At 51.5% G+C, this 136,911-nt stretch overlaps 1 protein-coding gene and 3 long non-coding RNA genes across 8 annotated transcripts; all 4 read right to left on the reverse strand.

Moving 5' to 3' along the window:
* Window positions 1-16,930: 16,930 nt before the first annotated feature.
* Window positions 16,931-41,775, reverse strand: SLC5A9 (solute carrier family 5 member 9). Of its 3 annotated transcripts, XM_038558107.1 has the most exons (15): window positions 41,628-41,775; window positions 37,179-37,403; window positions 35,378-35,449; window positions 33,317-33,421; window positions 32,846-33,010; window positions 31,542-31,647; window positions 30,916-30,996; window positions 30,395-30,600; window positions 30,090-30,225; window positions 29,486-29,593; window positions 27,564-27,714; window positions 25,842-26,010; window positions 24,482-24,697; window positions 21,738-21,897; window positions 16,931-18,581 (listed from the first exon to the last, which is right to left on the reverse strand). In XM_038558107.1, the coding sequence occupies exons 2-15, from the start codon at window positions 37,332-37,334 to the stop codon at window positions 18,373-18,375; spliced, it is 2,040 nt and encodes a 679-aa protein (XP_038414035.1). In that variant the 5' UTR covers window positions 37,335-37,403; window positions 41,628-41,775; the 3' UTR covers window positions 16,931-18,372. The 3 variants fall into 3 exon arrangements, with proteins under 3 accessions (XP_038414035.1, XP_038414036.1, XP_038414037.1); XM_038558108.1 differs by lacking the exon at window positions 41,628-41,775 and having other exon boundaries at window positions 37,179-37,622; XM_038558109.1 differs by lacking the exons at window positions 35,378-35,449; window positions 37,179-37,403; window positions 41,628-41,775 and having other exon boundaries at window positions 33,277-33,417.
* A 27,294-nt stretch (window positions 41,776-69,069) lies between these two features.
* On the reverse strand, window positions 69,070-74,808 carry LOC111098974. Of its 3 annotated transcripts, none has more exons than XR_005370246.1 (4): window positions 74,180-74,808; window positions 73,460-73,790; window positions 72,502-72,768; window positions 69,070-69,233 (listed from the first exon to the last, which is right to left on the reverse strand). It is a non-coding gene; the product is annotated as an uncharacterized LOC111098974 (long non-coding RNA). The 3 variants fall into 3 exon arrangements; XR_005370245.1 differs by having other exon boundaries at window positions 72,639-72,768; window positions 74,180-74,803; XR_005370244.1 differs by having other exon boundaries at window positions 72,691-72,768; window positions 74,180-74,801.
* A 1,034-nt stretch (window positions 74,809-75,842) lies between these two features.
* On the reverse strand, window positions 75,843-81,070 carry LOC111098975. Its single transcript, XR_005370247.1, has 4 exons — window positions 80,413-81,070; window positions 79,268-79,349; window positions 78,865-79,059; window positions 75,843-77,469 (listed from the first exon to the last, which is right to left on the reverse strand). It is a non-coding gene; the product is annotated as an uncharacterized LOC111098975 (long non-coding RNA).
* Window positions 81,071-108,191: 27,121 nt separating this feature from the next.
* On the reverse strand, window positions 108,192-114,662 carry LOC119869354. The gene is made up of 3 exons (XR_005369909.1): window positions 114,607-114,662; window positions 109,776-109,918; window positions 108,192-108,728 (listed from the first exon to the last, which is right to left on the reverse strand). It is a non-coding gene; the product is annotated as an uncharacterized LOC119869354 (long non-coding RNA).
* Window positions 114,663-136,911: the final 22,249 nt, after the last annotated feature.

The following is a 136,911-nucleotide window of genomic DNA, read 5'->3' on the forward strand; positions in this document are numbered from 1 at the left end:
ACTTCCAGGAGATTGACAGCATCATTGCATAGTAGAAAAGGCACTTCCTCCACAATTTTTCTGAACCTTGTTTTGTCACACCTGTGAAATAGTAAGCATTGCCCTCCATTCTTGAGAGACTTGTTAGAATTAAATAGGAAAAATAAATGTGTGCATTCTTTGATATATATGAAGCGCTATCATAGTTGCTTTTTGGAAATGATCTGGTAAAAGGAATTTGCAATTTCAAAAATATTCCATCTAGCACAATAGCAATAATATTGGTTTTAAAGTTAAACAGACCTCAGATTTCTTTCTCTAAATTTGTCACCTCTGTGTTACTTAAACTCTCTGAACTTGTATTCTCACTTGTAAAATAGAATATATTTTCAAAATGATCATTTATTAAAAAAAAAAACATTTTTAAGTACTCTCCTTGCCCAAAATGGGGCTAAATTCACAACCCCAAGATCAAGAGTTACATGCTGTGCTGACAGAGTCAGCCAGGTGCCCCTGGTTATGGTAATTTAAAGAGTCCTTGCATGTAGAGCACCTCATACAGTGCATGGTGTTCAATAAAGAATATAACAACTAAAATTCCAAGCCAATATAAAGGTAGTATTTTGAAAAATCTTGATCTGATTAGAGAGCAAAAAGTGGAATATGAGCTATATGAATAAATGTAAAAAATATTCAAAATTATCTTAAGATATGAAACCAAATTACTTGGATTTTTGGTATAACTTTTAATTTACTAAGTTATTTAATTTGTGCAGGTTGTATAGTATATGGAAAGAGCTATATATACCTGAGTTTGAGTTCTGTACTGTGGTGCTATCTGGAGGTATCAAGCCTTATTTTTATTATTAATAAAAGGGGAATGATACCTAGAATGATACCTATCTGGGATGGTTATTATGAAGAATACATTAGGGAAATGATGCAAATATATTAGGTAAACGATGCAAAGTGACTAGCATTGTACTTGACAAGCAGTAGATGCTTAAAAATTAGTTAGTACTCTTTCCCTGTCATTAGTTTTATTGTTTTGTGCAGAAATCCACCCAGGCATAGACAGCTGCCTTAACATCATTATTTCTATTTTTAAAAATCCTATTAACCTTGTATACAGTGTGCATTTTATGTAGCTTTTACAAGTGAAACTAAACACATGCCTTCAGCGTCTGACAACATTACCATTTCATCTCTCTATGTGGCTTCCCGTACCTGTGAAGGTATTATTTTTGAAGTAAAACTATATTTAGTTTGGATATATGTCCTATAAAACCAGTTTTGATCCTAGGAAGTTTATTTTGTCCTTCATTTGCTTTAGAATTAACACAGATGTGTTTTATAAATTTTTACATATTTTTTAACTTGGGGGATGTTACAGGCAGAACTTAGAGTAGATTACCCTAATTCAACAGAAGTAGCCCTAGATCGTCTCAGCCAGATAAACATCTCTGTAGCTCTTAAGAATTTGTGATGAATGTGACTGAACAGTTACCTTTTTGAGAAGACACACTGTTTGTTACCAAACAGTGTATGCACACACACACACGTACACATGCATACATATGCACATGTATATATTTTACTTAGAAAGACCAATGTTAGGTTTACCAGGTAATTCTTTAGAAGTCTGAAATTAAAAATTTTTTAATTATAAAAGTTTCCTTTAGAGATCTCAACCTAAGATATAAACAAAGTTAAATTTTAAATATACTTCAATATTTTTGGAAAATGCTCGCTAATGAATATTTTAGCTCTTACTGCATATCAACTGCCCATGAAAATAGTCTAGCGATTAGATACAGTCTCTGAAATCATACTGCTAGATTGAAATTCCACCTAATACTGTGTTACCTTAGGAAAAATAACTGTTTTCTGCACATTTTAGTTTTCTCATCTGTAAAATGAAGATACTATTATGCATCCCATGGGGTTATTAGGAAGATTAAATTAGTTAACAAATATAAACGGCTTAAAACATACCTAGCATACGTGGTAAGGGCTCTGTAAATGGTAATTACTGTGATGATGATGATGATGTAGCTAACTATCAAACTCAAGTGAAACAAGTTTTCTGAAACACTTAGTAGAGCTCCCTCTCCCTGTTTTTAATAATATGTTGCTGTTAAATAAAAGGTTCTATTGGAAAGAAATCTGCCACTGGACAAAGCCATGTTAAAAATATTTCACATTTTCCTAAAGGATAGAAAAAATATACTATCCTGTTTCTTCTTTGTGGCCCAGCAGTTGTTCACATATGATATAGTCCTACAACTGTGCTGCATAAAGAATGTGTTTTGGCATAGAAGCTGCAAAATTTGGAGAGGTTCTTGTCGATAATCTTAAACAAAAACAGTCAAACTCATTTCAGTTCCACTGGAAACCCAAGGGGAGAATTGTTTTCGCCAAATGAGAAAAAAAGATGCCAGCTTTTGAATTAGGAAGTATTTTCAAGTGTTTGTGTTGGGAAAATGGAAAAAAAAGAATATTTGACTTCAGTGAATTTTTATCTACCAAACATTCAAAGCCTTGGAAAATTATTTTCACTAAACTTTTATGGTAAATAATAGCTTGTATTTTATGTAGCCTGTTATTTTCACACATTTTTATGTAAGTTATTTTATTGTATCTCCCCATAACAGGTTTATAAATTAGGTGAGGCTGGGATGATGATGCCCATTTTTGACAAATAAGAAGATTCAGGTTTGGTTTAAGCATCTCTTAAGAGTCCTACAGTGGGAATATAAGGGGCTAAACTAGGATTTAAGCCCAAATATTAGTATTTTCTCATAAATATCCTGTAGAATTTTCCCCACTATATATTGTTTGATTTCCCTTAGGCGTTAGATTTAATATTAGACTTTTCAGAAATAATGTTTGATTCATTTATATATTTGGAGGAGGCTTGTTGTCTGTTTACATATTAGTGAATATCTGCAAAATTTGCTTTTCCTGCTCCCTAATCTGCTCCTACCTCTTGGCCAGTTCACCTGCTTATTAACACAGAAAGGGAAATTAAATTAGCCAACTTGTAACCTCTTAGCAGCTCTATTAAAAAAAAAGTTCTGTGGGAATTAAACAATCTAGTTTAAACAATCTAGTTACCATGAATAATTAGAAATTGTCATAGTTTGGAAATAACTTTTCCTTATATATAGGATTCAGAAGTAGAATATCCAAGACAACGCTAATATCGCGGTAGTGGAATATGCATGACAATACAGCATCCAGGTTGAAAGCTGGAAGAACTTTCGATTATGTTCCAGTTCAGTGGTTCCAAACGCTGACTGATTAGAATCACATAGGAAGCATGTTAAAAATACTTTCCTTATCTCAACCATTGGAGATCCTGATGCAGTAAATGTGACTGTATTTTTAAGAGTCTCTTGAGGTGACTGTGATGCTTGCCCAGGTTGGAGGTTCGAACACACGTTGGAGGTTGGAATGCACCTCTTCACAGCTTCCTCTGCAGTAAAGAGCATGTAGGGCTTATTTTGCTGATTTAAACTTCTCCTTTATTTTTTTTTCTGAAGATTTTATTTTTAAATAATGTCTGTACCCAATGTGGCCCCAAACTTACAAACCCGGGATCAAGAGTCACATGCTTTTCTGACTGAGCTAGCCAGGTGCCCCCTCCTTTTAAAATCTTGTCATCTTGCTAACCTCTTTATACTCTGAATAGTTTTATATTTTAGGCACGAAATGTTTTGAGTTCCAAGAAGGATAAAGGCTGGCCCTTAATTCTCATATGAATTATATACCTTTTGGGTTATCCATGGCGAACTTAAATACCAGGGTGTTTTTCTCCCTTCATCTGAAGAGTTACCAAGATCATTCTTTTATCTATGTACTCGTTAGCAAGCATTGGGTACCTACTGTGAACTAGTTATGGTGAGTGGCATTGGACAAATATAAATAAGACACATCCTGACCTCTCACAAACATGTTATAAATATAGTATGTTCTAAAATGTTAAGTGTAGTGGAAATCTACACTATAAATGGATGAGGGAGATGTTTGGGTGCTATAGGGGCATGAAAGAGGAAGCAATTCCTTCATGAGTAAAGAAAGTCATCACAAAGGAATACCCTTTTATCTCAGTCTTAATAAGTGATTTTATCTGAAGAGGAGAGGCAGGGCATCAGAACTTGCGGGGACATGAAAAAAAGCACAGCCTATCCCGGGACCTGTGGGAAGTTTAGTATAGTTAGCATATAAGGGTACACGGTAAAATTGGGGCCCAAGATGAGGATGAAATGTATATGGAAATAACATTGAGGCCCTTCTTAGTATGCTTTACTATAGATAGTGAATTGTGTCCTCATACCAAAAAAGATCTTTAGGTGCTCAAACAATGCCATTTCCTTCCCCTAGTATCATTACGCAGATACAGTTGACATCCCAAAGGTCATGAGTCAGACAAGAGTAAGGGTTTTGTAGTCTGTTTTGCACTTTTCAGCGTATTTATCACACTTGCAGGGTAAACACTATAGATAACAAAAAAAAATAATTCTCAAACGTTCCCACTTAATTTTCAGTCTACTTTAGCAGATGGCATAAATGCTTGAAAAGATCACAATAAGAGATACCACAGAGGAATCTATAACTGCTGAAGAACCCATGAATAGTAGCAGTTCAAAAGATGGAGGAACGGGTGCCATTGATCTGAAAAGGCTTCATGAATACAAAGGAGGGACATGAGTTCAGGCTGAAGGATGGGTTGGATTGGAAGAGGTAGGAAAGGAGAAAAGTTTTAAGTGGAAAAATACTGAGCACCCGAAAGGTGTGGAAATGAGGGTTAACTATTGTTAGGGGACAGCAAGTTGGTCCCTTGCCTGGAGCTAGAGTTTTGGGCAAGTTCTCCTTGAGAACAGCAGCCAGTACTGGCAATAAATGTGTCTTCTAAGTGAAACGAAGCCTTCAGAAAATCTAGTAAGAAAGGCTGTTGCTAAATTTACTTTTGATCCATCTTAAAGATCCCGTATAAAATTCTTTAGTTGAACTTTAAAAAAATAAATATTTTGTAATAGAAGAGCACTTTTCTGGCATCAAGATAACTTTCAAACACTAAAGTCATTGCCAGAGATTTTTTCAGCCTAAACTCATACTGTTTAAATGCATTAGAAAGAGATTTAGATAGCCTTTGATGTTTGATTTAGGCTTTTTTTTTTCTCAAGGGAAAAAATGGAACAGTCCATTGACCCTGTGTGCACAGAAAGCATAATTGTCACGTCCTCAGTCTGTGCGATGCCTGTGTGTCATTCATTGTCTATAGCCAGTGAACTTTTGGGATGATTCCTTCTTGCCTCAGTCAAGAATGAAACTATACAGATAAGGGCTGCCATTGCTTAGGCATCAGAGATTAATCTAAAAACATTTTCTGGTAACCTAGAATCATTGTTATTTCATATCCACTAAGTACATATTTCAGCTTTAACTGGACTTCTCAAATATTATTTTCTGATTTTAAAAAGCAATACTATATAAAAATTAGATTTATAGAAGGACTTGCTCACATAAAAGTAAAAATTCGAGATAACTTGTATTTTTGTATGTTTTATTTTCATATCCCATGCATTTCTACGAAGTCGTTAGTTTTTTAAATTTTGTCATCTTACTACTTCAGTGTTAATGCCTGCACTTTAGTTTTTCTAAAATGATGCATAATTGTATTTTCAATAGTTATCTAATGTTGCTTTGATAACTATGAAGTGACCTAACCGTTCCTTTATGGTTGGACATGTAGGTTGTTTCCCAGTTCCATGTGTCTGTTATACATTTAAACTGAGGAGAAGCGTGTTTGCACTGAAGGCAGGTTATAGGATCTACTTACGCAATGTGCAAGCAGAAAATAGACGACAGAAGGGTGTTCTTCCTTCCTTGTTTGTTTGTACCAGAACACTCTATTATTTACGTACATTTTAGCCTCTGTGCCATTTTCAGAAGCTTTATTTGTCTCACTTACTTTTTGGTTTGGGTAAGGCTTAAATAGAAAATCCATCTGCGAAGCATATTGTATATTCACATTGAAGGCTAAAAATCCATTTTTAATTAAAACTTTGTTCAGCACTCATGGTTCACTTTGTCCTGTTTTTATTATGAAACACTTCAGTCTTCTTCCTAAAACACATATGTCTTGTACGTTTCAAGATGTTCCTTGTTGCTCACGCAGAACCGGTTTCTTTACGCTGTCAGCGCACTGCCATATGCTCAGGCTGTTCATTTTGCTTCCTTTCTGGCATTTGTGTGGGCAACATCTTGTATGCAATGCAAGTTAGTTTTATTCCCTTCGCTTTTATAAAACTTGTCAGAAGGTAAAATAGCAAACTGGAAACACTGAATGATGCTCTGGCTTGTTGGGTTATACATGATTATAAAGGATGTAGCCTTTCTAAAGTTCCTAATGTTTACAAGATATGACGAGAAAACGTGTCCAGTGAGACCTGAAGTCTTGCCAGGTGTGAATAATGACAACTGAGATACAAGTGGTGCTACTTGCCAAAGACACACGCCATATAAATTGCAATTCTTTATATTGATTATTAAACCAAGTGTGAAGACTGGAGGGGAAAGGAAGCATAAAGATCAGATTATCCCTTTTATTTTCAGCCACATACCATCATGCTCTCATCTGAAAGTCTCTTCGTAGGATTGTTCACACCATGGTAAATGATAGTTTTTAGGGGAAGGGAGCAGAGGGAGAGAGATAATCTTAAGCAGACTCCACTCCCAGCAAAGAGCCCGACACGGGGCTCAGTCTCATGACCCTGAGATCATGACCTGAGTCAAAATCATGAGCCAGAGACTTAACGGACGAAGCCACCTAGGACCCCTCCCGTAAACGATTTCTGAGATAAGGTATGTTGTACTTAAGTCTATTGAGATGAACAAACTTAAAAAGTAGTGATATATACGTTGAATCTGAATTAGAAAAGGCAGTGATATCTGATCGTATTAGGAAGTTTGCCTTTAAAGAAACGTCTGTCAGGATGGGCTTTACATTCTCCATTATATAAAGTCTCCAAATAGTAAAACCCCCACTACTTGAACCCTAGTGAGTTCTGAATATTTGAATTTCTCAAATAGTTGTTATTTTTCCATTAAAATATTTGTTCTTTTAACTATTGACTGGAACATCTAAATTTATCACATACTTCCTAACCTGCTTGAACTAGAAGATACTGAATATATTTTAGTGCCCTCTTGCTGATTCTGGCTCACCAGTACGGGCACCAGGTATTCCATCAGCCCGTACAGATGCAGATGTGCCAGACTTCAGGTGTCAGCTGTTGAGGTGGGGAGGGGAGACTTCGTACCTGCAGTGACTGCCTCCACGTGATTATGGCTCTTTGTTTTATTTTTAGCATTGATGCTACTTTGGTGTCTGTCCTGACCTTGCTGACAATTGGCACATCTCATTATTCCAGAATCTCTCTTTCCTCTTCAAATTTTCTGTTTATGACATAGAGTAAGCTTGGGGACCAGGTCACCAATGTGAAATGATCATCTAAAACAACGAAAATGTCCCATCAGCGACCTCGTTAAGTGTTGGCGTTGCATCATCAGCTTTGACTAGTACAAGTTTTCGTTTGCTTCTAGCTCCATCTAGGCGGACGAACTTGCTGGTCCGAAGAGTTGAGCTGTCAGTGTAAATGTTAGTCTCTCCAGATTTGGTTAAACATTGAAGGATAAAATAACTTTGGCCTAATGTTCTAATTTCATATAAATTTTGACATGAGAGAAGCCCAAGTGCATTTAGACTACCTGAGTCCTTTATATGATAATTTGGTATATCCTACACCTCCACCCCCATATTGATTAGAATGCATATCTTTTTTTAAAAGATGTTATTTGATGGCGCGCACAAGTAGGCAGAGTGGCAGGCACAGGGAGAGGGAGAAGCAGGCTCCCGCTGAGCAGAGAGCCCACCGTGGGGCTCAACCCCAGGACCTTGAGATCACGACCCAAGGCAACAGCAGACGCTTAACGACTGAGCCACCAAGGCGCCCCTAGAATGCATATCTTCATCATGTTGCACAACCTATAATGTAAGACTTATTATCCCAGTACAGACATCAGGGCACATTTTATTTAAGATCATGGTGGTGCTTCTCTGAAATAGAAACCTTTCTTCAATCACAGCACAAATGAAAGCTAAAATACAGGGTTTTGTATGTTCTGTGCAGCCATTTTGAAATGGGCTAATACATTTTTCATCCTATAAGTAACATTTGAACTTAACATTCTGGATTATGTCCCATAGATATATATTCGGTAAGCGCCTTGCTCTCCCTGAAAGAAGGCAAATAGAAATACGCATCCGGCACACAACGTTGGTAGGACACGGGAGCATCCCTTGAACTCTACTGAGCACGTCTGTGCAGGGCCCAGTCCTAGGTGCCGAGGAAAGGGGACGCAGAGATGAATGGGGCACCAGCCCTGCTTTTGAGGAACTTTGAGTCCTGAGAAGAACGAGACAACGAGGTGGGTTACACTCCAACATGGAAAATATGATAATAAATATAAACAAATCCAGTTGTGAACTCTAGAGGCTGAAGGATGAGGGGGAAAAAGAGGTGGGGGCTGGTAGAAAGTAAAGGGGCTGGAGAACATGCTTCTTCCCTGTCTCCAGGAGCAAGAAAAATCCCTGTCCCCCAGCCACTGTTAGGAATACTAGAGGTGGGGGCCTGGGTGGCTCAGTCGGTCTGCCTTCGGCTCAGGTCACAGTCCCGGGGTCCTGGGATTGAGCCCCGCGTGGGGCTCCTTGCTCAGCAGGGAGCCTGCTTCTCCCTCTGCCCCTGCTCGTGCGCCCTCTCTGTCAAATAAAGTCTTAAAAAAAAAAAATACTAGATGTGCATTTATTAAACATTTTGCTGTTACTCTTCTACTTTGGGAAAAACAAAGTATCTAGGTACAGAGCCCTGCGAAGACAAAGGGAGAATCTGGTTAATTCTGCTGAGAGAAGGCAGGGTCCAGGGGAAGTTTAGACATTGGGGCTGGGCCTTGGAGGATGCTTGGGTTTTGAGAGACGTGCAGCAGCGGAGGGCGGGCAGAGAGAACCGCCAGGCCAAGGACGGCGTCAGCTAATAGGGGCCACCCTAGGACACCCGCCGGCCGGCTGGTGTCTTCCAGCACAGGGACAGGGACAGGGTAGCGGGGTGAGAGCCCCGCCTTCGTCAAGGCCGCAGGCTCCCGTCCCATGGGGATCACGCCCCAGTGGTGCCAGCTGGTGGCAAGGGGCCCAATCATCCTTTGCCTCCATTTTCTCATCGGAAGAAGAGATGGTGCCACGTGTCCCCAGGGTTGCATGTTGCACAACTGTGGGAGGGAGGCGTCCTTCACACCGCGGGGCACGGAGATCACGTGTGTATCACGTGGGCCCAGAGGAGTCAACAGGTGATGCGTATAAACGCTTAGCCCCGGGGTTGGCACACAGTGCTCAGCAAACATCTGCTGCTGTTAAGCGGGCTGCTACGATTTTAGGGAATGAATCTCTCTGAAGTCCTTTAAAAAAAAAAAGTCCTTTTTATTTGTAAAGGTTTATGCATCCCTATCCTTGTTAAGCAATCGGTGTGTTCTGAGATTGGAGTACAATGCGCTTTGCCTAATATTCTGGGCTTCAACCGAAAGCAAAACAAAACAAGAACTTAAATCCCTCAAAGACGCCTTGAATGATCAATCTTTCGTCCTCAGTCTTGGTTCATTTGATTCGTGCCAACGTATAGAAGTCTCAACTATATTTATTTTTATTAATAAAACCTGTACTCCGTGACCGTCCAGTGTTCCTTTTGGGAACTTTTTCTAGTGCAATTTTGTAACCCTGAGGTTTAAAGATGTTTGTTTTATCTTTTCCTTTTATATCCAGAAGCAAGGCTGTTTAGAATGGATTAGTTGATTAGAACATCTGACTCGGAAAATGGGACAGCCATGAATTTGCCTGAAGACTCAGAAACATGGCTAGGGGACAGCGATTATTACCAGACTTCAAATGTCAGCAAACACTTCAGGGTTGCAGGAGGGAGAAAAGAAAACCCACAGGGTCTAATGGCTTCTGCTGTGGGGGGGTTGGGGGAAGCTGGGACGGAATTACTTGCTGAGCACCCAAGAGTCTTTTTGTTACTTGTCCAGCTGGATTGACTGGCGCCTGCTAACACTCGGTCTTCTACAACAGAAAGCAGTTATTAGCTACTCACCCGCCCACATGGAGAAGGCGGAGGTCAGGGTCCGTCTTCAGAGATGAAGTCAGCAGAGTTCGTGATTAGAGCAAGGACCACGACTAGGTAAAGTCAAGGAGCTTGGTCGGGGGGCCCCTGGGGGGCTCAGTCGGCTAAGCATCCAACTCTTGGTTTCAGCTCAGGGTCGTGAGCTCAAACCCTGCATCCGGCTCTGTGCTCAGCGGGAGGTCAGCGTGAAGATTCTCTCCCTCCACCCTTGCCCCCACCTGCTGCTCATGCTCTCTCTCCAAAATCTTTTTTATTTTTTAATATTAATGTTTTTTAAAGATTTTATTTATTAGAGACACAGAGACACAGGCAGAGGGAGAAGCAGGCTCCATGCAGGGAGCCCGACGTGGGACTCGATCCCAGATCTCCAGGATCAGGCCCTGGGCTGAAGGTGGCGCTAAACCACTGAGCCACCTGGGCTGGCCTCCCAAATCTTTTTTTAAAAGGAGGTTGTTCATCACAGTTTGGAATCAGACTCTGAGGCTGGTGTTCAGAGGGAAGATGCTTATGAGGGAATGCCCTGGACCCACGGCAGCAGGAGGAGGGACCCAGGATCGGGCACAGGGAGAGGCTGGGCTGTGATGCGGGCCTGGCTGCAGCCCCCAAGGGGCTGTCGAGCTGAAGTGACCCATCAGAGTTGTCTCACACCCCGTGAAATGACTGTGCCTGTATCCTTACTAGTCACTGGATGTGGGCTGTCCCCGGAAGGGTGGGACCTGGGACAAGGGGGCTCTGCAGGTAGGAGAGTCCCTTGTGAGGCTGACAGTTGAAGGCCGCCCCCTCCCCCCCCCACCCCACCCCCTGCCCCGCAGAACCACAGCAGCGGGACCTGTCCTTGTCCTCGCCTCTCCCCACCCCCAGGTCCTGTTAGAAGGCTTCTGGAGCCTCGCTGTACAGAGAGAAGCTCCACCCTTCCCCTTTCCCAGGTGACCCCAACAAAATGAAGTCTCCAGTGACTCTCAATCCAAAAATCACTCAAGCACTGGGCGGCACCCTCCCCTAACGCCCAGCACAAATCTAGGTCCAGTATAGCGCTGAGGGGTCGGTCTACTTTGCCAAGCAGGGATGATGTTTTACAGCCCTGACCTCACCAGGCTGCAGACCCGCAGGTGCAAACAACACTCAGGCAGTTCCAGCGGGATGTCTCGCACCTCACAGCAGCGTGCCCCAATCTGAACTCACAATTTTACTGCATTTGCTTTACCATATAACCACCCACCCGCCAACCCTTACTTTGTCTAAATACATATTGATTTTAACCACTCCTCACTGCACAATTCAATGGCATTAAATACATTTGCGGCGCTGTGTACCCGTCCCCACCATCTATACCCAAAACATTTTCATCGTCCTCGACCCAAACTCCATATCCATTAAATAGTATTTTCTTCCCCCTCCTCCCCACCCACTGGGAACCTCTGTTCTATTTTGTGTCTCCATGAACTTGCCTGTTGTAGGGCATCCCATGTAAGCAAAGTCCTACAACATTCGTCCTTGTGTGTCTGGCTTATTTCGCTGAGCATAATGTTTTCAAGGCAGCGTGTATCAAAATGTCATACCTGGGGATCCCTGGGTGGCGCAGCGGTTTGGCGCCTGCCTTTGGCCCAGGGCGTGATCCTGGAGACCTGGGATCGAATCCCACGTCGGGCTCCCGGTGCATGGAGCCTGCTTCTCCCTCTGCCTGTGTCTCTGCCTCTCTCTCTCTCTGTAACTATCATAAATAAATAAAAAAAATTAAAAAAAAATGTCATACCTTTTTACGTTAGGTGGTATCCCCGTGTGTGTATATACATGTGTTTATCCACGCACCTGCTGGGAGCTCTTCCTTATGTCTTTCCAGTGATAGCACAACAGTCCCATAAACTACCATCCCCTAGCCGCCTCTGACACTTTTTTTTAAATTTCTTTTTATTGGAGTTCAATTTGCCAACATATAGCATAACACCCAGTGCTCATCCCATCAAGTGCCCCCTTTCACTTCCTCTCTGTTGCCGTAACAACCTTCCTAAGCAGTAGGATGCTCCTTGGATCTATTTGTCGCCCTTCCTCAGCCTCCCTGACCCTGTCCCACTCGGCTCCAGCGTGTTGCTCAATCTAGAGCGCCGTTCGTGACCTTGGCATTGCCTCTCCCAATCTCTCCAGGCTGCTCTGCTCTTTGCTCCTTCACACCTGGCGCTTCGGCCACACCGAGCACCTCACCCTGGCCCAGGTGCGCCAGGCCGTGCTGCCCACTTGTCTTGCTTTGTGCTGTTTCTTCTGCCTGGAACATGATACATGGCATTTTTTTTCTGCAAAGAAATCTCTACTTGCTACTCAAAAGCCAAATTAAATGTCATGTGTGGGAACATGCCTCCCACCTGCACCAGGTAATCTGTTGCTCCTTCTCTGTTTGCCCGAAGCATTTTGTTCCTTCCTCTCCCTTCACTCCTATTGAACATACTGCAATAACTCACTGGCCTGCCTTTTTTTATTATTATTATTATTATATTGACCTCTGCTTGGACCGTCAATTCTTTGAACATCTATTCCCTGGGCCTGGAAGCTTAGTACCACAAAGGGTGCTGCGTATAGAGTGATGTGGCTGGGTGACGCTGTCCGGGCTTGAGGACCACCCCCGCTACTGAGCGACGGGGGCCTGGGCACGTCGCGCCCCCTCTGCGCTTGTTTCTTCGTTTGGAAATAATCCAACATCCTAGAGTGGACCTGAGAACTACAGGAAGTGATGGATGTGGAATCGTCCTTATAAAACAATTGTGGAGAGCTCTAAAATGGCCAGTCTCATTAGTCTTCATGTACTTCTCCTTCCAGATTAATTTCTCCTTCTTCGGGGAGTTTCCAGTTTGGGGAATTAGTCTTTGAAGAATAGACCACCAATAGCAGGGGTATAGTTTTGGAGTAGATGATCCATTGGAGTTATTTTCACATTGCTGGGTTTGTTTGTGTGAGTGGGTGGGAATGCAGCATGCAGAGTTTAGGCGGTGAAAGAAAGGACTTTCTAATTGTGTAGTGCTGGGGTGGCTGCGGGCTCCGAGGTAGGGAGGCAGTCCCCCGTCACTGCAGGCATTCAGGCAGACGCTCGTGGGACTTACCTGCCCCGCGAGGAGGCCGATCAGAGAATCAGAGGAAGTATGACCTGGCTGGGAGGCAATGGAGGGCTGAGCTACTGACCCCTGAGGCTCCTCCCCTTTCTGGAGGGGCTTGATTCTAAAATTTATGTACAAACCGTTCCAAGAGATAGATCAGGCTTTTGTATTTTACTTAGGGGATAAGGCAAATTGGGGCCCCTGGGGGGCTCAGTGGTTTAGCATCTGCCTTCGGCCCAGGGTGTGATCCTGGAGACCCGGGATCGAGTCCCCCGTTGGGCTCCCTGCATGGAGCCTGCTTCTCCCTCTGCCTGTGTCTCTGCCTCTCTCTCTTTCTCTCTGTGTCTCTCATGAATAAATAAAATATTAAAAAACAAAAATCTGTTCCAAGAGATGGATCAGGCTTTTTGCCTTCTATTCAGGGGATAAGGCAAAAATGGCAGGGGTTTCCTTTCCTCTTGAAGTGAAAGTTGTAGATTTTATGTAAGACCACAGGAACAAATATGACATTTCTACTTTGTGAGCCTGAGCTAAAGCTGAGATTTGATTCTGAAATATGAAAGCAAACTGTTACTAGCTCAATTTAAGTCTCTAGGATTTATATTTATATATAACCTTTAAAGTTCTCCCAACTTTCCACCCTGGAGAAAAAGGAGAAATTACAGTAATCTTACTTAGGGCTGGAAGTCTAGAGAGACACGAGTTCTAGGTTAATGGAAAAGTGACCCTGTTTTGCCTGAGCTTCCAGCAGTTTCCACCACCTTTTAACTGATGTGAACTCTCACACCCAGGGACACAGTTACGAGTCTCACGTATTAAATTGAGTGCTTTTGTGGTCCAAGCTCAATTTACAGATCACTTTTAAAGATGTTTCTTCATGGTATTTTTAAGAGTACCGTTTGTTTTTAAACATCACCCTTTTATAGCCCAAAGCAGCTTCTTAATGCCGTTATTGCTCATGGCAAACCCATTTCATTTCTCTAAAAACTACTTCTCGGTGATTTTCTCTGTGTTCTGTCTCCACCCTAGTGCACCTGCACAGCCCGCTCCCTGCCCCAAACCCACACAAAGCTGGGACTGAGTCAGAGGCACACAGTGTTGGCATTGGGAGACTCCTAGATTTCATCTCAACTAGCTCATGTCTTTGCAACCCCCACCCCCGCCATCCTCTTATTAAGAATGAAGAAACTGAGGTATGGTGTGGGCAGGGGTTGCTCACAAAGCAAGTAGCAGCAACATCAAGCTCGGTCGCAAGGACTTTCGAGTCTCAAATGGCTTAGTTTGGTTTCCCGGAAACAGCACTTAGAAGCAGGTGCAAGTCGCTTGTCAGGTGATCCCGGGATCCCCGCAGGAACGTGAGGAAATGAGAATTTGAAAATAGGTGAGGTCGTGATCGCGGGCAGGCCGATGCTGTGGGCAGCCGGGGCTCAGCCCCCGAGGACCTCTGAGGTGCTTCCCAGGAGGCCTCCTTGTTTCTCCAACTCTAGTCTGTCGTTGGTCGGGCACTGTTCCCAGGCCCTCAGCACCCCCAACCCCCATGCGGGGGGCGAAGCATTTTGCTGCAGCCAGAGGAAGCTCTCAGCACGGAGCTCTAGGACCTTCCGCAGGGAGTCCCGGGCGCAGCACTGGTGAGCGGCAGGGGCAGCCGCAGCCCCTGCGTCAGGGCCAGACGCACACCTCTCTCCTGCCCCGGCCAGTAAGCCTCAGAGCTCCCTGCCTGAGAGGCGAGAGGCTGAAACGAAACGTGATTTATAAAGGAGATTAAATGTGGTGGGTCAGGGCCGCCCGGGGGGCTCAGCGGTTGAGCACCTGGCTTCAGCCTAGGGCCTGATCCAGGGGACCCGGGATCGAGTCCCGAGTTGGGCTCCCTGCGTGGGGCCTGCTTCTCTTGTGTGTGTCTCTGCCTCTCTCTCTCTCTCTCTCTCTCTCTCTCTTTCTCTCTCTGTCTCTCATGAATAAATAAATTAAATCTTTTTAAAAAATGTGTTGAGTCAGTATCTGCAAATGAGCAAAGAGTATCCCGATTTGCCGGGGGCCCCGCATGCACCTTTGCACCTCCCCGCCCTGCTCATGCTGCCCCTCTACCTTGTATGACTTGTCCCAGAAAACCTCCTCATCATCCAAGGTCCAGCTCCAACATGAACTTTTTTGTTCTGCCCTTTCCCGTTTCCTTAAGGGAAATTCATCACTCTCCCCTTTGCTCTGGCGGCGTGTTGTGCCGTGGCTCTGAAGTGTCGGGTCCGCCGTGCGCCCATCTCAGCCCTACCCTTAGCAGCAGTACTGGCGAGTGCTCGTTGAGTTTAATGACGACTTTGTGTGCAGGCACTGGTTAGGGTACTCTGTGTAACCGCCTCCCTGAATCCCTCACCAACTCCTGGCAGTTGCTGCAATTAACAGCGCCAACTTGCACAAAGGAGTCAGAGAGGATCGTGTGGTTAGCAAGGGGCAGAGCCAGGAGGCTCCAGAAGGTCAGGCTTCGGACTCCCCGCTCCTAACCACTGTACGAACAGCCTCTCCCTGGCTGCTGTAGAGGGGGCGTCCCAAGGACTGACTCTGGGACGTATTTCTAGCAGTTTCTATAGCACCTCCTGCTAGGCTAATAAGCAACATCGTAGAGAGTCTCACACCAACGGGCAACCCAAGACTGACCTCGTGCAAAGACGTGAACTGGAGGAGGAGGAGGAGGCCTTGAACCCGGAGATGGGTGATGGCCAGGAGGAGGCTCGGTGCAGCGATCCGGGCAAGAGATAATGACGGTCCAGGTTTAGCAGGGCCACCCCGGCTCTCCGGCCTGCCGCTCCCCGCACAGGGCATCAGGACCGTGGGGCGGGCCCCAAGTGCAGCCTGGGCGCTGGCCACCACCTGCGAGGCCTGGTCAGGGCCACAGGCACCAGGCAGGGAGGCGCTCTCCACGCTCGGACAAGGAACAGACGGCCTGATGGTGGCCTTGCCGCTGCAGACCTTTGAAACTACGATTAGTTTCCCGATGGTTCGTGCCACGGCTTTCCCCCACCCCTGTGTTCTGAGAATCGGTTTCCTCTGCTAAGGATGCTCTTTGTCTCATTCACTAATGCATTCTTTCACTTGCTCACACACCTTGTTTTGAGCACCCACCCGGTGCCAGGTACCTTTGCACGTGATGGTGCCTCGGTGGGGGAAGCTTGCAACCTAGGAGACAAGGTGAACATTAAGGAAATCTTTGTACAGACATGTCGCTCTGACGGCTCTCCGAAGGTCGAGTCGGGGGACCATGAGACTCTACACTGGGTGCTGGGGACTCGGCTGCTCTGGAAGGCAGGTGGCCGTGGTAAGGTCATGGGAGGGAAATACGGCTCCCCTTAGGATGTGCATCATTTCTTTGCTGAGGCGAGGAGTAAGTTGGAAGTAGCCAGGCAAGGAGGCTGGAGGAGGAGAGCGGCCACCTCCGCCAGCATGCTCCTGCGTCTCTGGGGAGGGCGCGAGCCGCACAGCGCAGGCAGCAGGAGGTTGGAGCCTGAGCGGCCTGGGGGGAGCTCTCATGGAGGCTGTTCCAGGCTTCTGAAAGTGAGGATGTTCAACCTTTAACTTTATTTAACTTTATTTTTTAAAGATTTTATTTATTCATGAGAGACACACAGAGAGGGGAGGGGGGTGGACAGAGACACAGGCGGAGGGAGAAGCAGGCTCCATGCAGGGAGCCCGATGTGGGACTCGATCCCGGGTCTCCAGGATCCTGCCCTGGGCCGAAGGCAGCGCTAAACCGCTGAGTCACCCGGGCTCCCCTCAACATTTAACTTTAAATTGTGCTTCTGTGGTTTAAGAATATTTCCCTCCCCAAACTTTCAGTACCTTTGGTTGCACACAAATGCTTCAAGGGAATGGTCTGGGGGGAAGACGAGGGGGAAAAGTTGAATTCCCAGGGAAGGTGAGTGGGGAAAAGTGAGGAAAGCGTGGCCAGGTGAGATGACACCTGGCGAGATGAGGTCACAGGTCAGAGGACACAGAAATGTGGAGGCAGCAGCAGCAGGTGTTCACAGAATCAGCTGTGTTAAGCCTCAAAGGCCTAGAATTTTATTTGTAGTCAGTTATGGCAATGGGATGGGACCGTGGTCTCTCTGGACATGTGAGGCATGGTGTGAGCGCCCCGGCCGAAGGAGCTGGCTCCCACGTCACAGCCCAGCCTGCCGCCGTGCAAAGGTGCCAGGACCTTAGAGAATTACTAAGGCACCATTTACTGAGCATTGGTACTCTCTGGGTACAGTCACTTGGGATGTGGCCCTTGTGCTTGGTCCTTGCCCCGTGGAGGCCCCAGGGAGCAGTGCTGCCACGGAGGCAGGGCCAGAGGGGCGGGAGCAGGAGTGGGATCCTGACCCAGTTGTGGCATCAGGCAGCTGGGGTCACATGCCTTCCGGGGAGGGCGATGCCCGGCAGGCAGGGGGAGAGGACGGGGGGCTCCCAGGCTAGCCGAGCCAGCCCCCCCAGTGCCTACGGTCTCCAGCAAGTCAGGGCTCTCCTGGACTTGAAACTCCTCGAGGCCACAGAGACTCTGCACATGTTTGGAAGTGACGGTGGCAAAAGGCAGAATGAGTGGTGCCACGAGAGCCCCTGCCGCAGAGGTCCCTGCCCCAAACACCACCTGTCACCGCACCACATTCCCCTCTGGGCCCTCGCTCCCTGGGGTGTGTCAGAGGAAGGAAAGGCCCCTCCTGGGTTGGCGCCCACTACAAAGTGATGGCTAGGGGTTGGGAACGGGGCGGGGGGCGGGTACAGGGGAGCAAAGTGCACTTGGACATTGCAGTGTCCTTGCAACCCCTCTTCTTATAGCCTCCACTTTTTTAACCCTCAAACCACAGGTATCCTAAAAGTTTTGGAACAGAAGCACCAAGAGGGTAGAGTGTTTCTGAGGTAGGGGTGTAGGGCAGCGTCACGGGAGAAAGAGCTGGAGTCGGAAGCCCCCGTGTGAGTCCTGCCGTGTGGGCCCGAGCAGCCCACGGCCCTCTCCGGGCTCCCTTTCTCCCCGGGCCGTGTGCACACCAGGCCGGGGCTCCCGCGGGCTCGGCCCGTCCGCTGTTGCCACTGCCGCCAGGTCTGCAGAGTCACGCAAAGTAGCCCCACAGGAAGACGTTGATGGCCAGCAGCAGGATGGCCTGGACGTCGCAGACGCTTCTCCAGAGCGGCTCCTCGGCGATGCTGGTCAGTGCCTGGCTGCGCGCAGCCGCGTCCTCGGGGCTCAGTGCTGGCTCGGGGTGTCCGGGGAGCCCGCAGAGCCAGGCCCCCAGCAGCCTGCCACACCGCCTGCACGGGCCTGAGGACCATAGCGGGAGGGCAGGGGGAGCGGGGTAGGGGGGGTAGGTGGGGAGGAGGCGGGGGGGGGGGTGAAAGGCGGGGAGCTGGTGAGACTCGAGGGGGCTGCACAGAAAGGGGGGCGGCACTGGCCTTGCTGGGAGCCCACAGGCTGGGCCCGGCCGGAGCCCTGGCCACAGCACTCCTCCAGCAGAGCCTCCCGGCGACGCAGGCCAGGGGCACGGGGTGAGGGTGATGGGGCTCCTGCCAACTCCGAGCACGAGGACCGAGTGGGGCGGCCCCCGGGCTGGGACCCAGGGGCCCCTCCAGGGCCGCTCCCCCACCCCTGGCCTCCCCAAGGCCCAGTGCACAGTCACCCCCTCGGCCTCTCCGAGCCGCAGCATCATTCTCTCTCAAATAGGTTGGCCGGGTGCTCGGCTTTCTCCAGCTTGTCTTGAGCATCGAACGAGAATGCACATTCGCTAGCATTTTAAAAAGTGACCCAGGCTGGGCAGCAGGGAGAGGCCTGGTGACTATCATGTTCTGACCGTGCACGAGGCCAGTGCAGACCCGGCTTCCTGCACCAGGACGGGGTTGCTCGGAGGTTAAAGGGTAGCTCAGTTCACCAAAAATTAAGTTTAAAAGAAGTAATAAAGTCAATATTTTAAAAAATTGTTTTGCACTAGCAGATAGCCCATCAAAATAACATTCATTGAAATTGGAAATGCCCTATTATCTTAATGACTCTGGAACTCGGTACCTGGTAAGTTCAGTGCGACTACAGAGTGCGGCCTCTGGTCCCGTCAACATACCATGTGGCCTTGCCCCCTCCCTGTACCAGGAGGGAAGAGGCTCAGGGAAGTGGAGGGACGCCTTCGAGGGCACAGAGCAGCAAAAGCATTTCCAGGCGTGAGGTTTTTCTATTGCATTGGGCTTTAGCGGTTTAGCATTATTCCAAGCCCACCCAAGAGCTCTCCTGATGCTCAGGGCCGCCCTCGGAGGCCGGTGATGCACCGATGGTCCTCAGGCCCGTGCATCGCACGCCGGTTCCGAGGCCCCAAGAAGTCACTAGGTGGTGACTGGTGAGCAGAGACTCGGTCCCTCTAAGTCTGTCTACAACCCCATGTGTACACTTCCTTCAGACCTACTCGCTGGCAGTACAATGTTTCTCTTCTTTCTCTTTTTAGGGCACAAACCCACACTGCTGTTTTGCTGTTTAACCTCAGATGACACACCGATGCGCCTTCATCTGCCCCTGGGCCTTTTGGGAGGGGGATTCCAGAGGCTGCCTTCCAGAAGGAGTGAAAAGTGCCTCCTTTGTCTTTTTGGGAAGAAAGTGCTCCCCCACCCCACCCCGGGAGGCAGGCATTTCTCTGCTTCCCCGGGGACAGACTCTGCCCTGTGGCAGGGGGATGGGGGGAGCCAGGGAAAGCTGCAACGACAGGGTGAGTCCACCTAGTGCTGGGGTTCAGCCGGGAGAGGCAAGTTGTGCCCTCCCTCCTCCCTAGCTTCTTACCTTCCCCTTTCTTCTCTTGGCATCTACCTCCGCGCCATACATTTCTTAGGGACCTAGACCTGGTTCCAGCCACGATGGGGGGGGGGGGGAACCCTTTGGGAGACCCCATAAGGTGCACAGACCATGAAGCTTGAGAGACAAGGGGTTACATTGTGCAACACGCTGCAACTAGTGGGGTAACTGATTAGACGGAGGGGGTGACTGTGAGCCTTGGTGGTGCTTCCTGAAGTAAGCCTACGTGGGTGTTGACCTTCGGAAGTGTGTAAAGGCTTACGTTCTCCATTACGCAGGCTTTGCACGGTGCACCACTGGCTTTTACTTGCTGCATCTCAGGCGAGAAGACCTGAGAGTTAGATCTGGGCGGGAGGCTGAGCTTAGGACGTCACTGACTCTAGGCACCTGGCTGTTTCTCTAGGCCGGGCCTTAGCAAAGGGGAGGCAGTCAAGAGAGGTGGGCAATTTCTCAGGCCTCGGGGGAAGCACAGGGCCCCCCAAACCTGGCAAAGACGAGGGACCTGAGCAGCAGTGCCTCCAGCCGTTCAGGCCCGACAACTGGCACTTTGATCATCTTACCTAAGCTCTCACCTTACGTGAGTTATGAGAAGTGTGGGCACCAGGGGCTTGTTGAGGCCCTGATGGAGCCAAATGCAGTGGGAGAGGGCGGCTGACGAAGGCGCACCCTCTCCACCCAGGGGCTGGCTTCCCTCTGACTGAGGCAGGAAGTTAATTTAGGACTTAAATTTCATTAAATTATTCTTTCTCGAAGGCAAGAGACATTGATTTGGGGCTTTAACCGGCAAAATGATGTTAACTTTGTTTGACTGTAATTTTTCCTTGGGAATCCTATAATTTAGGAAATCTCTATAGTGTCCTCATACCAGACGATTGTGACGTTATTATGTGATCACACTACAGGAAGGTCAGTTGTGTCTGAAACAGCGACATTATGTCCTTAGCCAGTTTTCAACTTTAGGGACCCCGCGGCCTTGGAGTGAACCTGACTAAGCTAATGTTCTAACCCGCTTAGGAACCTCTAGGAGGCAAAATGTATGTGGCCCATCAGCAGCTCCAGGCTGGCACCCACAGGAATGGTCGTTGGCCTTAGGAACCTGGCGCAGATGGGCAGGACTGTGTGGACGCCCGGCGGCCAGCCCTGCTTCTGTGTGGCTCCAGGCAGAGTGGCTAAGCCCCGTGGGAGTAAATGAATAATAGAGGGGGGGCCCGCTTCTTGGACGTGCCCCATGTGTCCTTCCATCTGGAGGGAACACCCTTTGACTTTCTGGCCTCAGACTCATTCAGTCAGAGGAGAGGAAGGGACTGGCCTGTTGGTAGGTTTGGGAAGCCCGGGGGGGCAGGGGGAGAAGGGGGGTGCGGCACGCTGGGCTCTGTCCTCCCTCCTGCTCCTTGTTAGTGCAGGGCGCACGGGGAGGCGACCCAGGGGCACGTCTGTGTGGTGTTGGGCTTCGGTGTAAGGAAACGCAGCCCCCAGGACCTAAAGGAAGTCTTCCTACCTATCTTTGGGCTCCTGACCGCCTTCCCTGTTTGTCTGTTTTGACAACTAGTTTAACAGCCATGCGGGAAGGAGGAACGGTGATGTTTTCTCCGGCACACCTCAGAGGCCCCCCGTGACCCCCAGGCCGTGCCGCAGCTTGCCCCAGCCTACCTGCCTGCCGCTCCTGGGCCTGGCTGCAGCACTCTGCCGCTTCCCCCCCTGCAGGACGCACCCCCGATGGCATCTCAGGGGTCCCTGGTGCTCCCTCGGGGACCTCCTTCTCCAGCTCAGGGTGGGGATGGTGTCGGGTCCACCATGTCAGGCGAGCCAGCTGGAGGGAAAGGAAATGCTGTTTGACTCAGTTTCCTTTGTGGGCAAGTCTTGCTGTGGGAAAAGCCGAGCTACTAGTGAGCAGTGGGGAACAGGGGCCCAGCCCAGGGCCCAGCCTGGAGGCCTGGCTCGCGGCCCCAGCGCCCTTTCTTCTGGAGATCTGTGCCTGCCCTGAGCACCTGCTCCGGGCCGCACCCACAGGCTGGGGGGAAGGGGCCGGCCAGGGAGGCAGGCGGCTTCCGAGGCCCGGCTGTGGAGTCCAGGGTCTTAAAGGGAATCTTGCAGACCGTGGAGAGTCACTGCAGACGTCAAAGGGAAGAGACTCTAAGTTGTAGGATTTAGATAGATCCCTCGGAATGAATCAAAGGGATGCAGGCTGGAGGCTGGTGGAAGAGCAGAGAAGAGATACAGAGCACCCAGGGTAGGAGAAAGGGGTGGTCTTCGGGGCCAGAAGCAGCGAGCATGGCTCTCAAGGCCCTGCCTTGGCCCCCAGGTGGGTGGTGAGCGAGCCTGAAGAGCCTGGTGATGAAGCAAAGCTGCACCCCCTGTGTGGCCCTGGTGCTTTCCCCCCTCTGCTTCTCTCCGAGCAGAAAGCACAGAAAGTTCTCTGGCTCATACCAGCTGCAACCAACCACAACTATGTGAGCTCTGAGCTCTTTTCCCAGCCCAGTGGGAAAGACCTGGGTCACACATTGGCCCAGGTATCCCCAGCCCTGTCCCAAAATCCCTACACATACGTGTAGTGTATGTGTAGTGCAGAGCAGTGTGCAGAGTGAGGGGTCATCTCCCAGGACCCTCCCCACTGACGTCCAGCCATGTCCCCGTGTGGTTTTGTGAGAGCCCAGCTGCTTCTCTGCTTACAAATACCTCCAGTGAATGTGACTTCACACTCCCACCACGTGTCGTTAGAGTATACGGGTGGTGCCTCTGTTACAGGAAGCAGGCGGAGTTTGATCTGAATCTTGGGCTAGAGAAAGAGAATGGAGTTTCCTCATCATGTAGAGGATTGTTGAACTCACAGGTACGGATAAGACAGCTCAGGGACGGTGTGGGGTGAGAAGGGCCCTAGGCCACAGGTGGGCCCTAAGGAACACTGATGTTGAAGACCATGAAGAAGGCAGAGGAGTGATCGGAGGATAGAAAAACAAAACTGGAGAGGCTTATGTCACGGGCGTGAACGGAAGAGAGGTCTCCAGGCTGCGGGAAGTGGTCAGTGGTGGCCGGTTCTTCTCAGAGCTCAGGGAGGATGAAGATGGGGATGCGGTCATTAATTGTTTGCAACAAGAAGGTTATTGGGGTCTTAGAGCAATTTCGGTGGGAAGGCGGGACACCAGCCAGGCTGGATGAGAAGTAGACAAGAGGAGGGAAGTGGAGGCTGGCAGGGGAGGCCATCCTGCAAAGTCTGCTGCGGAGGAGCCGAGGGGAGGCTCCGTCACTGGGGAAGGACAGGGTCCGGGGAAGAGATTGTCAGGTGGGAGACACGTCAGTGCAGGAGTGAGACAGCAGATAATGGAGAAGGAGGTGAACATTCAAGCAGTGGGGAGAGAGCCCTTCTGGAGTGAGCCTCTGTGGGCTTCCGCCGAGGGCATGAAGTCATTTCGCAGACTCGAAAGCGCCATTTGGGTAATGGATGGGATTACAACTTCCACCCAATGTTTCAGGGCCTGACTTGTGGCACAGGCTCTCTTATGGGCTAAATAACATCTCCCCCCCCCCCCCCAATTCAGCGTGTCCAAAGGTGACTGTGTGTGGAGATAAGGCCTTTAAAGTGGTGATTAGGGTTGAATGAGGACCTTAGAAAGGCCCTAATGCAGTATGACTGGTGTCCTCCTAAGAAGAGGAGACTGGGACACAGACACACACAGGGGAGGACAGGGTGATGACAGAGGGGGAGGCAGCGGTCGGCAAGCCAACGAGGGGGCCTCCGAGGAAACAGCTCTGCCCACACCTCATCCCAGCCTTCCCGCCTCTGGAGCTCTGAGGACCAGTGCTCCAGCTGGGAAGCGCCGGGTTGTGGCCCAGGCCCGCAGCGCCCAAGCCGCCCAGTACTCCTGCTGGGAAGGTGAAAGGTGGGACTGGTAAATCTGCCAGCATAGGGGGAGCACTTGCTCTGCGCGGGAGCACTTCCTCTGGTGGGCTCCTTTCCCCAGCTCTTGACTGGCCAGCGAATCTCCACCGGTCCTTCGGGGCCAGCTCACTGTGCCCTCGCCAGGGAACCCCCCACAGCCGCCGGGGTGACCGCCCCTCCCGTGCTCGGCCCCACGTCGGAGGGTGGGCCTCCTGCACCCCATCGTGCTAGAGTGACTGTTGGGCTGGTGTCGGCACCCGACACGCTGGCAGGGACCGTTGGTCTCTGCGACCCTGGCATAGTGTCTGGCACACAGCAGGTGCTCACTGAGGAATTTGCCAATTGAATGAATCACTTTTCCCGTGGGAATTAATAATCCAGTGAGCTCCCCCCCACCCTAGGACGTGTGTGTGGCCACAAGGGAGACGACCCAATGGCATGAAACTGGACGGTAGCACCCCGGGCCCTGGAGGTAGGGGAGCGCCGGGAGGGGCCCCAGTACAGGCTCTCCACCTGCCTTTTCCTCAGGGATGGGGGCGGTACACAGGCTGACGGCCACGATGACCACGGCCGTGAGCCCGCAGAGCAGGAGCGCGAAGTAGAGGTAGTGGAGGTCCTTCAGCACGGCCGGCCTCCGGTCCACCTCCCCGCAGGCTGGCACCGGGTACGAGAACTCCAGGATCATGCGCAGCAGCCCCACTACCAGGCCGGACATGAGGCCCCAGAAGGCTCCCTGTGGAGAGAGAGCAGACGGGGGCCAGGGCGGGGTCAGGCGGGAGGCCTTGGCCAGCTAAAGGCCACAGGTTTGTTATGGTGTTTGCGGGGGGGCCCCCCCCCAGGGAGCTCCCCACTAGTGCTGAGGCTTCGTCTGAACTCAAAGGCCCGGAGTAGTGGAAACAATGACTCAGCCTCTCCAGCTTAGAGTTGTTTCGTGTGCAATGATAAGAGAAATTATTAATTAATACTAAGTATAAATGCGTAGCATTCAACTGGAATGAAATATGCTTTTGTAATAAGTAGGGGAAACCGGGATCCCCCAACCTGATTTTCTGTTATAATAAATAAAAAAATCAGAATGAAGCTCTTCCTCTCTTATTTTTTTAAAAAGAAAAGCTCTGGCTCCTCCCCTGTCCCATTTCTAACGCCAGTTGACCCTAACCTTTACCTGGCCCCTGTATGTGAGAGTCAGGTGGATTGTATTTTTAAAAATGAGATGCTGATCCTGATTTCAAGAATTCTAGAATGAGCAGAAGCACCCAGAATTGCACCCAGCCCTTCTGTGCACCACGGGTAGCAGCAGGGAAATGAGGCCGTGGAGGCTCGGATGTCTCTCCCGAGCACCCCGTAGGGTAGGTGCTCCCGACGTGCGCGCACACCGCAGCCATTATTAGTATTTCTTGTTGAATTATCTTCCCTCCCACCTGGCTCGGTGATGGGAGACCTACATGCACCTTGTCAGCCATCGCATCTAGAAGCCTCCATAATAGGGTCGATGAAATGCTGGTTGAGTGAATGAATAAATCAAGACCTGATGCTGCGGGGACGCGTAGGTGGGTCAATGGTTGAGCCTCTGCCCTCGGCCTGGGGCGTGATCCTGGAGACCCGGGATCGAGTCCCACATTGGGCTCCCTGCATGGAGCCTGCTTCTCCCTCTGCCTGTGTCTCTGCCTCTCTCTGTGTTTCTCAAGAATAAATAAATAAAATCTTAAAAAAAAAAAAAGAAAAAGAAAAAGACCCTATGCTGTGGATGGGGAGACGGAAGCTCCTTTGGGAGGCAGGGGGCCTGTCCAATACGCCTGAGGGCGACCCCAGGCTACGGACACACTGGACCTCCTGGCCCTCTGTGCCCAGGGAGAGAGGTGCCCTGCTGCACTCACCGGCTCTGTGACCCTCTTGCAGAAAATGGCCAGCAGGAAGAGGGCGGTGATCGGCGGGGCCAGGTAGCTGGTGACGGACTGGATGTAGTCAAAGAGCTGCCCGCTGTTGGAGCTTTGGATGATGGGGATCCAGAGGATGCTGACAACAACCAGGAACACCACAAACACTCTGCGGGGAGGGCACAGGGCACTGTGAGGAGCGCTCAGGCTGGCCTGGGCATGGGATGGGGGAAGGTGAAGCATAGGAACCGGAAGGGAGAAGGGTGGGGGATACGTGGCCACGGAATCAGAGAATGCTAGGAGCCTGGAAATGCAAAGATTCCAGAAACTTAGACTTTTTCTGGGATCAGAATCCCAGAAACCCAGGAATTTTGAAATGGGGTCTTGGAGGTCATGTAGCCCACCCGCTCTTCCGGGAGGAACACAACCTTTCACAACCCCCCCACCTCAGTAGATGCCTCTGGTCTCGGCCTGGGACCCCTCTCCCGGCATCCACGCCCTGTGCAGGACAGCGCCCCCAGGACGGCTTCGGCGTGGGCCCTCTTCCCTGCTTCGGGCGGCCCCGGCTCTAACCTCCTGCTCCTCACCCTGGCATTTGGCTCAGAGAAGGGACTCCGCCGCCGTCACCTCCTGACTCCCCCTCAGCGGATGCTGGCGCAGGCCCAAGACCCCTACCGCCCTCTCCTCGATTTCCCGAACGTGCTGAAAACCTCGGACACGTGGGGCGCGGTGATGCGCGCGGCCAGGAGATGGCGCGCGAGCCCCACTGATGAACAGAGGGAAGGGACCCGCCCGGTCCTCTCCTGTCCCCCTCCCCACAGCCCCACAGCCGCCACCCAGGCGGTGGGTGCTCATCCCTCCCCTCCCAGTCCGTGGATGCTCAGGCCTCGCGGCCGGAGTCCCCCAGGAGCCCCCCATGCACGGGCCGGGGAGCGCGAAGCAGGGACACGCAAGAGGGCAGGTGACCGCGACTCCAGCCCATCTACCGGAGGGAGAAGAAACCCGTTAGTCCAGAAACCCGAGTCACAGAGTCACCGAGTCACCGAGTCACCGAGTCACGGAGCCTGACGTGATGAAGCAGAGCTTGGAAAGCGCCCCCTTGGCCCCACCTCAACTACAAGCCTAGGGAGAAAAGGACAAGCCACCAGCCATAGTTTGCGAAGCACAAATCGAAGCCACCAGACAAAGCTCAAATTCCCCGGCTGGCTGCTCAAGGCCCTGCGGCCCTGGGGGTGGCCGTCCCGCGAGCTCCCCCGCTGAGGCGGCCCCGGCAGCCCAGGACAGTCACCCCGCGACCCCGGCAGGGGTGCGATGCAAGGGGACGCCCGGGTGAGTCAGGCGGGGTCGCCCACAGGCCTCTGCCACTGGGCCCAGGCCCGAGCTGATCCTAAAGCTCCGGGTGAGCTGCCTGCTAACTTTCCCCAGCTCGGTTCACTTCCCTGGGGTGCGCGCTTCCTCGGCTTCCCTCACTTACTCTGTTGACCACCTTCTAAGAGAAAGTTCAACAGACGGGAAGAGATTTTGTTTTTCCTCCTTATTCTAGAAGGGGAGGAATGTCTAGAGCTGGGGAGGGACTTACCCAAGGTCACGTAGGCAGTGGGCGCTGGAACCAGGCGCTCGGCCTTCCAGTCCAGGGCCCAGGCCCCACCGCATCTCCCAGGGCAGCCCAGGGCAGGGAGGGGAGCTTAGAGGGGTTCCCCCCAGAAGGAGGGGCTGGCGCACCTGCCCACCACCATCAGCTCCTGCTCTGTAGCCTTCCTTCGGAGGCGCTGCCACACGTCGATGGCAAACAAGGTGCTGCTGCTGTTGAAGATGGAGGTGAGTGAGCTCATGAGGGCGGCCAGGATCACGGCGATCATCAGGCCCCGCAGACCTGGGGAGAGGCGAGGTCTCCTTGGGCAGCCCCCTCCGGGGGCCACGGAGGCTGCAGGGTCCAGCAGAGCCCAGGGTTTGGGGGTGGGGGTGGCGTCGCCTCAGGTTCCCATCCGCGTGCGTGAGGACTGCAGGCGGCCTCGAGGCCGGCTTCTGGATAGGCCGAGCCACCCGCACCAGGCCTGCCCAGGCTCCCCCTCCTCGTCTGCACCCCTAGGAGCTGGGGCCTGGTGGTCCTGCAGCTTGGACATCCCAGTCTGCATTTCAGAGCTGCAGACGCTTGGGTACTGGGCCCCTGGCCCGGAGGGGGTGGGGGAGGGTGACTGTTAGTACTTGGGCGTTTTCAGTTTCTGTGTTTCTTTATCGACACTGGGGTGCCGGGTTAAGGCCCTGGCCTGGGAGGCAGAGGCCCCGCATTTGTTTCTGCCCGTAGCTAGCTGTGTGGTCCCTGAAGTAGCTCCTTCCTGTCTGGACCTGTTCTCTCCCTGGGGGCTCCAGGAGGTGGAGCCTATGATGGTCTCTATCCTCTATCCTCTATCCAAGCTTCTAGAAACCACCACTCACGTTCCCCTGAGGAGATGACTCCCCATCAGCCCTACGTCAGCCCTCTTTCCTCCCAGTCCGAACATTTAACCACCTCCTGAGGCCTCCCTAAAGCCCCAGGTGTTCCAAGCAAACCGAGGCCAGCACCTTCCTCGGGGGCCTTCTGTGTCTTCCTTCGGTTAACAACCTCCCGTCTCCACACCAGACAGTCCTCCTAGACCCCCTCCTCTGCTCCCCTCCCCTCCCGCCTCCCTCAGTCAGCTCCTCCGTGGACGGCCTGTCACCCCCGGGCCTCCCACCACCTCTGCTGTGTCTTTGGTTCATTTCTTGTTCTACCGGAGGGAGGGGACAGCCCAACTCAAGGATTCCCTCATCAACCTGACTTTCTTCCCGTGTCCCCACTCTCGGTATCCTTGTAAACCCAGGACCTGGGGGCCCTCTCTGGATCCCTCTGTCTTTCTCATCCCTCAAATGTAATCTGTCACCAGATCCTGCCACCTCTGTCTCATAAATGTCTTTTAACCCTTTTCTGTCCACCTCTGAAACCACTGCCCCGGGCCACGCCGCCATCACCCCGCACCTGGGGCACCGCAGACCCCTTGTTCACGGTCCCTCTGCCTCCCTCCATGCAGACTGAGCCTCCCGACGCTCAGGCCTTGGCCTCCTCTCCATTCCCCACCGTCCATCCCTCCCGCCTGTGAGCCCACGGGGCGGCGTCAGGTCACACCTGGCGCTCTCTGTGAGGCGGGGCCTTGGCACACACAGTCCTTCCTCCCCGATGGCGTTTCCCACAAACACCCAGCCTTGTCTGCTCAAGAGATTCCTCAGGACCAGCTCCATGTCCTCCCCTCTGGGAAACCTTCTCCGACATTCCCCCAGGCGGGTCAGGTGCCTCCCCGGGCTCCCCCGGCCCCACGGGGTCCCCACACCGGGTACGCAGTACTGTACCCTCTGTGAGCCCGGGTATCCTGGAGATGGCATAAAGCCCTTTTATCCTTGCTTCTCCAGGATAAGAGCCAGAGCAGGTGCTGGTGGAAAGTGTGTGTGCATGTGCGTGTGTGTGTGTGTGTGTGTGTGTGTGTGTATGTGTTGGGGAAGGAGTGTGGGGCTGAAGGCTTCTATTCCCTCTCCCCGTCCGTGTCCACCCTTGATGCAATCCCTCCTGGGCAGCGGGGCCTGGGGAGGTTGGGAGGGGGGCGTGGAGGGGGCGTGGGGCAGACAGGACTCACCAACGGGCATAAGGGCGATGACCAGCTTGGGGTAGGCGATGTTGGAACAGCCCACTCGGGCCCCGCAGATTCTCTGGCAGACGTCAGGGTCTACACAGCCCACCTCGTCTATAGAGGAAGTGATGGCCGTTAGAGCCCAGTCTTCTTGTGCCTTCTTGGGTTGGTGCAGTATTTGCTTTCCAACAGGGAAAAACCATGGGTAAGTGTTTACTGGTGACCCTGGCAGGAGCTGCATCTCTTGTAGGGGCCGGAGGGGCAAGGGCGGGGTAGGTGTCTGGGTACTATGAGTTAGCTGCTTCCAGTAAGCCTCCTGACCATATACTACCCTGCAGAGCTTGATAGACCTCCCTGTGTTTTAGGCCTTATATCTTGATAAAAGGAGAGAGGATATGCTTGGGAGGCCTCAAGAATGCCTTCGTTGGTCATTCCTCATAAAGGGAAAGTAGGATTTTAAAATGACATCTGGATAAAAATCTCTTTTTCTGAAATATCTACTGTATGTTTGTCCCACAACACTGAACACACTAGGTATCCTTACTAGAAATAGCATGTGGCCCCCCCATGACCCCAACCCACATCTAGTGCAGCACTGCCCAGCTCTTACCTGGGTACAAGGCCCGGCTGATCATGCCGGGCATGACGATGAAGAACATGGGCAGGATCTTCAGGTAGCCCCCCAGCACAGAGCCTCCCTTGGCATGGGACAGATTCTTGGCAGAGAGAGACCTCTGCACGATGACCTGGAAAGGGAGCAGTGGAGACTCACCACTTGGATTGGACAGGGCTCAGCTCCACCACAGGTGAGCCCTGAGCTGGTCCCGGAATAAGTCCCAAGCCCTGTGCATCTAGATGCACGGTTTTCAGGCAGGGAGCTTGTGATGGCTGGGCCAGGCCTGGCTGGGGCATCACCTGGTCCGTGCACCAGCACCAGGTGGCCAGCACCGTGAGCCCGAAGATGAGGCCTGGCCAAGGAATGTCCCCGTTCACAGGGTCCCGGAGCATGTGGAAGGCGTCCGCCCGGGGCAGATGGCAGGTGGTATTGGGGACCGTGGCATTAGGGATGGCCTGTCTGTACCGCTGCTCCAGGCCTGGGTACCAGCCTACCTCCTGAAAGCCTGTGGAGAGACCACAGTGAGGGATCTGTGAGCCTGTCACACGCCCCCACCCCAGCTTCCAGTCCCACGTGGCGCCTGGGGGCTTGGAACTGGTATGGGACTGGGAGGGGGAAGGGATGTGTGGCGCAGACCCTCAGTTGGTGTAGCCCCATCTCTGCTCTTCGGGAACCCCATCCTGGAGGTGGGGGGCAGAAGGATGGGGAATCTGGCTCTGTGCTCTGGAAAGTTCCAGCCAAACCACAGAGGTGAAAGCCCAAGACAGATCAGAGAGCAATTTCTACTTGGTGGTGGGATGCGCTCGGGCCTCTACCTTACCCAGAAACATGAGGACCAGGGCGCCGCCCACCATGATCACCGTCTGCAGGGCATCTGTGTAGATCACGGCAGTGAGGCCCCCTGTAGACCGGAGGACAAGGCCGGTCAGGTGACACCAAGGGGGAGCTCTCTGGGCGTCTGTCCTATGCTTGGCCACACCGGGGAGCCCTCCCAGCAGGTGGATCCGCCGCCTGCCTCCAACCCCCCAGCCCTCAGCTGGTCCCAGCCACGGGCACTCGGGCCTTTCTCTCCCCAACGGCCCCTGAGCGTGGCTGCTGTGCCTCAGTTCTTGTTTTCAATATCCCAAGGCTGTTCCTCTGCCCTGCTGGTAGCGCCACCAGGATACTCCCTCCTTCCCCACCCAACACCATTCAAATCCCCCATCCTTGCAGGCTGACTTAGCCCTGAGCTGGGTTCCCAGGTGCCCAGGCCTGAGAGAGGGGCTCTGGTGGACGACAAGGCAGGCTGGTGGCTTTGTCTGGAGCAGCCCCTAGTGATGCCAGTGCTGATGACAGTCCCCTCACCACACCCCTGCTCACTGCTGCATCGCCAGGCAGCCCTCCCCACCTCCCCCTGGCTCTCAGTCTCTGCTCCCGGTGCCTGCACCCTGATGCCCTCAGCCCTACCGGCGATGGTATAGACAGCCGTCACCACCAGCAGCACCACCGTGGAGAGATAAAGATTCCAGCCCAAGGCCATCTGGACGAAGAGAGCTCCAGAGAAGATGTCAGTCTGCAGAGAGCCGAGACCCAGGAGTCCAGGTCACCTGAGGCCCTCGCTATGCCACCAGGACACGGTCGCCTCCTGCTCAGTGATACCAGGTGCTATCGGCCCTCATCACACGATGCGGGTGAGCCTAAAGCACCGTGCTGAGGGGGACGGGCTTGACCTCGCAGACGCCAAGGAGCCAGAGGGATGTTCAGGCCAAGAAGCATCACATAAATCTTTGAAATTGGGAGCAGTGTAATCTGGTGCCGTGAAGGCAGGGGTGAAGGAATGAAGTGAAGACAGAGGAGGTGAAGTGGGGAGCAGGGGTCAGAGAAGAGAGGGCTCACTGACTGCCCCCAGCAGAGCCGAGGCCCACCCAGTGGCCAGGTGGGCCCACGCTGACCTGGCGGGCTGGAGCCCAGGGCGGAGGACCCCAGCCCCGAAGGCTCCGCGTGTGTGGGTTTACTGGGGACTCGGAGAGCGTCCTTTGCCTAAGCTGACCTGGGCTCATTTTCAAGCATCGTGGACAAGCGGCTGTACGATTTTGTCCATCTCTTGCCCTGGCAGCTCAGACTCAGTCCCTTTCAGTGTGTGTTTGCTGATCCCACTGCACGGCTGCTTCATAAACCCATCCCAGGGCTACAACGGGGCAGCGTGCAAGGACACCCGGACTGGATCACAGGACCCAAACTTTAGTTCCAGGCCCACGGCTGCATTCGGTGTGGACATGGGCAAACCACTGACCAGAGTGTAGGCCAGTGGGGGAAGAATAAAGACCCTTCTAACTGCAACATCCTAGGCGATCGGTGCATGGTGCTGAATGGACAACCAACTGATGGAGAGGGAGCGGGATGAACGGGCTCCGGATTATGGGTTGTCATTTACCCAACAGACATTTCTCACTCATCTGTGATTACTGCTGGGAGGGGGCTTGCACTGAAGATATGTGGACTCATCCCTCCTTCCTCCCTCCCTCCCTCCCTCTCTTCCTTCCACCTATTATCTATCTATGTATCTATCTATCATCATCTATTCCTCCCTCCCTCTCTCCCTTCCTTCCTTCCTTCCTTCCTTCCTTCCTTCCTTCCTTCCTTCCTTCCTTCCTTCCTTCCTTCCTTCCATCTATCCAACCATCCATCCATCCCTACAGCCAGCGATAAGCCATGACCTAAACTCAGCATCTTCAGGGAGACGGGATGGCCACACTGCAGTGGGTACTCACGGAAATCTTGGTGAAGATGTAGAGAATCAGAGACAGGACAGACATGTACACCTGGATCCTCTGGCCCCCGAATCGCTTCTTCAGGTACTGTGGCATTGTGACCACGCCGGCAGCGATGTACACGGGGACGAAGATCCAGCCCAGGGCCAGAAGCAGCCAGGTTGCCTTAGAGAGTGGGGAGAAGAAGGTACCCATGTCCTAGATGCAGATGGAGGGGCAGCCCCTACCCACATGGTGATGTCGGGGAGCACTCCGCTGGGAAGCAAGGACCCAGGACCTGGTCTGAGTGCTGTGTGACCTCTGAGTCCCTCTGCCTCCTCTGAGCCTCATCTGTAAAATGGTTTCTCTGTTTACCATGCAGCCTCCCCAGTCAGCTCTGAGCTTCCTCTCCACACTAAAGCCTGGGAGGGGGTAGGCGGGGGGGTTCAGACCTCCATCGTCCCTGAGAAGCCTCCAGGCCTGCTTCCTTACGTTCCATTCAAAGCCCCCCACAGCAAGACCTCCAGCCGCTCCTGTCCCGGCCAGACCGATGAACAAGCCGCTGCCCACGTTGCTGGACATCAGAGACGCTCCAATCTGCAAGGCACAAGTGGGGTCAGCTTTAATCAAGACCAATCTGGAGCCAGGACCACAGGCTGCATGGCCCATGGACAGAGCAGGACCTGGGCTCAGGAAATCTGAGATCAGAGGAAGGAGAGGACGTGAGGGAGCAAAGAGGAGGAGGGATAGAACTGACATTTATTGGGTACCTACTGTATACGGGCACTGCGCGAGGCATTTAATATGCACGAATACACTTAATCTTCATAAATATTTCAAGGGATGGGTATTAATCTTTTCAATTTACAGAGGAAGGAAATAACGTTGGGAAAAATGAAGCCGCTGGCCTCAGGCCACCTGGTGAGTGAGTGGCCAAGTGGGAAAGAAGGAAAGCCGTGGGGAGCAGGGTGCGTGTAGGGAGGACCAGGCTCTGCACTGGGGCCATCCATCTAGGGGCCCCCAGAGACGAGGGTGCTGAGGGGAGGGGGTCCCCCATGAGAGGGACTGGGGGAGGCCCTCGGCCACCCCTGTGCCTGCAGGCTCCAGGCAAGGCTGGGCAGAGGGGGGAGCCGAGGGGCTGAGCACTGGCAGGGCCAGCCTCAGAGTTGAGGTCATGTTTCTGCAGGAGGCAGAAACTCCTCAGAGGCCACGGAGACAACGATAGAAGGACGACATCGTGGCGGTTGCTACGGTTAGTACCTCATCATTGCTACAGTTAGTGGCCAGGCGCTGCTCGAAGCTTCCTCACTCAGCCTTCACTGCAGCTCCGGCCGGATGTCCTATTATTACCCTGCTTGACCTGAGCAGGGTACTGAGGCACAGGTAAATGACCTGCTCAGGCTCCAGAACTAGTGAGTGACAGAAACTTTGAACCTTGTTTGTCTGACTCCGGTAATTACTGCACAATTGTTACTGAGCACCTAGTGAACACTCATTACTGTTATCTTTTATTATTTGATGGGATCCCTCATGGGGCAGGGAAAGGGGCAGAGGGAGGGGCTTGGGGGCCTGGGTGGAGGCGAGGCCTTGGGGACAGACTGGGGCCAGAGGTGAAGAGCTTTGCTCCAGGCTGGCACCCTGTTGTCACCTTAATAAAATCACTTCCTCTTGCAAATGCACAGACCTTCACCTGTAAAATGCGGGGACTCATGTCCTCCCACTGCCTGTCCTAGAGCTGCTGGACGACAGAGAGAGGGAAGAAAAGAAAGGTACTCCTGGGCTGCTGGAGGCATGAGAACCCCTCGCCCCTACCTCCTCCGCCCCAGACACCCGAACCTTCCAGAGAGCCCCGTCAGCACCCTGGGCCTCCTCTACTCTTCAGGGGGTCTGTAGCAGCGCAGATGGGGAAACGATGAGAACCAAGACAGGGACAGGGTGGTTGGTGGCGTGGGAGCCGTGTGTGCCCGGGTGGGAATGCAGCCAGCTACCTGCGGGCTGACAGCCCCACTGTTGGGTCTCCAGGCAGGGCTTCCCTCCCGCCATGCTCTTTCAGGAAGAGGAAGTGGTTCTGAGGACCAAGAGACACAAGTGGGGTGGCCCAAGAGGAGGGATTGGGGCTTGCAAAGGAGTTGGGATTGATTCCCTGAGGTTGCTGGGGGTTTGGCCCCTGGCACCCCCCTTGCTTCGCTGCTTTGCAGTACTGAGCAGATGCTTCTCCTTCCCGGCCTCCTGGCTGAGCTCAGAGGCTTCCAGAAGCACTCCCGGCCCCTCTGCTTCCCTCCAGCTCAGCGTTTCTCCTGTCATCGTGTCTCTCTGCCCAGCTAGCCTGAGCTTCTCCAGGACAGGGACATTCTAGGTTATTTCTGCAGGTGCCTAGGGCATGCACTCAGGAGGCACTTCTCCGAGACGTGCGTTAGCAAGATGTCCCAGGTCGGGTGCCTGTGGGCCACAGGGAGGGAGCCCGGAGAGCCGGGGGCTGCTGCCTTGGGGTAGGAGGGGAAGACGAGATGAGGACCCAGCGGTGGGAAGGGGCAGAGAGGCAGCCCGACTCACCGGCCACCAGCTCATGGACCTCCCCGCCAGGAAATAGCCGCCGATGGTGCCCCTGCTGGCTCGGACGGATGACTGGAAAGGAAGGGGAGAGAGATGAGGATGGGATGGGATGGGCTCCCCAAACTCCCCCACCTCTGGCCGCCTCAGCTCCCGGTCCTGGGCTCAGGCGCTGGGGGACGCAGAGCCGGAGCAGCAGGCCTCAGTCCCACTGGTTTTACTGCACGGGCCTTCAGGGGGCGCCACGGCCTCTCCCTGGGGCCCACAGAGGTTAAAGCCGTCTGGAACGGCGCGGAGCCCGGCAAGCGGGCCTGACCACGGTTACCATCGCGGCGCCCTCCCTCGGCCCAACCTGGCTTCAGGAAGAGCTGGCGTCTGATCTGATCGGAGGGCGGGCGTGGAGGCCGCCGCCCCCTCCTTTGTGCAGGCCCCCCTCCCCCCCGCCCCCCATCCCGGACTGGCCGGCTCTGTCCCGCTGCACAGGCCCCGCAGGCCCTGCCCGGAACTGGCTGGTGGTGCCTCCCGGCCTGCTGGGGTGGGGGGGTGGGGGGTGCCCTGGAGCACAAGAGAGGTGGACATGAATGACCTTCTTCTGAGGCCTCAGGGCCCGGGAAGCAGAACCACGAAGACTGTTTAAGATGCTGAAGCCAACAGGCCTGTGACAGGGCCTAGGGGTGGGACGGATACCCGAGGGAGAGGAAGGAGAAGAGAAATGGGGCAGGAGCCTCTCCGCTCCCAGGGAACATAGGCGGTCACCCCGGAGAGGCGGGCCAGGGAGGCTGCTGCTGGGGGGGCCTCGGCGTGACCTTCCTCCGGCACCGCTGGCCTTTCGGGCAGCCCAGGTGGGCAGAAGGAATTCATTCACATGCGAGGAAACTGAGCCTGAGTCAGAGAGCAGCTCGTCCAAAGTCACCGAGGAGCTGGTGCCTTTCCGCCCTCCACCGTTTGCAGGTGTCTTCCTCACACCAGCCTTGGGAGGCCGGGACTGTCCCCCAGCTTTACGCTGGGGGATCTGAGGCCCAGAGAGGATTTGAGAGCCTGTCCTGGTGAGCGACCAGCTGGGACTCAAATCACTGTCTGGCACCCAGCAGCATCTGAGGGCTCCGGCCTGTCCCCCCAGGGGGCCGTGATGACACCTGCTGCCTGTTGCTGCCCACGGTGTGCCAGGCACTTTGCCAGGCACTTAAATGTGTTGTGTTGCTCCATGGCCATGACCCCCCTGGGGGGCAGTGTTCATCATTCCCAGCGACCTCAGGAGAAAACGGAGGCTCAAGGAGCACGTGCATGTTCCCAGGGCCCCGTGGCTCTAACTGTCGGAGGTGGGATCTGAACTCAGGGTTCGCTGGCCCCTTTCCCCGGCACTGGGGCCCTGGTGACAGTGAAGAACAGAAGGAACTCTGGGTTCACCTCTCCCTCCCCACGAGCACACAGCACGAGAACCCCAGCTCCGTTAGAAGGCGCTCCTCCTTGCCAAGACACCCCCCAGCGGAGGGTTCGCAGAGTTGGCGGCCTTGGCCAGGGGAGGACGGCGGAGTGGGGACTGGGCCGCCAGGGATGAGTGGGGCCGAAGGCCCTGCGCAGAGGCAGGGAGTTGGGAGGGGGCTTCGGGCCTGGCCTGTCTGGGCTCACTGTGTGCCCTCAGGCAACTCACATCCCTCTCTGGGCCTCAGTCTATAAAAGAAGGGTCGGAGAGGATTTCCAAGGGCCTCAGCACCTGGGCCCTATGCTCCCCGACGGCCCACCCAGCCCCCAGCACGGGCAGCCAGAGATGAGAGGCCCCACTCCAGCCTCTGGGCCTACTCACCCAGACCCCCACGCCGATGACAAAGACGAAGTAGACAACCAGGACCCCGATGTCCGAGGCGTGCAGGCTGACTCCCGAGCCCAGGACCGCGCGTGGAGCTGTCGCTGGCCTGACCCCATTTCCGGGAGCTCCGGGCCCCATTGTCGCGGGCTCCATGCTGCTCTGTTAGAGTCACTCACCACCGGCTGGGCTGGACTTTGAGGCGCTCCTGGCTGCGTTCCTGCCCTTTAATGATTAAACAGCCCCGAGTGCCATTAGCTGCTGAGAAAGCTCTGAGCCCCACTGGCACGGAAGGTCCCGGTCCCCTTTTCTCCTAACTGCCACCCCATCCTCTGCAGGACTCTCTCCCTTTCCCTGCCCCCAGTACACTCGCGTGTGCGTGCGCACACACACACACACACGTGCACAGGCATACGACGTGCACACTCCCACTCCTGGAAGGAGCAGCAGGAGGAAGACAATGAGGACAGGAGTAGCGTCGTGGAATTCTGGAGCTGGGAGGGACCTCAGAAGTTGAGCTGTCCAAGCGCCGGCTTAGGTGGAGAGGAAACCGAGGCCCAGGGAGGGAAAGGTCACAGGGAAGTAAGATGGAGCTGGGCCTGGAGTCCAGCTTTCTCAGTAGTGAGTTTGTGCAACTTTCCTTATTCCCAGGAGGAAGACAGGGAGGAGAGGAGGGAAGAGTGCTGTGATCTTGCCAGTCTCCACGGCGGCGTCACCTGCTCCTACCTCCAATCCCTGCCCCCAGGCATAATTTTTCCTTTTTTTTTTTTTTTAAACAGTGTAGGAAACTGAGGCCCGGGAAGAGACATGTTTATTCCAAGCCACAGTGTGGGGCTAGAATTCACACTTGTGGGTCCACACGCCTGCCCTGCGCTGGGACAGACAAATGCACGGATGTGGAAAGGACAGCAAGTGCCCTGGGTCCAAGGAAGACCAGCCGTGCCCAGACCCAGGCCGCCTGCTTTCCCGTCCCAGCAGCACATCCCACAGAGCTGCAGAGTGACCAGGGACAGACTGCCCCAGCCCCCCTCAACCCCGGCCATCCTCCCCGCACATCTAACCCTGGGCCCCCCGCTGCCGCCCGGTGCAGCTGAGACCCCCTGTTAGGCCGCCAGGCCCTGCCGCAGCCCGGAGCCCAGACAGCGCCGGGAAGGGAGCCAGGGAGGTCCTGACACCTGCAAAGTAGATGTTGTGCTGCTTACAACCAAGTCCAGCCTTGACATATCTGTGAGCCCCGGACTCGCCTCAGGGCCTGTCTAATTGTGCCTTCCCAGAGCTGCGTCATTTGTCTCCGGCTCACAACCAACGAAGCAGAACAACTTAGCAGGGGCAGAGGGGCTGCGGGAGGCGGGCAGGGTCATGCGGGCCCCGGGAGGGAGCACGGCTGCGGACGGCCCACGGGCGTCCTGGTGACCAGGTGAAGTAGAAAGGATGACGAGAAAAGACAGGCCACGCTGGAGTGAACGAACCTACACCAGCCCCGTCAACTCTGAGCCAAGGGCGCTCCTGAGCGGCAGCTGAGGACTCACACGCGTACCCGTGGCTCAGAGCCACGGAGGAAAGATGCAGGGTGACCACTACGGATTTTCCATTTAGACAGCGGGGATTATGAAATCCAGGCGGGAAGAGTCTCATCCAGAGTGGTTTAACCCTGCAGGCAGGTGTCGGCACTCGAGGATGAGGCCGCGCACACCCAGGAAACCCTCTCCAGAGCTCCCGAGACGGAGGATGTGGCCACGCTGTCCTTACAGGAGGCGCGCACCTGCGCTGCACCTGGCTCGGGGAGGGGGCCGGGGACACTCGCAGGAGAGCCCAGGGGCTGGGGGGGGCGGGGGCTGGCGGGCCTGCGGGGGGGGGGCTCACACAGAGCACAGCAGAGGGGGGCAGGCGGGGAGATGGAGACCCGCCCTGGAAGGGGGAGCTGCCAGGAGAGGGTCCAGAGGAAGACACAGGTGAGTAACAGGTGGTGCGGACATTCTCTTTCTGAGTCGTATCTGAATCGAGACTGTTTTCGGAGTCCAGCAGCAGCAGGGACGGCTGTGGCTTGCTGGTCACGGGGACGCTCCTGGAACGGCGGGAGTTCCAGGCTCGGGGTGACAGAGGGACCACGCTTGAGAAGCTGCTGTCAGGGTGCCCTCCCTGCATCCTCCTTATTCCGTGTGTACTTCACAGTCGGGAGAAGCAGGCGCTTCACTTGGGGTGTGCGCTGCCTGTGTCTCCCTTCGGCTGTAGGCTGTGCCGTCATGGAAGATTCCGGAAACCAGAGTTCCTCTTGGACTCCCGGGGCCAGAGACTTCCTCCGGCCTTCTGGCATTGTCTTGGGAGGTGACTGCCTTGGTGACCTGACCCTCTCCACCCTCCCAGGCTAAGTGTGCCCTGCCCCTCCCGAAACTCCTGCTGCCCCATCCAGCCGCCCGGCCTCTCTGCCCTCGGGCTCCGCACTGGCAGACTGGCCACAGCTGTCACAGCGTCCGGGGGCCCACAGCAGCCCGCTCAGGGCAAGGCTCTTCCTTCCCTTGTGCCCTCGCACCGCTGTGCACACCTGGTGCAGTTCCCGGCCAGGCCACCCTCCCCAGCCCCTCCAGGTCTTCCACGTGCCGTGTCCCCCTCCACCACCCTTCCTTACAAGGCTTCTCTCCCCTAGCTGGAAGGCCCCCAACCCCACCCTGCCCCCCATTTATCTCACCGATGTGGCCTTACTAGATGTGAACCCCCCAAGGAGCCTGGGTGCCTCATTCCCCCTCACGTCGCCAACAACGGGAGCCAAGTCAACACGAGAATGTTTCTAACAGGCTGTGTCGGGTGAGAGGGGCAGGGGGCAGTGGGCAGGAGCAGACGGCACTCCAGGTGGAGCGAGGCAGGAATCCGCAGAGGGGTCTCAGCAGGTGTGCGTGGTCAGGGAATGGCTTTGGGGGGGGGGCAGTGAGGGGGTGCTGCAGCCTAGGGCCGAGAGGGGGAATGTGGGGGCAGGAGGCATTCTAGAAAATCCCTCAGGGGGTCACTCTGGGGGTTGGTGAGGATGAGGAAGCTGGCAAGACAGATCAGGTGAGATTGGCACCCAGTGGAAGGCATAGAGAGGAGAGGGTCCCGGGTGTTCTTACGGAGCCAGAAGCGCGTGGACCTGGGCAGCTCCCTCTCCCCTGGGGGCCCTGCCCCCCCACACCGTGGTGCCAGGGCCAGGATCCTCCATGGCGGGTGCCCCACCCCTGGGTGGTCCTTTCTCTCAACTCCCAGGGCCTAGAGGGCTCATCCCCTCCACAGAGCCATGAGTGAGCAGCCTTGGGTTGCTCGTTCCCAAAAGGACTGACCCCGTAGCCAGGCCAGGTGGGGTGGGAAGCCCTTGGCTGGGGGAATGGAGCACTCACGGCAAGATCTTGAGTGTGAAGCCTGAAATGCTGGTGGTACAAAGTGTGCTGGGCCCCCCGAATCCACAGTGGAAGGACACGGCCTATCACGCTGCTGCCTGGGTGTTCCCATCTCCAGGGCACCCGGCCCGGCCCCAGGAAGAATCCTGGGCAGACTCCGTGGTACCTCTGGCTGGCCTCACCTTGCCTCCCCCTCGCTCTGCCTCCTGGCAGGTTCTTCCTGAAAAACCACTGGAAGCCGACCTTCCTGCTGCGAACTTCCTCTTCCAGAACAATGGGGACTACCTCTGCCGTGCGTGCCACAGTGTCCCGCAGGTCACAGCCAAACCTGGCCGACATTGTGACGTTAACTGTAGGAGCTTGGTTATTCCGATTTTGTTAGGCGAGGAAAGGAGCTCGTCGGTGACGTCCCCTAGTTACGGCTAATTCGGATTCTGAATTCAGCCTTGATTCACCCTAAAAGCTGTGCTAGACCGCGTCCTGCTGCTCCTAATCCTACGTCTCTGGGAGAGAACGGAAGGTGTGTCCGTCTAATGGAGGGGGCCCTGGGCTGTGAGGGCTTCCTGCCTGCAGTGGGCACAGAGGTGGCCGGACTGGGGCTGCATCTGCGTCCAGCCCCCCACCCCCACCGTCAGCCACCCTTCCTCCCCCTGTGCGGATCACACAACCCCACCGCCCCCAGGTGCGGTCACAGGGTGGGGGAGGGAGGAGGCCCTGCTGGGCAGGCTAGACCCTAAATTCCTAGAGGAAAAGATTATTACAGAAGAGGAGCAGACTGAGAAAGACAGTGACAGGGCCGCAGGGGAGGGTGGGGGGAGAGAGCAAAGAGAAAGAAGAGGGTCTAGTCACACAGGTACCTCTGTCAGACCCCGGGACCCCTACCAGTCACCTGGCCTGGGCAGGACCTCCTGGGGCGGCCTCTCAGCCTGGGGCTCAAGTCCTGCTGGGTGAGCCCTGGCTCCTCCCCTGGGGACGAGGTGGGGGAACCCGAAATCTCCCTTCTGCCCACTGGGCCTGGCTCTGAAGGCCCGCACCTGCACTTGTCCCTGCCACTGGGTGTGGTCTTGGGGAACAGAGAACTTACCTGTGCCCGGGCTTCTCCAGGACCTGGGTGGGGGGCAGATGGGGAAGACCACGGTGGGAGATGGGTGCTGCGGCTGCCGTGACAGCCCTCACAGCTGGGCGGACGGGTTTCCCTGGGCAGACAGGTTTCCCCACGCATTGTTCGGAGCTGAGGAGAGCATCTTGGGCTGGGCCACAGCTCGGGCACGGGCACGGCTGGCACATGCGCACACGCGTGCATGTGTACGTACTCCTAACTAGCAGCTTGTCCAGGAAACGCTGTGGAGTCGTCATAAGTGCAGACTCTCAAGCCACAGGAGCGCAGGTTCACTTAGGCTCCATGTGCAGCAAGGGGGGTGGGATGAGGGCAAAGCCCTTCAGCTTTCTCAGTCCCCTCTTCTCCTCTACAAAACGGAGATAGTAACTATCGCACGAGCGGCTGGAGGAGTGAGTGGCCGTAGTGGATTTGCGAATGTTTCAGGAATTGCCCAGGACAGTGCCTGTGGGAGGCACGCTGTTAGCTCAGCCCCGAGTCCCTGTGGCCAGACCTGGGAGGGCAGCGTCAGTGAAGCAGGAGAGCCACGGGTGGGGTGGGAGTGTGAGTCCCGGTTCTGCTGCTCACTAGCCACACCGTGATGGAAGAAGTATTTAACCCACTGAGCACAACATTTTGCATCTGTGCAATGAAGTAATAATACACTGGAAACAGAGAGTTGGGGAAGCTGAACCATGAGATGCCAGATTATTTCTGTCTTGGAGTGGCTGAGGTCCACAGGGTGAGAATGATCTAACAGGTGCCTGCCCCCCCAAATGTGAGACGGAGCACCTAGGAGCCTTGCCGTGGTGGCCTTGGCAGTGGTGGAGCTCAGCAGGCCTGTGCCGCACCCACAGCCCCTGGGCATTGAACGCCGTGCTCACCCAGATGCTCTCGGCCAGCGACGAGCACGGCTGACACCGTGCGTGCCCTCTCCTGCAGGCAGGCAGTGTGGTCTCCATCTCTGGCTGGAGGGCTCCTCCCAGGCCAGCAGAAACCTTCTTAGAACTGCCTAGAATCTGTCTGGCCTTCCCCTCTTCCCTCCCGGTTTCTCCGGCTTCCCTCCATTTGGCTTCTCGTTGTTTCCCCCAGCTGACCTCTTGCCTGTCTGACCCGGTCTCTGTGACAGCTTCTTGGAGGAACTGTGTGCGCACCGTCCCTGCAGCCTGTGACAGCGCGGCTGTTCTCCGGCCAACCAGGGAAGTGGCCGTTGCTTTGGGAAGGGAGGCTGGAGGGATGTGGCCACCCCTCCCCATGTCACCCTCAGCCGGGAGGAAGGCCCGTTGAGCCTCAGACAGGAAACAGGACTTTCAGAGGAAGCGTGTCCAGGGCCTGGTGATTTACTAGACCCTTCTGAGCAGCCCTCCTCTCCTCCCCTTCTCTGACCACCACTTGCCTGGGACCCCAGGCTGGGGAGCTCCTCTCACAGGCCCTGTGCTCCCTGACCCCCCAGCAGTGCCGCCCCAGGCCAGGTCCCCCCTAGACGATGAGCGCCTCTATGGCAGCACCAGCTCTGAGTCCCTGGGCCCACTGAGAGGTCACAGGAGGATGGGGAGTGCCCAGCATCCATTGTCTTCTCTGCAAGACGTTAGTCTTTAGGAGGAACCGAGCACAATCCAAGAGTGAACAGCTGTGCCCAAGTGGCAGAAGGCAGCAGAGGAAATAGGTGTGAGCCCCCCAAAGGGTCACAGGTGAGGTTGGGGAGCATGGCTTCATGCTGAGTCAGTAATCCCCCACACACACCTCACCAGGTCCCCTTCAGGCCGCAGAGCCCACGACCACCCGAACAAGACTCTGGAGAACTCTCCGTGCGCATCTGGCCCTTGCTGGGAAGAAAATAAATGGTCTCCACCGTCTCTCACAAGAAATTGGTCAAGGAGGTCTGAGGACCCTGGGATTGGCAGGTGGACAGAGGCTGGGGACTGGGCTCCCGCTCCTTGCACCATGCCCTCTCACCCCCCACCTTATGCCCTCTCCTGAATTCTGGGTCATGTGACACCCCGCGGCTGCCTGTGTGGCCCCCCCCAGAACTCCTATTAGTCGTCTTATAACCGCTCGTCTGTCCGCCCTGTTGGGGTGGGTTCCTGGAGGGCAGAGGTGTGTTGGACTCATTTCTTCCCTAGTGCGCAGCACGGGGCCTGGTACACAGCGGATCACTGCTAAAACAGTGATCATTCATTCATTCATTTGATAAAACAGTTTTATTAAATAAATGAATAAATACGTACCGTATTAGTTTCCTCCTTTCCCCTGAATGCTCTGTATAAAATATAAAAGTCAAAACCGTGCAAATCATCATTAGCAGAACTACATGTATCAGCTGGAGCTAAGTCCATCTATAATATAATATATACCCACATTAAAAGCAGCTTAAACAACAAAGGGGTTATTTTTCACATAAAGATCTGGAGATAAACAGAACAAGACTGGTAAGGTAGCTCACGATTTCCTATGAGGACCGAACCCCTTTATCTTGCTGCCCTCCCACCTTCCATCTCATTGTTTAAAGTGGCTGCTCCGAATCCAGCCACCGCCTCGACGTTCCAGTGCACATTTTCTAGAAATGGCACACAACACTTCCATTAATATCCTGTGGCCTGGAACTCAGTCATGAGTTCACATCTAGGCTGCGGGGGAGGATGGGAAATGCCATCAGGATTTTGGGTGGCCTGTGCCCTGGCAAGAACCTGCCTTTTTTTTTTTTTTTTTTTTTTTACTCATTAACAGAGAAGAGTGGATGCTGGGAGATACTAGGGGTCCCACACTTTATAGTCCAAACTGCCCACTGTTCTCTTTTTATTCTCTGCCCGCTAGCCCTGATTTAAAATACCCCAAGCTGAAAAGCTCTACATTTGGAAGGACTGGATTATTATTATTTTTTTTAATTTCACACAATGTCAGCTATAAATTCATTTCCTAATTTACACATGATATACAAAGCAATGAAGACAACATTATTACATGTGACCCCATAAGAGCCAGGACTTTGATATGCCGGCTAAGAAACAATCCCTGTTGAAAGTTGATGCTCAGGAATAAAACCTAAATGGCTCTGGCCAATTAAATTTCCTTATTCTGAAGTATCATTTTTAGACTTCACCAAATAAAATAAGGAAAAGGGGCCTGTCCTGACTTCACAGTTGAAGGAACGAAGGCCCTGAGAAGCCAACAAGTTTCCCGGGACTGCAGGGTCTTGGGCAGAGTTTACAGCAAGACAGAAATGGGGCCTCTCGTGGCTCAGAGGTTGAGCACCTGCCTTTTGCTCAGGGTATGATCCCAGGGTCTGGGATTGAGTCCCACATTGGGCTCCCTGCATGGAGCCTGCTTCTCCCTCTGCCTGTGTCTCTGCTTCTCTCTCTGTGTCTCTTATGAATAAATAAATAAAATCTTAAAAAAAAAAAAAAAGACAGAGTTGGACTCCCAAGGCCACCAGCTACAAGGTCAGTGGTCTTTCCTCTTCGTCACCCTGCCCCAGAGCTTCTTGAAAAGGGTGGTGGTTGGGCACCTTCCTCCCAAATCCCTCAAGAAGCTGTGCTTTCGGGAGACCCTGGGGAGGATGCCAGTAGGCACCAACCTTATAGGTGCTCGACGCACCATTTTAGGTGTACTGTAAACCCTCATATTCCCCTGGGACAGGAGACGGGCTGGGGGGCTGGGGTAGGGGGAGAGCTTGAGCTCAGCTCCATTCCTCAGGCAATGGACACTGACGCTTACAGCTGGTGTGGAGATCAGGAAATGTGAGTTCCCTTTGCGGGGGGGAGGGGGGAGGGGGGATGGGGGGGCAAGTTACGACCTTGGGTTGTCTTGTGTGAAAAGTGAGGCTCAGAGTCCCAGTCTCTTGTCCAAGGTGGGAAGGCAGGTGAGTGGCAGAGCAAGAATTGGGTGCAGGTCCCCAAGGGCTCTGGGGGACCTCTCTCCCGCAGGCCCCCCCTGGCCCGTGCTCCTTGCCCACCAGGCCAGATCAGGCTCGCCATCTGGATTTTACTCTGCAGCTAGAAGCCGGGTAGCTTGTGAGGACCCGTCAGAATCACATCTGGTCAACTTGAAGGGGGAATCTCAGCGAGGGAAGGACTGGCCCCCTGTCAGGCTTGGAATGCCTGCTCGGCTAGACTCCACTGTCCACTGTCCTGTCTGTTCCCTGCATCCATCACCTGAGGACATTTCCTCATTTCTGTAGGGTTCCTGGCTCCCCTGCTTCATGGCCTGCAGTAGGTAGGGCATCCTCTAGCTCACTGACCTCAGCTACCCTACCAGGGTTTCGGGAAAATCAGCTGGCATGTCCTGGAATGGCTTTCTAGCCAGGCACTGGCTCCCGTTGGGCGCAGACCAATCATCTGGTCCCTAGGCATTTGGACCCCAGGCTTGGGTTCCCAGGTAGGATGCTCATCAGGTAGGTAGGAAGGGTAAGTGGGGGAGCAGAATTTAGAGATAGGACCAGAGAAAACAAGTCCTATCCCAAACCATCGAAAGGCTAGGGCAAAGGAGACACTTGCAATGTGGAGGCATCCAGGGGTCATCCCGGGGGACCATGTGGTCACATCTGTTTGACAGTGACAGCTGGTCCAGGAGTGTCACGTGATCAATCAGTCATCAGTTAGTTTGGTCACAATCTACTGTGTATCCAGTCCTGTGCTGGGCCTGCAGCGGGAGAAAATAAAGTGGAGAATGGCCCTCCCTTTAAGGGGGTTGAGCTGGAGAGCTTGGAGGTAGGAAGAGAGAAGCGGATCTGGGGTCTGAAAGGAGACCAACAGAGGTTCGCACGACCCCGGCTTATTAACTTGTGACCCTCACCCCCGGTGGGCTCAATCCGCGGAGACCTGGCTTTGGCTGGTGTGGACGCCGAAGGAGAGACTATAAAACCGTCTGCCCGTGGTTGGCGCGGTCGGTGATCGCTGGCAAAGGCAGGATGAGCGCACCCAACTGTCTGCAGTCACGTCTGAATTCAGAGAAAGGCGGGAGGTGTGGATTCTCTGAAAGGCCCTGGTTGGAGGGAGGTGACTGGGCCCGGCAGCTCTTAGGCCTTGGGAAGCTTGCACTTCTCAGGACATGGCCACTGGGGGGAGGAATAGGACAAATTTTAGCATCTTCCCTGCGAGGTCCTCTGAGAAACCCCGTGACTGCCCTTACCTCGCACACACCCCCCCCCCTTTCACCTCGCATTTGGAACCAAAGCTCCGCATACAGTATCTGCTAGATGGGGGCTCACTGGGCTTTTCATTTTGCGGTAAAACGTCAAAGGTTCCCAGCCACATTCCAGGCGTGTGGGAGCCAGGGTGTCAGAAAAATCTCGATTCCATTTTCTCTACTCCCAATCTTGCTCTGAACTTTTCCCACTGATCTGTGCAGCTCTCCCAATATATCTCTGAAAATACGCAAATATCTACAGCTTTCTGTATTTCTCTGAACGTTTGGAAACTTTCTCTGGAATGCTATGCTGAAGCTCCTTGAAATGCGGAGCTTTCTGTAAATCTCTGAAATCCTAAATCTCTGTGCAGATGTCTTTTCCTGGGTTTCTCTGCTCTATGGAACCACACATTCTCTCTGAGCCTCAGTGACCCTCAGCCCACCTGTCTACCACAGCTCATTATCATCTCGCAAATGGATGTTGGGCAAGGCAAGTCCTGTTTCATCAATGTCTTACACTTTTCTGTGTACAGATCTTTCACCTTGTTGGTAAAATTTACTCCTAAGTATTTTATTCTTTTTAATACTGTTATAAATGGAATCTTTTTCATAGTCTATTTTTCAGATTGTTTAAAAACGAATATATAGAGATGTGGCTAATTTTTATATGTTGATTTTTGTATCCTGAAACTTTATTGAATTTGCTTATTAGTTTTAACAGTTTTTTTGGTAGAATCTTTAGGGTGTTCTTTATATGAGGTCGTATCATTTGCAGAGACATTTTACTTCCAAATCTCTTTCATTTGGATATCTTTTCTTTCTTTCTTTTACTTTTTCTTTTCTTTTACTTTTTCTTTTCTTTTACTTTTTCTTTTCTTTTCTTTTCTTTTCTTTTCTTTTCTTTTCTTTTCTTTTCTTTTTTTTCCTTTCTTTTTGTTTCCTAGTTGCTCTGGCTAGGACTTCCAGGGCTGTATGAATAGGCCTGGTTGGAGGGGACACCTGTGTTTTGCTCCTGATCTTTGGGTAGAAAAAGCTTTCAGCTTTTCACTATTGAGTCTGTGGGCTAAGCTCAAGGTCTTTACTCTGTTGAGATGTATTTCATCTACATTTAGTTTAAGGTACATTCCATTTATATCTAATTTCTAAAGAATTTTTATCATGAAAGAATGTTGAGGTATATTCCATATGTACTTAATTTGTTGAAGGGCACTTGGGTGGCTCAGTCGGTTAAGGATCTGCCTTTGGCTCAGGTCATGATCTCAGGGTCCTGGAATCAAGCCCCGAATTGGGCTCTCTGCTCAGCGGAGAGTCTGCTTCTTCCTCTTCCTCTCCCTCTGTGCTCACTTTCTCTCTCAAATAAATAAATAAATAAAAATCTTTGGATATACTTAATTTGTTGAACTTTTATTATGAAAAGATGTTGAATTTGTCAAGTACCTTTTCTGCATTTATTGAGATAATCGTATGATTTTAATTCTTTATTTTATAAAAAGTGCATCAATTTATTGATTTGTATATGTTGGACCATCCTTGCATCCCGGGGGTAAATCTACTTAATCATGGTGTACGGTCCTTGTAATGTGCTGTGCAATTTGGTTTGCTAGTATTTTGTTATAGATTTTTGCATTTGTACTCATCAGAAATATTGGTCTACAATTTGTTCTTGTGGTGCCTCGTCTGACTTTAGTATCAGGGTAATAAAGGCTTCACAAAATGCATTTGGAAATATTCAATTTCTTGGGAAGAGTTTGCAAAGAATCAGTATTAAGTTTTTACATATAGGGATTGAGTTTCTTATTAAAAAAAAAAAGTTTTTACATATATTTGGTAGAACTCACCAGTGAAGCCATCTGGTCCTGGGCTTTGCTTCATTGGAAGATTTTTGATTATTGATGCAATGTCCTTACCTATTATTGATTTGTTCATATGTTCTACTTCCCTGATTCAGTCTCCATAAGTTGTATGTCTCTAGGAATTTACTCATTTCTTCTTTGTTTATCTAATTGTTGGGGTATAATTGTCCACAGTAGCCTTTTATAATCACATGTATTTCTATCAGGGTCCCAAGTTGCCTCTTTCGTTACTGATTTAATCCATTTGAGTCTTCCCCCTGTTCTCTCAGACTAGCTAAAGGTTTGCCAATTGTGTTTATCTTTTTAAAAAACTGACTCATAGTTTTATTGACTTTGTCTATTGGCTTCCCAGTCTCTGTTCTGGTTTTTGTTATTTCCTTTCTCCCAACAACTATGTGCTTAGTCTGTTCTTTTCCTAGTTACTTGAGGTGCGACTTTAGATTGTTTATTTGAGATCTTTCTGTCTTCTTAATGCGGGCAGTTATCTGTTGCTCTGGATTTCTTGCTTTGAACATGCAGTACCAAGACTTGGACACCAGGTGAGGCCATAGATCAGATTTCCGCCTCTTCACCTTTAGTGATCAAGAGAGAAGCATTTTGGGGCACTTCAGACACTAACATGCCCCTAACGTGCGGGGGATCCCGTCTGCCTGCAGTGTTCAGAGTTGGGTGGGCACGGCTTGGGCAGCTGGAAATCTGAGCTGTTGTGGGACAGTAGGTCTCCGTGTTTAGCCTCGAGGCTCATGTGGTCCAATAGAACGTTCTGCTGTGATGGAAATATTTCAAACCTGTGTGCTCTAGAATGGTAGCTATTGACCACATGTAGCCACTGAGCACTTGAAACGTTGAGACTGAGCAACACAAATTTTAATTAAATTCATTTGAATGTAAGTAGCTACATAATTTTTAAATGACTTGAGATCATTTCCTCATGATCCAGCATTCATGAGCTCAGGGTCTCGGGTCCAGAGGAGCGTTACCAAGGACTCCCCTCTGTTCTTACCCTTAGCTCCATGGCGGCCTCTTCACAGGTGTTAAGGTCTTTAAACAAACAGTGGTACTGATCAAAAACAAGGATGTTGTGAATTTCCAAGGTCAGTTTGCCTTCTCCCAGGGTGCCCTTTGGAAAACAATGCAATTCATATGCTAGTGAGTGCTTTTTCCAGAGAATGCTCTCCTATCCTCCTACAAGTAAATCAGTTGGGAGTGTGATCCTGAGATCAGCCCACTTGCACATTCGCTGTGGTGGGGAAGCTGGCAGCTGAGCTCAGCCTGTTGGCCTACTGTGACCACCTGGAAGCTCCCACAGGGAACTGCCCTGCGGAGGAAGTCAGAGAGCACGGATATGGTCTGAAGGCCACAGAAGAATGCTTCACCTAGCTCCCTCTGCACTGGTCCTCTCGGCCTTTGATGTCAAGTCCTTCCCAACTTTGGAACTTTGCTCTCTGACAGCAGCATTATTCCCTTTGGACCCTCCCATCATCACTGCCTTCTCCTTATCTCTCAGGCCCCAGCTTAAGTGTCAGCTTCTTGGACTTCAACTTCTTATGACCATCCCATTCAGCATTTCCCCTAATCATACCTGAACTATCTTCACAACACATATCACCACCTGATATTTTTAATTCCTGTTCTTATTTTCTCTCATGGCCCACTAATATGTGAGCCATGCAACAGCAGAGTCTCTGTTTTATTCCCTTTTAAAAATTCTCTTTATTAGCCCCAGGGCATAAAACATTGCCAGAACATAGCACACACTGTGTAAATATTTAACAAAGGAGTGGAGGACACTCCCATTGTCCAGAGGTGGGATGTGGACCACTGTGCTGAACAACAGCCTTGACTTATCAGATGTACCAGTTGCTTTTCTCAGTGTCTGTGTTTGGTGGATTAAATATGGCCACAGATTTCTTTGATGCTCCTTCCAAAAATTGAAGGAATGTCCTCTCCTCTTAAAACTGTGTGTTCTGTGATTGCTTTGCTCAGTAGAATATGGCAAAAACAAAAAACAAAAAAACTAGCTGCAAACTTTTCTGGGCCTGTTTAATGAATGAGCAGCTTTCTTTTCTCAGCTTTTTGTCCTTTTGGGTGGGGGAGGGGAGTGACATTCTTTCTGGAAGCCCTGAACTGCCATATTTGAAGTCTGCCTGGAGACCACCACGGCAGAAAGACCATTATTGACAATCTAGTTGATAGTCCTGGCCTACCCCAGCCTCTCAATTTACTCCACTGAAGTATGAGATGGTGAATGAAGCCACCTTGGGCCCTTTGGGCCATCCCACTAACTGAATACACCAAGTGACCTCAGTCTTTGTCATGTGGAGCAGAAGAATTGCCCGATGAGCACTGGCAAGTATTCCTGACCCACCAAGTTGTGAGATATAATAGAATGGTTGTTGTTTTAAATCAGTAACACAGGGACAATTTGTTCTGAAGCTGTAAATAACCATAACCCACTCCTCCCAGCCTCTTAAGTTTTGCTCCTTTCACCCATGCCACATTCATTCCTGACACTGCCAAGAATGTTGATCCTTCTCACCATAAAGAACCTGAATTATTAGACTTCAGGCTTGCTGTGCTAAGGAAAATTTGTGGATGGCTCAAGCTCACAACAACTCCTTTATCTGAGGTCCTACTAAACTTATAATTCATATCGTCACATAAATGATTGTGGTTTGCTCTTAAGTATAAGGGATATATTCATTATGATTTGCCAGTGAGAATATGAGATTCCCAAGGGGAGATGTTAGACATTCATCTCTCTCTTTTCCAGGGCCCATCATGGCAGCCCTGTGGCATGGAGCTGGGGCTGAGAAGGACACAGTAATTGAAAGAACATTTCTTAATAGTAAGTTATTCTAACACTCATTTCTATCCTCAAAACCAAACAGAAGACCTTAGAATCTGAAGATCAGCAGTGAGAATGCTTTCTCATTTCCTTCAGTGTCATTTACCTCCATTCATTTTCTTTTTTTTTTTATAAAGGTTTATTTATTTTAGAGAGAGAGCATGTACACATGTACACGAGTAGGGGGAGGGCAGAGGGAGAGAATCTTCAAGCAGACTCCCCACTGAGCAAGGAGCCTCACGTGGGGCTCAATCCCATGACCCATGAGATCTAGACCTGAGCCAAAATCAAGAGTTGGATGCTTAACCGACTGAGCCACCCAGGTGCCCCATTATTTTTCTTCATAGATGTGACATGCCATGAAAAAGGAATAGGTATCCCTACCTAAAGTAAGTACTATTATCTGGAAGAGAATAGCCACAAAATATCCAGAGACAGAGGAAAATGAAGGCTCTGTCCACCTAGAAAAAGAAGTAGTAATTGTGGCATCCGGCAGCAAGAATCATTGTAACAATGGGGGGAGGGGAGCAAAACAGAGACAATTTAGAAATCCTGCCTTTTGAGAGAACTCCCTTTGATGTGTAACCAAATGACTTAGTCAAACCACAGGTGTCAGACCCACTGAGATGAGATGATCTCTTCCTCTTTCCTTCCTGTGCTTTTACTGTGGCTTTTACCTTCATCAGATTACTATTCTGAAGGGCAACCGCAGTGGACGTGGACGAGAGCATAAAAGATGCAGAACCCAGCTCTGCCCATCCCCACGCTCACTTGGCCCCGTCTGCCCTTGGCCTAGGCCACCTGCCAGACCCAGAGCCCAGTCGCTGCCTCCCATGTTGCCTCATTTCCCCCATGGGAACACTTGTGTGCCTTCTCCTTGGCGGGGCAGACAGGCCAGCTCCTCTAGCCAAACCTCTACATTCCCCATTCCTGCTGTTTCGGTCTGACGTGCCTGGATCCATGGAGCTTGGGGTTCCACACGCTACTTGTGTATGCAGATGAAATACCACATCACGGAGGTGGCATCTGGATTCCCCAGTAGCTCCCCAGAGGGCCTGGGTAAAATGACTCCTATGCAAAGCTGTGTTAAATGTTTGTGAGAAGATCCTGGATCAATCAGATACAGGCATTAGGAAGAAGCAAGCAGACAAAGGCCTCTCCTTTCCTAATTTCCTTTTCACTTTCGCTGCCTATAATTGCAGCCCCCCCTCCATCTACCGTTAGTAATAAATTTTGGCACAGCCTTTTTTTCTAGGTATCCTAGACAGAGAAAACAGATACTGCTAAGGTATGGAGTACATATCAGCCTGCTGGCCTGAGGAACATATATATATATTTGGTTGCACATACTCCACAGTTGAGCTGGGTTCTGGTTTGCAAAGGACCTTGAGCATGCTGATAAATAAAATAATAGATTTTTACCTGCTAGAAAAATGGAATGCTTAAATGCAAAATATAGATGATATAATCTGTGGTGAAATTTCTGTTTTATAACAGGAGAATATCAAAGATGGTATTAAAAAGAGAGAAGTTACGGGTTTGATATCTCTTGCAATGATCTAACTTACCCATTGAAAAGAGAGTGGAGTTGGAGAGACTGCACAGATGAAAGCAGTACCACGGGGGGTGGGGGGGGCAGGAGGTAGATATTTGCAAAACTTCATCTGATGAAGGACTCACATGCTGAATACATATATTTTAAATTTTAGTTATGCAAATTATTTTTAAGGCAGGCACATAGTCAAAAGAAAAATATGCAAGGGACCTGAACAGTATCAGCATAAAAAATACCCAAATAGCAGTAAAGATAAGAAATGGTGCAGAGCCTAAGAATCAGAAAAATGCATATAAAAAAACCCCACAATGAAATATCAGCATTCCCAGCACGGGTCCAGTGACGAGGCCGGCAATACCAGGTTTGATGAAGACGTGGTGTGATGTGGCATATAGGGTGTTCCTCGTGTTCATGACCAGTAACAGTGAAATAGGTAGAGTGATATTTGAAAGCCCTTGAGTATCTTCTTCCAGAGTTAAAAATAAACACAGCCTGTGACCCATCAATTCTACTTCTGTGCATATGATCAGTGGAAATAGATGTACATATGCACAAGAGATACGTACAGTAAACCTCACGGTACAGTTACGGGTAATAACCACACTGAGATCAATACCAACACCCTTAACGATAAGCCTACATATGCCCCCGAATAATATCAACATCCATCCAATAGTTTCACATCCATAATGTTAATAATTGATTTTTTTAGCCTAATTTATTAAGAGCTCTTCTCATGTACAAGTTTAGCTGCCCATTCTTTCAGGTTTTTGCATAGAAAATTATAGTTTTCTGAACAATACTTACTTTGTTTTTTTTCTTTTATTACAAAATCACTTGCATTCTGCTAGTAATAGCTTTTCAAAATTACCATTTATTAATAATAGCAATAAAAATATAAAGTCCTCATTCCTGAGGCATAAATGTGGCAAAAATGCAAAACTTTTCCTAATGAAATTAGATTTCAAGTCTTCCCCCCACTGTAGATTCTACAGATGAATCTACAGATTCAGCACAATTCCAATCAAAATCTCAGCCAAGTCTTTTGTGGCTTTTGACAAACTGACTAAGGTTTATATAGCAAGACAAAAGACAGAATTGTCAATGCAATACCGAAGAGCAAAGTCAGGATGGACACTACCTGACTACAAGACTCACTATATATTTTTAAAAGATTTTATTTATTTATTCATGAGAAACACACAGAGAGAGGCAGAGACACAGGCAGAGGGAGAGGCAGGCTCTTCACCGGGAGCCCAATGTAGGACTCAATCTCAGGACCCTGGGATGACGTCCTGAGCCAAAGGCAGATGCTCAACCGCTGAGCCACCCACACGTCCCTCAAGACTCACTATAAAGCTATAGTAATTAAGACCACACAGTATTTTTTTAAGACCACAGAGTTGAGTGAAAGAACAGATTCATAGAGATTAATATATCAACTGAAAAGAATAGAGAGCTCAGAAAATATTCTTATACAAATAATCAACTTATCATTAACAAGGAAGTAAAAGCAGCTCAATGGGGTAAAGGATAATTTTTTTTAAAGATTTTATTTATTTATTCGTGAAAGACACAGAAAGAGAGGCAGAGACATAGACAGAGGGAGAAGCAGGCTTCCTGTGGGGACCCCGATGCGGGACTTGATACCTGGACCCCAGATCACAACCTGAACCGAAGGCAGATGCTCAACCACTGAGCCACCCAGGCGTCCTGGATAATCTTTTTTTAAACGAACCGTGTTTGAACAATTGAATATCCTTATACAGAAAAAAAATTGCACACACAGACACTCAAAAACCAAAACAGACAAACAAAAATCTACACACAGACCTTATACCATTCACAAAATTAACTCAAAACGGATCATAAGCCTAAATGTAAGACACAATACTATAACATTTCTAGAAGAGAAAAATAGGAGAAAAATCTGTGCGACCTTGAGTTTAGCTATGAGTTTTTAGATACAATGCCAAAGAGCATGACCCATGAAGGAAAATTTGATACATTGGGATTTATTGAAATTTAAAACTTCTGGGACACCTGGGTGGCTCAGCGGTTGAGCATCTGCCTTTGGCCCAGGGCAGATCCTGGAGTGCCTGGATCGAGTCCCACATCGGGCTCCCTGCATCGAGCCTGCTTTTCCTTCTGCCTGTGTCTCTGCCTCTCTCTCACTGTCTCTCATGAATAAATAAATAAAATCTTTAAAAAAAAAAAAAAAGAAAGAAATTTAAAACTTCTGAAAACTTCTGTGAATGACAAGTCACAGAATGGGAGAAAATATTTGAAAAACACATATCTGATAAAATACTTGTATCTACATGTTAAAAATAATTTTTAAATTAAATAAAAATTAAAAATAAAAAACAACCACCCAATCAAAAAAATAGGCAAAAACCTGGACAACTTATCATAGAAGACTAACAGGCAGCAAATGTGCGTATGAAAAGATGCTTATTTGTTACTAAGGAATCACAAATTAAAACAATAATGAGATACCATCACACACGTATGAGAATGGCTGACGCCTCCCAAATTGACACTATTACTAGGTGGCGAGGATGAGGGAGCCACGGGAACTCTCACTCATTACTCCCGGGAATGCCAAATGGTACAACCACTTTGGAAGACAGTTAGGTGGTTTCTTAGAAACCTAGACATAGGGATCCCTGGGTGGCGCAGCGGTTTAGCGCCTGCCTTTGGCCCAGGGCGCGATCCTGGAGACCCGGGATCGAATCCCACGTTGGGCTCCCGGTGCATGGAGCCTGCTTCTCCCTCTGCCTATGTCTCTGCCTCTCTCTCTCTGTGTGACTATCATAAATAAAAAAAAGAAACCTAGACATAGTCTTAACCATATAATCCAGCAACTGCACTCCTAGATATTTACCTAACGCATTTGAAAATTTATGTCTACATAAAAACCTGCACACGTATGTTTGTAGCAGCTTTATTCATAATTGCCAAGAACTTGAGTCACCAAGACATGTTTCAATAGGTGAAAGGATAAACAAATGATGGTCCGCCCATAAAATGGAATATTGTTCAGTGACAAAAGGAAATGAGTTAAGAGGCCGTAAAAAGACATGAAAAGACCTTAAATGTATATTGCTAAGTGAAAGAAACCACTCTGAAAAGGCTGCCTACTGTCTGATGTTACTTATATGACATTCTAGAAAGGGCAAAACTATACTGACAGTAAAATCTTCACTGGTTACTGAAAGTTCAGGAGGAAGAGAAAGGGGATGTGTAATTGAAGCACAGGGGACTTTTAGGGGAGTATTATTATTCTGTATGGTACTTCAGTGGCAGGTACATGGCTCTATGCATTTGACAAAACCCATAGAACTTTATAACACAAATAGTAAACTTTAATGTATGCAGATTTGGAATAATTTAGGAGATCAGATAATCCAAGGAAGGACTGTAAAGTATGACTGGGGAACCTAAGTGTCTCACAAGTGTAAGAAACAAGGGGATGGGTGGGAAAGGTGCTGACCTGAGTAACTTTGCAAATGGATGGAGTTAATAAGCTCAAGTGCAAAAGGAACCACACATAAGCCCCGTGCAGTCATTGATAAAATTGTTTCCTGGTGGGGTAAAGGTTAAAAATTCTGACTAGTGCTGTACATGTGTACTGGAATTGAACAATTAAGTAGATGAGTGGACGGTGGTGGGAGCCAAGTGTCTCGTTGTCTGAGCAGGATTTACAGAAAAGCCAGGGGAGGAGGCTAGAAAGATTCCTGTGGTAACGGATTAGATTTGGAACTAGCGGTGTGAATTCATGTTGAGCTTCATGTAGATATGGATGGTTATATACAGAAACAGAGATAGGAGACTACCAGGGGGTAACACACACACATATATTTCTTCACCCTATCAATTGAAAGGGCCTAAAGGAAACAACATCCCAGTTGCAGTGAGCACAGCTAGTGCCCAGGTCTTGGTTTCTAGTACCATTCACCAATAAAGAGACTTGGGCTCTTTGGAGAAACAATTGATCCCAGGACTGGGGCTGGGAATAGACAATAGCATCTTGTAGGGCCCGGAAAGCAAGTGTAAAAAAAAAAAAATCAAACATATATGTGTGTGTGTTATAGTATATAACACACCCACATATGTGTATATACATATATACATATATATATATATATACGCACATATACACATATATAGATATTAATGACTATGCCACAGGAGCCAACTGAAAGAACTCCCGGTGGCCAAAGCTGGATCAATCTGAGGAACAAAATAACAAAAGAAATAAAGTAGTATTGCATTATAACCCAAAGGATAAAATAAATACCCATGAGATCAAACAGATCAAGGTCAACATCAATAATAATAAATCTCATTGATAATACGTACCCTTGATATGATGTGATGAAAATTACCCTTTTTCTCATAGTCTTCCTCCCAAAACCCACGACCCCAATGGAATCATGAGGGAGACATTAGAAAAATCATGACTGGGACACCTGAGTGGCTCAGCAGTTGAGCGTCTGCCTTCGGCTCAGGGCATGATCCCGGGGTTCTGGAATCACGTCCCACATCGGGCTCCCTGCATGGAGCCTGCTTCTCCCTCTGCCTGTGTCTCGGCCTCTCGGTGTGTCTCTAATGAATGAATAAATAAATTTAAAAAAAAAAGAAAAGAAAAGAAAAATCAGGACTGAGGGACATTCCACAAAATATCTCACCAGTACTTCTCAAAACTGTCCATATAATCACAAACAGGGAAAACCTGAGAAATTACAACAGCCAACAGGACCCTCAAGAAATATGACACTAGATGTAATGTGCTACACTAGATGGGAATCTGAAGCAGAACAAGGATGTTAGGTAAAAACTAAGAAATCTGAGAAAAGGTAAGAAGTTAATAATAGTGCATCAGTGTTGGTTCATTGATTATAATACATGTAACATACAACTACAAGTTGTTAATTATAGGGAAACTGAGTGTGGGGCACATGGGAACTCTATACTATCTGCGATTTTTCTCTAATTCTAAAACTGTTGAAGCAAGTTTGATTTGTTTTGATTTTGTTTTTGTTTTTAGAAACAGATCACAGTCCTAAACATAAAATGCAAAACAATAAAATTCCTGAAGAAAATTTAGGAAAAAAAGCCTTTGTCACCTTGGGTTAAGTGAAAGTTCCCTGGTATAATCCATAAGAAAACAAACCGATAAATTGGACTTCATCAAAACTTAAAACTTTTCTTCCAAAGACACTTTAAAAACTGAAAAGACAAACTACAGACTGGGAGAAAATATTTACAAAGCATATAGCTCATAAAGGATGGAATATGTAAAGAACTAAATAATAAGAAAACCAAATAATAATTTAAAAATGGACAAAATAATTGAATAACAGACACTTCACTAAATAAGCACTGAAGGTTGGCTCCACATCAGTAGTCACTTCAGAAATGTCAATTAAACCCACAATGAGATACCACCACAAACACATTAAAATGGTCAAAATTAAAAAGATTGACCATACCAAGTTTTGGCAAGAAAGTGGAGGATTCTCATACCACTGATGGAAAAATGTAAACTTTGCGAAAGAAGTTGGAAAATTGCCAAAACTTTACCTAAATGGAATCACACAATACGTATTCTTCTTTTGTTTGGCTTATTTCACTCACCATAATTATTCTGAGATTCATCTATATTGTGGCATCAATAGTTTATTCCCTTCATTCCCGAGTAGTATTCTGCTGTATGTGTGGGCCTCAGTTTATCTATCCACCTGTTGATAGACATTGGGGTATTTCCACTTATTTGTCATCTTATTTTTTTCTTTTATATTTTGTGAAGTTTTCTTGACTCTTTCATCCCAATTTCCTATTAAGTTTTTTATGACGTCAATTTTAATTTACAGTAATTTGTTCTGATTCTTTAACCTTAATTGGTATGTTGCCTTTCCAGTGTTATTGGCAGTAGAGGGCAAGACAGTCTTTGTCCATTTGTTTTGTTTGCTTTTGTTCTGTTCTCTACATGTATCCACTTCTTTCCGTTTTCTGTTTTTTTAATCTTCATCTTTCTTCACATTGTAAACTTTTCTCAGTATCTTGGAATTGCTTCTCCAATTTACACTTCAGACTGAAGAAAATGGAAGATAGGGTGAGAGTTTTGTTAGTTGAGTGAGACTCGTGGATGGTCAGCCTTTTACCAGATGCCAGGGAACCAGCCACTCTTCCAGAGCACCCCTCTCCCAGAAAAGCCCCGGGACACGGAGAGCTTTACCTAGGGGGACAATCACTACACTTTCTATTCTAGACTTCCACATATGGTGTTTTTAATATATTTTCAAAGAGATCTCTGTTTTTTATTTTTGTTTGTGATCTCTTGTTGGTTGGCTTTTGCCAGGAGTGAGTGCTGGCTAACAGCCATTCTGTGCACGGAGGTAGGGGTGCAAGCTGACGATTGCATGTGCAACATTTCAACTAATCTCCCTGTTTTCTTCCCCACTTTTCACTCCCATTCTTTATCATGCATAGAGTCCCAAGCCTTTCTAGTATCTTACCAGGGAGGTCTACTGCCTTTAGCTGCAGCGTCCTTGGAATTAAGAATGACGATGCAGAGCCCGTTCTTGCTCACTGGTCAGGTTTCAGCTCCAACGTCACCCCAGAAAGTCACCCAAGACCACCATAGCTGAACAAACCCCGTCTCTAATTGCTCCCTCTCCTGGCTCCTGATTTTGTCATCTTCATAGCATTTGTCACCATCCGATCTTGTTATTTGTTCATTTCCCCCACTTACTAAAATGTAAGGAGTTTTTTCTTCTTTGTAGCTATATCCTTCTGTCTCTACCAATACCTGTAGCATGAGGTGTAGCTCAGGTTCACGGGATAAAGGCACAGCCATGGGGTATTGGGCAGGTGGGGAGAAGGGAGATGCTTCCATTCTAGCTCAAAATTCAGCTAGTCCAGGCTGAGCCTTAGTTCCACACTTTCCTCATCTCAGATCGAAGGTACTCACCGCTTTGCATGGCTGGGGAGTCAAGGATGATGGGACTTCATCTCTGGACCACCCCTCCCCTCCTGTTCTTATACTCCTAGCTTGTTGTTTGTTATGTATCTTTGGAACTTTTCAGATCCACTGTTTCTCACAGCCCCTTCAAACACAGTGTTTTGGGTTGTGATCTTGACCCTGCCTTATCTTTGTCCTATCTGTGTAGAATAGGTAAGAGCAAACAAGGAATCAATATGGAATTGAAGAAGACAAATGTCCTCTGCTTGTCACTTGAGACAAAACATCACACTTTACCCCAGAACATAGCTATGCCAGGGTCTCGGCCCCTCATAGACCCACAGTCCAAGGCCTGACCTCTGCAAGGATCCAAAGAGGATGCGAATGACGCTAGCATCTGAGACAGAAGGACCATGTCAAGGGAATCTGTGTCACCTGCCCCGGATATGTATGACTCAGGATATCAGGCTGTTTGGCCTCAAAACTTTTTAGACTGAGAGGAGGTATACATGAATGAATTAATAATAAATAAGATGAAAACGTGTTTGTCTTCTGGTATTTTATTAACCATAAGTGGACGCCCTGCCCTAGAGGAGCACAGTGTTGGACGCCAAGTTGGACAGACGTTGGACAGAGCCCGGGCCTGAGTTCTTTGGAAGCTGAGCTGTAAGAGCTGTGAAGGCACATGAGCACCATCTAGAGGCACAACTAGCACTGCAGGCCTCCTGAAGGCGGCTCATGCCAAAGGGGTCACAGAAATTTGCTCCCAGACCCCAACCCTATCACAGCCTGGTGGGCGTCATTTCCATAGACCATGAGGGAAGCAAGCAGGATATTTTCATATCTTGGGTCAAAACCTGCCTCCACTGCAGACCAGACCACGGCTGTCCACGTAACCTCCTTTTCCCTGATGGTTCCTAGTATATTTCCATTAATTCAGTCCACATCCGAGCATTTTCTATCTTTAACAGTATGTTTAACATTTTTTTTTTTTTTTGTGCCAGATGGTGCTTGGCAATGGAACTATCAGCTCCTTCATGATGAGTCAGTCCCTGGGCTGGAAAGGACATAGCGCAGTCCCTCCTTGCCTCAGGAGGAACGCTTGGTACATTTTACGCATCCTCTGCCTTTGTTAAGACAAGGTTCCCCGGAACAGCACACCCCACCAGCTCCGGGACAATTGACATTTGCAGGCAGGTCCCAATGCAGGGTTTGGTGGTCAGTAAGATGTACCGTTGAATCCTCGCTCTGCCACTTGTGGACTGTGCAAAGTACTGAACCTCACACAAATTACTTCTCTGAGATTTGATTTCATAGTTTGCTAAGTGGAGTGATAATACCCACCTCATGGTCTTATGGTTAGGATTAGCAACAGTCTACATTATTTATGCATGACCTAGTGCAATTCCTGAAACCAAGAAGGTGCTAAGAAAATATTAGCTTTTACTATCACTCCGATAATAATAAAAACTCTAACCATGAGAGCAACTGAGCTACCCTGCAAAATTGTTGAGGGTTAAATTATGTACACATGTATGATAGACTGCCAAGTGAGACAGAACTTACAATTTTTTTTCGAGAGAGAAGCTGCCAGTGGCTTCTATCTGACAAACATTGCAAGTTGTATCACCTTGAAGTGGATCTTCGCTTTTTCTCCGAACACTTCAGTTGCACCTCTTAGCTATTGCAAACAAAAGACTGCAAAGTACACACTGAGATATGGAATAGGTGTAACAGGATTCTTCGACGCTTACCAAGATTGTCCTTTATAAAATCTCCAAAAATGTGGCCACTCAGGAGAAGGGACTAAATTTGCACGAGCTGAGGAATCCCCAGGAGGAAAAAGGATTAAAGCCAATCTCTTCCCTTCTGAGGATCAGCAAGGGGACAATCTCTCCAAAGGCCTGAGCGCACTTGGACGCAACACCAAACCCTCTGTACAACACACATGATGTTCTTGGAAGAGCCAAGGAAGGTAGCTTTAGAGACGGGTAGGCTTTGAACAATTAAATGAGAAGTAAAAGCCTTGTAACCTTTTTTTTAAGTGTGTCCAACTGGTGAAGGAGGTCATTCAAGCGCTGCATCTGGAATATGGTAGCACTCAATCAATGGTGGTTCTTATTACTCATATTATTGTTCCACGTGGTTTCCTGCTAATCCGAGCCAGAGCTCGTGTCACTGGCAGCAGCCGCGGCTGGGCCGCCTCCCTCCGGAGGCTCACTCAGTGGCGAGGCCGGGGCGCTTGGGGACGGAGAGGCCGCAGGGCGGCGGAGGCCGCACACAGACAGGGCCCGCAGCTCCAGCTCTTCTCCACGTCCTTCTCTCTCGGGATGTGCTTGTCCCCCTGGCAGGGAGACATCCGAGAAATGCCCTCCAAGTAATGCTCGCCCTTCGGACATTTCCAGAAAAAACAACTGGCTCTCTGCGGCGCATCTAAAAGCACAACTGTGCAACCTGCAGATGGCTTTTCCTTTTCCTTCTTGCTCACCGGCGTCATGTTTCTCGCACGGGTCACACAGGATACAGGGAGAACAAGCAGGGGAAGGGATGAAGTAATAGTTCTCTTGGATGTGACAAAGTCCAGAGGCCTCGAGCCATCTCTTGAGCGGGTTGCACTTTCTCTCCCCGTGGACTTCCTGTGTTTGCTACACGCAGCATGCACTTTTGAGCACTTGAGCCCCGCGATGGTAACCTCCCCACAAAGGCAATCCCAAGGTAAACTGCCATTGCTCATTTGCATCTCAGCAGCGCAGCTTTCTTGGTAATGCACACTTAATTACATTAGAGGCATGGAGCGTAAATCATGTTCCTGCTGCCTCTTGTGGAGATTACCTGATGGATACAGGCTTCCAGATCTATCTTTAGGTTTATTGGTGACAAATATCAGCCCTTTGTCCTAATGGCGAAATAACATCATCTACTATCACAGGACACAGATTCAATTTGATGAAATATCTCAAAAACAATCTCTGCATCACCGGCCCTGGGAGCTGGACGGATCCGGAAAAGTAACCCACGCCTTCCTCAGCCTTGGCGGCATCACCTGGGGGAGGTTTTAAAACGAGCAACATGAGCAACACGCAGGCCCCACCTCAGACCTATTAAGTTGGAGTCTCTAGGGCCAGGGCCCGGTGAGCAGGATGTTTTAAAACTTCCCTGGTGATTAATAAGTGCAGCCTAGAATGAACACCACCAACCCTACTGATATAAATCAGCCTGGTGTTGGCGCCGGCAGAGGCTTTGAGGCCTCGCAGCGGACGGTGGCTGGGGCAGGACTCCCGGGGTGACCGGGGTGACCGGGAGAGCTGTGTCTGGAGCCCCGAGCTCTGCTCCCCCACCCAGCGCCCGAGGACCCTGTTCCTCTTAGGTCCGTCGCAGCGGTTTTCTCAGCGTCCCTAAAGGCAAGGCCTCCCTCCTGAGAGCGGCGGCTCCTGGCTAATGCAACCGCCAGGGGGAGCCCAGGACGCTCACGCTTTCGGGTGTAGACTCACAGTTGGCCCAAGCAGGGGGTGCTGTGCAGGGGGCAGGAGGCAGGCCCTCCAGGCAGGGGTGAGGGCTCCGGGGAATGACCTCTAGTGACCTGCAGGTGCGAGGTCCTGTGCTTCCCCCCCTGAAGAAGGCACCGGGCTGCCCACGATACAGCAGGCCTCACAGCCCTGGGGCCTGGGGCCTGGGATCCTGGCTGGTGGTGCACCTCAGACGCTCGTCTGTAAACCAGCCACAGGAGGTTGTGTGAGAATCGGATGGAATCCACTATGTGGAATTGGTCTCATGTCCCTTCTCCTGCCTTCTCACCTCTTCCTCTCACCCTCGTCTGCTGTCCACTGAATGTTTGAGTTTGAGATTCCTCTGTTGGGATTCTCACCTCCAGTGTGATGGTATTAGGAAGTGGGGCTTTGGGAGGTGATGGGGTCAGAGGGTGGAGCTCTCAGGAGCGGGATTAGTGCCCTCCGAAAAGAGACCCCAGAGAAATGCCTTCCCCCGTGAGCTGTGTGAGGACCCAGCGAGAAGACGGCTGCTCCATGACCCAGGAAGCGGGTTCTCACCAGACAAGGAACCTGCTGGCACCGTGAGTGTGCACTTCTAGACTCCAGAACCTGGTTGTTTATAGCCAGGCTGTGACATTTTGTTACAGCTGCCCAAGCGGGCCGAGACACCGTCCTACCCCCTTGCCTGGTCCTGAGAAGCCAAGTCATGCAGGGAAAGCCTAGGCCACAGAGAATGCGCATCTCACTGTGGATAAGAATTCATCTCGCGACCTCCCCAGAAGGACTGTCCTATCAACTTTAGACTGTGAACTTCCCATTCTCCAGTTATGAGATGACCAGTGCCTGGGGTGGGCTTGTTTGCCACCAGTCCTTCCAGCGGAGAATTCCTCGGTCGGGGATGTAGGGCGTGCTGCCCTCCGCAGCCCTCCCTGGCTGCCCTGCCCCAGGGCCAGCAGTCCTCACTCTCTGTCTGTCTCTGCTGAGCACTTCCAGCTTTGCAGCTCCCTGCCTCACAGGGTGGCCTTGGCACGACAGCTGCCCCTATTTTAAGCTAAAGCTTGGCTCTCCACCAAAGCTGCTGCCCTGGGCCCATCAGGGTGAGGTGGGCCAAGCCCCTAGCACAGCACTGGGCACCAGGTAGTTACTCCATAGATGGAGTCAGGGGCACAGCCCCAAGGAGCTTCTCCTCCAGCCTTGAACCAACAAATCCCCCTGCCCATCCTGGTGAAATCTTCCCCAGTAGGTGGGGGCTGTTCAGTGTGTTGTGACCAGGGCATGGACCCTACACTGCCCCGTGTCCCTGCTGGCCAGGCACAGCCCTGAGGGTAGCGGGTCAGCGTCCACTTCCCCTTCACTGGGGCCCTCAGGGCCTCAGCTCATGCTCTGGCACGTGAATGGCACAAGACTGGGCTCTCGAAAGCCAGACGTGTATAGCTGGGGATCTGGACATGACGCCGGGCCAGTGCCACCAGGCCCTGCCTCCGGGTCCCCTTTCCTTCTCCCTGTGCCCTGTCCTTCTCCCCAGTGTAGACTGGTGTCTGTCTGTTAGCCCACGCCCACAGAGCTCAGCTCTCTCCATCTCAAAAACCCCAATCTCTGCCCCTAGATTCTTTTCTGAGCAAATACAAACCAGTTCCCAAATGACAGTCATCTGTCCGCTCCCAGCGCAGCGCTCCCAGCATTGGTCCTGACCAGCCGGAGTGAAGGCTGTGAACATGCACATGCCTTTACGTGGATGCATGAGCCCTTCTCCTTCCTTCTCCCTTGCTCCCCATGCACACGCACACATGCACACCCACGCACACACCTAGCTGCAGAGAGCTGAAAATCTCTGCAAGCACGGGGACTGTGCCTGCTGCATCCCTGGGCCCAGAAAGTGCCTGCCACCAGTACACTCTCGGTAAACGATGGCTGGATAGAAGATCGCCACCAGGGAGCCGGTCCAAGCAGCCACACAGAGCAGCATTCAGACAAATGAGTCCCGTCTGGATTTCCTGCTGATTCAGTCCTGCTTATAAAGTTCTAACTGGAAGATTTTAAACTGCAAAAATATTTGCGAGACCCTCCTCCTTTCCTTTCCCACAAAACTCAGGCTCTATCTTGGACTCCAGTGATGTGGCCCCTTCTCTCCTGGCTGCAGCGTCTCAGATGCAATTGGCCAGGGGGTTTCAACCTCCTTCCTGGCCCACCTGTGTGTCCCTAAGGAACCTGGGATCTCGAGGAACCCCATTGTCAGACACTATCTGTTTCACCGAGAGTCCTAGGGACCAAGGGTTTCCTGAACAGTATTGTAGCCCAGGCTTGCCCGGCTCCCGCCCCTGCGCTCCCGCCTGCGCTGTCAGTCCACAGGTAGGGATCCCCCGTGCTGAGGGCCACGCTGGCCGGCCAGGCCCCAGGTCCGTGCACTGCAGTAGGAAGTCACGGGAGGGGCTGAGCCTGGCTTCAACAGAAGGCAATTGTCGTTGCCAGAAAACCTCAGAGGCTACAGGACTCTATGTAAGAAAATTCATTCATTCACTCACTCATTCTTAGTAAGAGGCATTATAGCATGTTGTCAAAACGAAGGTTCTAAAATCAGATACAACTACGTTTAAATCTCAGCTTTGCCACTAAAAACCTACGTCACCTCAAGCAAGCCTCTTGAACCCCTCACACACTCACACGGAAGTCTGAGAATGACTGTATCCTTACTTCAAGGTCCAAGGTTAAATGAGGTAATGTGCATCATGTAGTCATTTCGTCCTCGTGGAAGCCTGGGAAGTAAGATACTGTTCTCCTCATTTTACAGAGAAGGAAGCTGAGGCACCGGGAAGGAAGGAAATCTTCTAAGTTCCCACAGCTTAAGTGGGACACGGCACTTCTGTCCGCCTGGTTGGCTGGTGCTGCTTGTTGGGCTGTGTAGGGTCTCCTGCCACCCAGGTGTCCACCCTGGGCATCATCACGGCCCAGGAAAACCGGCCGTGAGGCCCTCAGATGCCACAGTGGCTTTCTTCCCTGGAGTTCTGTGCAGCCCCCAAACCAGCCTCGGCCCTGCTCCTGGTCCTTGCCTGTTTGGAGGTCAAAGGCCCGCAGCCTGCGAGCCGCACGCCCACCACCAAAGGCTGCCGCGCTCCCTGTCTGTGGTGGGTAGAAGGTGCCGCCTCCCAGCAAAGGCTCTGTCCTGCTTCAAGAAACAACCTCTCAGCTCTGCTCGGTTCTGGAAGCTCCCAGTAACGGGGCTATGTGAGGGGAGAAGCCTAGCGCTCAAAGCAGGTGCCCATCCGTCTCTGCCCCGGGCCCGGAGACACTCACCCCCGTGTGAGCTCATTAGGCCACTTTCAAGGGCTCCTGGTCCACCTCCACCTTCTCTCTCTCTCTGCCTCTCCGATGGCAGGACAAGAGGGTTCCCTGGTCCCATGGTTCTCTTGTCCCCTCATCTAGAGGACAAGCTGCCCCCCTCCGCCCCCAGGCACCCATCTGGGATTAGCCATCTCAATGTCACGGGTGAAAGGTAGCTCTGTGTGACTCTACCAGATGGTGAGGGCCTTAGCAGTCACCTCAGACGGTCGTTTAAAATGATCCACCTGCAAGAGACGTTGTGGAAAAGCATCAAGTGAAGCCCGAGAACCTGCAATTTTAACTGTGGGGTCTCCTGACACCAGCCCTGGGGATCCCTCAGCTTTAATGCCCTGGACCTGGAGTCTTGGGGCAGGACACCAGCCGTTGCATCTCTGCCAGGACATCCAAGGAGAACCTGAGGGAGCGCAGGCTCCGCGGCCCACAAGCCCCTTCCCATCCCAGCTGCTCCGCTTCCCGCGATGCAGCTTGGGTCTCACGACTTACCCTCTGTGAGCCTCGATTACTCTGTCCCTGGGTCCCCCTCCCTCATGCCTATTTTTAGAGTTATCATGAGGATTAAGTGAGGCATTATCCGTCAACTGAATGGTCCGGAGCACATGAAATCAAGTCTCCTTCCTTCTCTGCTTGCACCTGGACCATGGGGACCCGGCTCCTGTGTCCCGCCTTAGCATCTGTTGGCACAGATTGAGGATGCCTGGGTATCTCTCTCTCTCCCCAGTAGCCCGTGGGCCCTGTGAGCACAGGGGTTGTGATCAAACCCTCTTTCTGTTTCCAGGATCGAATGCGGAGCCTTGCACACAGTAGGGTCTCTGTGAGGTAGAAACTATTGGAGAGAAGACCTCAGTGTGTTCTTCTGGCCTGGGCCCTCAGCCAGTTCACGCAAGAAGAACAGATCCTATCAGCATTCATTATTTTTTTTAGAGAGGTGGGAGGGGCAGAGGGAGAGGGAGAGATCCTTAAGCAGACTTCACGTGCAGCGTGGAGCCTGATGAAGGGTTCCATCTCACAGCCCTGAGACACTGACCTGAGCCGAAATCAAGAGTCAGAGTCTTAACTGACGCGGCGCCCCATCAGTGCTGCCCAGTGCTGTGCTTGGGGCTGGGCCCACCTCACTCCTGATCCTTAGGAAATCCTCGAGGATATGGATTACTAAACCTCATCCACTCCCTTTTTGTTTTTTTTTTTGTTAGCTCAGGAGATGACGGTGGTCTGGAAAGATAAGGCATCTCATCCAAGGTCGTGCAGCTGGAGGACGTCAGAGCCAGGACTAGCCAAAATCCACCTAACCCTAAAGCTTCTGCCCTTCTCAGTGCAGCAAGAGCATCTCCTCCATAATTAAGAATCAACCGGTTTGCCTGCAGCCGCCCTCCCAGCCCCAGGACCCGGGGAGGTCATGGTGAAAAGCACGACAGAAGCCAAGCCGACTCTGGGGTCCACGGCGTGCCTTAAGGCCCATCTAATACGTACTCCTCTAAAATCCCCGTAGACTGAAACCGTAAAATCACAGCCTTATTTAGTGTGTCTCCAAGGCTGGCTCAGAGGCAGCTTCATAACTCTTGGCCAGGAATATTATTTCAAATAACTCATGCGGACAGCTGTGTAACCAAGAGGGGAGATAGATGGGTCCCGGAATGCCCCTTTGCTGTAGATCATAGTCCCCCACTCCCGAACCCTCCCCCAAGCTGCCTGGACAGAAAGGGTCAATGATTCATTATGCTAAGATAAACAGAGTTAATTTTCTTCCTGGATAAAACTAATTACAACTGTGTTTGTTTTGGTAGGACACAGAATTACTGTCCCCGGTGACAAATCTTCCTAATTGAAAAGAGTGTTTATTTTAAAGGGGTGGGGGTGGGGGTCACTAAACAACAGTTAGCTAGTGTTTTCCCCATTTTTCATTTAAAGAGGGACAGTGATTAGGTGTTGGCCTCAAAAGAACATGCAACATCTCCTTCTCTGGGTCCATCTCCCTCAGGCCTGCCGGAGGCCCCAGCAGCAGCACGTGGAGGGGTGCGGGGAGCGGCGGTTAGCAATTTGGGGAAAGTTTCCTAGAATTCCTGTCCTGTGGTGGATTAGCTCTTAGTGGTGAGCGAAATCAGGGTGGCAGCCCAGTGAGGAGTGCTTTGAATCCCACCACCCACCAACATCATAAACTATGGGAGAACATGCGACCAAACTCCAATAAATTCTTTTCTTATAAAAGAATTTTATTCATGAGAGACACACACAGAGAGAGGCAGAGACACAGGCAGAGGGAGAAGCAGGCTCCCTGCAGGGAGCCTGACGTGGGACTCGATCCCAGGACCCCAAGATCATGACCTGAGCTTCGAAGGCAGATGCTCAACTGCTGAGCCACCCAGGCGTCCCTCAAATAAATTCTTGCAGCGTCATGCTAGGTCAGATTTGGTGCTCCGGCACTGGGGAGATAGAAAAGAGAAACAGAGTCCCGGCTGTCAGAGTCCATGACCGAATGAGGGACCCAGGAGCAGCAGGAAGATGCTGTGGGAGCACGGCGGGGAGGCCTCCCGTGGAGAAGAGGTGGTGGGTGGGGAAGGGGAGCAGCCGAGTGAAGAGTGCACGTGTGGGGAATGTTTGGAGAGCCCTACAGAATCCACTGGGGCTGCGACAGGGTGAGCGGAGGTCGTGCTCGCGGGGGAGGCTGGAAAGTCGGCTGGTATTTGGGTCACCACAGGTCGTGTTATTTCGCCGGGGCTGTCCTAAGACAGTACCACAGCCAGGTGGCTAAGACTACAGACGCTGCCATCTCACAGTTCTGGAGGATGAAGTCCTGAATCAAGCTGTTGGTAGGGCCGGGCTCCCTCCAGAGCCTCCAGGGGAAGGTCCTTCCTTGCCTTTTCCCCCTCCCTGTGGCCCCAGGTACTCCTCGGCTCGGGGACACACAATGCCAGTGTCAGCCTCCACCTTTATGTGGCCGTCCTCCCTCCGTGTTTGGGTCTGTGCCCGGATTTCCCCTATTTATGAGGACACCGGCCCTAGTGGATTAAGGGCCCAGCCTCTTCTAATGTGACCTCATCTTAACCAGTTACATTTCAACAACCCCATTCCCCAATAAGGTCATATGCAGAGGTGCAGGGGTTAGAGCTTCAACGCTGCTTTTGGGGGGACACAACTCAACTAATAACCCAAGTTGCAGAAGGCACTGGCAGGAGCAGAAAGTTGACTCTGCAGGCAGAGGGGAGACACTGACGGCTGTAAGCGATGGGGTGGTTTTCTTTCGGAGTTGGTTTGTTTTGTTTAAAGAGTCCTCTGGATCCACCAACTGTGAGCGTGACCAAAGCTCGGAAGCTCCGATAGGTAAAATCCTAGTTGTAATAACACACGTGAGTCGTGACCGTACTGGAAGTTTGATGGGAGCAGAAGAGTCAGTGGTAGGGCTAGAGGCTGAGAGTCTGATGGGAAGAATGACGTGACTCCTGGGGTTGGGAGAGAGAGGTTCCCACAAGTGGGAGTCTAGTCCTGGCTCTGACGTCCTCCAGCTGCACGACCTTGGATGAGATGTCTTATCTTTCCGAACCACAGTCACCTCCTAAGTTAAAAACCCACAAGAGGTTCCTGACTGAGGAACTGCACTCAAGGAGGCAAAGCCGGTCGGCAGGGAAATGGGTTGTTTGGGACAAGTGGCATTCGGGTGGTCTGGTCAGAGACGTGCAAGAGCCGGTGGGTGCGAGGGTCTAAAATTCATGGAGCTGCTTCCCTCTGGAGATGCAGATTTAGAAGCTGTAAAGACCCAGATGCTCACAGAAGCAGGGAAAGGTGGGGGTGGGGTGGGGGGGGAGGCACAGCATGAAGCCTATTTAGAGTGGGAAGAGCAGAGGACCCAAGACAGAAGCCTGAGGAAGCAGGCACATACGGGGTTAAAAGAGCAGGGGCTCTGGATTGGCCTGAGCAAGCACCCGCCCGGGTAGGTGCAAAGAACAGCAGCCCAGCTCTGACTCCTCAGCCTCCCCACACCCAGACCTAAGCAGCCTCACACCACTGCTGCCCTCATGGCCTTGGTGACGGGGCCCCCACACCTTTGCTGGACGCTTAGCATGCTCAGTGTGTGTGTGTGTGTGCGTGTGTGTGTGTGTGTGTGTGGACTCTTCCCCACCTCCTTGAAGGCATTACGGATCCCCTCCTCTTGGATCTCCCACAGCTTCCCTGAAAAGAATTTCACACAAGGCCAGTGCTTACTGCCAAATACGTCGCTCAATGTAAGTAGATAAAGCACCATCGAACACTTAGTTGGTACCTATTATGGATAAAGTTCCCTACAGTGACCTAATGCAGAGCCCCAAATAAAACAGGTACCCACTAAATGTTGACAGAAGGCAGGCAGGAAGAGGGGCCGGAGGAGGCAGCGGCTACATCAGGAATATTTAAAATAGTAACAGGGGCGCCTGGGTGGCTCAGTCGGTTAAGGTTTGGCTCTTGATTTTGGCTCAGGTCATGATCTCAGGGTCGTGGGATCAAGCCCTGGGCCGGGCTCCTTGCTCAGCACAGGGTCTGCTTCTCCCTCTCCCTCTGCTCCCCCCTGCCCCCCCCCATGCTCTCTCACTCTCTCTCTCTCTCTCTCTCTCTCTCTCTCGGTCTCTCAAATAAATAAAATATTTAAGAAATAAAAAAATAAATTAAAAAATAGAACAGTAACAGTGAGAGGCTGCACAGGAGGCTGCAGGCTCTGAGCGCGAGGACGGCTAGATCCTCACCCAGCTCGCAGGACCCCATGGCGCTCACAACGGCTTCCGAGCCCCCCTGCCCTTCTCTAAAGTGGGGAGTTTAGGCTACTGGTGTTCGGGGGCTCTCGTCCTCCAGCTGGAGTCCAGCTTGACGGAGCCGCAAGTCAGAGTGGGTACACTTTCCTACCGCAACATGTGGCAATGCCTACACTGTCCCATGCACACATTACTGCGGTCTCACACAGAGGAGGAAACTGAGGCCCGGGGAAGCTCAAACTGCCCAAGGGCTCAGAGGAGAGGGAGGAAGAGGGAGGTACCTGAGCAGGAGGCATGGAGAGCCCGGGGCAGGGGCGGGGGCAGTGTTGCCAGCTAAGTCAGGACGTGGCTTCCAGAGCCCTGCTGCCCCCGTGTGAAGCCTCATTCAGGCAAAAGCATGTTTCACACATTTTTGAATTATTTTGGACTTGGACTTGTTCCAAAAGCAGCTAAAGGCATTGACTCAGGGGAGGGTCCTTCCTGTAGCATCCCCCACCTCCCCAAAAAAGTGTTCTCAGATCCCTGGGCTAGTGAGGCAAGGACTGACCTAGCCACAGAGAGCTGCGGTGGGCAGGACCCCGACCGTGGGCAAGTTCCCCCCCGGCCTTAGTCTCCTCATTAGTCCTTTGTCAGTGGGCCCCAAGGTCCTTGTCACTTGGACATGCTGTAAAGCCTCTTACTCTCTGACTTGCAGGAGTACAGGAGGGTGGCCTGACCTGCACACTTACACACTTCATGCTCGCGTGTGGCTGCCTTTCTCGGAATACGCTATGGGTATTCCAGGTGTAGCTTCCTGCAGCAGGCTGAATCATAATTACCAGCAGAGCTTTCAAAAAACGCATATTCCCCAGGCCTCAGCCCAAACCCAAAGCAGCAGAATGCCGGGGATGGGGCCCGGGCATCTGCGTTGTTAGAAACCTGCCAAGGGATTCTCGTGCCACCTGCAGAATGGGCTTTATGCCAGCCTCACCTGCATGTCAGACACGGCCCTGCCACCTGGGGAACACAGCAGGTGCTGCAGGGACCCTACAGGTCACGAAGCACATTGAAGAGGGTAGAACGGGACTCTGAAGATTTCTAATCTGGGAGACCGGCCATCAGACAGACCTGGGCTTGACTACTTGCCCTCTGCCCTCCGGCCGTGTATCCAGAGGTGTACCTCGAAAACCCGGGCAGGGAGCTTGTGTCAAATGTGGGTTCTCTCCAGGAGTAGCAAAAAACGTTCCCCTCCTTTCTCCTGTGAAGAGGAAGAGTAGTTTGGGTAAGTAAGATATGTTTCTTGGGGTGGAGATAGGTGACAAGGGAGGAGACAGAGAAAAAAGAAATGCGTATATTTGGGTTCATTCAGACTCATTGTTCAGGAGCAGAAGGGGACCTACCAAGTAATAGAGGCTGGATAGGGATACAGCACACTCATGATAGAGTACACCATGTGCCAGGTACTCATGGAGGGTTTATGTAACACCTGCATCCTCACAACCTCACAACAGCCCTATGCAGTCTGAATATTCGTGTCCCCGCAAAATCCATACGTGGTAATACTAACCCCCGAAGGTGATGGGATTAGTTGGTGGGACCTTTGGGAAGTGACTAGGTCTTAAGGGTGGAGCCCTCCTACATGACATTGGTGCTTTTATAAAGGGAGCTCCAAAGGGAACCCTAGAGCCCTCTGCCACGTGAGGATACAGCAAGAGGTCCCACCCAGAAGGGGGTCCTCACCCAGCAGGGCTGGCACCCTGATCTCAGACTTCCAGCCTCAACTGTGAGCAAGCTGTGTCCACTGTGTACAGGCCATCAAGCCTGCGCTATTGCATTAGAGAAGCCTGAACAGGCTAAGACAGTGGCTCCCCCATTCTACATAAGGAGAGTAAAGTACCGAGAGGTTAAGTGGCTTGTCCAAGGCCATGCACCTGCTGGACGCCTCTCACCTGGACATGGTTCCGTGAGCCCCGATCAACATTTCACCTGCTGACGATTAATGTTTGCCCACAGTGCCCCTTTCTTCATCCACCTCCATGGCAGCAGGCGAGCTGTTCTGGTGGCACTAGGAGATGGGTTGACAAAATGGCCTGGGGAAATGGATGAAACCCCGAACATAGGCAAAATGTGTGGAAAGCATCATGAGTGAGAGCGGTGAAGGCAAGCAGAATGGGTTTTCCCTAGATGGGAGTGATGAGTGAAATCGCTACAATCAGCATCTCAGATCCGAAATTTCTAGGCTCTGTATTTAGGCAAGTCGATGGTGCCTCAGTGTACCTCCTGTGCAAAGTAGAGGAAATAAAACAGTAACTATCTCATAGGTCGTGCAGAGCAAATGAAATAATGTGCGTACAGCGCCCGGCATGCCGTCTGCCTCGGTATTTGGTAGCTACTGTTGGCAGATCGGAGGCAACCGGTTGAGCGTCAGTTCATCGAGGGTATAAACACAGATCAAGTTACTGCCCCCAGAGCTCCCAGGCCAGTCTCTGAGTCTGCTAACAGTGTCCCCAGGGGATCCCACGGCTTCCCCACCAGCAGCAGCTACTCCAAGCCCAGCCTGGTTCACGACTTCGATGTCACACCCAGGTTCACTCTCGTTTCTTCTCCTCCCTTCAGAGTTGGCCACACTTGTAACTAGTTCCAAGAGTTTGAGGGGGGCTTGATCTTACCTTTTACCCCTCCTTTTTTCTTTTCTGGGCCTTGTGCCCCTCATGAGGAGGGGAGAGGGAGAACAAAAGGGCTAGCAGAGGTCACCATAAATAAGTGGCTGCTTGTCACTGGTGGAAAGCAGGCGTGTCCTCACAATGGCTTGATCTGCTTGCCTCTGCTCTGGTAGCTTCTGGGTTCGAGCCGGTTTCCTATTAGTGTGGCCCGTGGGGTGAGCTGTTCTTGGAGGGCAAGGCTGATCTCCTGCCAGCCTCTCTCATCACTGAGGACCTCACAGAGAAGAGCAGCCATGTGTCCCTTTGTACAATGAGCAATCTCTACTCCCAGCTTTCTCTGTCTGGACGTCATCTTGCCTGGTCCGAATGAGCTCCTACCTTCTCTTGTAATTTCTGTTCCTCATTATAATGGAGCCCAGAGAAACATGAAGGTCTCCTTCTACACTCTCCAAAGGCTAACGGTAAGTCAGGGATGTGGACACATAGCAGAGCATTTTCTTTTTCCCAGAAAAACTTGAGAGTACCACTCCCTTCAGAAGTGGGTTGCTCTGCCAAGCTTCAGACATCAGAAATCTACGGTGAGGGATGCCTGGGTGGCGCAGCGGTTTGGCGCCTGCCTTTGGCCCAGGGCGTGATCCTGGAGACCCGGGATCAAATCCCGTGTGTGATCCTGGAGACCCGGGATCAAATCCCACGTCGGGCTCCCGGTGCATGGAGCCTGCTTGTCCCTCTGCCTGTGTCTCTGCCTCTCTCTCTCTCTCTCTCTCTCTGTGTGTGTGTGTGTGTGTGTGTGTGACTGTCATAAATAAATTTAAAAAATTTTAAAAATATTAAAAAAAAAAGAAATCTACGGTAAGAAGCAAGTGCCAGATTTCCATTTTGGCCCAAGATGGAAATTACAGGCACTAGACTTACCTTCCTGTATGAAACAAACAAACAAACAAACAAACAGAAACAAACTGTAAAAAACAACATAAGATCAGAGTCCAGAAACTGACACACACATTTATGGACAATTGATTTTTTTGACAAAGATCAAAGGCAATTCAGTGGAGAAAGAAGAGTCTTTTCTACAATGCTGTTGGAACAATTAGATTTGCATGAGCAAAAAGGGGGGGTTCAATCCATAATTCATACCATATATGAAAAATCATTTCAAAATGCATCATAGGCCAAAATGCAAATCATAAAGCTATCACACTTCTCAGAAGAAAATGTAGGAGAAAAATCTTTGGACTTTAGGTTAGGCAAAGTTTTTTAGATTCAACATCAAAATACAACTCATAAAAGGAAACTCTAATCAATTAGACTTTTGCAAAACTTCAAATTTCTGCACCTCAGAAGACAACTCTTAAGGGAGTGAACAGACCAGCAACAGACTAGGTGACAGTATTTGCAGAGCATATATTTGATAAAGACTTAAATCCAGGGGATCCCTGGGTGGCTCAGTGGTTTAGCACCTGCCTTTGGCGCAGGGCACGATCCTGGAGTCCCGGGATCGAGTCCCACGTCGAGCTCCTGGCATGGAGCCTGCTTCTCCCTCCTCCTGTGTCTCTGCCTCTCTCTTTCTGTCTCTATGTCTATCATAAATAATAAATAAATAAATATTTAAAAAAATACTTAAATAAAAAAAAAGACTTAAATCCAAAATCTATAAAGAACCGTCAAAACTCAATAAAAAGAAAACAAGCAACCCAATAAAAAAAAAAATGGACAAAATATTTGAAAAGACAGTTCACAGAAGATGATATAGAGATGGTGAATAGACATTAGCAATATAAAAACCTCGGTGTGGCTGTACTTCACATCTATGAAAACGGCTATAATTAAAAAGACTAATCATGCTGAATGTTGGCAAGGACACGGAGAAAAGGGAATTCTCACACACTGCTGGTGAGAAGGGAAAGTGGCAGAAACACTTCAGAAACAGTTTGGCAGTTTCTTAAAATGTTAGGCTACCGTACGATCTAACCATTCCACCGAAAACATATGAAAGCATATGTCCATATGAAGACTTGTGCACAAACGGACATCACAGCTCTCTTTGTAATAGCTGAAAACTGGAAGCAACCCCAAAGTCCGTCAGCTGGTAAATGGATGTATAAATTGTTGTGTACACATTTAGTGGAAAGCTGTCTGGTGGTAAAACAGAATGAACCAGAGAGATGCGAGACCACATGGATGAATCTCAACGTATTTATGTTGAGTGAGAGAAGCCAGACACAAAAGAGTGCCTACTAGATGACTCAACTTAACTAAAACTCTAGAAAATACAAACTGAAAAAAAAAGAAAGAAAGAAAGAAAAAAGAAAATACAAACGAATTCTACGGTAACAGAAAGCAGATTAATGGTTGTCTGAAGAGACTGGGTGTGAAATGAGAGGGGTGAGGCGGGAGTAATTTGCAAAGGGACAAATTTTTACAAAGGAAATTTGGGGATAATGGATCCATTCACTGTCTTCATTGTAGTGATGGCTTCATGTGTGTGAGTGTTCATATGTCAACACTTGTGAAACTGCACACTTTAGCTATGTGCAGTAGGTCGATTATACTTCAAATAAATATACTTCTGTTGAAGAAGAAGCAAGTGTCAATCTTTTGAGTTCACGGGCACCTTCAAACTCCAGGTAGACGTGAAGCTCCCCTTGAGCTTTCTCTCTAAGCTCTGCTGTACTCTGACAGCGGGTCTGGCATGGGCTTCCATATCAGGACCTCAGCAGGCATCGAACCAGGGAGTGAACCTCCAGTCCCCTCTTCCCATAGACATTCCCAGTCTCTAGGGTCTCTCAAATAAGTTAGGGGAGAAGTAGAGTGCAAGGAGTAGCCTTTCTCTGAACATTGCACTTCCCACGGTGGTTATGACAAATTTCCCCCTCTTCTGACCTAACTTCTTGTGCAAACTTGAGGGATGGGGTGCTTCAAAGGGTAGGGGCGGCCGAGGGCCCAGAAAGCTTCAGGCTATATATTGAGCTAAGTCAACGAGTCTTTAATGACATTTCTCTTGGGGGAATCAAGAGCTGGGTCAGCCAGATCTTGAAGTCAGCAGAGTTTTGTCCCAGGCTCTCCTCCCACATTCTTCTTCCCTCTTTCTCTCCTCCTTCCAGCTTTCAGCGTTGCTGAGTAGGGACAATAGACAACTCTTTTATGTTTGATGCTTTTCCACTTTGTATTCTTTGTAACACATAATTATTTGGCTTTCCAAAGACAATTTAAATATTCCAATCATGTACATGTCATGGCAATGAAAATATGTTTTAATGATGCCTGCTGTAGGCCGAAGTCCTCTTCTGGACATTCTGAGAGAGATGAAGAAGGAAGAAAAAAACTTTTTAAGGATTGCATAAGAAACTCTAGTTAAGTGTTCTCTGTGAACCTTACCTTGAGTCTGTACTCTACTCACCCACAGACTGACCTCTCACTTCTCACCTGACCTGAAATTCTCTGCCTCTTCTTTGGGATTCTTCAGCACGCCCTGCATGGATGTCTGAGACCCTGGCTCCCAGCAGGGCTGGGGTGAATGTGAAATTTGACAAATCTGCCAGAGAGCATTCTTCTGGACTCCCAACTTTGCCCAAATGGGTCACATCAATCACCACAGAGACTTCCTTCTGAGGAAGTGAGGCTATGAGCCCGGTTATTTATGACAACCTCCCGAGGACTTCCCTCTGCCAACTGGGCTCCCCAGGAGGGGAGATGGTCATTAAGCTACCCAGTTCTGCTGTGCCCTTCCTTTATAAACAAGATCCCGTTCTACAAGTGGGTACTGATGCCAAGAAAGTGGTCAGCTTGGTGGGGGAGGAGGACTAGGACAGGGAAATACGAGGCAACAGATAAGCTCACGTTAAACATTACAGCCTGGAGGAAAGTCACCTGGCTCGCTTCATAATGAAGACACGAAAGCCAGGAGAGGGAATATGTCCAAGACTATGCAGAAAGGGGGGCGGAACTGAAATGAGGAATCAAGTGTCCCACCTCCCAGTCAAGGTTTTTTCCTGCAGGCATTTTCATTTTCAAAGGAAATTTCTTAGAAACTGGGGGATTTCTTGGAACTCTGCCATTAGTAACCCTGGATATGGAAACTACTTCTTGCAAGCTCCCTCCTGGAGAACTGAGTGCTGTGATCGGGATGAAATTTCATTTTCTGGAGTTGGGTACATTCGAAACTTGCTTCCAAGTGGAAGAGGGAAGGGTCACTGCTCAGGATGCAGGTGAAGACAAAGCAGGAGGAACCCCCGTGACAACTCCCGTGAGGTCGATTTCATGACCTCCATGTTGTGGGTTAGCAACCAGAGGACCAAAGGGTTCAGGCAGCTTGCGCTAGTCAGCATCTGAACCCATGGTTGATTCGATCTGAAGGATTTCAGAAATGAAATCGACTGTCACTAGAGACTAAAATTGTACCTTTATTGGTTAGAGTTGGAGACAAACGTGCCCTATGGCAGGCACTGGACAGATGCTCAGCAAACCTGCTTCCTCCTTCTCCTGGACATCAGCTAGACTGCAGTTCCCAGCCTCAGTCACTGCCTGGGGTGATCAGATGACTTCATTCTCACCAGTAGACTGTGGGCAGACACATACTCTACCTCCACCCTAGGCAATAAACTCTTCCCACCTAAAATTCTCTATTCCTCTCTTCCATCTGTTGGTCGTATGCCCCAAGAAGGCCCTAGAACATGCTTTTTCATACTCACCACCACTGGCATTTCGGGCCAGATAATTCTATTTTGGGGGCTGTCCTGTGTTTTGTAGGATATTTAGAGGCACCTCTGGTCTCTACCTACTAGATGCCAATAGCATCCTACTCCGCAGCGTGATGACCGAAAGTCCTCAGATACTTCCAAGTGTCTCTTGAGGGATGAAATCATCCTTGGTTGAGAACCACCAATCTGGAAGATGCCAAAGGCACACAGTGGAAGGCACTTGGGTTCAAAATGTTTACATGGAACAGAGCACCCTCCCCACATTTGTCAATAACGTGCAAGAAATTACCTTTTACTTCATAGAGCCATTGTGATTTGGGAGCTCTTGGTTCAAAAGTTAGTTCACCCTGGCTTATAGAGTACTGCCGAATGATTCCCATAGAGACAGACTTACCAAATCAGGCCATATAGCACCAGGGCAGGGACCACTCTGCCTACAAGGATCAGGCCCAAGAGGAACGTCACATGGTTACTTCCTGTGGGAAGATAACAAAAAAACAGTAGGGCTGAGCTCGACATGAGCCCTGCATGAGCTCCGACAGAAGCTTCTGCTTTAAATCACCCATCAGCAAGTCACTTATTATCCCCAGGGGCAGGAAATCTGAAATATCTTTGGTGGAAGAGGCTTCTTCTTGGAAACCCCTTACCCATGAAACCAGGAGGCTCTGCCCTGGGAAACTTGAGAGCCCTCCGCCCTCCGTCTTTTCTCTACATCAGGTCTAGCTCAGTAGATTCTGCTCTGTATTCTGTGTTCTCTGTATTCTGCTCAGCACAAAACGTGGCCTATGTTCTTTCTCACTAAGGGCTTTATCTTATTTTGCTATTGCAGTCAAGGCTCAGTATTTGGCCAAAGTCAACGGTTGGTCTGAGGCCCCGCTTTGTGACCAAGGCCCAGGTTCAGCCCATCAAGGACAGGACTTGGTCTGTGACAGAAAGACAGAATGGGCTATAGAAGGCTAAACCCCACGGCCTTGCCCTGGATTTTTTTTTTTTTTTAAGATTTTATTTATTTATTTATTCATGAGAGACACAGAGAGAAAGGCAGAGACACAGGCAGAGAGAGGAGAAGCAGGCTCCATGCAGGGAGCCCAATGTGGGACTCGATCCCAGGACTCCAGGATCATGCCCTGAGCCAAAGGCAGATGCTCAACCACTGAGCCACCCAGGCATCCCCTTGCCCTGGATTAACCAGTGAATTTTGTCTACAGCCCCATCATGCAATTCATGTCCTTTCTCCATTGTTCTTTATATTCCCATTTACTAAATCACTCAGTGATATACTAACTGCTTTCCATAAAGCTGTCAAAGGAGTGAAATCAGTGACCTCAGTCCCAGAGACCAGTGGAAGGGAAATAACTGGCTGCAAGTGGGAAAAAAAAAACAAACACAAATCTGTGTCCAGATCTGATCTGTTGCTAACTGATTGTTCCAAACTAGACAAATCTCTTTCCTTCTGGAGACCTTTGTTTCCTTAATGTAGAGTAAGAGCACAGTGGGCATCTCTCTTTGTTTTAGGACTTGCTGCCCAGAGAAGCTTACCTGGAAATCCTGTTTATACACCTATGGTTCATGGTAACCACGTGCTTCTGCTTTCTCCTTGCTCACGTCACTATGCCTGGCTCAGGCACTGGATGTTGTGATACTCAACACGAGTTGCACCGGCCTCCAGTGGGTCTTCTTTAGACTTTCCCCGGAGCTGCAATTTATTCCACTATGGAAGAAATCGAATTAGATGTGTTCTTAGGCCCCTTTGAGCTATGCTATGCTAGAATTTTAGGATTCTAAGACTCTAATAACCTGTATCTTTAATATTCCAGATCCTAGTCTAAATATCGGGGAGACTAAAATTCTGGACTCCTTGGAGGTTTAAATTCTAAAGCCACAAGAGCCCAGAATTCTAAGTATAGCTTGAATTTCTCTCTCCGGGAAATAAATGCAGTTGCATCATTGGAACTGATTTCCAATGTTTTCAGATTTTCACTGTTCCTGCCCCCATATGCCCCAGATTCCTGATACTGTGGCACAGTATCTCCTGTGCCCTCTTTGTGAACACATGTGGTCTACTAGAAGCGGACCTTCCCGGCCTCTCACTGGGCCTTTAGTCAGTGGAAACATAAAGGACAACCAAGAAAGGAGATGGATCACCCTGCCCTGCTCTCCTGCCAAGTGTGTCTGATTACTACTGGACATTCCTTAGTCACCCCCTACTCTTCTCTCTCTCTCTCACATACACACACACACACACACACACACATGAATTAGCTAAACAGGTCCAACTTTGTCTAAACCTCAGTGGTAGACAGAGGCCTAGACCCAAGCTGAGCGCCTAAGTTCTTAATAAATTATCTTTCAATATTTTATACATTTTAGGACTTTAAAATTTTAATGTTTTAGTAGTTCCAGATAGCTTAGAATTCCATGTTTCTCACAATTGACAGCCTCAAAATTCCTGGATTTTAACAGATTAGGATTAAAAAATATTTAGATTCTGGAATACTGATTCTAAGATAATGGAAGATGCTAGAGTATCTCCTACCTGCACCCAGAGGCTCTGGGACAAAGGCCTTAGCCGGCCCTGAGTGGGGCTGTGGGAGGGAGTCCCGGGCCTTAGGTGTGAGCACAGGCATATGGAAAGTGTTGCAGGCCCAGGGTGGAAGGAAGAGCCCTCAAGCTTCTTCACAGAATGCCCAGAGTCACACCCTAGAGGGCTTCCCAGGCCCTTGGCAAGGCAGTGAGAACCAATTTAACAGCCTCCAATCAAATGTGTTATTTATTTTACAAGTAACTATAAATAGCAAAATAAAACTGAGACTTTATGTCCACGAGTTGGCCCCAGAGTTATTAAAGCTGCTCATGGCCATACATTTGGGGAGCTCTTCTCCCAGGGAGGAGGGTGCGCCCCCGGCCTCCTGCAGGCTTGGTCCCAGCCCCGAGTCTCCTGGGGTTGGGAGTTCTGGAGGTTTGATCCCTCCCAGCTTGGCTGCAGACCCCTCTGGCTGTGGTGAGTGGAGGGGAGGCGGGGGAGGTTTCAGAGCAGTGGAAGTGATTTAGGCATGTGTCAGGAAACTGGGGCCCGGCCCGAATCTCAGATTTCATAAGAAGCCCAAGGGGCTGGCAGAAATTCTTGGCCCAACACATCCCGGAGCCAGGGGCACCATCTGTGGCCAGAAGCAGCTAAGTCCCAGCTTGGAGGAAATTGAGGGCAGAAAGAGAATTTTCTCTGCTGTGGCAGGGCTGGGCCTTCAATAGGAATGACTCCAATCAATACACTGTCCGGGAGCTGTGGCGAAGTCTTGACAGATGCTTTAGTCAACCAGTCACCTGGTTTTACGAAGCACCTACTAAGTGCCAGTCCACCTGGGGAACAGGAAAGTCTCTTGTTCTGGAAGCCTCGCATAGACTAGTGCCTCAAGGTAAAGCCCCCGTGCTTAGCCTGGCCTTCCAGCCTTCTACCACTGGCCACGTCATTCCAGTCTCCCATCTGGCCCTCTCCATGGTGAACCTCACTGCTTTCCCCAATATCCCATATGGCACCAGCACACCTTGGCCTGCCCTAGCTGTTCCCCAGCTGGAACGTCCCCTCCCGCTCCTGGTGCTCAGGACCAGCTCAGGTGTCTCCTCCTCTAGAAATCCTGTTCTCGGCTCTCTGCATGGAGCCTGCTTCTCCCTCTGCCTGTTGTCTCTGCCTCTGTGTGTGTGTGTGTGTCTCTATGAATAAATAAAATCTTAAAAAAAAAAAAAGAAATCCTGTTCTCTGCGTGCTTGCTTTGCACATCAATCTAAAGCACATTCTTTAAGGTTCCATTTAAATGTCAGACTCCCCATCAGACTGCACCTTTACTCACATCTGAACCGCCAGCCCCTAGCACAGGACAATATTTATTTAGGATATTTGATGACCTGGATGAGTGGGCAGTGTGGTCAAAGCGCATCTGAATAAAGTAGAAGAATCCGTGCAGATTCAGTGAAAGCAAAGTGCCATCTTTTCTTTCTTTCTTTCTTTCTTTCTTTTTTTTTTTTAAGATTATTGTCATTTATTCATGAGAGACACAGAAAGAGAGAGAGAGGCAGAGACACAGGCAGAGGGAGAAGCAGGCTCCATGCAGGGAGCCTGATGTGGGACTCGATCCCGGGTCTCCAGGATCACACCCTGGGCTGCAGGTGGTGCTAAACCGCTGAGCCACCCGGGCTGCCCGCAAAGTGCCATCTTTAGACGGCAGGAGAGACACGAGGACAGGAGGTGGCAGGCTTTTAATCTCAGCGAGGTCGCTGGCCTTTTATGGCTGGTTCCCTCCTCTGCTGAGGGGATGGCTGTAACAGGTGACTGAACCTCACTGTCCTCCATGTAAAGCGGGGGCAGTCAGAGGCCGGAGCTGGTGCACGCAAGCTACTTAGGCCATGCCTGGCGGTAAGCCCTCGGACAACGTTACCGCATGTGGCAGCCACGGTTCACAGTAGACGGAGCGATGGCAGCAGGGTGGCTCCTGCGCAGGCCATGCGGAAACCCACAGCACCTGCCGGCCAGGCTGAGGTAGGCACTGGGTCGGTCTCTACTGGAAGTTGCAGCAGTAGAGAGGCCCCAGGGTGAAAGGAAGAGCCCTCCCAACAGTAAGACTCTGTCCTGTGACCCTCGAGGGCAAAGGTCAAGGGCGTGCTGAGCCAGAGTGAGGGGAGCGCTCTCAGTGTGCTGAGGAAGCATCAGGCTGTCGGCCCTTGGCGTGGTGTTTGGGCTTTGATTCCTTGTCCATCCCAGCCCTGAGCTTCTCTCTCTCTCTCTCTCTCTCTTTCAGGATTGGAGCAGGAATGTTTTCTTTCTCTTAGCTCTTCCTTTTCTTTCTTTTTTAAAAAATATTTTCTTTATTTATCCATGACAGACACAGATAGATGCAGAGACACAGGCAGAGGGAGAAGCAGGCTCCATGCAGGGAGCCCGACGTGGGTCTCGATCGTGGGTCTCCAGGATCACACCCTGGGCTGAAGGCAGTGCTAAGCCGCTGAGCCACCCGGCCTGCCCTCTCTTGGCTCTTCCTTTCCTTAAGCTTGCCTTTTCCTTGTTCTCAGCCTCTCCCTTCTCTCCTACTTTCAAAAGCCTCCAAGCAGCATAGCGGACTACCAAGAACCCGGGCTGGGGAATCCGAAGGCCTGGGTGCCAGCCCCAGCTCAGCCTAAAGCTTCTGGTGTGTCCTGGGCTAATCTCTTCTCCTCCCTGAACCTATGGGCTTCTCAACAGTAAGAACATCAAGCTGCAGTTTGTTCTAAACTCCTTTTGTTCTCTACGTCTGTGTGTCTCTGTGGCAATATTCTCTTGTGCGAAAACTGCTCTGTACCCGCAGGAATCATACAGAGAACTGGGTTTTCTTCATCCCTCAGGCAACACTTACTGAGCAGAGATACACGGGGAGCCTACCAGGCATTATCCGAGGTGCTGTGGATCACGAGGCCACCAAACCAGACCGAGTCCTTGCCTGCAAAGAGCTCACATTAAAGTGGGTCTAGATTCATCAAGATAAGAAGCTTTTGCACAGCAAAGGATACAGTCAACAAACTCAAAGACAACCTACAGAATGGGAGAAGATATTTGCAAATGACGTATCAGATAAAGGGCTAGTATCCAAGATCTATAAAGAATTTATTAAACTCAGCACCAAAGAAACAAACAATCCAATCATGAAATGGGCAAAAGACATGAAGAGAAATCTCACAGAGGAAGACATAGACATGGCCAACAAGCACATGAGAAAATGCTCCGCATCACTTGCCATCAGGGAAATACAAATCAAAACCACAATGAGATCCCACCTCACACCAATGAGAATGGGGAAAATTAACAAGGCAGGAAACCACAAATGTTGGAGAGGATGTGGAGAAAGGGGAACCCTCCTGCACTGTTGGTGGGAATGTGACCTAGTGCAGCCACTCTGGAAAACTGTGTGGAGGTTCCTCAAGACATTAAGGACAGAACTACCCTATGACCCAGCAATTGCACTGCTGGGGATTTACCCCAAAGATGTAGATGCAATGAAACACCGGGACACCTGCACCCCGATGTTTCTAGCAGCAATGTCCACAATAGCCAAACTGTGGAAGGAGCCTCGGTGTCCATCGAAAGATGAATGGATAAAGAAGATGTGGGGATCCCTGGGTGGCGCAGCAGTTTGGCGCCTGCCTTTGGCCCAGGGCGTGATCCTGGAGACCCGGGATCGAATCCCACATCGGGCTCCCGGTGCATGGAGCCTGCTTCTCCCTCTGCCTGTGTCTCTGCCTCTCTGTGTGTGTGTGACTATCATAAAAAAAAAAAAAAAAAAGATGTGGTCTATGTATACAATGGAATATTACTCAGCCATTAGAAATGACAAATACCCACCATTTTCTTCGACGTGGATGGAACTGGAGGGTATTATGCTGAGTGAAATGGGTCAATCGGAGAAGGACAAACATTATATGTTCTCATTCATTTGTGGAATATAAATAATAGTGAAAGGGAATATAAGGGAAGGGAGAAGAAATGTGTGGGAAATATCAGAAAGGGAGACAGAACATAGACTCCTAACTGTGAACCGAACTAGGGGTGGTGGAAGGGGAGGAGGGTGGGGGGTGGGGGTGAATGGGTGACGGGCACTGAGGGGGGCACTTGATGGGGTGAGCACTGGGCGTTATTCTGTATGTTGGCAAATTGAACACCAATAAAAGATAAATTTATTATTTAAAAAAATAAATAAAGTGGTTCTAGAGAAAGATCAGATAACCCACTGCCTCACATCATGGACCACTGAAGAAAGGAGAGAATTCTTGAGTGCTGGATGCTTCATGTGGACCAGGCAGTATGCCAGATGCACAGGCCGAGGTCATCTTAGTTGGTCCACACGGTCACTTTGTGAACAGTTATTGCCATTCCCATGTTAAAGGAGAGGGACACGAGGCTAAGGGACATTCAGCAGCTTTTGGTTAACATCACCCAGCTAGATGTGATGGACACGAGTCCACCACCATGCTGAGGGTCCTCCCACACGAGCATGCTCCTCGGCCTATCATTCCCTCTCATCTGAGGCCTGGGCACACCAGGACAGTGAACCCCAGGTCCCACTTCCCAGGACAGGCACCACAGGCAGTCCTCCAGCCTGGCTCGGGCTTCTTGGGGTGTCTGTGCTTCGGAGCCCCGCCACTCACTCCCTGTTCGCTATCTCAGTGGGGAGAGCCGTGAGATTTGTAGCTGCATCCTGCCCTCCTGCCTCATAACCCTATAAAATAGCAAGCAGCCTCAAAGGTAGAAAAAAAGGGGTACAGAACCAAAAAGTAAACACTGATGAAGATTAAAAATGACCAGCGAGTCTTGGGGATTTATGTCTCATAAAGTGAGATGGCCAAGGAGGCCAGACAGGGAGCAGACAGCCCTGACGCCTCTGCCTTGTGGATAATTTATTCCAGAAAGTAGAGGCCTCTTTTGCGACTCACACAGGCCAGGGTGGTTCTCTGGGTCCTCCCAGTCCACTGTCTGCGGAGTCTGGCCCATCAGGCTGAGTCAGTTTTGTTTTCACAGACCAAACCCACACGTTTGATACTTTTTCATTGCTTTTCACGTCTATGATGTTGTCTGAGGTTCATCTTACACTCCCGGTGAGGCTGACAAGACGGAGAGCTTTATCCCCATCGCTCAGATGAGAAAATTGAACCTGACAGAGGATGACTCATCGGGGTCTCCCAGGGGGGCAGCACTCGGAGCTGAGCCATCGTTGGTTAATGTGACAGCCCCCGTCGGGTACACACTTCCTTCCCTTCTCATCCTCCTTCCTCAACACCCAGCACACTCTCACATAAACTGTGCTTGGCCGATAAATTAATTGAATGAGCCTCTATTGGGTAACAAAAAACTGTGGCAAACACAGAGATGAGCAAGCTGGAGGCAGATGCTAAAATTACTGAACACTAAAAAAAAAAATTACTGAATACTTTTCAAATATGTGGTGTTGGTGATGATAGAGGTCATGTTAATAGGGGGTTTCTCTCCAACGTAATCATCAGAAGACAGAAAGATGATGATAGATAGATAGATAGATAGATAGATAGATAGATAGATGATAGATAAAATAAGAGCTTTGGAGAGAAGTCAGGAAGAAGGATTCGATGTTAGGGCAAAGCACAAGAGAGCCTATTTGCCAGCATCTTCCAAAGCAATTCCTTGGGCATCAGGGAAGCTTTTGTCCTGGACGACTTCCCATCAGATGAGTTTGTGGGTGAGAATGTGTCTCAAGATGAAGAAGTAGATGACAGGGGCGCCTGGGTGGCTCAGTCAGTTAAACACCAGACTCCTGGTTTCAGCTCAGGTCATGATCTCAGGGTCGCGGGATCGAGCTTGACATCAGGCTCCCTGCTTCTCCCTCTGCATCTGCCTGCTGGTTCCCCTGCTTGTGTTCATTCTCTCTCTCTCTTTCTCTGTCAAATAAGTAAGTAAAAAAAAATCTTAAAAAAAAAAAAAAAAAAAAGAAGCTGACAGCCACCCTGGACTTTGATGCTCATGCCCTTCCTCACATTCTTGCTGTCTGTCTGATGGGCTGGCACACGTTATGCTGTCCCCCACCTCCTGCAGAGGTAAAGACCCAGTCTTCATAGTACAGTGGAAAGAACTCAGGCTCTGGGATCTGATTAGCCCGGTTTTCAATCCCAACTAAGTATATAGTCTCTCAGCCTCTCTGAACCTGTTTTCTCAACCATTATATGGAGATAGCAATATCTACCTCAAAGTTTTGGGTTTTTTTTTTAAGTGGAAAGAGAATCTTAGTTCAGCCTTCATGTGAGGCCCCAAGATAATGGATAACACATCCCCAAGTGAAGTGAAATGCAAGACCACCACGCAAGGGCTGCAAGAGGTGGTGTTGAAAACTGTTTTTGTGGTTCTTTGCTGACCACCCACCTCTAGCACATACAAAAAAAAAAAAAAAAAAAAAAGATGGGAGAGGCCAAGAATGGAGCCAGGGATTAGATAGGAGATTTCTGGAAAGGGCCGCAAGTACATTGTGCATCTTTGTCCACTCCCTCCCTTAACTTAAGCCTGGGAAAAGTGGTTTCAATGGGGCGCTTGTTGGAGAGGTTGTGTTTTTCTATATTGAGGGGATACAGTGGACTGGAATCTGACTCCCACTGCTAAGTGTGAAGGGCAAGAGGCTGGCTGACCAGCTTTCTAACAGCAGAGTTAAGGGTAGTCATGCTGTGGCAAACTGCATTCTCAGAGTTCATCAAGCAGAGGATACAAAGCTGCTTCTCTGAACCTGATCTGGACCACATGAGAGGGAGAAGATCTGGACCACCCTAGACCCTGTCCAAAGGCCCTGTAGAGAGAGACCTTTGCAGAAAGAGGCCAATGGTGCTGGCAGAGGCCTAGGGGCTGGCAAGGAGTCATCATCAGCCAGCTGGAATAGAAATGCATTTACCCACATCAAGGCATCGGCTGTATGGGGGAGGGAGGTGGATTTTCTCCAAAGAGCCCACAAAAATGCCTCATGAGAAAATAAGCAAGGTTAAACGCCTGCCTGGCCCAGAGAGCATTGACTCTGATTCTTTACATATGTACTAGTCAATAAGAACTTTCCTGTCCTCCCTTCCTTGTCTCTCTCCTTCTATCCTTGACAGTGGAGAGATAAAAAATCCACAATGGTTAGCAAGATGAAGGAGAGAAGTGATGTCCCAGGTAGAACTAGAAAGAAGAAACTGACTTCTTTCTCACTGCAGGAGACTGGCTAGCAGCAGTTCCAGGCCCAAGTGGGTGATGAGAAAAGCATTTCTTTTATTTTTTTATTTTTATTTTTTTTTTAAGCATTTCTTTTAAATGAAGTTTGAAGTTTATTACTACTATTGTGGTGAATAGTAGTAATAGTAGCACACTGGATGAGATATGTTAATTATTGAGCAGAAATGATGTTTTGTAAGCTAAAATACATGGGAAACTTCTTATTACCCAAAAGAAAATAGGAGTCATGGATCAAGTTCAAGTTTTCAGAGGGGATGGAGGAGATTCATCCTACAGAAGGGTTGGTGAAAGTCATTTCTTGGGTATATCCCATGAGTCTCACTTGTTCAATGTAATAGTTATAGGACATGACACACGATATCCCTTGCACACAGCTGGACTTGAATACATCTGAGTTTGCTTCCGCCATTTCTCTGGGCCTGGTTGACCAGGGTAATGGGCAACATTAATCAGCTAAGGTAACTTTAACCAACTATTGTGTATCTGATCTATGTTCCCTATGTGACTCAGAAGGAGGACTAGGAAAAGAAGATTCAATCTTAAACCTTGGCAAACACACAATTCACAAGACTGGAAACCCCTTGGGGATATCCAGATGGGATGACAGAGACCCAGAGAGAGGCAAGGGCTTCCCAAACCCATTGTAGAACTAGATGTGGAACCTGGCTCTCTTTCTTTCCTCTTTCATGCTTATACCATTACTTCAGACAGCTTCCTCCTAGCCTAGGAATCTAAGAGAGAGTGGAGCCAAGTGCTAGATTGGCTAATCTGATGGTTTCTACCATTTATTGAACACCTACTATGTGTAGGGCCCTTATGCATGTTAATCCTGATTTGTACAATAACCCACCAAGGTAGGAGTATCAATAGTGTTTGCACAAGAGGAGAAAACTGAGATCTATGAGGTTAAGTGAATTGTCTGTAGTCATATAGTCATTAAGGAGTGGAATTAGAGTTCAAACAAGTCAATCTGACTTCAAAGTTAGTGGTCTTAAAAAAAAAGTTAGTGGTCTTGTCACACAAGCTTACTGCCTCTCTTGAGGGCTGCTGGAGTCAGAAAAGAGAAGGATCAGCAAAAAAAAAAAAAAAAAAAAAAAGAGAGAGCGAGAGAAGGATCAGCAGGGCAAGGATCAGATCTGGATCCTTAGAGCCCCAAATGGGGCCCCAGCCATCCCACAGTGCCATGTTTATGGGAAAGAACCAGTCCAGACTAACCCACAAACTCTCCAACCATCCGGAAGCCAAGACCACTGGCATAGGTTTACACTTTGCCAGTTCCTTCCAAGGAACAAAAAGTAATGCAAATTTTAAAAACCATAAAGCAGGGGTGCCTGGGTGGTGCAGCTGGTTGGACAATCTGACTCTTGGTTTTGGCTCAGGTCTGGTCTCAGGGTCATAGGATTGAACCCCATGGCAGGCTCCGTGCTTGGCACACAGAGTCTGCTTGGGATTCTTTCTCCCTCTCTGCCCCTTTCTCCCTCTCTCCCTCCCTCCATCTCTCTCTCAAATAAATAAATGAATACATCTTTAAAAAAATCATAAAGCAATGTGATTAATTTTTTAATTAGTTGGCAAATTATGTGCCTGGGGGTGTTTCATTCTCTGAAGTAGATATTAACTTTATTAACATTTATTCCTTTTGCAAGTTAAATTGGTTCTTTGTGAAGGTGGGTGCGTGAGAGTGTGGTAAGTTCTCATTTCATTTGCCAGGAATCTTGGCTGGGGTTTACAAGGAAAGTTACTTTTAGATTTTTCTTCTGACGGTGAACTTGGCCTCCCTCACTCCCTGCTGAAACCCAACTCTTTGGAGGCGGAAACAGGGGATTAAAAAAAAAAGATAAAAAAAGAAATAAATTAGAGAGGGAAAAACAACTGAAGAATAAATAATTCTCTTAAAACAGTCACTAGGAGAGGGGATGGAGAGGGTCCCGGACAGGGGCAGCATGGGCTCTGGTTGGGTGAGTCACATACTAGCTGGCTTTCTGACCTCGCACAGATGGCCTACCCTCTCCTGGTCTCTGTCTCCCTAGCAGTGACATGGGAGGATAATCCTTGCTCTTGAGGGCCCACTCAGGTCTGTTGAGGTTCAAGTGGGATATCATCTGATAAATTGATTTGACTTTTCAAAGCACAGTCCATATTGAAAGCTATGGCATATCCCTGACACCGAGACCAAGGTCCTTGAGTCTCTATCACTAGAGCCAAACTAACATCAACAAGGGAACCTTCAGGGTGACATGTGAGAAGAGTGTTTGCCTTAACTGAGCTCCTGAAAGAGACCTGAAGGAGGCCTATGGTGTGGGAATGTGGGTAGGAATGAGTGTGCTGGGTGTCTAACACAGGTCAACATGCACCAGTGCCCTTGAGGGACTTGTATATATGCATATGGGGAATGTGAATCCCTGCATTAATAAGGGGGACGGATGGGAATATTTGTTCATTTTTAGATGAGTTTTGAGGATTTAATAGGTGCTCTGTTTAAGCACTGGGAATTCAATTGAGAAACAAGAACACTAGTTTCTGCATGTGTCTGAGAATGTGTATTAGTAAGTGTGAGCCCTTGAGTATATGAGGGAGTATTTATTTAATTATTTATGTGTGAGGATGTGTGTGTGAAAACACATGTCCATGTATATGAAGGAGTGTATATTTGTGTGAGTATCTGCATGTGAGTGAGCAGGAGTCTGTGTGTGTGTGTGTGTGTGTGTGGTGGGGAAAAAAGGAAAGAATTCTTGGCCACCCTAGAGAGTATCAAATTTTGTTAAAACACCATAAGGCTTGAAAGGCCCTGTGATATCATCTCGTCCAGTCCTTGACGTCCAAGATAGAGAATCAGAGGCCCAGAGAAAGGAAGCAGTGTGTGGAAGGTCAGCCAGCAGCAAAACAAGGACCAGAATATACATCGGCTGACTCTGAGCCCAAAGTTCTTCCCCACTGAAGATGTGTGAAAATGCAAATGGAAATTAATTGAGCGGCTATAGGGAAGAAGCTGGGGGACCAAGCAGAAGCACAGACCAGGTCAGAGGATGGAAGGGAGGGGTGTATAAGGAGACAGGTGTACCTATCCAGGTGAGGGGCAATGAGGCCTGCTTCAGGGAGGGGAGAAGAGAGAAGAGAATGGATTGCAGGAGGCTTCTAGCTAGAATCAGTGGCCTTCACACCCATTAGGATGTGGAGGGTGGGTTTTCACTTTTTGGATGGTTTTCATGATGAAGCAGTTTCCTCTAAACCTGGGAACTAGTAGGAACCTGGGAGTTTATACAAGCATCTCATTATAACCTCCCAAAAGCCCTGTGAAGTGGGCCTTAGTTTATCCATGCTAGCGGTGACACGACCATGGCTCAGAATGAGGAAATAACTGCCCAAAGACACCCAGCCTGGCTCTGGCATATCTGAGACCAGAACTCACACCTTAATTGCTTCAAATCGACTATTGAGTAAGTCAATAATCACTTTTACTGGGCATCTACTTTGTGCCAGGAACTGGACTTGGCACCTAACGCCCCTTACTTCATTCAGCCTTCCAATGATCACTTCATCTTCCAGGTGAGGTGAATGAGACTCAGAGGTGGTAATGGCCAAGGGTACGGAGCTACTTCAACCTGTACCTGAACTCAAAGCATCTGATTCCAATGCCCATAGTCTGTTGACAATCTTGCATTTCCCTTCAAAATCAGGACAAATGTGCTTGAAGCATAGTGTAGGCGGAAGTGAATTTAGGACCTTCCATTCCTAGAGAGTGTATAAGCTTAGAACAAAGGCTGGTTCAAAAAAGTTTTGTCAAATGCCTGGGTGGCAGGCCCATGCTGGGGATTAGAGGGTCTCTTGATCATCAAGAACCACACAGAGGAAGTCAGATTGGGCCTCCAAAGTCCTGTTCCTTTCCTCCTTCAGATATTGAGCAAATGTGATCCTTCCTGGGTTTCCAAGGACAGTCACGTGGGGCTGGGGCCTGGAAGTCAGGTCACGTGGGACACATGGGCCCAGTAATCTCATTGTGAAGCTCAGGCAAAACCTAGGACCAAGAGGTCCTTGCAGCCATACGGGATTCTATGCCCTTGCACCCATTAGAGACACTGAGCTTTTCCTTCAGCAACAGGAATGTCGGACCTTCGCAACAGTGCCAGTCTGGTTTCCGTCACCCTGACCAAGTGCTGGCACCAAGAGCCTTCCCACTGCGTACCAGGCCTGCTCCATCACTAAGTCCATCCTGTTCAATGCAGGGAGGGTAATGACTCTCCCCACCAAGGAGTGAAATATAGAATTTGTCTTGTTTTCCTAAGCTTGGTGTCAGGTTTATCTGTCCTGGGACTCCCCTGGCCCTGACACTCTTCTAGATATTTCCTTCCCTCACCTCTATTCCCATTTCCTCAAATTGCTGACTGAAGTCAGGACACCAGAAACTGACTTTCAGAACTCCCATATACTTTTCTGAGATTCCCAAGTCCAGCCCCCATTGAGGCCCTAGATGAAGCAAAAGAACAAATGGAACCTGGACACCCTACCCCCTCCTGAACTTGGGGTTCCCAAACTGGTCCCTCTGAGGGCCTGGAGCTACAGCAGTCCTAACACTATCCTTGCCTTCCTCACCAGCTTGGTTGTCAAGACCCCAACGTGCCTCGGCTCTAGCTTACCCAATTTACCACACTTGAGCTGATTTCTCCTTTTTCTTCCTAAAGTCTGACCTCAGTTCACCCTAATCCCTGAAACTAATTCCTGCTCCCATTTGAGAGGCCTATCCAACTGCGTGAAAACAGTCTTCTGCCCCAAGTACATTGACATCTAGACACCACGGGTACTTCCTTCCCGACCAGAAATGCCGTCAGAGAGCCCAATAAGGGCTTGGCTCACCGCCCTCATCAATGTCCCCCTAACATCCCCTCCAAAAACATAGTTGGCAGAAAACACACCCAAGAAAGTTGTCAGGAAGTAACCAGTTGTCCCAATTATTTACTGTCCCCTGGAACATAGCCAACTAGATGCTGGCCATGCAGACGCTGGGAAAATATTTATGTGGGTCCTGATGGATGCTTGGCCAGCGAAGACTGCCCATTGTCATCTTTCTTTCTGCTGATAAGGCAAAGCTACACATGTCAGACAGCTCTTAGCAGGGCCTGGCGGTGGGGCCTGGCATCTGATCAGAGTGGGGTTAATAGCTGCAACCAAAGGACTCGGTTTCAGTCCTATCTCTGCCACCAACTAGTTCTTCCCCTCCCTGGGCCTCAGCTCCTCCATCTGTAACATCATGGAGTAGACCAGATGACCTCAATGTCTCTGGGATCCTAGGAGATTGCGACTCAAAGAATCAGATCTATTTTTCAGATCTGCCATCATGATGCCATTGGCTCATCACAGAGCTATTTTTCTTGGCATTCTGGAAACGTTCCTGAAATTCCAACATCCAAGAATTTCTCTTTCCACTGATTCAGTTTCTATAACCATATGGGAGAACTCCATCTGGAGGAGGAAGATCTGAGCTTAAAATAAAAGGGTAAAATAGAAGAGGGGAAATTGAGTTCAAGCAGTCTTTATCAGGCATCCAATATTTGCAAAGCTTGATGCTGGACCCATGAGGACAGAGAAGTGCCCCCTTGTCCTGCCCTCTAAGTGAAGAGTTCACCATAAGGCAGTGGGGAGGGTGGTCCACAGACTCATCTTACTCCCAAATTGACCCTCACGTTTCTTCCTCCTCATTAACCTCAATCCCTCTGCCTGCAACCCTCCTCAGCTCTGCAATACTGTCCTTGTCTGTGATCATTGTGGGCTCCCTGCTTCGAGGTGTTTCAGCCTCCCCAGCTCCCCCCTCTCTGTGGACAGTTTGACCTCATGGGTCCTTCTCTACTTCAGAGTTTATAGTTATCCCTTCAAAGACCTTCCTGAAGTAACAAGATCATGGATACAACCCAGGACAAAGGTTCAAGAACTCCCACAGTTCTTTCAAACCTTGTCTCTACTCAGGGGCTCCTATGACTTCTCTGAGATGCTTGATTACATCTTAGGACCTCCTGCCTACGTCAGTTTCCCTGAGTGGAAAACTCAAGAGTAAAGGGGTGAGGAGCTCGTACGTGCCAAGCCAGGGAGGTGTCAAAGATAAGTTTTCTGCATCTGGGAGGCAATTGATGGGTGGGGAGAAGCAGGAGATGCAGCCGAGGACAGGGACTGTGGCAACAGCTTGAAGGGCCTTAGGTGCAAGGCCAGGGGCTCCTGACTTTATATTTCAGGCCCCAGGGATATACAGGTTTTGAAGCAGAGAAGCAAACTGTTGTCACTGAAGAAGATCCTGGGGATAGAGAATCCATCCCAGGAACGGGAGCTCACGACGTCAACAATGATAATGACAGCTCGCACGTGCGTATCGCTCCTATAAATCTTAAAACAAAACTTCCAGGCAAACTGATTTATTCCTAACTTAAGTCCTGTGAGTTAGGTAGCCTCATCCCACTTTTACAGAAGAGGAGCCAGGCCCAAAGCCACACAGATCTGTCCCCTCTGGGTCCAGGGCTGCTCATCGAGGTGCACCTCTCCAGAGAATCTGTCAGTGGTGAGCGTGTCCACGGAGCCTGGACTTCTGCCCCAGGCTGGGGTCTGGACTCGCAGCTCTCTGCCTCATCTAACTTTGGGATTCTCAGATTCTGAGACTCAGAGGCAGGCCGGCTGCCTCATGGGGCTGCTGGGCTGAGCCGTGGGTGGTCAGGAATGTTTCAGGACTTCCTGGGACCAGTGTTCCAGGTCGGAGTGTCTGGATTAATGATCCGTCTCCAGGCAGAGCCAGCCGAGGCTCCGACGCCAGGCACAAGGCATCGATTAGACTTTACACTCTGAGCTTGCTTTCATCTGGGGCTCTACGGGTGGGCTGGGCCTAATAATTAACATTCTCCGAACCCCACAACATGAGTGAGCTGGAGTGAGGGGGAGAAAGAGTCTCTGAGTGGGCCCCCATCAGTGGCAGGCGTGAGCACCCCCCACGCCCCCCAGAAAGCCAAGGCATGGCTGCTTGGCAGGGCACCATGTCTTCCAGCTGACACTTCAATACTACCTGAAGTTTGTAGGGTAAGTGGCTTTGGTCTCATCTTTGAGCTTCACAACTTATCTATAGCAAGTAGCTACATGGGGAAGTAGCACTAGGACCATGCACAGGGTGGAACTGAGGCCCAGAGTAGGACAGGGGATTGTCCAAGGGCAGAGGGATCAGGATTAGAATTCAGCTCTCCTGCTCCCCTGCCTGGCAACTCCCAGTGCATGAGGCTGTTACTTGTAGGGCTGTTTAGAGCCTCCTGGCACCTCAAGGTAAGGGTGTGAGGTGATTTTCTATTGTATAAGAGGAAATCATTATGGAGGTACCCTGCTATTCATTCGTGCATTGGTTCAGCCAGTACTTACTGAATACCTAGCATGTTCCAGCCTCTGTGCCAGGTGCTAAGGATGGCATAAAATAGTTCCTGACATTGAGGAGATTATGGGGGGGGGGGGTAGTGGGGAACGTGGCAGGGGAAAAGTAAATAATTAAATTCTAATTATTGCAAATTATTGCAAATTATAAGTCCAATAAGGTGCCATAGTGCCTTCCTAGTAAATCTATTTGATAGTATAGAGCATTTTGGGCACGAGGTCCCAGGAAGGGCATGGATCAAGTCTACCCTGAGGAGTGAAGCATAGGCAGGAGTGGGAATGTGATCAGAAAAGGCTTCAGAGGGAAAAAACCCAGAAATGGAACCTTAAAAGAGGGCTAATTGTTCATCAGTCAAGTAAGGGGCAGAAAGAGGGTCTAAGGGTAGGATCAGGGATCCCTGGGTGGCGCAGCGGTTTGGCGCCTGCCTTTGGCCCAGGGCGCGATCCTGGAGACCCGGGATCAAATCCCACGTCGGGCTCTCGGTGCATGGAGCCTGCTTCTCCCTCTGCCTATGTCTCTGCCTCTCTCTCTTTCTGTGACTATCATAAATAAATAAAAATGTTAAGGGTAGGATCATCCCAAGGAAAAGGAAAGAGTTGACCCAGGCAGAGAGACAGAGCAGAGAGGCATAAAATATCAGTCAACTGAGTGCAATGGTTGGCTGAGGAATAAGGATTTGAGTAAGAGATCGTGGGAGGGGAGGCTGGAGAGATAAATGAGGAACAAATCAAAAAGGCCTCTTGAGCCAATGAAAAGGGGCCGAAGTTTATCCTGAAGGATTCAAGGAAAGAGGCAATGTGGTCAGAACTGCATTTTTGGAGGCTCCTCCCGCTGTAGTGTTGAAGACATACTGAAGGGAAGAGAGATTAAAGCAGACACGTCTGGGAAGCAGAAGCAACAGTGGCCTGCTTTTATTGGTTTGTGGCCACTGAGGACACCAGAAACCCTTGTCTGGTCTGGAAAAGCCCGGGTCCTGAGAATTTTCTTACATAAAAAAAGGACTCCCCATGGTTGTCAGCTTATACCCAGGTTCATAGCTCTGGCCCCGTTCCAGGCTCCTCTGGTCTGAGAAGAAACCACAGCAATCTCTCCTCTCTTCATATAGGATTCCCCGTACCACTATATCCATTCTGCAGGAACACATCCTCCCATAGCAGGTTCCCCGTTGCCCCACCACGGCCACCAGCACACAGTGGCAAAGCTCCAAACCTTCACAACCTCTGTTTCAAGCCTTAGATGATTCCATCCTTATTTGGATTAATTGAGCATCTGTATGTACCAGGCACTGCTGGGCTCTGTGGAGGGGGCCTCAGCTCTCACTTCCATGGGCCCCCACGGTTAAAGTCCAAACTCCTTAACCCAGCATTTTAGGACCTTCTTAGATTGACTCCAGCCAACCTCCATAGCCTCATAGTTTCCCTTGCTCCCTCCAACTCTCTGCACTTGTCACAATGAGTGCTGCTTGATGTTCCTTAAATACCCTATATTACTTTTTCCAAATACACATATATTAGGAATAGAAATATCTTATTTTTTATTAAAAGGCTAATATGTATGCACTCTAATTGAAATAACACCAAAGATGGAAAGTAGAGAGTAAAAATTTGTCCCCTACCCCTCCCACCCACTACCCTGAAAATCCCATTTCCCAGAGACCAATACTGTTAACATTTGGGTAAAATATCCTTCCAGATTCTTTAAAAAAAAAAAAAAAAAAAGTTGGGCAGCCCGGGTGACTCAGCGGTTTAGCGCCGCCTTCAGCTCAGGGCCTGATCCTGGAGACCCGGGATAGAGTCCCACGTCTGGCTCCCTGCATGGAGCCTGCTTCTCCCTCTGCTTGTGTCTCTGCCTCTCTCTCTCTCTCTCTCTCTCTCTCTCTCTCTCTCTCTCTTTGTCTCTCATGAATAAATAAATAAAATCTTAAAAAAAAAAGTCATGTGGTAGCATACCAGCCTTCTGTAAACTCTTTCCTATCCTTCAGGACTCATTACAATGCCCTGTTCCCTCCTCTGAGAAGCTCTCTGTGGTCCTATATGAAGTAGGGGGCTCAATGCTTACAACAAACATAGCACTTGGCACCCTATATTGAAATCATCTGTTTCTGTGGGGTGCCGCCATCAGGCTCAGTGTGAAACTGTAATTCGAGATGACAATCCATGAGCACAGAGTTGTGACCCTCTCAGTCTCTGCAATATTCACAATTCCTTGCACGTAGTAGGCATGGAGGATGGATGGATGGGCAGGTGGATATTCGGGAGGACAGATGGATTGGGGACAGGTGGGAACCCCTATGGCATGCTCTGCAGAATTAGGGGGAAGGATTAGTGAAAAGTACCCCAGCTGGGGGTTAAGGACTTGGATTCCTGCTCTGGCCCCACCTCCTACTGCAATGTGGCTTTATAGAAGTTCCTCGCCTTCTCTAAGCTTCAGTTTCCCTACCTGGACCTGAATAGTGGGGCTGGGTAGTTCCCCAGAACTCTTTCCAACGGATGCTCCAGAATGCTCAGCTGGCCCTGGCCCAGCACTCCTATTTCACACCTCTGTAATTACCCACCTGCATGCCTTTATTATAGAAATTGGGGTGGGGGCGGGGCCCATTAAATAAAGGGCAAAAGGAAATTGCTGGCTTGCTGAAATGACATTGTTGGCGTTAACTAGATTAACTTCTGAAATGAAAAGCCCACAAAAGCAAAACCAAAACAGAGAAGGAGCCATGGCTTCCGCTGGGGGCTTCGTGGTTCCCTGCTTCAGCCTGCCTGTCCCCCAGCCTGGGCCTCGCGACCCATCTTCCCCGGTGAGGTCCCGGGAGCCACCTTCCTATGCTCACACGGGCTCCATCTCAGTGACCCCAGGGACGTGGCACCGGGCACTGAGCCCCAGGCCGGGTCTCGGGCACTCCTCTCAGAGCTCTGCCTGTAGAGGCCGAGAGGGCAGAGACCCCAGGCAGAGGGCCTGGAGTCCAGGGTTCAAGGAAGCAACGGCGGAGCTGAACAAGACACCCCAGGGAGGAGACACTGAGGCAGGAGAGAGGGGGGCATCTCCAGGCAGTCGAGGGCACCCCCCGTGGCTGGAGCAGAGAGGGAGGGGATGACACCGTTCCATTTTCATCTGGTCCCGCTTCTCAGGAGGAATCGGGGAGCCGGCTCTAGAGGCGGGGCAGGTGACCCATGTAAGGCGACCCCGCACCAAGCCAGGGGTGCCGACTGCTAGAGTGCCCAGGAGGCAGCAGCGGAGGCCGACCCCAGCCCTGGTGCCCATGGGTGCTGAGACGGAGCCCAGAAAAAGAAACAGGCAAGAGGCTCCGATGGACTCGGACCGAGACACTTGCTCAGCTCACAAAACTTACAGTCATCAGGAGCGGGGCAGACCCAGGGAGATGAAGGAGGTGACCCCAGCCCTGCCCACTGGTTCCAGCGGCTCTGGGGGCCGGAAAGGATGGAGCCCTGATGCCTGGCTAACTATCCAGTCTCAGAGGGAGAGAGCCAGTTCTTGTAGGCATCCAGAGCACCCAAGGAAAATCCTCCTCCACGGGTGAGCCCGGAATCCTCTCCGCCTTCCCGCAGAGGGCCAGCTAGGGCGAGTCCAAGCAGGGAGAAAATGGGGAAGACACACTATCCAGTTTGCGCCTCGCCAGATCAGATACTTTCCATGCACTCCGTCTTTCATCCTCTAAGGAGCCTGGAGGAAGGTTTCTACTTATTAGACAAAGAGACTGAGGCCAGTGGGCTTACCCAAGTTTTCACAGCTAGTGACTATCAGAGCTAGACTTTGCACTGAGGTCTTTCCAGCTCCAAATCTTGGAGCTCTTTCCCCATGTGTCTCTGCTCTCCAGACCCCATCCTTGTCCATAAGCTTATAGTCTCGTTGTGCTGTGGCTCCAGTGACATCACACCAGCTTTGACTAAAAATCATGAATCCTATAATCCCTCTGAGCTGCTGGACACAACTGTCCCATCAACAGCCCAATGAGCATTTTAAACATGATTCGTATCCCTAGCTCCCCTGACCAGGGGAGGGCATGTGTGACATCCTGCTTCCCAGGAGTGACATCTAATGATAGAATTCCAAGCACAGGACAGAAGAGATTCTTCTAGGTGGGACGCCATTCCAGCACCCTTCAAACCTCATCCAGCTGCATACCAGCCCACATCTGGGCCTGGAGGCCACCAGCGCTCCCATGGGTCAGTCCTGGTCAGGATCACCAGATGCCAGACGAGGTCACTGGGTATTAATCATTGCCAAAAGGAAAGTTAAACTGAAAGCCAGTTCATTAAAGATTAAGCTTCATCTCCGTAGCCCTCGGGGAAAGGGTGCTTTGGGTGGAGAGCAAGGTCCTGTTGCAGGAGGTCACCTGCCACGAAAGCCTTCCGAGTGAGCCTGTGGTGAGGAGTTGGGAAGCCTGGGTTCTAGTCTAGTTTTACCCTCCACCTACTGGGGGACCTTGGGATGGCACTTCCCCACTCTGAGCTCCCAGTTCCTCCTTTGATACACAAAGAAAATTCTACAGGTTTCCTTGTGATGCTCTTGCCTATGTTGCCTTAGGAATAGTTTACACATGCTTGCTTTTTCTCAGTCTCTATTTGCTGTATAGCCTCAGGTGGTCCAGGGCAAGCTCACTTACTGTTCACTATATTTGTGGCCATGGAAAGCTGGCAGTAAATCACAACTCCATCAAGACCCAGAGTGCAGGGACTCCCATCTCTCTTCCTTGCTCCCACACTAGTCAGATTGCATCTCTGACCCCAGAAATTGCCCCCTTTGCTCTCTGGGAACTGGCCCAAGTTGTAGCTGGAGGAAGCTCCTCCAAGCCCACTGATCTACCAAAACAAAAATTCCCCATTTGGCTAATTCCTGATACTTTCCTTTGGGTCATCCCATCCCAGTGGGATCTGCTTAACCAAGACATCACGCAGGCCCTTCACAAATCTTGATGTAATACCAAAGCAATTCCACGATATATAACAAGCAGTTAAAGAACAGATACCTAATCATTCTGTACCTATACAAGGCACAGTGATGGTGTTGGGGCTCCCGCACTGACCCCAACTGGAAATGGCACCAGACACATCCTGGTGCGAAACCAGAAATTTCTATTAAGGTGAGACGTCTGAAAACTATTGAGGTAAATAATGACAGGTTCTGAAATATTAGCTAAATAATGACAGGTAAGGTGGTTGGGATTGGCAACTAATTCTCTCATCTCCTCTGCTCTTAGCCGAGCTCTTCTTAAAACGAAACTAATCACTCTTCTGTCTGTAGATGGCAGCACTGGTCCCTTTCACTCCCCCAGGGGGACCCAGATTTCACCAGAGAGCGAGTGCTCCCAAGGAGAGGGGAGAGGAAAACAGGGATAACACAAGAGGAAATAGCTGCAGAACAAATATACCCTCGCACACTGAAGAAGAGAGCACATCTGGTGAATTCACAGGATTTCCAAATCCTCACTTAATTTGTAAAATACCCCCCGGCAGGATCAAACTGGGCACCACGGATCACCAATACCTTCCTAGGGACCTTTGCAGAGCACATGAACCCGGAGGAAGGTTCCCCAGAAGTCCACCGGGGTCCACAGAACAGCAGCCGGCCAGCCAGCCTGGCCCCTCCCCCGGTGGCGCATCAGCCTGGACTGTCTCACCTTGGGCCACTGCCTGGGCAACTCCGAGGGCCCCGGGCTCCGTGTGGGCAGGCGGGGCGCTACCGTGGGGACATGCTTGCTCCCGCGCAGGCCCTCCTACCGCCCCCCTTCACAGCGGATCCGACAGGTTGACTGCCCAGAATATTCCAGCATCAACCTTGCACAAATGGGGAAACTGAAGGGAGCAGTGGACTGGCGGTCGGTGTCATGTGGCAGGTGCGGCAGGGCAGCTGAGCACCCGCAAGGCACCTGAGGGAGGAAAGCCTACAGAAGCCGCATGACGATGGGGCCCCGGGAATAGGGCATCCCACCCCCGGGGCAGCTCTGGACAGGGAGTCGGGCGCCCTCAGATCTGGTGCTGGCTGTGTGGCCTCGGGCAAGTCCCTTGACCTTTCTGAGCCCCTGCACCCTCCCCCAAGTGGGGGGTGGGGGGCAAGTAGCCAACGAGATAGTGGCAAGGAAAAAAAAAAAGATTTTAAAAGCATAAAAGCCCTCTTGGAGGTACTATTATTATTAATTATTCTTCTCCTCCTCCTCCTCCTCTTCATCTTTCACGGTTATTAATGACCTGTTGTTACCTGCTAGGGATCTGTCATCCAGGAATTTCGGGAAAGCCTTTCTTGAACCTGTTTATATTCCCAGTCAGCGGCGCCTCTCTTGCTCTTCAGCCCCAGCCCGGAATGCTGCAGGCAGACTCCTCCGCCGGGGCCTGGGTCTGAGTGGCCTGTCTCAGGCTCTTTTGGGGGGTCCATCACAGCCGATGAAATTCAGGGCAACACAGCCTCCCTTCCTCCCCCGAGCCCCATCTGTGTGCTCAGATCTGTGTCTGGGATCTCCGGAGGAAGGAGAGGAAGGTATAGGGCTCGCGTTCTCAAGCCCAGAAGCCCTGAGCAGGGTGGGGACACAGGACCCCCTCTTAAGTGCCTTGCTAGGACTAAGAGAAGCATCGGGACCCCATAGCCCCAGAGACCATCCAAGGACCTGCGTGCCACATGCCCTCCAAGCCCATTTTCCTATGCACACCAGAGGCAAAGTTCTGGGAGTCCTTTCGCAAAGACAGCGCACAATCCAGAAACAGAAAGCAAGGCCAACCACCTTCGGTAGCTACTCTGGGTGAGCTCTGCAGATCTAGCTGAGCCAGACGTGGCATGGTCCTCCCTGCAAGAAGTTTTCCATCTGATAGCGAGGCCCAGGCGTGAACCATCATCTCACAAGGCAGGTTAGCTGATGGCTTGTTGAAGAGTCAAGAATAGCAAAAGCCTAGGGGAGGGCCCGACTGGCCTTGCCCAGGGACCATCAGGAAAGGCTTAATAAACAAGGCTCTTCTGAGTGAGCTTCTAAGGGATGGGTAGGAGTTCGCCTGGCAGAGAAGGCAGTGAACAAAAGGGGAGGATTTCATCCCCCTTGAGCAGAGAGAGCAGGAACACAGGAATGGAGAAGAACCAGAGGGGTCCACCTGGTTGAGAACTGCATGATGAACGCCCTCGTTTCCAATCCCCGCTGACAAGTCGAGTTTGGGACCCATAGGAAAACAAGGGAAGACCTTTGGATTTCTCTTCCTTAGGGAAGACCTTTGGATTTCTCAGCTTGGGAAGAACCCAGGAGAGTGTGGGCATCAGTATATCCGCAGGCCTGAGCCAGCCCTGACTCTATCCTGTGGATCTTAGAAGGTCCCAGTGGAGAAGGGCTGTTCAGACATATGCCCCCTCTTTCCCTTCATACAGGTGAGGAAATGAAGAAAAGAAGCCCCTTCCTCAAGAACCAGGGGCAGGGTGCAGGAGGAACCCGAGCGTCCTGCCCACCCCGCCCTCTGCTCCCATAACGGGGTAAGGCTCACCCAATCCAGCTGGGGGAAAGCTCCAGACAAATTCAAGGTGATTGTAACAGTAGCATTTTGCAGGCAAATTATACTCCACGAGCTAATTAGGAAGGGATTGGGGCCCTTAGCCTTAATTAATATCTAGTCCCTAACAACTTAATCCTGGGTGAGATCATAGCAGGGATTGCCCCTGAATGCCGAAATTCTTTCCTCCAACAAATCACCTATATAAATACATATATTTTAATAGCAGCAATTATAAAGTTCTCTGCCAACTTATGGGGCTGTTTAACATTCCTGGATCGAGGCCACGGTTTTTTCTCCCCATCTCCTCCCTCCCCACAACCAAAGCCTAATGAATAGTAACGCTTTTGTGGCTCTGCGTTCCATTCAACCAGTATCTCCTACCCAGTGGGTCTTCGCAGGGAGTTAATAAGCAGTCTGGGAGGACTGCCTGAGGAGGTCCACGAACCTGATCGTTAACTGCGAGGCCTAATCAGCATCTGCTTCCCACCCAGAGTCCCCCACAGCTACGCGGCTCTGGTCCCTCCAGTAATGGATGGAAAATCGGCGATTTCCTGACAGTTAGCAACCAATTTTCCACCAATTAGAAGAGAGATGGTGGTCTCTGGAGGAAGCAGGATGGCTTCGCGGCACAGAACTGGAAGGAAGAGTGATGATTCTCGAAGCACCAGGGGACCCAAGCCTGGAACCAAACCCCTGGGCCTCCCAGTTCCGCTGTGGCTTGTGAGGGTGGGAGGCGGCATGAGGGGCGAGAGGCCGCAGTGCGGGTCGAGAGCGCTCCTCGCCTCGGCCCGCCCCGCCCCGCGGCCGGCCCTCCAGCCCTCGGGCCTTCTGCTAGCCCCCCCGCTGCGGCCGGTGCAGGACGGGTGAGAAGCCCCTCCGAGGCGGCTGATGGCGAGGCTTGACGACAGTGCAAACTGGGGTCGGACAGCTGTGCCTTAAGACCCCAGCTTTGGGAGCTACTGCGCAGACCGCGTCGCCGGGAGCCCAGCCCGTCAGGATGACCACAGACGTGCGGGTAGCCCTCTTGGCCAACATGCTGGGCGTGTCGCTCTTCCCGCTTGTCGTTCTCTGTCACTACGTGGCCGTCAACCATCCCAAGAAGCAGGAATGGAAGTGGCGCTTTCCCCGCCCCAGGGTTCCAGGACGTAGTCTGGGGCAAGATGGGGGCCACGGGGCCTTCCCTCTTCACTGCATCCCTCCACCCACCACAGCATACAAAGCAACTACACCTGGATTTCCCAAACAACTTTTATTTCCTCAAAGTCTTCCTTAACCCTATGGAATGAGAAGCTGCCACTGAGTAGGGCCCAGTATAGGGGCTTTCTTTTCTACTCCCTCCCCCCAATATAAAAATATAGACATATATATAAAAAAAAAAAAGACCCCAGATTTGTTGCTTTTTGGTCATGTGTGACCTTGGACAAAACATCTAAATTCTCTGGGCCTCAGTTTCCTCATTTGTAAAATGGGACTAGTCATAGCACCTACCTGATAAGCTCTGAGGATCAAAGGGAAAACGTGTGGCTAACATGCTTACGTCACACCTCATCGTGCTCAGCAAATGGGTGCTAGTATCACTCTTACTACTACTCTCAGGATAGACGATGCTTCTATTAATCCACACGTGGACCGAATGTGTGCAAGGCGTCGTGCTCCACACTGTGAGGAGCGCTACCCTGCGTCCTTAGCCGTGAGCTCGCCGGCCCGGCCCTCCACATCCCCCTGGGCTAGGGCCACAGTCCCCTTACAGTCCCCTCCCGCCCCCTGCAGCCACCAGCTCCCCCATGCCAGGGCCAACGCCATCTGTAAGATGCGGAGTTGACTGTGCCCATGTCACTGGCTCACTGGCTGCCTGCAAAGGCTCCTGTGTTTTTTTATCCCCCCTTAAGATTTTATTTATTTATTCACGAGAGACACAGAGAGAGAGGCAGAGACCCAGGCAGAGGGAGAAGCAGACTCCATGCAGGGAGCCCGACGTGGGACTCGATCCCGGGACCCTGGGATCATGCCCTGAGCCCAAGGCAGGTGCTCACCCCTGGGCCACCCAGGGATCCCAGGCTGCCGTGGCTTTTACGGCACCCACTCCCGGCCGCCTCTCACCTCCTCCCTGCAACCTCGTCCGTCCCTCCGCCACCACTGCCGGGCCCTGTTCCGCAGGCCCTGGGCCGGAGCTGCTCCGCGAGGGCCACAGCCCTTGGGCACCGGCCACCTCTCGGCTGGAGCGGGGATTCCGTGGCAGGAACAAAGCTTCACACGTAGTAGGCGCACAGAGTGTGGCTCTGCGCTGCCGCCGGCCCGGCCCAGCCCAGCCCAGCCACAAAGGGTGGGGAGTAACGCCCCTGCTGATGGGCTTGTGAGCCACGAAAGCCAGAGTCCCCCTCCAGAGTCCCCCTCCACATCATTTCAGCACACACTGCACTTGATTGTCCTCTAAGCTCTTGGGTAAGTGGCTGCTCACGTGGCAGCGACGCTGAATCGGGGATGTGTCCCCCTCGAGGAACTCAGGGTGCCAGGAGGGACAGGTGACCGAGGACTAGGCCCTGGGCGCCAGGGCTCCGCGGAGGAGCTCCTCGTGGGCCGTGTCACCGAGCATCTCACGCAGTCCTCATAAGCAGGGCGGGCGGTGAGCGTGTGACGTGCATACAGACTGGGCCCCTCTGGGAGTGCAGGGGGCGCTGCTGGTGATTAGACGAGGGCGCCGCGCAGGCTCGCCAGCACAGGTGCGTGGCCCCTCTATCTGGCGGGTACCTTAGTTCAGGAATGAGGCAGGGAGGCTTCGGGAGCTTAAGGACTGTGCGCCCACGTTCAGGGCTGTTGGGAGCAGGGGTGCGAACCAGGCCCTCTGACTCCTATCACGTGGGCACAAATAACTGAGAGTCGAGGTGAAACACAGCGTCTCCTAAGTGAGGAAGGAGACAGGCTGAGGATGAAGTGGGAAGAGAGGCAGCAGCCAGAGAAGGGCGGCGGGCACTCCGAGCAGATGGGGAGACGCGCGGGACGGACGCGGGATGGACGCGGGACGGACGTGGGATGAGCGAACAGGTGCAGCCGAGAGGGAGGGGGCGTTTGGAGACGAGCGAGGAGCCGGAGTCTAGGCTGGGGTGGGGAACGGGCCACAGACGCAGGGAGGATGATCGCAGAGGGTCGAGGATGCCAGGCTGCACAAATAGGGAAGAATGGATGGGCGCTGGGCCTCAGCCCCTGCCTCCTTCACACACCTGCTGCCCCCTCCTCACTCACGGGGCACGTTCACCCCAAGCCCACTACCCATCCGTGTTTCGGATACCCGTCCTTTTCCAAACATACCTTCCACCCACCTGCCTCTTCCAAAGCGGCTGGAAAGCCCTGGGCCTCGATCCTAATGAGAGAAGTGAAGGGGCTGCAGAGCCTCTTGCTCCCCTGCCTTGGGCTGGTGTCCTCGGAGTTCTCCATTTGGGCAGCATGGGGGGGTGACCTGGTCACAGTCACTTGGGAGAGCTGGGGCTCAAATCCTCTTCTCTCAGGCTTTACTTTCCTCAGATTCGCAGGACCCATCCCTGCTTTCTGCCCAGCTGAGCCTCTGGCTCCTCTTCCGTAGAAGCCAGCAACCACGACCCTCTTTCCCGGAAGTTCCTGTGGGAGGAGCAGGTGCTGTGTCCAGAGCTGCAGATTTGGCAACTCATGTGATCCCTGGGTTCCAAGCTCTGGAATTGGGAGGGAGCTTATCTCATGACCATACTGGGAGAGATTCCAGATGCTGCTTCTGACCCGCAGGCTCTGAACTAGGCAGGTGAGGATCTTGCTAGTGGAGAAGAAGCCTCACACCCACAAAGACCAGACTCGAAGAGCACCCAAGGGTGTCTCTGCCTCCAGCACCCTCTCCAGCCACACAGGCAGCTCAGCCTTGTGTCTAGGTCTACCTTCCTCCAGCCTCAGAGGCCCCTGGACCACAGCCTGCCCAGTCTCATCCACTCAGCTCCTAGTTGCCACAGGATCTAGGAGCCATCTAGAATTGCATCTAGAATTGCCATCCTAGCCTTGCCACAGGATGATGACAACACACGTGGCTGATAGTGACCTTGCTGGCTGCAGTATCACCCCTCAGAGCCCTGTCCACATCTCTGCCACAGGGATCATTCTACCAAATCTGATCGTGTCATCGATAGCTTTCCACCACCAAGACAAACATCTGAGCGTCTTACATAGAGCCTGTGGAGGCGCTCCAGCTCCACACCTTGCCCACCTCCCTCCAGTCCCTCACAATCACGGTCACTCACGCACCTTCATCCAACCACTTACACATTCATCAGATATGCATGGAAGGATGGAAGGCCTTCTTCATGCTAAGCCCTGTGCTGGAAGCTAAATCACTCCTAGAATGATTCCAACACTCAATTCCAACATGCGTGTGTTGGGGGCAAGGGCTAAGCGGGGGGTAGGGGGGTTCCCCACAGCACCAAGCGATTCTCCAACGCCAGCTGGGTATCCTACAGCTCAACTCAATTCTGATCTTATTCGCCTCATCGGAGGTAGCGTCCAATTCCATGGGTTAAGGGCCCAGTCCCAGAAGATAGCCTCCATTTCAGAGGCCAATCCCAAGTCCAGATCCTCTCTGTACTTCTGACCAACCCACTATAAATCAGAGGCTCCCATAACTCCCTCTTTGGGTTGGATTGATTTGCTAGGGCAACTCACAAAACTCAGGAAGCCCATTTACTCACTAGATTACTGGTTTATTACAAAAGCTATTAAAGGACACAAACCAACAGCCAGATGAAGGGATCTGTAGGGCAAGGTCTGGAACAGAAGAGCTTCATCCTCATGGAGTTTGGGACCCAGCATAGTGGCACATGGAAGAGTTCTGGTCCCCAACCTGGAAGCTCTCTGGAACTTATCCATTTGGGTTTTTATGGAGGCTTCATTTCATAGGAAGCATTGATGAAATCATTGGCCTTTGGCAGTTGATTCAATCTCCAGCCCCTCTCCTCTCCCTGGAAGTCAAGGAGCGGGACTGCAAGTTCCAACCCTCTAGTCTCTGTTGGTTCCCCTGGCAACCAGCCCCCTTCCTTAAGTGCAGTCCAAAAGTCACCTCATTAACATAAACCAGGTTGTGGTGGAAAGGGATTTGTTATGAATAACAAGACACCCATTCACTTTTATGGCCCTGAAGGGATTTCGGAAACTGAGGACAAGAGGCCAAATGTTATGATAAAAGATGCTCCCATTGCTCTTATCTTTCAGGAAATTCCAAAGGCTTTGAGAGCTGTGGATGAAGACCAAAATTACAAGAGAAATATATTTTGGCCATCTGAATGGCCAGATAGATATTTCTTACAGACCACCGTATCACGTTCCCTGTTCCCCAACACCACATGTTGCTGAGGCCTCCCCTCCCAGCCTCTCCTATCTGATGTGCTCTGGTTGATCCTCCAGCACCCAGAGCTGGATACCCCATCCCGTCCTCCTCCAGGCTCCTGTGGCGGCTCTTCGTTGGCTGTTGGGAGGTTTCCTGAATTTGACTGGAGCTGCTCAAGGACAAGGGTCGACTTTGAGTCAGTCCTGTGCCTCTCACGGCAAAAGAAACTTGTCTCCCTTCCCAGTTCCTATATTCCTGGGCCTACATTTTTTATGATTTCTCCACCCACTCCACCGCCCCCTTGCCTGCTGCTAGGCCTTAAGATGCCTGCGTGTGCCTTAGAAAAAGATACCCCTTCCTCTGGTTAGACACAGCTTCAAGGTGGGGTGTGTGTCTTGTGAGCAGGGCACTGGCTGGATCTTGGCCCCGCCTCGCCCCTTGGCTGGGCACCATGGTGCACAGCACACCCATACTGTCCTGTGCATCCCAACCCCCACCAAGATGCCTTGTAGGGTGACTGGGACAAACACCTTCCGCTCAATCACGCTAGCATCAGGGGCTCGCGGGTACTCCTCCAGCCGACTGTTTGCTTCCTCTAAAAGGAAACGGGGGTGGGAAAATTATGGGGACTGTGGATGTTCTGCAGATGGGAGGCACGGGAGACAGGAGCCTTCCCATCCCGCTGCCCCGCGGTCATTTCAGCGATGCTGGTCACGCGAGGGCGGGGCTGGTCTCCCACTGGAAGGACTTCAGCCACCCCATTTCCTCTCTTTCCCCTCTGTAGTCTTCCTGTTCTTACCTTCTGAGATCCAGCCTCAGAGGTCCCTCTCCAACCTTCTACACATCTGCACACACCAAGGCACACACACACGTGCACACACGCTCACACGCAAACACACTCCTATAATTATTCACAGAAATGGGCTCTAGGAAATGAGCCTCAGAGACTCTCACCTGCCAGAAAGAACGTGGTCTTGGACCAAGTTGATGGATAATCAAGGGTGACAGAAGTCTCACTGGGCCCTGCCGTGGTCAGGGCACCTGCGTCCGCTCTGGGATGGTAGTTAGTAGGTCTTGCTCGGACCAAGGCGGTGCACCTGGGCCGTGATGGAAAGCCTTGGTCTGAGAGAAGGCATCAGAGAGGAGCGGGCTTTGGTGGACCTGGATGTGCCCACCTCTCCCAGGAGGAGAAGCAGATACACTCTGGTGGCCCAGGGAGTAGGACCACCAGGGACAGATCTGTATTCAGTGTCGACTTCCCAGGAGCCAGACTTCAGGCAACGGACTTATGGTCCTGGGGATGGGGGAGCAAAGGCTAGAGGGCCTTTAAGACCTTAGGACGGGAGTATTACCTTGTTGCATAGTTCAGATGTCAATCAGATGCCACATTGCTAATTAGCGCCTGATTACATTACTACCTCAAGGCTGTTTTTCTCCAAGTCACTTGAAGATGCTAAGATTTTATTATGCCCTGACTCCAGAACCTGAGAAACTTAGATTTATAAAATTATCTGCGAGACAGCCATTTGTGTTCATTTCTCTCAAAGATGTGTTGAGCACGTGCTTTGTATCAGATAGGTAGGCACTTTATCTATATTATCTTGTTCAAGTCTCACAACGTTCCTGTAAATTATGGACTATTATTATCCTATATTTTAGGCAAGGAAACTGAGGCACAAGAGGTGAAGGACTTTCCCAGCCTCACACAAGTAGTCTATAGTGGTCCTATAATTGAAACTGAGAGTCCCTATTCTTAGCCACTGTCCTAGGCCGCCTCTCTGTGTCGTAAAAGGAATATACCCAGGAGGATAGAAGTGCCCTGGGCAGCCCAAGCTGAGTTATGGGTCCTTCTGAGATTCCTGCTCAGCCTGACTCCAGTGGCCCATCTGAGTCCCCGCCCTTGGGACGAGGGATCTGTGGCTCTCCTGTCCCCCCTCCCCACCTTTCCAGGGAGTGTTCCCTCCATGATCTCAGGTCTTGAATTCCCCAGGCAAAGCCAGCCACATTCTTTGGGCTGGGGTCCAAGTTTATTTAAGAAGAGGAAAATGTTATTATGGAAATTACAACAGCTTTACAAAACAGAGCGTCCCTGTATCAATCCAGGACCACAAGAATGCTCATCAACTTAATAGCTTCCTGTTGGGAGTCTTTCAAGCTACGCCTGAAGCTGGCAGGCATGGGGCACAGGAGTGAGTCCAAGCAGCTGGGTGACACTGCCAAGCCCTCACCCCCTGCCCTCAGGATGAGTGGCAGAGACCCTAGAGGGGACCGCAGGGGCCCCCTCCCTGTCTCCTCACGCCATCCAACCCTGAACAAGACATCAGCTTTAGGTTTCCCGTTCTTAAAAGTGGAGCTGTGGGTGGTGGTGATGGTGGTGGTGGTGGTGTGGTGGTGATGGAGTGTGTGTGTGTGTGTGTCTGCCGCTGAGGAGCAGGGAGGAGCCGGCTGGGGCTCCTCCTCCCGTCCACCCCATTCCATAACCTCAGCCTAACTCAAGCAGGAACACGGTTGCTCATCCATCCTCAGACCTTCTCCCCAGACCCAGCGTGGAGGGTCTGGATCTCTGCTCCGGGGCAGAGGGGGCCTTTAAGAAGGGGCCTGCTTTCTTTACCTCCTAAGGCTAAGGAGAGAGAAGGCCAGGCCTTAACTCTTTTTATCTCTCTCTCTCTCTCTCTCTTTTTTTTTTTAAAGGAAGAAAAGAAAACCATTAAAGTCAGATTCCTGAGGCTGGGAGCAGCCAGGAGTCTGGCGCGTGTCTCCTCCTGGATAATTATCTGGCATTTAGCACCCTCTTCCCAGCACTTGTAATTAGCAGGGAAATTAAGGTGCTGTCATCCTACCTCCCAGCTTCTCTCTGTTGTGCCCAGAGGCCTGGGGAGAGGCCCTGAGAAGGGAGGGGGCATCAGTGTAGCAAGAACGACTGCCGTTAGACACTGGGAAGGACTTTCAGCTGAGAAGGGACACTGGGCAGAAGAGTACTGGAGTACCTCTGGGGAGCGCTTGCTGTCACCTGCAGCCACAGACATCTGTCTTGTCTCCAAATTCCTGGACCGGTGCAGGCTGGCCTACGTCTCTCGCCCTGGGAGATGGCCTGGCTTTGATGACCCTGCCATGATCCAGTGGGGTGTCATCCACCAAAGTTTTCACAGAGAGAGGCTTCTTTGGGGTCCACCTGTGTGCTGAACTCTGACAACAGGGTCGAACCACCCAGAATTGCAAGTGCTCCCCACGGAAAAGAAAAGGCATTCGGGGAGTACAAACATAACACAAGCTCGAAAGTGACGAGCTGAGGGGGAGGGGAGCAGCTACACAATTTGGAGGAGCCCAGTGAAAAATGAAAATTATTGGGGTGCCTGGGTGGCTGCGTTGGTTAAGAGTCTGCCTTCAGCTCAGGTCAAGATCTCAGGGTCCTGGGGCCCAGCTTTGCATCTGGCTCCCTGCTCAGCTTCTCCCTCTCCCTCCTCCTGCTTGCTCTCTCTCTCTCAAATAAATAAATAAAATCTTTTTAAATATAGACATTATTGAAATTATGAATAACTTCAAGACAGCACTGGTCGAGAATTAAAGCAAGTGTGGGGCTCTTCTAAGCGCAGGGCCCCATGTGCCACACCGGCTGTATGCCCAGGGAGCTGGAGGGAGGCCAGTGTAGGTCTTGCCAATTAAGGAGAAACTCTTGGAAGAAGCTGCAGTTGAATTGGTCAGGCTCAAGAGGTCAATAGTGTTTAACAGGTCAAGTTTCTTTTGCTAATCCGGCCCATTTTCTCCTTCTTCAGGACCCCCGTCTGCCCCCTCCTCCAGGAAGCCTTCCCTACCTATCCCAGAGTGGGTTAGGTTAGGACCGTCTGGACCCTTTGAGACCCCATCACCACTGCCCCACCCAACCCTCTGCTTGTCCAGGACACCTGTCTCATTCCATTATAGATGGCCTGGTTGTGAACCTGCCTCTCCCACCAGCCACGGGCTCCCTAAGGACAAGGTCTGAGCCTTATTCCTGTCACCTTCTTAGTGTGCCATGGACACGGCAGGTGCCCAACAGTGGTTGGCTGAATGAATGATTGAATGAGCACACCCAGAGGTAGCAGCTTGGGCCGAGGCCTCCCTTACTGTGCTTAGGCTACATGGGGATGAGTCTTCACCAGCCAGGCCGAGAGGTTCGATTGGGATTTGATCAGAAGGGCCTATGTGTCAAGTCAGGGTCAGGTGCTCTCTAGGAAGCTGCGAGCTTTTACAGTGTCTGGCCGCTCTCTACAGGTTGGCTGGGAGTGGATGACGGGGGCGGGGGGCAAGAAGCTTGGCAGGGGGGCTGCCAGAAAGCTGTAACCATGATCCATGCAAAAGGTTAGGGTGGCCGGGACCAGACCCTCGCCACAGGAATGCGGAGAGAGGAAGAGCCGGTTGTGAGCGTCGAAGCCTCAGCCACCCTGTGGCAGCACCATCGGGTCACCAGCCAGCTATTCCAATTATTCATAGAAATCAATCTCAGTCCGTGGAGGCTCAGATAAAACCAGTGTACAGTAATGGATGGGGAGCTTAGGGAGAGGAGATAAGAGGAGGCCCACAGCGCGGTGGTCGGGTGGGGCTTTGCAGGCAGGAGAGGAGTCATCAGAGGTTATCAAAACATCCCTCAAATAGCAAAGGCTCCAAGGCCGTCTGCCCGGCTGTGATTGTGGAGGGACACACAGGCTCATCCCCTGCCTGGGAGACACAGGCCTAGTGGCCCTTCGACATTTTCCCCAAAGCAGGAGCGAACAGATCAGTCTTGCTGCCCTGAGACTCACGTTGGAGGTCCAGTGCCTTCTGTTGAGGGGTGGGGAGCAAGGGGTAAGGGCACGGAGCAGGGGGGTGCCTCGAGGCCCCTTTCTGCCCTGACTTTGTGGGATCCCAAGTCTATGAGTCACCAAGTGGCACTTTGCCCGTTGGGTGAGGAAAAGGGTGGTCCGTGCCCCAGCACTGGGTGGGTGGGAGGGGGACAGAGCTGCTCTGAGCGAGGCCAGAAAGGCTGTTTGTCCGGGAGCCTCAAACCACTGCACATATGCTGGGAAGGGCCCCACTGAGCATCCCCTTCCTGGGACAGGAGAGGAAATGTGGGTGGGCACGGGGTTTTCCTCAGGGGGAAGAGAAAGAGAGCAAGAGGCACTGGGGCTCCCCAGAGCAGGGAGAGACCAGGAGAGGGAGGCCGGGGCACCCACAGCAGCCATCAGAGGGTGAATTCGAGAGTAACGCTGAAAATCAGTAAGCGGTAAAACACGGCACCTGCCGCTGTGCTGGGCCCTGCCTTAGGGGCTTTATCTGAACTAACCTGGGGCATCCTCACAACCCTCATTTTATAGAAGAGGGAACCAAGACACTGAATGGAAGTGAAGCTTCCCAAAGTTGGGGCCCCTGGGTGGCTCAGTGGTTGAGCATCTGCCTTCAGTTCAGGGTGTGATCCCGGGGTCCTGGGATCGAGTCCCACATTGGGCTCCCTGTGGGAAGCCTGCTTCTCCCTCTGTCTCTGTCTCTGTCTCTCTCTGTCTCTCATGAATAAATAAAAATAAAATCTAAGAAAAAAAAGTTTTCCAAAGTTACAGAAGCTGGAGCGGAGCATGGGAACCCGGGCAGCCCGGCTCCATTTCATCAATACCTTGACATGCTGGTTGGCTGGCAAAGGGCTCGCCGACTCCACTCAGCCCCCAGGAGAGGTTAGCACCCCCATTCTACAGAGGGAGAAGCTGAGGCTCAAAGAAGTGATTTGCTCACCATCCCATTTTGAGAAAGTAGTCAAGCTGGCCCCCGGAATGCTTACCCATCTTGGGTCTCCCATTCCCCGGGCTTTACTGGTCCGGGGTTGTGCGGGTGAACTCATAGGAAAGAGGGATGGGGCATCTCCAGGGAGGGCAGGACCTGAGGAGCCCGGCCCTCCCGGCCTCCCCAGACAGCGGGCGGAGGGAGCCGGAGGAGGGCCCAAGAGGCCCCATCTGCCCACACTCAGGGCTGGGAGGAGATAGCACCTTTTATCTCTGCGGGGCGTTCAAGGGTTTATTCCCACCCGGGAAGCAGGGAGCCTGGTGCCCATTCCTGGAGGGTGTCCGGTGACAGGACAGATGGGCAGCACTTCCTTCCCTCCCGCCCCGACACCCGGTGCCCTCCACACCCCGCCAATACCAGAGGCCGGCGCAGACGGACACTGGGTCTAGTGGAAAGTCCCCAGCTCTGAGCCCAAGGCCGCAGCTCTGAGTGGGGTGCACTGGGGTGGGGTGGGGGGGGGCTGTGGGCCTGCCTGCACCACCTCCTGACCACGGTGAAGAGCTGAATTATTAATCCTACCTTGGGGGATGGATTCAGGGCTAAAACAGGGAATATCCTGTATTTCGGTCGCCTGGGTTAGGGTTACCACATGAATTGGACTGTGGTCCATGAAACAAAATCCAGTACCCCATCCCAAAGTCAGAGAGAAGGAGCTCACCCCTCCCCGGGACTCCCCGGGACTCTCCTGCACTCCCCACACCCTGCGGGGGCGGGGGGGGCACCCTTAGCCTGGCACTCGGGGTCCAGAGGCTGGTGGCTACCTGACAGGCCTCACTGGCTGCCTCCAGCCCTCCCCAGGTGACTCATGCCTCCTGAACAAAGCAGGCCCTATCTTGGTCTCCCGGCACATCCTTCAAGGCCGGATCATCAGCCGCCTCCTCCCTGCAGCCGCCCCCGAGGCCCTGAGGGAGGGTGAATCACTGCTCTGCTCCCGGGACTCTGAGCTCATTCGCTCTGTGTCTGTGTCGCGCGCGTATAGATCTGGGTTTCTGCGTCCCCACGGGCCGTGGGCTCCTGCAGGGCAGCACTGGGGATCCCCATCGTCTTGTAAAATGCCTGGCACAAAATTCGTGCTCAGTAGATGTCGTTTAGCCGATCCATTAACTCATCGCACAGAATATTCTAGATTCGGAGGTCTCAGAGCTAGCCGAGACTCAAAGGTCACCTAGTCCGAAGGTCTCATGTTCTAGACGAGAGGCCTGGGCCCGGGGTGGGTGGGACGGGCGCTGGAAAAGGGGAAGCCCAAGGTCGCCGAGCAAGATAGGGAGGGACAGCTGTCCACAGCGGGACGAAGGCAAGGGCTGGCAGTCTTCGTCTCACAGTCGGATACACAGAGACCTGTCCGTGGCTCTCTGTTCCCCTCCGGATGCGGTTCAAATGCGTTATCCCGACTCCCTCCATCCCCTTGTGGTGTGGTCCAGGCCAACCGTTACTTCCAGACGCTTCCGCTCGGGTCACATGTGTACCGCGGGACCTGGAGCGGGGCCTTCTCTCGCTCCCGGGCCTTGGTGGCTGTGCTGGAACCCCGCTCCCTTGCACGGGGCGCCCCTTTGCCTGCCAAATCCTGGGGGCCTCGGGGTGTAAGTGTAGGCATCACATCCTCAGGGCAGGCCCCTTTCCCCCTCCCTTAGCCCCCTGCGATCCCATCTGTGACATGAGCCCGCAACCCTCTGTCTACAGGTCTCTCTCCAGAGACTGACAATCTTGTACCCCCAGTGGGAATAATATATGAATGAATGAATGAATGAGTGAGTGAATGAATGAATGAAGTGTAAAGATTTGAACTGTGAGCCTCAGGCAGAAACACTATTGATCCCAGATTGACTCCAGGACCCGGGGCGGAAAAGGACTGAGTAGAGGGAGGGCAGGGGAAGGGTGGGCTCCGGGAGGCTGGGCTGGGTGGGGAGCGGCGCCTTCCCCACACCCCAGGGAAACAATACCCACTTTATTGACCTCTGCCTTCTTTCTTTTTCTTTGGTCCTGTGACCTTTATTATTCATGGCAACCCTGTGAATCACTGGGGGAGACTGGGACAAAGAAAGCCCTTGGAAACAACCAGTCAGCCCCAGCCGGAGCCCCGGCTGCCTGCTCCCTGCTCCGGAAGGGCATCTGGACTCTGCGAGGACAGCTGCCCAAGGCTCCGCTCCTTCAGGCGACACAGGAGAGTTTAGGGAGAGGAAGACAGGAGGGGGGAGGGGGAGCTGCGGTGAGACCTGCAGGGCCGGGGTCTCAGCTGTTCAGCTGGAGCCCTGTCCCTGTGTCCACACTGCCCGGACCCAGTCCCCACCCTGACACTTACAGTCTGCGGGCGCCGGGCCCAGAGACACTCGGAGGTCAGTGTGAGCAGGGGTGTGACACGGGGGCCACCGGGAGGGCTCCTCCCAGCGAGTCTGTCCGGGAGGCTCCCCTGGGGCCCTGACGATTCAGCTGCAGTGTGGGCGGCAGGTGGGACTCCCTTTCCTTCCTTCCTTCCTTTCTCTTTCTCTTCTCTCTTTCCTTCTTCCATTCTTTCTTTTTATCTTTTCTTCTCTCCCTCTCTTCTTTCTTTCTTTCTTTCTTTCTTTCTTTCTTTCTTTCTTTCTTTCTTTCTTTCTTTCTTTCTTTCTTTCTTTCTTTCTTTCTTTCTTCTTTCTTTTCTCTCATTCTCCCCCCTCTCCCCCCGCCTCGTCCCTCATTCCCTTTCTTTCTTTTTCCCAGTTTCCAAAGGCTTTATTGGCAAATAGATACTAGATACTAGAAAACAGAGGTTGATTGTCTGGCTTCACATCCATAGAATGAAGAGCTGTGCAGGCGACATGTCAAGAGGTCCCAGAGGGAACCGCTACCTTGTCACCCCATTATTCATAGATCTGGTCCAAAGTACAAGACTTGTAATCACCAGTTCTTTGGGCTTTAGCTGTAGGCCGATTTCTTTTCATCAGGTTTTACTGAGTCGCCACTAGGAATGATGCTCTTCCAGCGCGAGCGCTGAAGTCCCCGTGAGTGGTGGCCAGCTTAGGGCCCACTGGACTGGTCTCCCCAGGCCCCTGTCTGGGCATCTTCAGCCCTTCCCAGACCACGGCCACAACGCGCCCTCATTCATATATGTCTGAAGCCCCAGACAGAGTGGACGGTCTTTCAGGTCAATGCAGGGCTGCTTCAGGTGCTCCTCAGAGGCCTAAGGAACTGTGTGGCCACAGGAGGAATCCTTTCTGCTCCAAGTGCTCGATGACCTAAGCCACTAGGCTGTGCTGCAGGCCCTCCGGCTTGTTGGCAGTGGCCGTGTGCTCTGCGTTGGCCACTGCCCTAGACGCTGCTGGGGCTGAGCGGTGCGCGTGCTGCTGGGCCAGGGCCGAAGGCTGGTTGTTTCTTATTCCCTGCTCCGTCTGGGTGCCCGGCACAAAGCCTGGCATAGGTAGTTGCCCACAGTGTGTTTGCTAATAAATAAAGGGATCTTTGGCGACCTTAGACGGGAAAATTTTTGGAATGTTTGGGCTAATCTCAGTAAGACTCCGAGAGAGCCACCCTTTTCCAAATCCGCCCATGGAGTCTGCCCAGCAAGAGGAAGGCAGACAGGAGTGGGCTCCATACCCCAATCTCATCTCAAGGGCAAAACTTTCTTCCCTGACACCAGCCAGAGCACAGAGATGCAGAAAGATGCTCCCCATTCTTCACCAGGCAGGCCCACACGGAGGCCACACTGCCCCATGGTTCCTGCCATCCTGGGTCTTCACAGGCAGGGGAGGCCAGGCCCTGCGTGGCTGGGCCACTACAAGCGGGATGCTGAGAGCCTGCTGCACTTTCTCCACCCTCCACGGGAGGGTCTGGGGTGCTCCTCCCCCCTCTGCTGCAGCCAGACAGAGCCCCAACCGGGCCTGGAGCCAGAGAGATAAGAAGACCCAGTCATTCTCAACTTGCCACAAACTTGACACTCAGTTCCAATTGCAGAAAAAACAAATCACCTTCCACTCTTGAGATACCAGGAAATCACAGTGGCTCAGAGCAATCGGGAGCCTAAGAGAGCCCTCAGTTTGACCTCCCTGTCCTTGGCTCTGCACCCATTGTGCAAGTGGGGGAACTGAGGCACCGAGACAGGCCGGGACCTGACGAGGCCCACACTACAAGCCAGTAAGGGAGCTGGGGCTAAAAATCCAGGTCTCCTGCCTTCTGGCTTCATACCCTTTCCAACCCCCACATTGAATAAATACCTGAGAATTCACGTCCACACCCCCAAGGAGCTTTTGTGATCTCACTCTGCTAGCACACCTCCTATGATGGGGAGTTCAGCACCTCTAAGTGCTCAGCGTTAGAAAGGGCTTCTCTACCCATAGTCTGACCCTGACTCACTATCCTCTGGGACCTTGTCTGGGAACTCACAGGGCTTGGAGAGATTAATATGGAAGGAAAAACACAGAAAATACTGTATTACTTGGAATTCTCTGGGGGAGGAGAAAAGCAGACTGGCCACCATCTTCCTAGAAGAAAAGGCATGGATTGGGGTCGGGTTACCCTCTCAACCATGTTTTCCAGAAGGCTGGGAGGGGCACAGGTCAGGAGCTCAGAGTTTGGATGGTGGGTATTTGGTTCTATGGGGCAACTTGTAAAAGTCGGCAAACCTGGTCATCCTCCCCTGGGACACCCTCCAATGGTTGGTAAAGTGACGTGACACGCAAAATTCCCAGGGCAGTTACATTTTTATAGAAAACGGAGAGAGCAAAGTTTTGTGTGTTGGACTGGTGGTTTGACATCTCCCAAGCAGGGACGGAGAAGCATGGCTAACCACAGTGGGACAGCGGAGCCGTCCGGGGTTGGGGTAGCCCAGTCTCCTGGGAGCGTGGGAGTCCCAGCGCGCAGATGGATACCATACCAGGATTATCTGGGCCACTTCTTCATCTCTTTATTCCTTCGTGGGACGGGTATTTATTGACTGCTGACAATGTGCATTAGGCCCTGGAGATGCTGTTATGAACAGACCCAGCCTGTTATCTCAGATGCTCCGCCCTATATTTTTAGTTCCTATCTCTTATATGGGCGTTCCACCTCCCCAGGGAGTTCGCACATGCCTCCAGGCCCAGGCTCAGGCCTGCAGCCTCTCCATCACACGCCCAGAGCCTGTGTGGATCCGCTAAGGGATCCACAGGTAGGTGCGCTTTTATCAGCCACATTCCCTGCTCCCTCACTGAATCGGGGAAACATAGCAATGGCTCAGTTCTCGGAGGCCCCCAGTCCTGGAGCTGAATCGGGCCGGCCCAGAGGGGCTGATAGACCTGAGGTCATCGAGTCTATGACTCGGCCTCCAGGCCTCCAGGCCAGGCTAGAACCCAGGCTTGGTCGATAAAGAGTGGAAAGGAAAGAGGAAGAACAAAAGTCTGGGAGTCAGGACACCTGGGCTGGAGCTGGACTTTGCCACTACCCCCCTGTGTGGTGAGAACAGTGGTAATGTCCTTTGATAGCGACTTGATTGAAAGCCCTCTTCCCCTTTGATCCTCTCAAAAACCTATGGGTTGGGCATGGGGGACGGGATTCGATTATCCCATTTCACAGAGGGTGACACTGAGGCTCTGAGAAGTCATGCAGCTTGCCCGAGCCAGTGAGTGGAGGCCCCAGGGCTCGAGGCCAGGTCCTCTGGTCCCCACGGCCTGTGCCTCTCCTCCACAGCTCCAGCCTCTGGGCGCTGTGTCAAGTCCAGCCGATGGGGGAGCCACAGCTGAGCTGACTCCTGAACTGGTGGCTTGAGCCTCCCCATCCCCCCCCCTGAGTCTGCCAGCCCCTCTGCCCCCTGCACCCCGGCCAGTGACCCAGGGGAGAGCAAGGAGGTGGGCCTGAAGCTGGAGAGTGAGCAGTGGAGATAGAGCAGAGGCAAGTCGGTGAGGTCTCAGAGCATCCATCACGGGGGCTAGTCCTCCCCGGCCACTGTCTGGTCTACCCGGGGAACCAAGCTCCCACCCAAAGTCGGGCCCCCGACGATCTGTCAGTGGCTCCCCTGGGTGAGTTCCTTCCCAGGCTCCCACAGCCCGGAGGCTGCTGGGACCCAAGCAAATGGGCCCTGTGTAGCCAGGCTCTGGCAGGGAGGAGAAGCAGCCACTTAGACGCCAACAACAGCCGGGTCCACGTCTGAGGAATCAGCTAGATCCGCCTCCTGCTTTTTTGGACAGATTCTCTGCGGCCTTTTCTCAACCCTAAATTCTTTAAGCTCGTTTCCAAAGCTTTCCTGGGTTTCACTGGGTTTATGAGCTGTGACTTCTTGTCAGGCGTGTCTCCCTGCCCTGGCCTCCGTGCTCACCTCAGCGTGAGTCAGGAGCTCACGGCCTCACCTCCCGGGTTGGACCGGTTGGCTGGACTCTGTGGCCACCACACATCCTGCCCTGTTACATCCTGTTGGCCCCCAAGTCCCTGGAACCAGGAAGAGAGGAGGAAGGGAGAGACCCCGGCCAGCAGGGTGTGGTCATGCCGCCAGGGTGGAATCCAGAGAGAGGGGTCACGGTCCCAGCACACGGCACAAGTGAGGCGGGAGACTGCTGTGCCATGCTTGTCATCGGCTTCGTCGCAGCACATGTTCACCGATTCCTGTTCCATCCCAGACCTGCGCTGGGCCCCTGGTCGCCGACAGCCATCAGATCCGGTCCAGCTCCCAAAGGCTGTTTTCTCCACTGGTGGAGACAACGGTTCTGTAAACAAATAATAAAGAACCAAGTGACAATTGCTCCGGGAGGGGCTGAGGGGGCCCAGGGGAGAAGGAAGGCCTGGGGAAGAGGCAAATTAGTGTCGTGGAAGGAACTTGAACCCTGGACTCGGAGCTGAACTCAGACTCATCCTGCTGCTGTTCACTGACTTCTCTGAGTCCCGGTGTGTCATCTCTGAACTGCGGTGACGCTAGTCCTCTTTGCACAGCATTGCTCCAAGGGCTGGACAGGAAGGTGCTCAGGACATCACCTTACGGGAGGCCGCGTGGAAGCCAGGATGGCTTTACGGAGGAGGGCGAGTGGAAGCTGCCCAACTCGTTGCTCAGGAAGCAGGAGGACCACTAGGAATGACCACTAGGAATGTCAGCTAGAGGGACGCTAGAGTCGATACGGGCAACACCTCTTCTCCGAGGCCGCCCCTGTGCCCACTTCCTGGGTGGCACCATCCTCATCCGTCTGCACCTGCTGCGAGGCCCTCGGCTGTTGGAGGGCCTGGGCCCACGTCGTCCCCCGTGGGCTCCACAGGGCCTGCTGCCAACTACACTCTCAGGGGGTAGGTGTATGAATGAGTGGCTCTGCAGAGCGAAAAACAAGAGAAAGGGCGTAGCAGGAGAAGAAATGGAAGGGAACTGAGATTTTTAACCTCTGCTGTGTCAGGCACCTGGCCGGTTGCTTATGTGTCCGGGCAGGTCAGTGCCCTAGACTGCTGTGTGTGTTATTTGTCCACTTACAGATAAGGAGATGGAGGCTCGTAGAGGCCCCGAGACTTGCTAGAGATAAGGCCGCTGAAAAGTCGTGCCCCCCAAAACTCGGTCCCATCGATGGATCCGCAGGACACTTTTCGGCCTCCTGGGCTACTTCCAATTGGCATAAGGATACTTGGCCAGAGCCTCAGGACGCAGAGGGCAGCATCTCCCCACCCACGCTCTCCCCTCACCCCAGCTGTGCAAACAGATGCCGGCTGGGAGGCTCCGACAAGGGCCAGGAGGAGGGTCTAGCAGGTCTGACAGGTCAGGGTGAGCGGGGCTTTCCTGAGAAGAGCTCACACCCCTGAGGTGGCCTAGAGTACACCCTTGTGCAGGCTTGCTCGGGCCAGGGGCTGAGAGCCTGGCTTGCTGACCACAGGTGCGTCATCTCAGATCTCAGCAGGCAGCTTGACTCTAAAAATAACCCCACCCACCGCGGGGCTCCAGGGCATCAGGACGCCACCCTGGTCAGCCCTGCACTGACTGAGCTCAGTGCAAATGCACGGGTCTCGCAGCAGGTCCAGGTGTGCGTGCCCTCCAAGGTCACCCGCCTCTGCTGTCCCCGCTTGCCGCTGGGGATCATCTGAGGTCACCCCACCCCGCCCCTGGGGACCACCTGAGGGACAGGATACTCAGAAACCAGCCGACATCCTTGCTCCCCCGGCCTGGCTGCGCCCTTTCTCTTTATCCCCTCTGCTCCAGAGCCTTACCTTTCAGGAGCTAGCTTCGCCCGCCCCTTCTCTCCCTCCAAGGCCCACACAATGCCAGATGCTGTCATCCTAAGGGTCCTGTCACCAGGTCTGCAGAAATCCTTGGCAGGGAGTGCATGCTAAAGGAAAGGCCTCCCTGCAGAGAGCATGGTGCAGCGTCCTCACTGTCTGACACCACGTCAGAACCTCCCAGCCTGACAGTGCAGAGCGCGAGTCCCCCGAGTTGAGGCATTCTGTTTCTGGAGGACCAGATGACCCACTTGTAGGGGGAAATGGGCACTAAGACCAGCACAGGCTGTGCATACACCCGGCCGTGGGAGGCACATGCGCTTCCCATCGGCACTTGGCCGACACAGGCTTGCACACGCCACCCAGAGAGCTGGGGACCCACCCGCCCCAGGGCTGACACCAGCAGAAAGGGAAGCAGAACCTTGTCAAGGGGGTCCCTGCCACACCTCCCCTCCCCCCCCCCCGCAGGCTTCCTGCAAACTCTCCCCCTTGAGAGTAGCTGCAGGAGTCAGGAACGCAGTGTCTGTAGGAGGGAACTTCCCAGCTCAAGAAAACACGCCCCATCTTTCCCTCGGGTGAGGGGCAGCCAGGCAGCCAGGCCCCCGTGGACCCTGGAACTCCACAGACCTCTGCTGCTCACCTACTACGCGCTAGCCTCGTGGGATGGGAGATGGGGTAGCAGAGGAACCACAGGGTCTGGAAACACAGGCCTTGTCACCTCATTACTCATGTCACACCAAAGTTCAACAACAAACATTTCTCTCACACCGACTGTGTGTTGGCCCCCGTTCACGTGAGTTATTTTATCTAGCTCACTTCTCTGTCTTATAGACGTAAGAGCTGGGATCCAGTGAACATGTCATTTGTCCCCGGTGCGCAGCCACTGCTGGCACTCGCTCATCTGTAAAGCTGGCTCATGGCGGGATCCACCTCACCGGGTTGTGGGAGGATGAACTGATTCATGTAAAGCTCTTAGAACAGTCCCCGGCACAAAGCAAGTGGTCAGTACACATTAGCTGAAATTTCCGTCCTTGTCATAGATTCTGTTCGGAGGAACAGTAGAAACCGAATTCACACAACTCCACCCTCTCTCTCTCTCTCACACACACACACACCCATTGCCGCTTCTTTTGCATTTTGTTGGTTTATATGCAGCTGCACAGATAGCTACGGGGTGTCAGCCGGACCCCAGGAGCACTGGGGAGGATGAGCAGCTCTGGGTGTGGTGTTCAAAACCCCCATGACTGGCCCAGTCTCCCTTCCCAACCTTGTGCTGAACAATAATTGCTTCTCCACTGAGCTGGCCCCTGCTTCCAGGTCTTTGTTCGGACTTAAGACCTTCCATCTCTGTTCTGACGGGGTCTGGACTTTGAGCAGTTGCATCTCGGGGCCTTCTGCTGATGTAAATCTTAAGACCCACAGGATTTAGGAAAGATCTGCCGACTTTCAAGTCAGAGCTATGGCATCAAATCCCAGCTCTGCCGCTTTGTCTGTGTGGCCACGAGTGAGCTACTCAACCTCCCTGAACCCAAGTGTTCTCACATGAGTAGTATGTGGAATAACCTCACATGGATCGGATTAAATAAAAGACCATAGAGAGTTCTCTTCCCCTTCAAGTTTTCAATTCACACACACACACACACACCCTATTAAGAGATCCAGTTTTCTCAATTTTCAATTTTTTCCATAAGCTTTTCATGAACTTTTAGGCCCGCTCCATCTTAACATGCTGAAATCCAATTTGTAAGGCACAAATTTAACACCAGCCAACATATTTGATCATTTTGAATTTTGTCTTAAGGTGGTTCACAACATGCTCAGAGCATCTCTGACCCCCAAGGAGTGACACCCGAACCCCACTGAGCAATCTTGTCTTCGGCCTGTGGCCACCACCCCCTGCATCTCTCAAGGCTCATCCCCAAGTTGAATTGTAACTGCGATGTCACTGCCTGTGTGTTGTGAGCTCCTTGGCGATGGAGGCCAGATCTGACTCACTGCACAGGGTCTAAGGAAGCATCCAATACGTCTTTGAATGGACCACCATCCATCCCGCCAGCCATGCAAGCATCCGCTCATCACATGACTGAAGGACTCTGTTGCAGGGAACCCCCCCCTTCCAAAGTGAGAGCCCCCACCTTCTGGGTCTTCTTGCATTCTCCTGGGATCCTTCCAGTCAGGTCTGTCACTCTCATGGGATCCTCTGCCTTCCCAATTTTGGTTTCCAGTGTAGCCTCTTTCATTCCCATCCAAGCAGGGCCTCACACCTTCCTGCAGGTGGAAGTCGGGACTGGCACCTAGGAAGAAACAATGTCCTGTGGTCCACAGCTGGAAGCCTTTAAGGACATCTGGATGGACCATCAGTTGCTCTCTCAGCCTTTCAAGTCCCAGGGTGCCAAATCTGAGCCTAGGCAGATAAGGAAGCTAGACCGTCATGTGCACATTTGGTGTGTGTGTGGGGGAGGCCATGGGAGGGGAGGGCCAGATCTCACTTAGGCCAGAAAGCCCTTCTTATCTACAAGTCCTTTGAAGTGAGGGAGGTCCGGGGGACTGGCCGCCAGAGGGGAGCCTTGTCTCCACCCCTGAATCCCCATCACCCCTCCACTGGAGAGGCCGGGGGCCAGTCCTGGAGCAGTTCTGGGACCTCAGAAACTCACGAGTCACTTTACTCAGCAAGCGCTTCGGAACTAGTGAGCGCCAGGCTCTGTACTAATGGCTAAGAGGCAAAGACGAATCAGACTCACATGCTTATTCATCACAAATGCTCTCGAACTGCTCCTCACCCAAGAAGGGATGCAGACATGGAACTAGAGCCAGGGCACGGAAGTGCTCACAATCTTAGGACCTGCTCTGGAATTTGGGGCCTGTTTGATGCCTAAACACCCTCTACAGTGTCCAAGCATGCATCAGGCCTTCAGGACCCTGAGTACACACCTCCCAAGATGAGGGACCCCATTCTCTCTTCCTCCCCCACCACCCCCTGCGCCCGGCCCCTGCTAGAACACAGGACCCAAAGCTTGTGGATCGTGCTGCCTCCCTCAGAGTTGGAACAAGCTACCCGCTGTGTTGCTCCCCCTGACGCCTGGGGCTGCCGAACTTCTCCAGCTGCACCTGCCCCAGGGCAGCCCTGAAGAGAATGGGGGGTGGGGGGCAAAGTCAGGTTTCCACAAGGCTCAGCTGCTGAAGATGTTTTGCTGCAGAAAGGCCACTCTAGCAGCAGTGGGCAGGAGGCATGAGCCCAGGACCCAGGAACACCGGGTGAGATGATTCACCTGAGTCAGGCAGCAGCCCGGCTGGGACCAACCAGAAGGCCCCTGGAAGGAGACTCAGCGGGGGTCCTGCTGGGCTTGGGAGAGAAGCCACTGCCTTAGAGAGCTGGCTTGATGGTGCTCCCTGGCTAATGAGGGAGCCTTAAGCCCTCACTGCGGCTAACACGGGAGATAAGGCCAGTGAAAATGAGCAAACAGAACTCAGGAGCAGCTCTGAGCTCCCGGCTCGCAGCCCCTTCCCCGCTCTGGCCAGATGTGCAACCCTTCCTCTATTCCCTCTCCCTAAAGCGCGTGTTCTCAGGCTGCTGACACCCTGCCCTGGTAGCTGGATGACAAGGGTGGCCTCTGGGTCATCTCTGTCCCATCCCAGCCCCACCCCTCCCCGGGCTTAGCTGAGGACCTGCAAGTGGCAAAGGCCCGGGAAATGTGCACTGAATAAAACATGCACTGGCTTATGCTGGTTGTAACTGGTGCAGAAACTGTGTGTCTAAGGAGTAAGGGTCAGCCAACTTTAGAGTCAGGAGACCCAGGCCTTAGCCCCGGCTGTGCCACTGACTCACTTTGCTCAAGACTGACCTTGAGCAGGCCTCTCTTCTTCCATGGGACTCAGTTCCAACACGCAGGAGAATCAGTAAGACAACTCTGAGGGCTCCTAAGCCAGAAAATGCCCCGTAATGGTCCAGGGGACCCCCTGCTGCATTGGTTTGGCACATTTTATGTCCCTATCTGGGACGCCTGAGAAGACCCCCCATCTCCTTTCTCCTAGCTCACCTCCATCCCCCCCCCAGGCCATTTCCTAGCCCTGGGAACCAAAGGAGGAATGTGTCCCACTGTAAGCTTGGCCAAATCAAGCCAAGTCACCTTTGCTATTTAAAACCTCTCTGCAGAAGCAGTCTGGTGAAGCTGGGAGGAGAAGCAAATCCCTGCTCATTTAGGAGTCCACTTTGCGGTGGCTCTAAATTCCCTGGGATTAAGAGACCTCCAGCACCAGCTTCCCACTGCCCTTTTCTCTAAATTCTCCCCTGAGGCCACTTGGCCGACTGGAATGTTTGGCCCACCCCCTCGGTGGCCAGGCAGGATAAGCGCCCTCCCTGGGGACACTCTACTGGCCATCCGTGTTTCCCAGAACTAATCCACATTGACAATCCCTGGCCCAGGCGTTTCCAAGAGGCCTGAGTGCTGCAGCACAGCAGTCCCAGATCCTCCAGGGATCAGGAGTAGCTGGGGATGATGTGGGCCCAAGCTACAGCCCCCTGAGGATGGACAGGGGGCTCTAGTATCGTGGGCTCTGGTGTCCCAGCATATTCAATCCACAGGACACCCTCAGGATACTGTGTCATGCACTCCCATTGTACAGACAGAAAACCAAGGCCCCCAGAAGGCATGGCACTTACCCAGAGTCATGCCATCTGTTTGCGGCTAGGGGACGGCGCAGATCCAACTCTCAGTTCTTTATTTATCCTACGACCTTCTGTTTTGTTTTGTTTTTTTTAAACTATCTCCCAAGTCCCAAGGCTAGTACTTGGGGTAGTGAGATAAGTGTGTGTTCACTTAGCAAACATTTATATAAAACTGACTATGTGCCAGCCACCGTTTGAAGCACTTTATAACTATGATCTCATTTAATCTTCCCTAAAAGTAGGTTTTATTATCCCCAGTTTACAGAGGAGAAGGTTGGAACTCCAGGAGACGGAGTAGCTGTGCTGCAGTCACACAGCCAATGAATGTGATGAATCTAGGTTTGAACCCAGGTCTGTCCTGTGTTCCTTCCTCCACGCCGGGCTGCTGTCTTGGAAGCAAGACAGGTTAAGCCGAGACACAGGGCAGGCCGGCAGTGCGGGGTGCGGGGTGCGGGGTGCGGGGCGCAGGCCACGGGCCAGACGCAGCAGGCTGGCAGGCTCCGAGGGCGGCAGGCGCTCGCACAGCTGGGGAGGTGGCCGCGGCCACAAGCCTGCCCCAGCAGCCTCACCCCCCGCCCCAGTGTGGCCCTGACACACACCTCCGGGGAACCCCAGTTGCTTTGCATTCAACCCAAATTGTGCACCGCCACCCTGCCCACCAGCCCCAGGGTCGGGCTTTGTGGCCGCAGCCCAGCCATCACCTGCGTGGGCCACTGCCAGTCAGGTGTGCGCCTCAGCCATTCGGTCAGGGCTGCTGCTCCCGGGGTTGGGACTCCTGAGAATGGAATAATGGCAGGCCTTGCCAGCCCCGGAGGTAACACGCACCAGCTGCTGCTGCGGCCCCCACCGGTTCTGCAAGATCACGCCAAGGGCAGCCTGCAGGTCATATGTCTAGACAGTCAGACTGAGAACGGGGCTCGGCATCTTGGTAGAAGTTTCCTGAATTCCTTCCACCTTCGGGAGTGGAAACTGAGCTAACGGGGAATTGGTTCTAATTATAGGGAAATAAGGAGAATTGAACAAGAGCTCCCCAAGGTTGAAGTCTTCTGTAGGGTTTCTCCAGCACTCTTCCTTCGTTCATTTCTCCAGCGAGGGACCCCAGAGCGCTGCCTCTGGGCCAGCTCCTGGCTGGCCATTGGGCGCAGAGGGGGAGAGACGGGCCCTGCCCACCAGGAGTGCCCACCTAGTGGAGCGGCAGACAGTGAACCAAGGATGGTACGGGTGGCATCTACAAGGACGCTGGGGGTGGAGGAGGTGGGCACAGGTGCACAGCCTGGAGGTCGGCACAGGCTTCTGGGCAAGGTGGAGATGGAGGTCCCCCTCCCTCCCTTCTTCCCACACTGCAGGGTCTGGCTGACACACCACCTCCCCCAGGAAACCTGACTTCTTCAGGACCCGCTGATGGTCACCCAACACTTACTGCTTCAACAAACATCGATCAAGAACAGACCGGTGAGTGCGCTTGTGGAATTAATAGCTGCTCCCTTCTGCCACAAATCTTTGCACACGTGTCACCCAGCAAACCATCTTAGGGGGTATGTGTGTGGTTTCTTGCTCTTAAACATTTCTCAAGTTTCTTCAAGCAGTAGTCAAGTACGATTGGGAACCTAGTCTCTGGAATCAAGCGTTCACATTTGAATCTGGAATCTGTCCCTGTGCAATCTTAAGCAAGCTGCTTAGCCTCTTAGAGTGTCAGTTCCATTTGTCAAATTGGTACAACGATAGTTACTTGAGAAGGCTGTGTGGATTAAATAAAGCAATCCATGGTAATTGCTTGGCCTAGCACTTGGCTGTTCGTGTTGTTAGGAACAAGGACAGTCTCTACTGCTAATCCCAATGGCCCGTAGCATGTCAGACGGTCCCTGTGCTTAGTATTTTACAAATGTCTGGTACTTGATTCCTCTTGGGCAGGAAATGAGGGGTAGATATGTGTGGTCTTTTTTTTTTTAATTTTTTTATGGTAGTAATATATACATAACACAAAATTTGCTATTTTAGCCATTTTCAAGTGCACACTTCAGTAGCGTTAAGTACATTCACACTCTTGTGCAACCATCCCCAGTACCCATCTGGAGAACGTCCTCATCTTCCCAAGCAGAAACTCTGCATCTACTTTCTTCTCCCTGCAGCTCCCGGCAGCCACCATTCTACTTTTGGTTTCTATTAATTTGCCCGTTCTAGGTACCTCATGAACATGGAATCACACAACATTTGTCCTGTGTGTGTGATCTAGTCCACTTAGCTTACCGTCTTCAAGGTTCATCACGCTGTAGCCTGTGTTGGAATCTTGTTTCTTTTTAAGGCTGAATAACATCCCATCATATGTAAATACCACATTTCGTTTATCCATTCCACTGTTGGTGGGCGTATGGGTTGTTTCTACCTGTGGGCTACCGTGAGCTATGCGGCAATGAGCGTGGGGTGCACGTGTTCGAGGCCCTGCTTTCAGTTCTTTTGGGGGTATTCTGACCCCCAAAGTGGAACTGATGGATCACACAGTAGATCTACATTTAATGTTTTTGTTGGAACTGCCATGCCATTTTCCAGAGTGACAACACCATCTCCCATCTCCCCAGCCATGCCTTAGGGTCTTCACGTAGGAGCTAAAAGGCTGTGATGGACTCCCAGGGTGGCTGGCACCCTCCTGTGGAGACTTTCCCCAGTGCAAGGGAAGCAGAGTAGTGACAAAGTAGGGTGAGCCCAGAGGAGGTGCTGAGGGCTGGGAGAGGATTGAGGCTACACCAATGGGAAAGGGCACAGGAGCCCGGAGTGTGGGGTGTGGTGGCAGCCGTGTGTGTGTGTGTGTGTGTGTGTGTGTGTGTGTGTGCTCACCGTGCCACCCAGGGGCAGAGCAGGCAGTCCCAGAGTCAGAATGAAGTCACTCAGGGTGCTCCAGGGAGGCTAGACCCATCTCCGTGCCAGGAAGACGTTCAGAGCGTCAGAGCTTCCAGCAACTTGAGTGGGGAGTGCTCTGTCGTTGGAGGCATGCAAGGAGCAACCGGTGGCATTTCGAACAGAACACTAAAGGGCGTTGGAGGCTGGACTGGAAAGCCACCGTAGTCCTGTAGAGCAGCGTGCTCTTCAAGTCTGTCATTCAAAGATTCTGTGGCTGGGTTCCACTACACCCATTTGCAGGCAAAGACTCTGGAACTTGCTATCCTTGCACATCCAGGATAACTCTGCCAGGCTCCTCTGAGGGCCTGTACTGGCTTGGACATGGCTCTGCCCAGCAGAGGGGAGCTTCACTTCCGTTTGCCTTGCTATTCTGTGACACCCTGTGTGTGTGCAAAGGAGGGCTGCCGGGCTCGATTTGGAAATAGTGCAAAGGTGAGTGAAGAAAAGGGGCTCTCTTGTCTGGTGGGCAAGGACCTCCAGTCTTCCCTCTCCGCCCCCCTCTAGGCATTCTCTCTCTTGCACCCTTCTCTCTTTCCAACCCCTCAAGTTTGGCTCCTGGCCGGCCGACCTCCTGGGATGCCGACTCTGATTCTCCTACCTACACAAACCCTGCCATCTTTCTATGGCTCATCCAGGTTTCCCTTCCCATCGGAAGTCCGCAGAGATTTCCCTCCCCCAGCGGCTTTGGATTCTGGGGCACCATCTGAGGCAGTCATTCCTAGAATTCATTACTGAAGTCCCACTCGACACCTGGACTGTTCTCTGCACTGGGGACACGTCCGTAAAGAGAGGTGACATCTTTGCAGTCATTGAGCCTATATCACAGCAGGAGACATGGAAACAAATAAATACATATAATCACTTGATATAGGGATGATTGCTGCAAGGACAGTAAAACCTAAACTAAAGGGAGGCTCCTTTAGTTAGAATGGCCAGGGAAGGTCTCTCCACGAAGTAATATTTGAGCCACAATCTGAATTATGAGGATCTGATGGGGTGGGGAGCCCCCTCCCAGGGACACACAAGGCAGTGGTCCCTGAGTAGGCTTGGTCTGTTCAAGGAACAAGACGGTAGTCACCGTGGCTGGAACGTGAAGAATAAGGCGTAAAGGATAATGGGACAATAGACACCGGCTGGGGAGATGTTATAAGTTTTGCTATGAGAAGCCATCTGAGCGTTTTAAGCACAGAATGATCCGATCTGATTTATGATGTACAGAACATCACTTTGGCTGCTGCCTAGAGAACACTTCATAGTAGGAAAAGATCCAAAGCAGGGAGACCAGTCAGGAGCCTGCCGGAACAGTCAGGCAAGAGATGAGGTGGCTCGGACCCGGCGGGTAGCAGTGCAGATGGTGAAAAGGGTCAGCTTGGAGATCTATTCTGAAGGTACAACTGCCTGGGGATCGGGAGTAGGAAGACCTGACAGAGAAGGTGACACTTCTCTGGGTTGTTGGGTTATAGAGAAAGATGAGGAGTCTTCCAGATAGAGAAAGAGAAAAGAACATTCCAGAAAGTTAAAAAAAAAAAAAAAATTCAGAGGCAAAAAAGTAGATGGTGTTTTCAGCATGAAGGCCATGAGTGGCACGTGCTGGTGAGTTTTCAGAGATAATAAGTGAGAGGTGGATCAGAGAAGCACAGGCAGGCATCCTGGGAAGGACTTAGTCTCCATTATGTCAATAGGGAGACGTTGAAGGTGCTAGCACATCTATGAGTTGCTCAGTGTATGTTTATCTAGGGACCTATACGAGCCCCAGTATTATCAAGGTGTGGGAAATGCTCTTGCAGGTAATTTCAGGGACCCTTAGAAACAAACAGCCTGATGTATAACAGCTGGAGATTCTCTTCTGCCCATGCCAACAGCAACGTGCTGCGCAGGCTGAGCTCTGTTCCAGGATATCGTGTACCTGTGAGCTCTCTGGGCATCCAGGTCCCTAGGGGAAGGAGCCAGGTGGCCAGAGGCTGGTACACAAAGCATCTGGATAGGGATCCCAACCAGCCTTTGCTGTCTTTATAGACCTCACCAGGCCATGCCCAACTCATCCACAGATAGAGTAAGCCCAGCCCCATGTACCTGTTGTATTTCTACCAGCCAACACAAACAGAAGCTTCTGGACACAATTCTTCATGGGCATTTATCACTCACTTTTCCAAATTTTAGAGAGATACCGATATGTTCACTCTAGCCATGGCTCAATCTCCAAGAAGCTGTTTGACTCTAGGCCTCAGTTTCCTTGTCTGGAGAGTGAAAAGTTTGGACTTAGTGACCGAAGGTGCTTTCCAGCTCTGGAACCCCGTGACCTGCTTACTTTGCTCCTATTTTGGCTCAGAACCCATTTGCATGTCTGCTCTTCATGCAAGGGAACAAAGCCGCAGTGTTTGGAGGGAGCCAGTTCCATGACCATTCTTGGTCCCCAGGGGCAAGAGGCCCAGTTGAATTCCGCTGAAGGGAAACGCCGAAACCTGTAAGGGTCTGCTGTGCCCTGTGCTTTCTGGAAAGTGCTTGCAAGCCTGAATTCCCAGCCCACACGCTGGAGCAAGCCATCCTCGCTTTGAAACCTAAGAAAGTTGCAGGCGCGGCCATTTACCTGTCACATGGTTTTCATAATTTCCCTGGCACCTTGGCTAGTCACTGAAGCGGGTTTTGGTGGGTGGTGGGGTGAGTGTCAGGCCTGACGAGGCCTTGTGGACTGCAACTCATTTGGAGGAAGAAAATTGGAGCTGAGATCTTATAGAGCAGCCCCCCCAACCGAGACCCACAGGGGTCTGCTTATGAATATTTGGGGTCCTGCTGACATCTAGCAAGCTGGGTCGCAGGGGGTAAAACAGATGACCCTTAGGAGAGTTGAGTCAGCCAGCACCTGTGAGCTGGGCCTGGGGTGGTGTGAGGGAGGGTGAGGAAGGGTGGAGTTGGGAGATACCGAGCAACACAGAACTGGCGGGGGATGCTGGACATGTGACATGTCCGTGTAATCTCAAAAATCACATGTCACCTCTTCCCTTGACAGTGATCACTGTGTGTGCTGTGCCAGCTGCTAGGGACACAGTGTGGGACACAGAGCCAGTCCTTTCTTCCAGGAAATACAGATCCATGGGAGAGGAGTGTTATAGTTCCAACTGTGGAGATAAGCGCGGCCTCAGGGGATGAGTAGGGAGGCTTCCTGGAGGTGGGGACGAGCCACGCTAGGAAAAGCACCAGGAGAAATCCACGGCTCTGTGACGCCAGTGGACAGAGCTTGCACTTCGGACCAGACGGGCTTGGCTTCAGGCTGATTCCCCCTTTTCTCAGGAGTAAAATGAGAAATATAATTCTAGTTTTCAGGGATGTTATAGAGATTAAATGAGTTGGTTAAATGAGATGAGCCTGGTTCAACATAGGGTCTCCGGAAATGGTTGATCGTGGGGCCAGGGGCACCGGAGAGGAAGAGTGACGGGTGAGGGGAGAGAATCAGTAGTGCTGCTTCCTCCTCAGCCTTGACTGGACTCCTCCCTGCCCACCCCCATGGCCAGGGTTGCATAGGTGGGGTCTGGGCCAGCACCCTAGGTGCTGACCTGAGCTTCCTGAGGGCATTGGTACAGCTGGCTTCTGTGGGCCCAGTGAATTTCCACAAGCCAGGAGGGCCCCACTCGGAGGCTCACACCTCGGGAACTTGAGATGTTGGCCAAGTTCAAGCCGTGGGAGGGGAAGGCAAGTGCTGCGTCGGCTGGATTTGGTGGGGAAATGGGCCTCCAGGGTGGAAAAGGAAAATAAAGCAAAGGAGTCCTGCTGTAGCTTGCTTGCAGAGAGGTGTAGCTCACAAAGCCTCCCCTAACCTCCTCCCCGCCCAGGCCTTTGCTGGAGAACTAGTTTCAGAATCTCTCCTAGCAAAGACTCGCTTCCTCTAGGAAGCCTGCTTGGATGGTCTGGTCCCTCGTGAGTGCTCATTCCTCCAACCCCCCCATCCCCCCATGTATTTGAGTGTGGTTTCACTCTCATATGCCAGGTACCTGCAGCACACTCAGGTTGTAAGCTTGCACCGGGAAAGACAATAGGGGCAGGAGAAAATACACATTTATTGAGCCCCTGCTGTGTACCTCACTCTCATATATCGCTGTATCACCCTACTGGAGCCTTTTAAGAGCCCCCAGGGGAAGGCCCACTCTCTCCATTTTACAGACCAAGGGACTAAGGCTCCCAGTGGTACAAGGTCCAAAACTGGAGCCCAGGTCTTCTGGAATCTGAAGCTTAGTCAGCTCCTTTGTACTGAAGCAAGGTCCTCTTAGGAAAAAGTATCCATTCTGTGATGAACTTAGTTTGGGAAACGCTGCTTGGTAAGCATCCCTTCTAGAACTTCACAGTAGCATATTGAAGGTTCTGAGAAGGTCTGCAGAGATGATTCCTGACTTATTTTACTTAGCTCAGCAGTCCCTGGGGCACGGCATAGCTGCCAACATCCTCCATAGCTCCTGGACACGTGCTCTGGGCTACCCAGCCTGTAAGGCAAAGGTCGGTGGGGAGGGCCCAGAAACCAACTCTCTGCAGAGCTTCAGGTGGGCTGTGAAGGCTGAAGCAGGCATGAATGCGAGGAGGTCAGAGGAAGGGTCAGGGTGGGGTGGGGGTGGGACTGAGCACACCGAGGGGTCTAGACAGGGTGGCAACAGCCCTAGGTGAGACCCCACATCCTAACGACCTGAACTGTGCTTTGACCACAGAAGTCTGTCTGTCTGTAAAGCCACGAGCACAGCGTCCAGTCAAGCTGTGGGGCCCTGCAGGCAGGAAGCAGTAGCTGAACCAGTCTGTCTCAGTTGCCTTAGGAAGCGCAAAATGCAGCATGTGGGACCTCAGTCAGACTTCAGCTGGAAGATTCTTTGGAAGATTCCAACCAGAGGCACCTGGGTGGCTCAGTGGATTAAGCATCTGCCTTCAGCTCAGGTCATGATCCCAGGTCCTGGGATGGAGCCCCACAGTGAGCTCCTTGCTCAGCGGGGAGTCTGCTCTCCCTCTGCCCCTCCCCTGCTTGCACTTGCACACGCATGCCGGCCCTCTCTCTGCCAACTAAATAAATGCAATCTTAAAAAAAAAAAAGAAAAGAAGATTCTAAGAGTCCCCCACAGGCCACAGGTATCATCCTAGTGCCACCCTTGGCTCACGTTCCCTCGCCGCAGTGTCCTCCTTTCTGCACATCTCTGTCTCAACATCCACCACACAGTACATCGGCCAAGAAGACTTCAAGGACTCCAGGGTGTCTGAAGTCTCTGGAATTGGGAAGCCCCGACCCATTTACCCTCCCGAAGGAGCACACCTGGAGTGCTATCCACTGTTAGGCCACCTCAGCGTGACAAATGCTGTTGTGTGCAAGTGTTGACAGCCCAGATGGGAGACTTCTGGAAACTGTCAGATGAGGCGGGTGAAGCAAAAGGAGGTGACGGGGCATTTATAGACGGGAGTGTAATCAAAATCTTCAAGTAGTATCGCACACTTGTTGTCTAGAGCAATGCTTCTTAAAATGTGTGCCCCAACCGACAGCAGCACCCCCGCCTGGGAACAAGTTTCCTTGCAGGCAACCCCTTCCAGACCAACTGAGTCAGAAACCTGGGGTGGAGCCCGGCAAAGGGTTTTAATAAGGCCTCCTGGTGATTCCGAAGCATGCTAAAGTTTGAGAATCCCTGACCTGTAATTATTCCTGTTACCATAATTGCTCCTGGGAGGGAACAGCGTTATTCTCCTGTGTTGCAGAAAGCGGCCCAGAGAGGACATTCGTCCCACCCTAAGGCTCACAGCAGAGGAGCTGCGGGGCTGGGGCGGCCCACCCCAGGCATCCTCAAGCTCCTCCACGGCTGGGAGAGCCGTGTGCCCGCCGTACTGAGCGAGGGGCTCGCCTCGGTCCCAGAGAAAGCCTTAATTGGCTCATTAATAGCTGTGATTAGAGAGAATGGGGAAGCCTTTATCTTTGAAGTCCCCAGGCTGTGCTAGAAGCTCATGCGGGGAGCTTGCTGTGGCTAATTAAAGCTGAGCTGTGTTTCCTGTCAAGGGCCCAGAGTGTTAATGGTTTCAAGGGAGAAAAATTAAGCTTCCATTTCCATTCAGGGGTAATGGATAGAAGCAGCCGAATGGAGATGAGAAGAGGCCTTTTAGAGGGGCAGGCCCCGGGCTGGAGGCAGAGCTCTAGATCTCTTCTGCAGGATGCGACCGACCGACGGAAGAGATCCGGCTGGCTTCGGGGGCCTTGGGGGGTCTCAGATTCCCACAGTGTCAACCCTCCGTCTGGAATCATCTTCATTCTTAGTGTTTTCTGATGTTTGAGCATTTCAGCTCCTTGGCCTCTGATTGCACCTGCTCAGGTGTGTGAACTGGGAAGGGGTGAGAGAGGCCTGGTGACAGTCCTTGGTGGTAACAGGATCTCAGGGGCAGTGAAGGTCCTGGTCCCAAAAGTCCTCTCTGCTGCAGACTCCCAGTGCTGTCACTACCACTACTGCTAATTTCTCAGCCCCCTAGCCTCCGAGTCCTCTCTCAGTAACAGATACAAAGCCAAGTGTTTTTACATTATTGCACAGAATGCTCTCGATGATTTTACAGAAAATGCACAAGACACGGGGGTACGTTAGTTTTTTTGTTGTTGTTGGGTTTTTGTTTTTG

The sequence above is a fragment of the Canis lupus genome, chromosome 15, assembly GCF_011100685.1.
Source record: "Canis lupus familiaris isolate Mischka breed German Shepherd chromosome 15, alternate assembly UU_Cfam_GSD_1.0, whole genome shotgun sequence".
In the NCBI taxonomy this organism is placed as follows: Eukaryota; Metazoa; Chordata; class Mammalia; order Carnivora; family Canidae; genus Canis; species Canis lupus.

Bases quoted from the DNA above. Each gene is read 5' to 3' on its own strand.
- SLC5A9 (XM_038558107.1), bottom strand. From the start codon at position 37,334: ATGGAGCCCGCGACAATGGGGCCCGGAGCTCCCGGAAATGGGGTCAGG. The intron at 33,422-35,377 runs GTGAGTCGGGCT...TGTGCCTTGCAG, and splicing joins GGTCCATGAGCTGGTGGCCG to ATTGGAGCGTCTCTGATGTC. The intron at 18,582-21,737 runs GTAGGCTGGGGC...TATGGTCCTCAG, and splicing joins GGCCCAGGAGCGGCAGGCAG to GCCCGTGCAGGCGGTGTGGC.